Here is a 144,179-nt window from a genome sequence, read left to right as displayed (position 1 = left end):
TGATCATAACATTTGATATTTGCTTTCCATGGTCATTATGTGATATTCATTCACTGTTTCAGTAAATGGTCCTATCAGTGAACTTCCTTATTATGAAGTATTTGTGTTACAATAGTGTCTAGAGGTCCCAGCTGCATAGTGTTAGTCACTATACAAACATATAATAAGATATGGCCCCAAAGTGAATTCAAGGGACCTGATTCTCCTTTCCGTTATGGTACATGAATACACCAAGAGTAACTCCAGTGAAGTTAAACTGTTGAAAGTGAGAGGAAAATCAGACCTATATAAAGTAAACAAAAGAGTGAGGCAGGGAAACAATCAAAGGAAAACTCTGAGCGTGAACAAGTTTTTGCAGCATTCATCCGGTGGCAACCTCTACTTTATGCTGCTCTGACCCATCTTTACCTAAAAACTACAACAATCATAAGAATATTACTGCCAGCAAAATGTTTGACTTTCAGCTAACAACTTAGGGACTGATTGTTCTCTTTAAGTACAGCATCCACAGACAAATTCCTGTTTTGTTTGGGTGTAGGTAGCATACTATTGGGTGTAGATAGCCAAATATCCACTTGGGGTCTGAACCTGATCTCAAATGTGTGGGTATTTATTGCCACAGATTTTGGAAGATTTTCAATGGTGCTTGTGTATGAATTGCGAAATTGGAATTGATTCCTTGGAATTGCTAACTTGCTGTTCATGATACATTAAGTGGAACACTGGTGTTTTCCTTTGGCTCATTTTTAGTCTTGGCTTTCTAGTATGCAATGCTAAATATTAACCTGCTCACCACGAACCCCTCCTACATTCCCATATACAGCTCCATGTTCTAAACGCTATGAAAACAGAATACTAGGCAGACAAAAAGTGGAGCTAGAAGGTCCATGCTAAATTTGAGGATGTGCATTTATAAAGGGCAAAATATAAAGTTCATGTAAGTTCACATTACACTAAATCTTGTTCTGCAATAGAAGTAAAAATACAAGTACATGACAAACAGAAGATCAGCATCTTTGCTTCTGCTAAGCTTTTTGGCCAAAATATCCTAATGTAGATGCCTAAAATAAGCTCAAGAACTCACCATCTCTGTAGCACAACCTTTCACGGAGGGCATCTGCCCTTCCATCACTAGGACAGTCTGTAGCTTATGGGCACGCTCTCCATCTGTGCCAAGCTCAAATTCAATGCAGCTGAGATGGGGTAACAAAGGTAGCTCTAAGCCACCTTTATGCCTCTCCTGATTGTCGGCATGTGGACCACCTCTGAGTGCAAGTTAGTGTAGCCACAGGGCTGATCTAGCTGGGTGGAATGATCATCTAGGAACTGTTCTGTTGGTGGAGGATTGATGGAGTACATCATGCTCCAGCTTTGCCTTCTCCCATACCCAACTAGACCTGACATGCTTCCTGCCCAGGAGGAGTTGGTGTAAAGCTATGCCAGTTCCATGCCAGTCCAGAATTTCCTGCACTGGGACAATACTCATTTTCCCTTTAGGGCAGCATTAAGGTTATTTTGTGCTGCCACAGTGATTCAAAGTGAAGTTAGTGGGGGTGGAGGAGCTGAACCTAAGTTTTCACCCAGACTCCTAATTGTTTTGGGATATCTAACTAGACATTGTTATGAAAAATACCTTTCCCATCGCTAGACAATAAGACAAGTGTGTACCCTCCTATCAGATCTCGAGTTGTGTATCCAGACAGTCATGACCTCTTGGCTTTTCTATTGTAGTTCACTGTTTCTAAATAAGAACCCACTAACCTTTCAGAAAAGCTTTAGCTGATTGAGAATATGGCTGCAACAAAGACGGCCAGTGAGTGCTCAACTCTCCTAGCTGACTCCGCTTTCAATACTAAGTAAAAAATCAAGGTTTGCATCAAAGTCCTCTACGGGATTGTCCCAAGTTAGCATAGAAACCACCTCACCCTGTGTGATCATGACCTCCCAAAACACCTATGTTCTGTTAGAGCAATTAAACAACCTAAGAAGCAAAACTTAACTGTTCAGGAAACAGATTTCTGCCACTAATCTTGGGCTTGCCCTGGGAGAAAATTAGAGTGACCATGACCCTCAGTACCTTCAGAGCAAAATTTAAATCACACTTCTTTGATCTATCCTTCCCGTTAAAACACTATACCAATATCCAGTCCCTGTTCCCTGGGGGGAAGGGGAGGGGGAGCGAGTGAGAAAGAGTGTGAAAGAGAAATCTCTGTCTCTGTGTACACGTCATTAATTTGAGATACTGTGGTGATGGGGGCCATATTTGAGAAAAAGAGAGGAAGTGCTTTTCACCTGTTCTGTTTCTCCTGCAACAATTGATGACTTAACACCTGAAAGAGCGCAACTAATTACAACCTTGATTCTGCTTTGGGTGTTTGTGATGTTGTTTTATGGAAAGCACAAAACACTGAACTCCGGTTTAGCCAGAATTTCAAAAATAAAGAATGATTTTCAACTATTTTGATTTAAACATATTTTTATGATTGAAGCCGTGATCTTTCAATGAGTTCTGTGCAGTTTCAGGGATCATTCATCCTCCTGGAGCTCTTTGCAAGATTACTGTCTAAGTTTTGCACAGGTACTTGATTAGAGGCTTAGGGTTTAGTTTCATTTTGTAAAGCATTTCATTTAATCTTTAAATTCAGAGGGATGTAGATCTCTTACTGAGTTGCTTTGATTACATTTTTAAAGTTGCTGAATTTAAAAAAATAAAATCATGCAGAGACTAATTACTTAACATGGATGGGAACTTCCTATGTTAGTGCCCAATTCAGAAAAGGGTGTGTAACTCTGTTACTAATCCGCAGAGCTGATCAAAAAATCAGAATTCCTGTCTTGTGGGAAATTCCAATATTTTGACATTTGTTTTCATCCTGAATCAGGATTAAAAGCTGAAATATTTTACAGAATGAACAGTTCCAAAATATTTCCCTTTGAAAATATCAAAACATTTTCTTTTGATTATCAAAATGACTGGTGGGTCTTGTTGACCTGCTCAAGGTTCAACTGATCATCGTATTTGATGTCGGGGAGGAATTTCCCCCCACAGCAGACTGGCAGAGACCCTCGGTTTTTGTTGCCTTCCTCTGCAGCGTGGGGCACGGGTCACTTACAGGTTTAAACTAGAGTAAATGGTGGATTCTCTGTAACTTGAAGTCTTGAAATCATGATTTGAAGAGTTCAGTAACTCAGCCAGTGGTTATGTGTCTGTAGGAGGGGATGGGTAATATTCTGTGGTCTGTGGTATGCAGGAGGTCAGACTAGATGATCACGATGGTCTCTTCCAGCCTTAGATGAGTCTATTTCAGAAAATGTTCTTTTGGTTTGTCAAACTGAATCAAAACATTTCATTTTGGCTCAGTCTGATGTTGATCAGAGTCTGCCCGAGCTGCCACAATGCCTCATGGGAACTGTAGTTCAGGTAACTCATGTACTCTTAGGCACTTTCAAAACCCCCACACTATTAATTTCCTGATTGCTTGGGAGCTTATCAAAATATTTTTTCAACTGAAAATGTGACTTCCACAAAGCTAAGTTTTCCATAGGAAAATATTAAATTTCTATTTTGCTGAAACTTTTAGACTTTCCATCAGAGAGATGGAGTCTAGCCAAGGAACTCAGCCTATAGAGGAGAATCGGAGGCGTAAGGCCCCATGAAAGCTCAGGCAGACATAGATTAATGACAAACTGACTCAAAATGAAACATTTCAATTCAGTTCAACCAAGCCAACTGTTGCGATGTGCATTGCCTCTACTCAAACTGGAATATTTTGCTTTTATTTTCCTGATAAAAAAATGCTGGACACTGGCACAATTGAAATCAAGCATTTTCCAATGGAAAAATGTGATGTGGTGGAAGCCACATTTTTCACTGAAAAAACCTCTTCAGTGGAAAATTGCCAAGAAGTTCAACTGGTCAGGAGAGTGATTTGGGTAGCATTTTTGAAAATGAGGCCTAGATTTTCAAAGGTATTTAGGCTCTTAACTTCCACTGATTTCAATGGGATCTAAATACTTAAATACAGTTGAGGATCTGAGCGTAAGTGACTTTAAAGATAATGCCACAACCACCACTGGGGCCAGATTGTCAAAAGACGTTAGCTTCTATTTAGGCAGCCAAATAAGGGCCAGATTTCCCAGAAGAGTTCAGCACCCTGCAGCTCCTATGGACAGATTTTTTAAAATGAGCACAGCACTACACTTGCTGAGCACTTTTGAAAGTCTGGCTACTTATTTTAGTGCCTAAATGGGAGCTAGCCTGCATTGATTATTTGCAATGGGGGGTGGGGTGGGGAATCAAGAAGCATCTAAAAGCCATCTAAAGCATTCTGTTCTAATGTTTCACCCTGTACAGAACATCTAATGCTTTTTCAATACACACCACTTCTTTCCGCACCACACAGGGGCTTTCCCCTCCTCTTCTCTGTTAGTCTATTTGCTAACTCAAAATGATAGAAAAAAACCCCAACCCCAACACAACCCCCCATTCAATTTAAAAAAACCCCAAAGCTTGAAATTTTTATTTCAAAAGCACAACAGTAGTTTACTGTCAAGATTTAAGTTTATTAATATTGTTCCAGTCAAGGCGTTATAGTTAAGAGTGTTTTTGTGTTACAAGCATTGTATGGAGCCAATTGTTTTATTGCTTTGAAAGCTCTCTGCCCAGGAGTGAATCCTTTTATATATATATGTGTATATATTTAAAAAAAAACAATTGGTTCAGCCATTTTGAAGTTCGCTGTTTAGAGCAAAAGAGGAGTTCTAGTACATCAGTCTTAATTTTTTTTTAAAAAAGAGCATTCTTACTCCTTAATCACTTTCTTTTTCACTTCATTTCCCTCTGCTATGCTCTCTTCTTCTCTTCTCTATTCTGTAACCAGGGGCGGCTCTACAAATCACGCTGCCCCAAGCAGCGCGGAGCGCTGCGCCGCCCTTCCCCAGTCCGGGGCGGTCCCCTCTTCCCTTCCCGGCTGGGGGGGGAGGAGGGACGATGACCCGCGCAGCCATGCCCTGAGCTCAACACTCAGCGGGAGCGAAAGACGCCGCAGCAGGCATGACGGCGGCAGGCACGCCGTCCCCGTCCGGCGTGGACCTGCCGCAGGCATGCCGGCGGGAGCTCCACCGGAGCCAAATGCCGCCCTTCCCAGGACGCCGCCCCAAGCGGGCGCTTGGCCCGCTGGTGCCTAGAGCCGCCCCTGTCTGTAACAGTACCCAGTAGTCAGATGACAGGCGTACTATCCGCTTCTAACACACACATCAGGTGATTAGTGCCAGAAAACAAAGACCAGTCTCTTACAACCTTGCTGTGGGTCTTACTTATTTCACCTTCCTTTTATCTCTTCAACACCCTTTCTGCTCCCCTCTTCTAGATTTGTATTCTCTGTTTCTTCTTTAACATTTTGCAGTGATGTTATTTGCTATTAGGGCTGCTAATCCTGTGATTAATTACATTCCCAAATTGCTGCAACTGCCAGTATCTGGCATTGATGACAAACACTGACTCTTGTGGTGCCAGTTGTAAGGGTGGATAGCCTGGGATCTGAACTGTGTCAGGACTCCAGTGTCACGAATATGTGCATCATTTCTTCACTTGCACCAACTGGCTTAGGTTGCATGCAGGTTCTGATATTCATATCAGGGGGTTTAATACCTGGATTCATACTAGAGGTTGGCCCAAGCTGTCCAGCTTGGATTTAGATCAAAGCTTCCCCAGAGTTCAGGAGTTAAGATGAAAGGGGGGTTTGGTTTGGCTAGTTACAGAGCTAGTGGACAAGCCCCAGTGTCTGACTCTAAATCTGGATGTGAAGTTAAAAGTTTGAGTTCGTGTGGCTCTAGGGTTGGTTCCAGCTCATCTCTAGGTCACGTGTGCCTAGTTTTTATGAACTGCAGAGAGAGAAAGAGAAAGGGAGACTGTTTTACAATGATGTAACTCAGCTGAGTTACACCAGCATAACTATGTCCAGACCTAGGCCCAGAGACTTTTAGTTCACTCTTTATCTAACCACTAAGAATCAATTCAGGAAAACGTTAAGTGAAGAACCTATAGCAGATGCAGTATCTGCAGTCAAAGAATTCTTCAGAATGGATGAGTGCTTCTGAAGTGTGGAAATGCCACCAGGGCATAAAGCAACATAAGCAAAAATTCAGATATTTGTTAGCTAGCTCAGCACCTTTGACATGCATTTCTTAGTATGAAGGATTTCACTACATTACAATACATTCCCCTGCTATTTAGTTTAGTAATGTGGATGGACAGAAAACAAGTAATGATAGATAACGTAGTGTTGTCACTGTAGTTACCATCACTTCCTTAATTAAATATTTGATGTAGGAAGAAATAAACAAAGAAATCTATTTGATAGGTGTTTACATTCCAGACAAGTTTTTTTCCCCCCTAATTGTACGATTTTACCAACACTCTTTACAATGAAAGAAAATGTGCAGACATTAGAGAAAGTGTTATTTTATATACAGCATTCAAAGTTAGTATAGGTAGAAAGTGTATTCAGAAACTAAATGTAGATGCTGTATTCTCCATACACAATACTGTCTGTGCTGTACAGAACCAATTAACCTGTATTTTGTGTATCTAGGAATGCGGGTGTATATTTAGGGATGAGATGTGGAAGACTTACCTGTAACTGGTCACACAGCAAACATTTAATCCAAATAAAGTCTGAGACTTTATTGTGGATAAAAAGGAATGTACTTAATGGGCTCATAAGTAATTAAAGTATCACACAGCAGATGATAAATGCCTTGCAAACACTGAAAATGGATAACAGTTTTTCTTTATTAAACTGAAAGATCTGATGAGGTACATTAACATGTACCTCACAAAATATGTTGTGAGTATTTCATTAGGAGTGGGTAAGAATTGAAATAAATCATGATTTGCTTTTGGTGAAACCAGATAAAGCACTTAAAATGGACTTTTTCCCTGATCAGTGAAATAGAATCAATATCCATTTCTAGGCCCAGAATTAGAGAAATCTGTGCCAACTCCAAGATAACAGTAACACACACGCTTATATGACAGAAATGTGCAGCTCAGTTAACTTTGTTTAGGTATTGAATCAGACTCCTGGATTTGTCAGAAAAACTAAAGCATATTTATTTGACTTGCGAATTGCTGTTTTCACATAAGTATAAAGGAGAAAAATTGTGGGTACAAATAATTGTGGATGAAAAATTGCCACAATTTTTCATATGTACAAAAACCAAAGGCCACAGAATTACTGGTATGAACCCAAGGGCTGAACTGATTGTAAGGGCACAAAACAACCTGCAGTATTTACAGTACTTATCTCACTTTTTAGTAGGGGAGTAAGTTAGAGGTAAATGAGCACCCAAACAATGAATAGGAGAGACACCAGAATACATACCTTTGGGTATGTGTGTGCACGCATGCCTATAGGTACTCCCCAAAATACCTAGCAGCCCAGGGATGAATTGATCCTACAGAGACTGGTGCATTTTAAACCTTTCCCAGAAATACTGTCTCTGAAATACAATGTTTTATGGGCTAAAAATACAGCTTCAGCTACTCAGTTTTAGATGTACTTATGTCATCCTCAAGTAGTATTTTCTTCAGGCCAGTATTTAATGATGGGACAACACTGTTGTCCTGACACTTCCTTAGAGTATCAAGTACATGATTTTCTACATCTGGCACCTGTGCATTCACTGGGAGATACAGATATCTCTAAAGGCAGTAACCTGCCTCCCTAAAAAACACCACACTACACCCCTATCATCATGGGGGGAAAAAAAACCCAAATTCCTTTGGCAGGGGAAAGAGTTTAGTGTGATAGAAATATCTAATGCTATATGCCTCTGGCATGTGCATGTTGAATTAGGATGCATCACAGGGAATTTTTGTTTACTTTTTCAAATAAAAACTGCTACCCACCCATTTGTATTCGGAATGTAAATTGATGCTAACTGCATGACTGACATCTAGTGGATGTTTGCCAGTGTTGCTGTTTACAATTATAGGCCCTCTTTTCCCCCCTGGCCTGTAGTACACACACAATGATACTAAAGTTATGAGCTAGATAGTCAAATCAGATTGGAAAGATTGTTTCTTTAATACAAATAATAAAAGACATAAAGGAGCAGATGTGCCTGGCTTGGGTGTGGCGCTCCATCCCTTTGCATATTGATTTGATAGATCTTGTTTCTTCAATCAAGTCATTGAATCTTTTCAAAGGCAGAGCTGATACTACACATGAAGAATACAGACAAACAAGAAGTATGAAAAACTGCCCTATCTTAGTTGCTGGAGTGCTACTGTAGGTGATTACCTAGCTGTAGGCAATTCTCAACTGCTAACAATAAAAATGTTATGGCCTGCAATCTTGTCAGGAACTAGGCCTAATGGGACTCCTTGCACTAGGATGATGCAGGGCTAGTGCCTCCACTGTGCACATGCCGTAATGGGAAATGAAAACATGGTTGTTCCCCACTCTGCAATGGCCAACAGAGCAGGTACTGTGTGGGGGCTTCAGAAAGCATTGTACCTACTTGAGGCAGAAAGTTATGAGGAGTCCTGCTAGGGTGATACAGCTCTGCATGGCCCCAATGCAGGGCTGTGGCTTTAATGCCATACATTAGCCCCCAACCTGACATCTGCAGTACTTCAGTTCCAGGAATGGAAAAGTACATTGTGCAAAGTGATTGTATTCTGATCATTTACCATCAAGCAATTTAGAATGGGAACATAATACTTACATTTAATAGCAGAGGATAATTCAGCTGACAACATTTTTACTTTGTTTATGCAGTGCTCAGAAAGAACCACTTTAGAACAAGTCACACATAAAACAGCACACTTTTTTAAGATTAATTTTCTATTGAAAAATTTATTATACTACTACTTTACTGGCCTTTTTTTCCATTATGCCAGTGAAGTTCCTTGTACTCCCTAAGGGCCTGAGGTAAAGCTCCCATTGACTTCCATTGGCTCACTCTGCCAAACACGTATGCTTATGACTAACTTATTCCCATACATAAGTATACACAGGATCTTCAGGCCCTAGCTTTAATAAGACATGTGTAAGAGTACTTTCACCTGCCTTTTAATTTCAATAAAATATCTCTATTCTTACTTATTATAACATTTAAAGGTCATGATATTTACAAACATGAGACGAGATCATTAAAATGTTAAGTACTCTATTTTAATTTAGCATGTCCTTTTTGTATCTATTTGATAAATATTTTGAAGTCTTGAAAGGGTGAGGATGAAAACATGCATTTATGAAGATGGGATCTGGTAACTTCACAAAAGTTAGTCTTTTCAAATGAAGAACTGATATTAAGTATGGAGAATACAGACAAACTCAAATGATCACAAATGGCGGCGCTGCTGTAGGTCATTGTACTTCTCAACAACTAGCAATAAAAAGTGTTTTGACATGCAGTCTTGTAGACACTTCACTAAGTTTCCTAATAGAAGTTTTCAGCTAACGCCATTACATTTATTCCCCCTGTCCTCCCATGAACATGAAAATTTCAAGAAGAGACAGAAGTCTGTGTTTTAAAGGGGACCCTGTCAGGGACAGCAATCTGCAGACTCTCTCTGTAAATTGCATGTACAGAACAGTCATGTACAGTATAACTGTTTTATTTCATAATAAAAACCCTTATCACTGGGGATAGATGGTTTTAGCTTCTATTCACAAGTCTGATCAGATGAGACAGTACTTACAATGGAATATTTAGGTTCTAACATTCTTGTTTGGCTAGTTAGAGTGGAGGGAACCATGGAATAGTCCTTTCTCCAGCCTTGGCTGTAAGAGGGTTGATCTGGGGATTTGGCCAGTTTCAGAGTTAGCGGGATCAGCAGTATCTGGAATCTGTGTGAGTGAACCCTTACACTTGCACGGAGTCCCACTGAAATGAACAGGGTTCTGCACAGGCAAAAAGATCTGCCTTGCATAGATTCAGCTACAGGATCAGTCCCTAAGATCCCAGCTCAGCAAAGCACCTAAGCACTTGCTTAACTTTAAGGAAGTGTTGAAGTCCATCCATATTCAGCAAGGCAGCTTAAGTCTAAGCGCACATTTAAGTTCCATTGATCTCAGCCCCTTTGCTGGACTGGGGGTGCTATCATTCCGTGCTACTCTTGCCAATGGTTTTAACAGTCATTCCATTTCTGAATGGAATAAATCTGTAAGTGGTTTAAAGGTTCAGAGTTTGGTTTTGGAAAACATCCCGAAGTTTGGGATACTTAAGGGATGGAAATGATTGGTGGACTAGACTCTCTGGGTATTTCTGACATTTCACCTCTTGGCTGGAATCAGGGAAACTTACAATAATGAAAAATGCTGAAAAATAAATCCAAACACTTTTATACCTGAAGGGCAGCAGTTTTCTTCAGGTTCTTTTCAAGTTTTAGGCAGATGCTCAGGTCAATTCTTATTTTAGCCAAACCAGTTCACCCATCCCTATGTAGATTTGAAAATGTTCACTGCACTTTCCTTTAAAATACCACATAAGTGGCATTAATAGCAGCCTCTGGACTCAGATAACTGCCTTATTCCAATTTATTTGGAGTGTGCAGATGTCTTGATTTTATAGGGACAGTCCCGATATTTTGGACTTTGTCTTATATAGGCGCCTATTACCCTCTACCCCGTCCCAATTTTCCACACTTGCTGTCTGGTCACCCTAGTGCAGCAATATAACTAACTTCTTGGATCACTGTTCTCCCTCAGCCCCACTCATGCCCCACCCTCTGGCCAGATCCTAGGCGGGAAGCTGGAGCCAGGCAGCGAGGGGCAGCTGCTCTTCTAGCTGCTGGTGCCATGGAGTGGGCAGCCGTGGCATTCCCCCATCTGCTGCTGCTGGTGCCCGGGGTTGTGGCTGCTTCTCAGCTCCCAGCCCCCTTTGACTGATCAAGCAGCTAGTCAGAGCTGCCTGGGTGGTGGGACCTGGATCTGGGGCCTGGATGAGCCCTCATGGAGCAGCCACCGGCACACAGCATCTGACGGGTGGGTGGCCTGCTGAGGTGAGACAGGGGGTGGAGGTGGCACTCCCTCCCTGGAGCCTGCTGTGTGGAGCTATCCTGAGCCCTGCTGGCCCTTGTCCCCCCCCCAAAATAGAAGTCAAACTACACCTATGCCCAAGGGTCCATTCCTGGCCCTGAGTCCCCCACCTCCCCGACTCCCGCTGGGCCCTGGAGTTTTTATAGCATGTTGAAGGGGGCCTCAGAAAGAAAAAGGCTGAGAACCCCTGCTATAGAGGGTGATAATCAGCCATCAGTTTTTGATCAGCACCAAATTCTGTAGCTGAGGTAAAATTCCATGATGGTTTCCACAGTCAAACTGCAACTGCTATAGGCTGTGATTTCAGTGGCTTCTTTACATGAGGTACTGTAATTCACCTTAGCGATACATGCAATCACTACTTTGGGATGTATTTAAAGTGACTTCAGTGCTGTGTTGTGGCCTACAGGCTTTTCAGTGAAGCTCTGCTGCTGCCTTGGAGCCCCCTGCTGGAATGTGGACTGGTCCTTCCTCTTCTCTGTCTGTGAATCACAAGAGTTTACTCTCCCCAGGTCTGGTTGTTGGGTTTGGTGTGGAGGGGGCTAGGTGCTGTTTAATGGCTTGTGATATTCAGGAGGTCAGACTAGATGATATGGTGGTCCCTTCTACCCTTCCACTCTATGACTCTATATGACCTATGCAGTCTAGGACACTGGAGAAATTGTGTCACATTTAAGAGCCATTTCATTACATTAACAGCAGTAAATGGAGCATAGCAAGGAAGAAGATCCATTTATTTTATACTGATTTTATCATTTTTTCACACCTTGAGTGGAGCAGTACAGTATTGCCCTCTGTCCTGTATTTTCAGGATTGCCCAAGAAAATCAGAATAATGTCACATCTCAGAAGTCAGGATTCTGGGACATTCAAGGGTCCTGAAATCAGTTTTGGGCTCTCATATTTCATTACATTATGACTTGATGATGTTTTGACACAGTCTGATGGTGTCAGCTCAAAAGGCTGTTGCATAACCATGTGTTATCATGAGGTCATGACAGATAGACACTTAGAAGTATTATGAATATCTAGTTCATGAACATTTTGCATTCAGTCCAATGGCATTCTCTCACACACCCTGCATTGATATGTAGAGTATTTTTAAAATATCAAAACTGCCAAGTTTAATCCCTCAGCAAAGGTCCTTTGTCTCATTTCTGTATTTTTCCATTCTCCACAAAAGAACCTTGCTTTTCTGCTGTCTTTGAGGTCAGAAGAGTTGCAGACCATCTGGTAGCTTACAGAAGAGTTCCTTGGTAAAGAGATGGGACATACTGGGGCTTCTGAGTTGATTAAGACTTATTCTAGTCCAACTGGAGATGGTTGGGTCCAATTCAGGAATTACTGTGTGAAATTATATGGCCTGAATTATGCAGGAGATCACACTTGATGATTGTGATGGTCTCTTCTGGTCTTAGACTCTGAGAGGCAGGAGACTGGGTGGGTTTTGAAGTTGTCCAAGACAGCTGAGACTCATGAATATTTCCAGGATGTGGAATGAGTTTAGGGTTGGTAATCGAACCTGAATGCCAGAGGAGTTTGGTTAGTTTCAGATGGTTATGAAATATTTTCCAGCTTTACTGGAGAAACTTGGAGCCAAATTCTGCTTTCAGTTATACTGTAGTAAACCCAGAGTATCTCTATGGATATCAGTGAATCGGGATCTTCAACCTGAGGATGTTCCCTCACAGAGCATGAAAGGCTGAATTCTGCTGTAAATCACCAACAGTTTTCTGGGAAAGGAAGAGGGGGAGCAGAGATATGAGGACCAAGTGAAGAATCCAGGAGCCATTGTGCCTGCATTGGACCTGATGGTTTAGGAAAATGTGGGTGTGGCAGTCAATGTGTTTCAGCTCTATTTTGTGCTCTTCAAAAAAAAAAAAAAAAAAAAAAGAGAAGTATGTGCTCGTTCCCTCACCCATTTCTTGCAGCAGATTGAAGCTGGTATGCAGGGCACCTGAGAACCTGCTTACACCTCATCTCAACTGACCACACTCCCTTAGGGCTGTAGACCAACACCAGATACATCTGTGACATCAGATACTTTGCTAGGTGCCTACCTCTAGCACCCAAGAGGTAACAAGCAGCGTATCCTGGTCTGCTCCCATGCTGGTGCACTGGGGGTCAGAGGGTAAGGGGAAAAGGCAAATGCTCCTTGTATCCTCTTCCTCATCTCTCCCTCCTTATAACACTATTAAAACTACAGTTAAACCATCTTTAAACAGAATGGAAACAAGTCACAGCCTTGTCCATTGGGTTCTTGTGGCACCAATGTAATAAGTGAAGATAGATTCCTGCAATAGGGTTAACAATGCCAACTGCAATCAAAAGCTTTTAAAAAACACCTTTCACAGCCTATTCAACTGCTTTTTAGCATTTCAACTGATGAACTGCAGTTTAACTTCTGTCCTGGTGTTGGAGCACATGTGGTAGTGAGATCACCCAGCATTCCACATGGGGGACTGTCATCTATCATAATCACTGACACACAAATCCAGGAGTTTTCCAGTAAATACAACTGGAATAGTCATAATTCTGAGCTGTGTTTTTCTGTGTTTAAATCATGTCTTAAAGTTACTTTAATGAAGGTTTTTGAGGCTGAATACACACACCTACTTCACTAAGGAATTAAAAAAATATACATTTACATGTTGTAATTAAAGTGGGACTAAATTTATCTCTGGCAGATTATAGCTATATAAAAGTAGAGATTCAGAACACACCTTCCTTCCTACAACAAAAAAACCCACCAACATCCTATCACCAAAAAATGCAAAAACGGGCATTCTTTTTCTCTCAAAATATTGTGCTCTTTAGTCCAGCATCACGTTATTTAAAAGGCCCATATTGCTCAAGAGGATCTATTCTGTAATGCTTTGAACCAAAAGGAACACATGCTGTTGTATCGCACTGTGTTCCACAGAAGTAGGCACTCTATTTAAAACATATATTGTATTGTATATGTTTGTACTGGGTATATTGTACTGTTCTGTACAGTATAAGCAGGAGCATAATATTTTATTGGTTATTGGAAAAGACCTCAATGGGCTTGATTTTTATCAAGTTTTATACATGGCTAATCACACTTTACTCTGCACCAAATACTTATGCTTTATGATCAGATAAAGTTTTCAACTCATTCTCTGCTATAGTGATCACATCTGTGGATGATTAAATCTATATTATTCACTACCAAGTTTTGGAGCCACTGAATCAGAAACTGAATCCCAGCCCTGATTTAGACTTAAACCTGAATTGAACCAAAACTAGATCCAAACGCTACATTTTTAGCTTTCTCTAATAAAAATACTGGTTGAAAGGAATATACAAAAGAGGGGGAATAGGGAGGGTTTGCAAAACTATCCAAAAATCAAGTGCAAGCTAAAGCAGTTTGAAGTCATGCTGTCCATTCTTGCTCAACTGCAGTGAGGGTAGATTAGGGATAAATTATGTGGTGGATAAATGTCTTATTTTCTACAACTCCACCCCTTTTTGGCACTCTGCCCTACCTTCACCCTATGGACTTGGCTCAAGTCTTAATGGCAGAACTCGTGCAGCTGGCAATTTTGTGTGTCTGAGAGGGATGATTTACACAGTGCTCTTATGTTAGTTATTCAGAAACTTCAGATACAGTATGTGGTCTGTTTCCAAGAACACAGACACTGGCTTACAAGTTGCGAATGGTTTTAGAGACTTGGCATGGCAACAAGCGAGATTTTAAACTGTTTAAACAAGAAATTATTTTTCATGCCTTTTACATTACAGTATGTTACTAATGCTGCATCTTCAAAATAAACACAAAATGCCTATTTTAAAGCAAGAACATAATTAATGCTTTGGCAAAAATAGTTCATAATTCTGTCCTGGAAAATGTACTGAGATGTACTTACCAAAATCTATTTGATTTAGTTCGGTATCCAGAGTCATAAACATGAACTGTTAATTTCATATTGCCCATAAGAGAGACACTGGGAAGGTTTGCAGAGTTTATAGGATATCGGTTACAAATGTGATTATACCAACCATTCCTCAGGAGTGACACCAGTTTCAAATTAGAAACTGACAGGCCTCACCTGCCTCTGAGTTCACCCACAGGTCATCTTCTTGTCACTTCGCCTATCCACCCATTAAAATGACATCTGTGTTCATAAAGGGACTGAGGGGGACCGTAAGTTGTTAGAATTGTTGAGGAATAAGAATATGGTGTCATCTACTCAGATAATGTAGTGTTCAACTTTGGCCTTTCATATGGCTAGATGCTTGTAACACCTGACTATCTTTCCAAATACAAGAATAGATAGATCTGAGGGGTCACCAGTTGTTCTTCATACAACCTATGGATGTTATGTTTTCAACTCACTGCAAGACTGAGAATATGGGCAACTCCACACGACTGACATAAATACACACAAAAGAGCTAGTCAACTGACTTTCCTTTTCTGCATATAGTAGTCCCTTAAATTAAATAATCTTCTCCTTACATAGGGCAGTGTCACACATTTAGCTTTTAAAACAAACAATCACAGGGATGTAAAAGGTAAAAATAGCACAAGAATTCCTGCTGGATAAGATAAACTACAATTTCAGTATAGAATTGCTGAACTTCTACATTGATCTAATTACATGATAGTCATGTGAAATAAACTAAATATAAGCCACAGTTCTACACTGAAATACTTTGACTCCTGAAATGTGAGTTCATCATATAAATTCATTCATTCCAATCTGATTTATCCAGTACATTTACAATTGAGACAAGCCCGAGCTAAATCCCTAGATCCAAATACCTTTGAACACTGGGAAAGGTTATCTCCATATGCAAATTTGAACATTGTGACTGGTTCTTATCTCTGTGGCTGGCCAAACCAAAATTCCAGAGCCAAACATCTCCAAACTTTGGGGAAGTTTGGATGTGGATTAAGACTTCATATTGACTCATCTCTAGTCTATATTTTTGTGGTCAGTCACCATCACCATATTTAATGTGTTACACACAGAACATTGATATTACTCTTCACTCAGGCTTCTGGTAAGCAAGGAACTTAATAAATGTATAACTTTAAGCCTGTGCAGATTCCCACTGAAGTGAATGAGACTAATCAGGTACTTAGAATTAGGCTGAATATTTTGCTGAAGCAGGGCCTAAAAATAACAGGAGGATTTTCTCTTTCCTTAACAGATGTAGAGTAAACCTTGTTTCTGACTCAGCCAGTTTAATTATAATAGCCATGAAATAAAAATGCATTTATAATTGAGGTTCTAGCTATCATGCTCCATGACCTACATTTCTTTCTGCCCCAGGATGTATTATAAGATTGTCATTTCATCTATACTAAAGACACTTAAGGTGTAAATTGGCATAACTTCAGTGGTTATGCTGATTCATAGCTGCTGAGAGTCTGGCCCTTAATATTAAAGGGAGCATGTAATGAGAGAATAAACAAAGCTAAAAGCTTTTTATAAAATCTCATATGGTTCACATGGAAGATGATTATCGTCTCCCCCCAACCTCGCCTTTTTATTTATTTATTTTTTATTTATTTATTTCGCTAGTCTGTGTAAAAAAGTGTTTGGTACTAAAAAGAAAAACCCTAAAGTAGATTTACAGAGGCCAACACATTTTTTTTAATGATTTGGGTATTGATCACTTTTAATCTTCTGCTCAGAACAACTGGGAGATCTATTATAGTTTGAGCCAGCCATGAAAAGCAGGTCTGTTCTTTAACCTGCCCCAATTCACTTGGACATATTTTATATCTCCAGGGATTCAGCCACAAAGTCCATTAGAGCATCAGAGGCAGTCAGGTCAAATCAATTGTCCATACTGCAGACAAGGTAACTATCATTTACTGTAATTCTCCCCCATCATGGTAGAGGAGAGGAAAGGTTAAAAGCTGTATTACCATGAGGATGTCTCATCTATCTTTCAGTATATTGGTAATACCTAAATATTGTACATTCAGTTCTTTAAGCAATCTTAAATCCACATTAAATTGGATTTAAGGGCTAGACTGGCAGATCAAGAAATGTTGCTAATGATCTTTTCTTCAAATCTGCTTATAAGGAGGAATGGAAAAATGCCATCGTCTTTAAAACAAAAACCAACAAAACAAGACCAAAAAAACCCCACAAAAAACAAACCCATCCTGTAAATAATTTGTCATGTCTGACAAGAGATATGAAAAGTCAAACTAAACCCTCAGTATCAGAATTACCGGAATGACTGATTTTTGACCGACCTGACAAGGAGATATATTTATCTATGAAACAATTCGCTGTCATATTTCAGTCTAAGTTGAAGATGGTAAGCCAGGTGCCAAACTAGGGTAAAGCAAATTTAGGATGTATGTTATCCAACCTCAAAATTAAGTCTTCATAGTTTTGTAGCCCAGAGTGGGCTATCCTAACTGACTATAAGAATCACTATTGCGGGAAGTCAAGCAATCCTCGCTGTGTATTAATGGAGGGTCCATTCTTGTGCTGTATTAACTACCCCAAACTCTGTTGAATTCAATGGGAGCTGAGGGTGCTGATTACCTCACAAATATGGGTCCTGAGTTCAGAGCCTTTGCCGGACTTGCACGGAGAAGTGAGAGAACAGCAATCAAGCCAGGTCTTACACATGCCCATGTGACTACTAGATTTTCTAGCTTAATATTCCATTTCTCCCTGGACTGTTGTATAATTTTGAGCTGTTTTCTTTAAGGCCTTGATTGAATAAAAACATATTTGGGCCTTCCACACCACAGAAGTCTGCACAAACCTAGGGAACATTATTTTCCCCTTCAGCATACAAGCTGAGTTGCTGAGTATATTAAAAAAAAAAAACCCAGAACCTAGTTAATCAGTAATAGAACTTAGAAAGCCATTCCTTATAATGGCATAAGCACATTAAACCTATCTGCAGCACTGATATACATTCATGACATGTTTTGGGGAGATAATGGGCCAAATTCAGAGTTGCTATGTAATATGTAATAAGTTACAGGTCAGTAACTGAATAAGTTACTGAACCTGGGACAATTTACACTCTGAGAGACCAGAAGATATAGCTAAAGTAATGTGTGAGACTTTAAATTACAACTTCATACACCCTCTTGTTAGCTGCTTTTCCTCTTCTGGACCCTCCTTGTATTTACACTATCAGACTTTATTAGGTTCCCAGCCCTTTCACCTATTTACTAATGTGTAACTTGTAACATTTTACACATGACCTCAGAATTTGTCCCAGTGCATCTCTAATCACATCTCACAGCACTGGGAATGGGCTCGTAGTAAAGCAGCCCATCATAATTTCATAAGGTGTTCTCCTGGAATGATACAGCATGCCCTGAAATTAATATGAAGTCACCACTACAATGATAACATTGAGTAACTCGTTACAGAGCTGAGCACTTAAATGGCTCAAGGTTTTATTAAATATTCAAATTCCTCAGAACTACACTTAATTACACAAAAGAACAGCATCTGGAAAGAAGTCAGGGTCTAAACATTTTTTCTCCTTTAAAATAACGCAAAAGGAGTGTGTGTGTGTGTGTGTGGGGGGGTGCACTTCGCATGTTCCAGTGCTTTCCTTGCACCTCCCATGCAGCAAGCAGATTAGTAGTACCCTATCTGCTGTATATCTTCCGCAACACTGATTTGGAAGATGATCTGTCGGGTCATGTAACTGAAACTGGAATCTCAAAAGGGCCAAGTGAGCATAGCTGCTGTCTGGATATGATGGACACTCAGGGCCTAATCCAAAGCCCACTGAAGTCATTAGAAAGGTGGTCATTGATTTCAAGGTGCTTTGGATCAGGAAAAAAATTCTGCTGAAATCAATGGAAGGGAGAGCAGTCCCTTGCAGCTCCCATTTCCATTGATTTCACCTCACAGGATTGCACATGCACTTGGTGGAAGCTAACATTAGCTCTATAACGTCGAGTCATTTAAAAAAAAAATCTTTTACTCTGTTCCACATATTCAATAAAGTAAATCTAAGCTGTCCAGTGGATGTGTGTGTACTGTATGCTGTGCCAACATTACAAAGTCAGAGCAGACTTTTGAAAAATGAGTATCTGATTTTACAATAATTCCAGCCTACACAGCAAAACAAATGTATTTTAAAGGAAATCTGTTTAAGCAGGAAAATCACTAAGGAATTCCTCAAAGAGTTATATATAGCTTTAAACTGACAGACTTCTTAAAGAACTCCTTTTTTTCTGTCTGCAGTAATTAAAATAAAACTTGCCCTTTCACTATTTGCCATTGGCAAGATGTATTTAGTTTAATATTCTCCAAATGCTAAAGAGGTTGCTACACTTATGGGGAAGTAGTTAGGTCTCGGGAACATAAGAGAGAGTAATTCTATGAGCTTACCATTAGGTAATACATTCAAGCAGACATTCCTGATGGAATAATGATTGGCTGATTGTTTTGTCCATTGTGGGTGCTCTGGAGAATAAGAGTGAAAGTTGCATCAAGTGGGATACAATAGGATGAAACTCTCCTGTGAGTGTATCAAGGCCCAGAACATTCCTGAAGAGGTGGGCATAGTTATGTAAAATGATGGAAAAATCAGAAGAAACTATATTGCTCTGCATATTCTCACCTCTTGAAGCCATATACAAAACCAGCACGTGTACAGTACAAAGCTAGGCAAGCCTTATTTCAAGTGCTATTTTTGTTGTAGGAGAATGTTTTTATGTTAAAGATGAAACAACAATATCAAGATGTCACCAAATTCATCTTTACTTGTCAAGACAACATTGCTTTTTTTGAAGAGACAAAGCATAATAATTACAAATGAGAAGAATTCGCCATCTATATCAGGCACAAGGTACTCTCTACAGTGCTATAATATGTTACTTTCCATCAAGAAAGATCTATGTGACCCCATCTCTGCCTTCTTATGATTCAAAACTCAAATGTAAACATCTTACTTTACCAGACTGAAGGAAAATACAGACATAAACCAAAAAGGTACAGGCCCATTTATAACCTTACAGTTATAAACAACAGGGCATGTATATAGGGGCTGTGTATGATCAAAACCCTGGAGTTTTAAACAGGTGAATTTAGCTCCTAAAACTCTGGACTGCATTTACCACAGCTAATGCTTCCATTGTGGCAGACCAAACCTGACAAAGGTTGTACCATTGTATTTTTCCTCATGTTTTTAAAATTCACTGATTCACTGAAAAGTGGACCAGACAGTCATTTTGATGTTCTTTTTTTAAATTTATTTAAAAAAGTTCTGGAAGTTCCCAAGTTGAGCTTTTTGAGATTGAAAATGTGTTGTATACTGTGAGGTGCTGATTTCCACTGAGCTTTATGGGGGGATTCACAGTTAATGACAGACAAATGTTAACTTTAGAAAGTTCATTTTAGATAAGGATGCACCTGTTTGATACATTCTTAGGGATCAGTTCAACCCTGTGTTCAAGTTCCATTCCAACCTTCCCCTAAGTCAGGACTCACCTCTGCTGGCTTTATGCAAGGGGGGAGTTCCCTTCTGCAAAGGGAATTCTCCATTGGCAATTTGTGTCCTGAATCCATCAACTTTGTGCCATCTGAGTGGTGCAAAATGAACAGGTAATAGCAGAAATTCTGGACCTGAACATTTATATAAATCTCAAATCAGGCTTTTTTCTGGGATGTGTGTGTAAAATTGTTCCGGTTACTTCTGAACAAGCTGGAAACATGCCAAGATTATTATTTTGGCACTTGTTCTTATGGCTAGAATCACGATGTGCCAACACAATAAAAAATTGTTAAGAAGTTAACTGAACTTTTTGAAGATTAAAAATGTTTTTTGTTAAAAATTGGTATAAATGTTCATCATGGGTCTGAAGGATAATGATGGAGATAGGTGGAAGAGGGGTTCTTCATTTGAGTCACCCATCCTTATTTAAAATTCCCTATTAACCACCTTTCATGCTGAAATATAGCTGGATCTTTTTGTAAACACACACAACCAGAATAATGGTGGAAAATATATCCAAATGAAATATCAGCCTTGAAAAGTCTTTCATTTTGCTACATATTCAGTTTAAAGGAATGCTGTCAGATCAATCTAGGAACAAAATTTAGTAGGAGAATACAAAACACAAGTGCAGTTTCTGTGTTTCTATTTGTTCTCACATGCAAATCTGAGTTCAATTTGAAGCATTGTGCTACTGAATGAGAACCTGTAGTGAAATTGACTAGAAACTAAAGTAAATCTGATGAGTTTATTTTCACTGTCCAAGCAGAGAGAAATGCAAATTGCATCAACAGGAAAAGAAATATATTATTGAAACTGGAAACATTTTTAAAAGCCTAACACATAATTAGTAATAAGGGTAAGGAAATTAGCTGGTTTCAAAACTAGGCAGTTAGTTTGTTCCTTAAACATAGCAACAGAGTTAACATTAACCTTATTTTCTGTCATCTACAAAACCATAAATGTTTTCTCACAGTCAGGATTTTGCTGGCAGATCACATTTTTGCCAGTACAAGCCAAACTCATGGATTTTTGCAAGCTGCTGGTAATAAACTGTGTTCTATGATTAGTTAATTAGTAATCTTGACTGTCTCTCCAATGAACTCATGAAGAACTACAGTGTTGAAAAGCACTTAATAAAACAATTACAAAAAAGCTGACAAGATATTAAGGATTTGTAACTATAAGCTCCCTTTACTGGGTTTGTCTCTCCTCTCACTTTTCTTCCTGAGTCTTTGCTCCAATTATGTCTAATTCTCTTTGAAAGAAACCAAAGAAAATGGGAACTCAGATTTGTAGTAATATTAGTTATAAGTGCTCATGGATATCCAATATTCCCCTCTACTTCCTCTTACCTGTCCCTTTCATAACTCACACAGTCCCTTAAGTAGCCTGAGCTTGGAGCCAATAGGTCTTGAAAATATACAGTAGCTGATGATTTAAATGGCAACAAACCAACGCCATACTTTTTTTTTAGGTAACTCTATCTGGATGTCATTAATGAAAACTCTTAACTACAGCAGAAGCTCTTTTTAGTAAAATCATTCATTTATTCATGAGATCCTCCTTGTCTTTTCCAAAAATACTTTAGAACCATATGGCTACTTAAATGCACAAGTACAAATAGGCTGTGGTTTTATCTCTGCTGATTTTTGTTCAGTAGATTTGGGCAAAATCTCATCAGTGGCAGTATGCTTGAAGATGTCAGCCTGCCAGATGCCATGAAGGTCACACTGTTTAGGTAAACAATGTAAAATGAAGTTCCATCATTTATTCATCCCAAGGTACACTGGGGTTATGTATTTGTATTTTTATGTAACTCTGAGCATGAGAAACATTTACGTACCCAGTTCGATTTTACCAAAAAAGAAAATGGTTGTAAATTAGAAAGTGGTTGCAAATTAGAGTGACAAGTTGTTTGCTCACTCTTGAGTAACAGTATTGAGTCTTTGCTGAGATTTTGGTCTTATATGGCTCTGAGTAAGGCAAAGCATGAGTTCTTTGCCTCAGCCAGATTATCTGAGAAATCTCACAAGGGTAAATAATCCGGTTAAACTATGTTGCCTCTACTTGGAGACAGCTGAGTCTCTTTCACTATAAGGCATTTGCATGTTACTTTGTGGATAAAACTATTCAGATTCACATTGCCAGACAACCTGTTTCTGTAGTTTTAGGATAATATCTCCAGGAGATACAAGGATGTTCCCACGCCCTTTTGCACTTGACTTTTGGCCATTGTCACTCACCGAGGTGCTGGAGGTGATAGGGGAGTTCAGTGTCTCAACCAATGGCTAGGACCCCATTCTGCTTGGCTTATTAAGGCCCTCACAAAGAGAGTCAATGACAAAGTGAGAGATGTTCTTAAAGAGGCATTGATGGGGATGTTTACTTTAAAAAAATCTCTGGCTCTGACAGGGTTGTGAAATCCATGCATATCTCCTCTTATTTGGGGGAAGATCATTAAGTAGTTTTGGTCAAGCAAGCCTGGTACTACCTGGAATCCTAAAATTTCCCTAACTTGATTGGACTGGGTTCAGACCTGCCTGTTGGACATAGACTGCACTGGTGGAATTGGTCAACAATTTTGTTTTTATGGTGGATGAAGATATAAGTATATTGACCTTTTAGATCTCTTAGCATACTATTGACTATAAGGAATTGTTGACTCCTCTGATGTCACTAGTGGAAGTGGATGGAGTTTTTTTTGATTGGCTCCCCTCTCTTCTTTTTATGTGGGATGCACCAGAGGGTACAATTGGGCAATTGTTTCTCCAACCCAAGGGATCTCACACAAAGGGTGATTTGGGGGCTTATGTGTTTCTTCCCCCTATCATGTTCACCACATTTGAGGCCATTGGGGGTGCTAAGAAAGACTACATAGATGCAGTGTAAGTCAACATGTGAATCATATTCAGCTCTATAAATCTGTTTTGCATGGCTGCTGATGCTGTGGAATGAATGACCCAATGTCTCTTTGAGATTCATGCCTGGATGAGAACTAGATCTGAATGTCAGTCTAAGTAGGACATTTGCATATTTGACACTGGATGGGGAAAGGACACATAGCTGGACCAAGAGGGGTCAACACAGGGATTGAGAGCTTTCTGTGGCATGACAACCCCTGTAAAATTAGCATGGATTTCCCCATGTAATATGGATTTTCCCATCCTTTCAGCACAGACTTATGCAGTTTCTCCCTCTGTTCTTAGGGTGTGTGTGAGAGAGAAAGATCAGGACAGATCCAGCTAAGGTAAACAATAGGTGTACAGCTCTTGTGGGAGTTGCATAGCCAGAAGGGAGTGGTGATCAAACCTGAAGAAGTAAATCTCTCCCATCGGGAGATGATCTCAGCAAATTGAAACTCTCAAAGTTTCCTACCCTGTAAATAGACTTTTCTCTGTACAGCATGATCTGGCCCTATCTTTTGATGAGCTGCTACCAATTTGTTGTTATTTGTTTTATGGGAGTTCCTGGAAGCCAGGACTCTGTTGTGCTTGGCATGTGCAAACATAACTTAGAGTTAATATCCAAAACAAGGTTCCAGTAAAGACTCCCCGGCCACTTTGTAACAGAGCTCCATTCCCTGTAACACACATAACCCACGTCAATGCTGTTGGGAGTTGTGTGTATAAAGGAAATAGAGGGCCTGACTGCTCTCTTGCAGTGTGGTGAACAAGGAGTAATTCCACTGAAATCGGTTTTGTTTCTGGGGTGTAGAACTGCTGTAGTTGAGAGGAGAAGCAGGCACTTTACAGTGCTGTAAAGGATTGGGCCTTAACATATAGCACCCTCCTCCTACTAAACCAGATTTTGCACTTACTGAGCCAGCTCACTCCCTGAGGTAATTCTGTCGGACTTCTCTCACAGAATCAAGGGAAGCAATTGCCAGCAGGGTCAGTGGGCTTATTTTAAGCCTTCTAAACAAAAAAACAAAAACAAAAACAAAAAAATCAAAACTTCATGAGTCTTCCCTCAAAAGTCTGTGCAGGCTGAGTAGTCCCTTTCCCAAATCTGTCTCTCACACTAGTAACTTCAGCAACCAAAAAATGTCCCGGCTCTGACCTCAGAACATCAGGAAAAAAGATTTCACACAGTCTCCCTTAGTCCATTTGGTTTCTGGAGCAATTCTTTTCTGCAGTAGTTCCAGTAGCAGTCCATTAGGAACATGGCTGCTGGCCCCTCTTTATCTTTCTGGGGGTGTTGCAATCTCCCTCTCCATTTCCTTCTGCCCTCTTTCATAAGGATCAGCTAGTTAAGTTCCAACTCTTTTCTCAGGTGCAGCAGGCAGGGCTAATCAGCCAGTCAGCCAGCTGCAGGCCTCTGATTGCAAAGGAATGATAGCCCTTATACCTTCACAAGTACCTCTAGAGACACCAAGGGATTTCTCACTTCCATGGAACAGTGACACAAGCACATTAGACAAGTCACAGAGGAAGTACATTACAGTATCAGCCAAGTCATAGGGCCAGGACTATAGCAATTTAAGAGTTAAGGTCCCTTAAACATATTTTTCACTGAAGACAGATGCTTAACACAAGTCTGTGTTTTATATTCTACGTGCTCAGAGTATGTTACTTGATTTAAAAACCTGGTGAAGGAAAGTATGTTTCCATTCTCGAGGTACTGTGCTAGGAGAATTAAAGATAATTTAGTATATGTCATTTCATTTCATCAGCCAAACCACAGACTTTTTTGGGTGACCGCTACATTTATTGGATACTGACCTGAATACATCCCAGTTATTGACTGATCCATCTTTTTATGAATAAAGGTGGATTTTCCCCCTTCTTAACTCCTTGCTGAGTTCCCTGCCGTCCTCTGCACTGGTCTTATAGCACTTTGCCTGCATACTGTTATTTTATGTACATCTTGGGGTTTACTTTATGAGATAATGAGTTGAGATAATGATATTTGACTAAGCTGTAAAACTAAAAATTAGGAATGATTTGCTTTGCTCTGTTTTACCAAATTAGGGCCACAGAAGTAGCTTTGATTTTTAAAAAATGTATGTGTTAAGGAGAGAGACAAGGTGGGTAAGGTGGTGGCCTTACAGAACTGTTTGGGATAAAATCTATTTCGAATAGCCTTATAATGGGAGATACAAAAGCATCACTGATAGCACTGACAAATGAAGCCTTTCATTATACCAGCACTCACCATCTCCTTTGGTATTAAACAGAAAGGATTATTGTAGGAGAACATCATAAACAGACATCTTCTGTGTCCTAATCCCACACAGTACCTCTTCATGCTTAGAATATAGGTCAGTGAGTTTTGGGGTTGTGACCCTGGAAGCCCCTTGACACCAACTGGCAGAGGGAACAGCATAACATAACACATATCAGGTTTGCCATCCTACTTGCCCCTCTACTGTCATATTCTTTATCTAAAAGGGGGCAGGTAAGGTCTCATAATATAAACTGGTGACATGCTGATCATTAATATTGTGGTGTATGTACAGGTGATATATGAAGAAATAGGTGCTGGAAATACATTCTTAAAATGAGTTTGGCAGGTAAGGCTTAAGTCACACCATCCTAGACGCAGAAAGCTGGTTCCGCCTGCTTGAATGTTTCTCCAATATGAATTGAGCAAAGAGAGACCATGAAATTACATTTACATGAAGGGTAGACAAAGCTATCAGGCAAACCAGTGTGGAAGATGGCCACTTAACCCTTTCAATGGCAGATGGAAGCTGCAGCTCCAGGAAACCTTCATGCTTCCTGAAACAAAGTCATTGAACTTTGGAAGATATAAGCAAGGACAGAAAATCATGCCAGCATCCATTACTGGGCAGATACAAGAGGCCAGAGCTCATGTACAACTGAGAAAAGTGGAATCTTTCAACCAAGGGGGTGGAAAGTCTCTGGAAACTGAATATAGATGAGAAACCTGCTTAGGCCAAGCAGAGGTGGCTCTAGACATTTTGCCGCCCCAAGCACGGCAGGCAGGCTGCCTTTGGCGGCTTGCCTGCGGAGGGTCCACCGAAGCCGCGGGACCAGCGGACCCTCCGCAGGCAAGCTGCCGAAGGCAGCCTGCCTGCCGCCCTCGCGGCGACCAGCAGAGCGCCCCCAGTGGCTTGCCGCCCCAAGCACGCACTTGGCGTGCTGGTGCCTGGAGCCGCCCCTGAGGCCAAGAATGTAACTTGCTGCAGTTAAATTTAGTCACTAGAAAGTGTGTGTTGTTTATAACTTTTCATCTCTTTCACTTTTACTGGAAATCACTTAATCCTATGTTCTTTGTTAATAAACTTATTTTTAGTTTTACTACAAGCCCTCTCAGTGCTATATATTAAAGAGAGTTTGAGTCCTCAGCTAAATAACAGGTTGGTGCTGTGCACTGCCCCTTTAAAGGAGCAGCAAACTTAATAAGGTTCTGAGAGTGTTACAGTCAGAAGGACTGGACACTATTGGGCAGGTGGTTTTGGGGAAAACTTGGGACTGGGAGGGTGTTGGTGCCTCCCCACACGAAGTAACCAGGTGGTGGAAGCCAGTGTGAGGTCATTGTGCTGTAAGCAGGCTACTGGTGTCAGGGCTCTGAATCAAAGCTGCACAGCACAGAGACATCCAAGGTGTCAGGACAGGTGGTGACACAACACCTTGCTGGTCTGGATTGAACCCCAAAGTGTCACAGGGGGGAAATTTAGTTAGACTGTCTAAAAATGCTTATTGGTCTTTAGAGATTTGTGCTGAATTTATTTAATCTATTTTTTAATATACTATACGCAGTTAATTAGCCTTCAGGTTATTGCAGGCCCCAAGGCACCATCTTTGAGTTGTCATTGCTACTTGCAAAGATCAGCAGGATTTGATCCTTTGCCATACAAAAGTGAATTGTTTGTGTTTATTTGTTACTTCATTGTTTCTAGGTTCAAATTCTAAGTTAAAATTTCTCAGACTTTAAAGGAGGTGTAAATGAGGAGGAACTCAGCTGTTGAAATCAGCTGAGTTAAACTAGTGTAAAACTGGTTTCAGTGGTCAGAGAATTGGAACTGAAGACAATAGAGCTTCTCCAGATTTATACCACTGTAACTGAGAGCAGGATTTGTCTCTGCAACATAAGAAATGTTGAGCAAATAGGGTTCAAACAAACGCCTTTGGAGTAGGACTGATCTAAGCTTCTTCATTATTATTGTTTTCTAAGGGAACAATAACATGTGGCCTGCTTTGTTTGATAACCCTGTTTTCTCAGAAAACATTTACATGTGTTCCACTGCCACATTAGTGGTAGCAGGGACTTTTTAGTGGTTAAAGAAGTGGCAGAAGGTTAAATCATCTGACTTCAGTGTTATGTTGATCCTTTATTCTCAGTGTACAGTAACTCCTACAAAAAATGAACATAGAAGTCTATGGATACATTATTGGACAAATGCAGCTGACAAGCTGTAGGTTCTGTGACTCTTTAAGCTACAACCAAAGTGCTTCATTTATAATGGAGATTACGGTAAGAACAAAATGAAGTTGTCGAAGGGAAAATGATGTCCCATGAGTCTTTATTCTGCTTTGGCCACAAGTTAATAACGTGACCGGCACTTAACAGCAAAATGCAGGACTATATTATCTTTTAGCAGATGCCAGTCATGTGCAATCCAAACAGGTCAATTACTAGCAAATCTCTGAAGATCTCCCTAAATCTCAGAAGAGTTACAGATGCCAAGAAAATGTCTAGATGCACAGAGACACAAGAACAGAAATAGGGCACAAACCAATTTGTAGAAATGGAACTTAACCCTTAGAGGGAAGAATCCAGCCTGCTACATATTCATTTCCATTTCATTAATTATTTATAGAGGAGACATGCATGTAACGTAAAGCTAAATTATAACAAACACTAAAAATTCACCCCTGCTTCTCTCGTGTTTAATTCTTTTATTTCATCACTCATTTCATATCTAACGGGGGAGAATAAATATCATATATATTGGGGTTTTTCTTCCATTAACTGTATTCGGTATCATTGAAAGAATTATTTTGCACACTATGTTTCTAGGCCAGCAAAAAAACAATATTACAGATGCAATGACAGTTTATTCTACATTCCCTCAATGCGCATGTCTAACTCCCATTAATATTAATGAAAGTTGCATGCAAGCATGTGGGGATAATTGACCCCATTACATTCCATTTACTCAGGAGCTATTTTATAAAGCTTGTTCTTTTGTTACTGTATTTTTCCCAAGGATGAGAGCCTGACTAAGATGTGTGTAACCAGAAGGATTTCAGAATATATTTTTAAATAAAACAAATACCCAATTAAAATATATTTGCACCAAACTTCCATATCAAATTTGACAGCAAATTTACCCAATTATAGAATTCACCTTCTTTCTGTGCTAATTTATATATGGTGCATTAAACAGAATTGTACCATTAAGATTTCTTCTCTTGGTTTCTGATCAGCTTTTCTATTCATGGCTAATAGACTGTCAGCAAAGCCTTGTCATATGAAATAGGCTTGAGTTGTAAAGCCCAATTCTTCCCACAAAGTACAATTTAATAATTCAAGTTATAGAACACTAACAGTCTTCTTAATACTAACTAGTCTCTGGGATGTCCAGGGCCAACTGTCATCTGTTGAAGAGAAGATTTAGGATCTCAGTCCAGTAAAGCATAGCAGTAAAAGATAAAACAGCACAGAGTCCTCAGAGCTTAAACAACTGGCCTATGTTGGGAGTACTGCAGAGCGATTCTGCCTCAGTGGGAGAACTCAGAAAGATGGTGGCGCAGAGCAACAAGGTACATTCTTCTCTGCTTACTGATGGAGATGGCATGGGGCATCTACTTCCTCACCACACCCATGACTTTGGGGTGGCTAGGAGTGTGAGCCCCATTCATTCCTTGCTATCAGATGGGCTCTAGGACGTCCTGTGCACTGGGGATTCAAGGGGAAGGAAACATCCATGCAGTGATGCAAGACAACCTGGCCTTTAGGAAACAAGATTCCTGTTTCTTATAACATGCACATTCTTGATGTATGGCTTATTAAGAAATTTTTCATTTTAAACTTACGGGGTGGGGAAGGAGATTCAAGATTATTGCATAAATGAACATTATTGACTATACTGTCCTCCTTTTTGCTGTGGCAAGACTGCTGGAAGAGGTGGGAAGTACAAGATGAGTGGCTTCAACGGCACCTTTTATACCTCAGTGTGGGAAGCTACTTGCAAGGGAGCCAATGAGGTACAAACAATATCTTCTGATGTGCAGTGCTCAGCTGAAATAATCAGGAAGCTTTGCTCTGCCATCAAACGCTCTTTCTCTGAGGTCCCAGGACTTCTGTGAGCCAGGTAGCTAGAGAAGACCCCACAAATATCCCTGCCCTGTCCAGTTTGTTTGGTTTGTGGGCACATACTGTAGAGGTTTCCTCTCCTATGGTTTATTCCAGTATGTGCTCTGAGAGTTTGTCCCCTACACAGATGCAAATTGGAGCTCAGACTTTCAAAGCTGCTTAGGGATATGCACATCCAGTTCCCATTAATTTTAATAGGGCTGGGCAGCTTTGAAAATCTCAGTCTGGCTGTTTTATGTAGGGGATATGATATCTTATGAAGTGTCATTTCCCACTGCAAGGCCCTTGCTTGAGGCTGCGTATACACGGAAAGGGTGATTAATGTTTAAAATATGTACCTGGGCGTCCTGTCTTTGCATCCTTTGTCTTGCTCTCTGAGAATCTTGCCTTTTGTTCCTTTGTTGACTTTTCTTTTCTTCCTTCTTTGTCCTGTGTTTTACCTGTCCAAAGAGCAGAAGTAAACCAAGAATGAAAAAAACAACTGTCCCTTTATTGGTTAAACTCCCAAGTATATGAAGGTTGCTGATTTAGTTCACTTCACCACAGGGGATACAGCTAAAACTCTCCCCTTACTATGGCTACAAGGTTAATACATAATCATCAAATGGGAATGAAAAGGTTCACATAGTAGGGATCCGATAGTGCCTGACTGCTCTCTGGCTACATAAATGGGAAAGGAAAGAGTTGCCCCGTGAACCAGACAAACACAGGTATAGTGTCCACCACCTCTGTAGGGCAGGGATTGCTCCAGATAACCTTACAAAAAGGCAATTCTTAACTTTTGAGTGCTCAATTTAGCCCCCTTAATGTTCGTTCAACAGTTTTTGTATGGGATTTCCTATATTAGTTAAAAAAGCAAACTGAACATCTGCCTCCCTCCCGCCCACATGGTTCATCAGCACGGCTGGGATCTTTAGATCTACAGCACAGACCCTAAGTGCTTGAGGTAAGGGAATAACTGATAGCAGTGATAGGTTGCTATCCTCTATGTAGACCATCCACTAGAGGGAGGTGAGACATTTTGTCAGTGGGTTTCACAGATGTTTGCTGAAAACAGAAGAATGCCGAGACTCAGAAGTGAGAGAAAGTGCTACTATAGAAGCCTATACCACCTCAAGATTAAAGCACCTGGAGCAGAAGCCAAGGTCAGATTAATCTCCAGACATGTATTATTGGCACAGTAAAGCTAGAGCAGCAGACTACTGACCCATGGAACAAAAGAAATTTGACAATATGTACAGTGGAAAATTGGATAGAGAAAATTCACTCTTGGCATTGGCTGTACCCTGGTAAAAACAGGACATACTGATGATCAGCAAGGTCAGACCCTGCAGACCAAATGCCCAGGGATGAACAATTGCAATAACTGTATGTTATCTCTCTCTCTAACTCATCCAGGAAGTTTATAACTATGTAATAGTCAAAGGCTGTATTAGCCTTCAAATGCTGCTTATGCAGGACACTTGTGCAGCTCACACAGACTTTACAAGCTTTGGCTTACAGTCATCAACAACATTTCAGAAGTAAAAGTACAGAGAATTCCCTTCAACTGCAAATATAGACAAAAAGACAAATATTAGTTATAACTTCATAAGACATTCTATAGCATTAACATCACAAGTTTGCCTATCAAGGAAAACATTACACATCGGGCCCTCTGCCAGTGCCTGTTTAAACAGAGAGCTGTTTAAGTTTATTTGTAAACTAGAAACATTCAAAAAATGTCTTTGTCCCCATGAGAGTGGTTGAAACTGTACAAGCCTAGGTTTTGCCCATTCTGCAGAAACCATAGCATTTCTGGACCTGCATCACACATTTCTCAGCATTTTTTAAAACAATAGTTGAAAACTATTTCACCTTTCTACTCCCTGGGCAGCTACTAAGATTCTGATCCTAAAATGGCCTGATATTTCCAGCCCCAAAGAACTGTAAAACATAACTTGGTCATTCATTGCAATCCCTGGAACAATAAATTGATTTTTCCATACCCTAGAGATTCAAAGCAGAACAACACTTTCCTGTTAGGGACACACAGCAGCTTATCCCAGCAAAGCTATTTGACTTAATAGACAGGACACTAGACTGCGACTCAGGAGATTTGGGTTCTTTTCCTAGCCTGTTGCTTTTGCTCACCCCTGTGAGCCTCAGCTTCCCCATCTGGAAAATGAGAGTAATAAAATCTATCTAATTTTATAAAGTTCATTGAGATCTATGGATGAAAAATGCAGTATAAGAGGAAGATATAATCATCTGTCCTCTCTGTGCAAGTGTACCACAATTTACTACAATCTACTAGCTATCGATCTAGCATCAATAAACTTGGAAATAAACTACATCCTATAAATTTATAATCTAGCTTCAACCCACCTGAAGCCGAACTAGTAGTTTAGGGTAGTTATATGAACTAAAGTGAGATGCAGGAAGAGGGGTGGCCAGGAGAGCATCATGGACCATACGAATGCATCAAAGAGCTGCTTTACCTAAGAGTCTGGAAGCAGTAAGTGGTGAAATACCTGTCTTTAATTTGCTGTAACTAAAAGCATCTGGCTGTTACTTTGGCTGCATGGGTAGCAGGCTCTGATTGTTAATTATTCTTTATTATTTGTAGTGTGGTAAAGCCCAACATCTAGTTTTTGGGATCAGAACTCTATTAGGTTTGGTGCTGTACACACACACACACACACACACACACACAAAATCCCTAACCCCCAGGAGTTTACAGTCATAGATGTAAGATTTAGTTTTCACTTTTCAAAGATTGTTGGAAATAGGATAGTCTTTGCTCTTTGGCAGCACCCAAAGTGAAGATCTGGACTCAATACTTTTGTATTAAAATGGTTTGTAACAAAAGTATCACATTAACTGAATTATCCAATGACTGTATCAAAATGCCTGCATAATAAGGACATCTGCATTCACCCAGCACAGCTGCAAAGTATGCATGATTGTTTTATTTCTGATCATGAAGAAGACATATTCAGATTATAATCAACTATAACTAAAGAACTCACTGGGGTAGCTACACATGAAAAACTAAAATAGCATTATGTTGATGCTGTAATTTGAGGGAACAGCACATTTCTAAGAAGAGAGGGTCAGATTCTGCTTTCCATTACACCAGTGTAAGCCTAGAGTAATTCCATTGTCTATAATGGAATTTTTCTCTACTAGTGTAACAGATTAAAAATCTAGAACAGGATTTCTTTGTTAGCTTGTTCTGCCATTATACAGTATTATCAAATAAAAGTAATACTATTATCAATATTGAGTTTGACAACAAATTAATGGATTAAAATAGATTCATATAGTGCAGATACTGGGACTTGAGATTACTTATTTAAAAGGAATCAGTTCAGAGTTCCCATCCTACTCCAAATAAAAACTAAAAAGACTAAAGGTAAGGTCCAAAGTTACCACCTCTAGGTGTTGGCTTACATTTACTTAGATAATAAAATACTTCAGCTTCATGTTCGTTCCAAAGCTTGATTACTCAGAGTTCCACTGCAAAATTTCCTCTAGCCCACTCTTAAATCCTTCTAGCCAGAGGGTCCAACTCAAATTCCTTTAGATCTTGGAGTGAACAAGATCCACCTGCCAGCATGACTCAGCAATAATTACTCTCCATCCTTATGCAAGGTCCTTGCACCTGAGTTTAGGGTGTGTATTACATTCTTAGGCTGAGTCTTAGGACCTATTATCATCTTATATCCCTTTAAATTCAAAACTTTTCCAAACATTCCCAGCACTCTACTGAGTCAAAGCTCGACTGGAATCAAAGCTCCATCTTATTCCCATTCGGTTTGGGGTGTGTTTTGATATTAGACTTTGAAATAATTCTTAATACTGAATGAAGTAGGTTGATGTCTTTAACACAGTAAGGGCCAAATTGTGCTGTCAAATCCTGCTTGTGCAAGCCCACTGAATTCAATGGAGAGGAGGATCAGGCCAAAGTTTGCACCTAAAAGCTCAGTGTTTAGCCTTCATAGAAAGTAGTGTGAATAGAGAGGAAATTATAGCAAAGGAAATTACATATGGAAGAGGGTTATTTTAATTAGAGAGGAGCTGTACAGGTATTCAGAAGCTGTGATAACATGTAAAATGTGAGAACCATGATGATGAAAATGGGAAACTGGATGTAAAGATATGACCATGTGCATCATAGGTGGAATAATGTTTTGGGAACCAAAACAAATACATCCAGATCTATATACTGGATCCAAACCTCTTTGAACTCTGGGGAGTTTTGGATCTGAATGTCTCAGCTCTGGTTTGAAAAGGAGATAACGACTATATGCCATAGGATGGACAATCAGAGCACGCAATATACTAGAACAAAATTATTCTAGCTGGAACATACCGGTATATAAATATGTATTTACCTGGCATACAAGAATAGGTAAAGTGAATGTAATGCCATATGTATGTGCATATGTACAAACAAAACTAGGGCAACCTCAGAACACAGGCTGTTAGCTGCTTAACTTCCCCTAATGTAAAAAGGGATTTGAATGGCTAAAACCTTGTACATCAAGCTGAGATGAAAATATAATTCTAAATATGCATCAAGCTGAGATGAAAATATAATTCTAAATATGGAAGAAAGAGGAAATACCTGTTTTATAACTTGAAGATTTTTCTAGATTTTCTTCCCCCACTTTGTTAAAAGGACACCAAAAATCAATATAAAGTATGTGCATGCACACACACACACACACACACACACACTTTCTTATAGTTCAAAAATAGTTGTATTTAATTAAAGAATAATAAATAGTGTAAAAAGAAGAAACATATAGGAAACAATTGCATCTCACAAAACAACACTACATACAATTTCTAAAAGAAATCCACACATTTGTACTATATTTCTAACATTTATATTAGTCATATAGTAGGTGAAGATGCAAAGAACAAATCCCATCAGAATCTCTAAATTTGTAAGAAATCTTAAAAAAGTACTAATACCCTGTTCCTATCTACCATCTGAGAAATCTTCTAAATTTCTCTCTACATAATAGCACAAATAATAATATTTTGGACTTCTGCAGTCCCTGCCACCAGGATTTGAAAGTTCATTTCAAATCTTAATCAGTTTAGCTTTACAGTCCCCTTGGAGTAGTAAATTCATATTATCATTCCTGTTTTACCGCTGGGACGATTGAGGCCTGACATCATAAAGAAAATCTGTTACTCAGTCAAAGCAGCAAAGAGTCCTGTGGCACTTTATAGACTAACAGATGTATTGGAGCATGAGCTTTCGTGGGTGAATACCCACTTCATCGGATGCATCGAAAGCTCATCCTCCAATACGTCTGTTAGTCTATAAAGTGCTTTTACAGATCCAGACTAACACGACTACTCCTCTGATACTTGACTCAGTCAGATTACAACACAGGTCTCTTGCCTCCCAGTTCTGTGCATTTATCACAAAGCTAGTCAAGAAAGAATACTGAATATAAGAAAATGAATTTCCTGTCTATTCTATTTTTTTCCAATCACAAGAGAACATAATAATAATAAAATATGGTTATTTAGATGTAGAGATGGGAATTTAAAGTTGATGTATGTTTGATCTATTTCTTCAGGAGCAAATTTTGCCGGTAGTATACACATGCAGCTCACGCTAACTTCAGAGGTACTTCTCTCTGTAATCTCTTCTGAACTTCGTTGACTCCCCAAGATCCCGGGCCGGTGGCCCTTGCCTGGGTGGGGGGCACATGTCCTCACTGGGCTTAGCTGTTCCTGGGACAGCATGGGTCCGACACCCAATGAGCGCCTCCTGGGGTCCCAGGTGAATCCCGAGGCAGGTCCCATCTCAGCAGCATCCCTTTCCTGGTGGGTGTGTCCAACAGGGTGTGAGAAAAGGGGTCTTGCTTGCCCCACAGCTTCCACCTCCCTTCCTCCCCACATGAGTCCCACAGCATATCTCTCAGGGACTTATTGAATTGTAGGTGGTGGGCTGGGTTCTGTGATTCCCACAGGAGGAGGATCTGTGACCATCACGGAGGATTGATTTCAATCAGCAAACAGAAAATCTGGATTGAAAATCTTGTTCTGCCATTGTATTTAGTTCTTTTCCTACAAAGGGTGATTCTCAAAGGGAGAACCATTAAAACATGTTGATTTGTGAAAAAGCGAACAGAATGTTGGGAATCATTAAGAAAGGAATAGATAATAAGACCAAAAATATCATATTGCCTCTATATAAATCCATGGTATGCCCACATCTTGAATACTGCGTGCTGATGTGGTCGATCTATCTCATAAAAGATATATTGGAATGGGAAAAGGTTCAGAAAAGGGCATAAAAATGATTAGGTGCATAGAACAGCTTCCATATGAGGAGAGATTAATAAGACTGGGACTTTTCAGCTTGGAAAACAGACAACTAAGGGGGGATATGCTAGAGGTCTATAAAATCATGATTGGTGTGGAGAAGTAAATAAGGAACTGTTATTTACTCCTTCTCATAACACAAGAACTAGGGGTCACCAAATGAGATTAATTGGCAGCAGGTTTAAATTAAAAAAAAGGAAGTATTTTTTCACACAACGCACAGTCAACCTGTGGAACTCATTGCCAGGGGATGTTGTGATGGCCAAGACTATAACCGGCTTCAAAAAAGAACTGGATACATTCTTGGAGGATAGGTCCATCAATGGCTATTAGCCAGGAAGGGCAGGGAGGTGTCCCTAGCCTCTGTTTGCTGGAAGCTGGGTATAAGTGACAGGGGATGGATCACTTGATGATTACCTGTTCTGTTCATTCCCTCTGAAGCACTGGGCTTTGGCCACTGTCGGAAGACAGGATTCCGGGGTAGATGGACTTTTGGTCTGACCCAGGATGGCCATTCCTATGTTTTAATGCAGGTCAGTGGGGTGGGAAGGGAAGAGTGATTATATGTACATCCCTCACTGGCCTGCCTTTACCCAGTGCAGTTCATCCTATTGCCTCTTCCTTCCTCTTATGTGACTTCGGACCCCAAGTGGAGCTCTCTGCAGGGTGTTTGATAGAGGAGCACTGCGCCATGAAGGCTGCTGACCCATGCCTCTACACCAGAGGGGTGAAATCTGCTCTCAGGAGTGGAGCCCCTCAGCTGGTGTAAACAGTCATGGCTTCACTGAAATCTATGCAGCGATAACAATTTACCCTAACTGAGGAGCTGCCCAAGAGGGTCCCATCCTGTATGTGGATTCTGGGGGGATGACCTGGTCTTTCGTTCTCAGTCAGTGTTCCCTCAATACAAAAAAATGCCTCTTTCCTCACTGAGGTTTACAAAAAAGTGATGCTAAAATGCACCCTTACATCTCCAGTCTCTGGAAAGCAAGAGCTAATGGAGAATGGCCTTACACTGTACATAGTCTGTGGCAAAGACATGCTTAAATACACGTTTCGTATGATTTCCCTTCTCTTTGTAGCACAGTGTGGAATTTAATAATACATATGTTGGAGTCCAACTACAATAATTTTGACAGCTGTGGGGGAGGGGTGTTGAGCTTTGGAGCTGAACTCTTCACCCGTTCCCAGGGGAGAAAGGAGCACTGCAACTAGACAGATGGCTCCTAAGGAAGGTCAGCAGAAATGTTCTTGCATATTGGACATTTTTTTGCACAACATTCATTAATTCAAACAGATTCTGTGGTCCCCCCCCTTTTTCTTTGAATAGGAATGTTATCATGTTTTTATATCTTTGCTGGTTTAAATGTGGCCGATTTAATTTCACACAAAGAGATGCGGGAGCAACGGTTTCAATTCCACTGGATAAACATTGGACTACATGCTATTTGTGTTTGACTCTGTCAACCACGAGCTCTGTGAGTATGAAGTCCTGCCAGGCAAGACATAAATCTTTTGTCAATGAAAGGGGCACATTATTTGCTACATATTTGTTTCTTTTCTAAACAGCTACCTAAGGTTTAAGATAAATATTCAACATGGTTATTTAAAATAAAAAATAACATTTTCTCTCATTCTTTGAATATTTATTAGCAGGGATCAATCCTCTGTACATGTCCCAAGTCAATTTAGCAACACTGTAATACCATGAAAGGATTTCTAATGGAGGGACCCTTACTGTAACTTTAGTTCTACCATATCATGTACATTCTGATTCAGTCACTCACAGTTAAGGGGTCAAATTCAGTCATAAAGTAAGTGGGTGAAACTCCACCAAGTCAATGAAGTGGTATCAACTTATCCAGGTTAGAATTTAGCCCAAATATGGAGTTCTGAAGATGGTGTATGCTAAAATTAGAGCCAAACTCTTTATGGTCAGATAATATATTTTTGTTTCCAAATACTTTCCAAATGACAGGGAGAAGAAATTTTGTTTGTGACCAGTCAGAGCCCAGTAGCCTAAAGGTTCCTGGGTTTGCTGGTTTCTTCATGAATCAATTTCCACCTCTTTCTCGCCCAGTTCTGACTTCAAGGCAACTGCATCACAGGGGTGGCCTGACTGTAGGCATAGATAGTACAAAGCAAAAGTTGCAAATGGATGTCTAGATTTATCTGCCCAAACTGCCTGCCCTAGCACCTTGCTGACCTATTTGGGGTATGTAAATTTAAGGCTACTTTGGAAAACATAGCTCACAATCTCTAGAAAGTCAAATTTGCATCTAAACATCCCCAAAGTTCAGGGGACAGTGGCATTCCAGCTTGGCTATACTTGTGTTTGAAACTTAAGCAAGAGGTTTATCTCACATCTTCCTTCAGGACAAAATGAAAGAAACCGAGGTGAATAAAGAGCACAATGGGTAAAAGTTATGGGTAGATTATGATACCCTTTTTCATGTTGAGTACTACCTGACTACTTGCACACTGGCCCAGAGTCTGGAACATGAAACAGGAAAACTAAACTTCTATTAAATAAGAGAACAGCTTGGATGGGGCAACTAAGTGTTTTTAGTTTGAAGGAGTATACAAAGGCAGAGGTCAATACCTGAGTGGATTACAGGTTCACAAATGACAAGGCACAACTAGAGTTTAAAAAAAAGAGAGAGAGATGAGTTTAGGAGAAATTTCTTTGCATAGGGAGGTGTGATTCCTATAAGGAACAGGCCACTAAGAAAACAACTATTGTAGAAGCTGTGGATTAGATGCTTTGAGGCAAAGAAAAACATTTCAGTGTAAAAACACCAGCTACAATAATAAAATGGATGGACTTAGAGTAGATGGGTCTTTTTATTTGCAGTTTCTGAAATTGGAGTTATGGATATATGATATGTAGCATTTATGTTATAGAAGGTTTTATACCCTTGTATATGATTTTAGAATTAAGGAACATTAAACAAGTGAATCATAAAGGAAGCAGTGGTACTGGTGGTTGGTACCAATTCCATGTCTTCCTCCTTGTACACTGAAGGAGCTGGCTGGCACATGGGGAAGGAATGATAAGACCCCTGCAATGGTGTTGTACATCTGTGGTATGGGTCCAAGGGGCTCCAGTAGGACCAGAACAAGGGGTCCATCATTCTGGGTGGACCCCACGGGAAGTGGTACCAGGGGTCTCTGGAGGGGGTCATAGCCAGGCCGGTCAGGGTGCCTTGGGTGTCTGTCCAGGCTCCTGCATGCTGGCAGAGATGTTGGTGGTACTATGTCCTGGGACTCCTTTGAGTCAGATGATGGTTCCGTCAGAAATGGCAGGACTGTCAATACTGGAAGGCCCCGATCTGATGGATGAGGAAAGGGCTTCTCCTGTAACAGGAGTAATGGTTCATCCTCAGGTGTGGAGACGTCCCGGAGAACAGGCCTGAGAGGAGTGGAGAAATCGGGTAAGGCAGGAACTCCTTCTCTGGTGCAGGAATGTACATCACAGAATCTGCGGGGTGCCCATGAAGACTCTGGAGGGACCTGGTTTGGTCATCAGAGCTGGCCAGTCTGTGTATTGGTGAGGCGGCACCAACAGGATATCCAAAGCCCCACTCATAGACTGGCGTGCCATGTGTCCAAGCACCAAGGTCACAGGCGGTACCAACTGATCCTGCTTCTTCTTTGCTGTACCCTCCAGCCCTGGGGCTTTCAGTAACAGATCTACAGGATCCGCACATGACATCTCACCTGACTGGGCACAGCTTGGGATAGGAACAAGTCTTTTATAAACAGTCCACTGTGGGAACCTGCTGTTATGCCAGCAAAAGTGTTTCTTACTCTCATTTGGTCTTCATTGGGCTTCAGTGCCAGCGGCTCCACACTATGGCTCATGCTCAGAGAGGCACTACAGGTCAGCAGAGGCCACTTTACAGGAGGGGCTCCCTGGCCCAGATCAGAGTGAGTCCAGGGTCTCGTAGCCTCTTCCATCAGGAACTTGTGGAGTCAGAGCTCACAGGCCTCTCTAGTTCTGGGCAGAAAGAACTTGCAGATGCTGCACTTCACTGAGATGTGTGCCTCACCCAGACAGTAGAGGTACCATTGATGCTTATCACTAATGGAAAAGGAATGAGGGCAAGAGATGCAATTCTTAAAGTCCTGAACCCTGGGCATAGTCCCCAGGTAGCAAGGGTTCTGCCACTGAATAGGGAGGTTCTATGCTAGCCATACTACACTACACAACATTATACTAAACTATCTTAACTAAGCTATAAAAACTGTGAAAGAACTATTTACATGAATATACAACAACTCTCTTATCGAGATAAGAGGGAAGGAGGAATAGAGTTCTGACTCCGGCCAGATGGCAGTAAGGAGAAACTGGAGGGGGGGTCGACCTGTACTACCCCTTATACCTTTGGTCGGACAATGACAAGACACACTGTACCTGTGTGGGTCAATGGACACTGCTTGGAGAAAACTTCTGGACTCAGATGCATGGTGCGCACGTGCACCCATATGTGGAATACACAAAGGGACCATCACTTGAAGAAGAATTATTAGAATTTTCCTCGCATTTATCATTTCCTGTTGGGAGCAAGGTTATAGCAATGATTAGGAAACTATATGGCATGAAACTATTTTAAACACTTGAGTTAACTATCAAAGACTGTACCAAATTCTTTGGAAGTTTAGGTTTAAAATCTTTCCAAAGTTTTGTTGAAACTTTTGGCAAGTTCCTGCAAATTTTGTTCAAGAGGGATAAAAGTTAGCTGGAGTTTCCTACGTTCTGTTAACATTTACATCTTGGTGTTTAGGTTTTAACTTTCCAGGGAACAATATCATTGTAGATCAAAGTTAAGATGTTATATGTTTATTTACAGACTCAGGTCCAGTAGTGATGTGCATTTGTCAGGGAAACTGATTTGTATTTAATTCTAAATCTTGTTTTGGACAAGGAAAATATGAGTTTCATTTTATTCAGCTCTGCTTTGAATTATAATTTGACAAAAGAAATAACCACATTAGCTATTTGATTTGCCAGAACTTTATCCCAACACCACCTGTTGAGCCCTCGGCACTTGAATCCTGACATATAGCAGAGAACAGAATTATGCAGTTGGCATACCTACTAGAGAGGATGCCAACAAAAGCATAATATAGCCTTTGTACTCGAAATACAACAAAAAATATATTAAGCTACTAACTGTAACAGTTTAAGCAAGCCACATTTAATTATACATCAACATGTCTTTCCAAGAAAGAATTCAGCTGAAAATGGTATAGGATTTTAAAAAGACACTTTTTGTATGGTTTGCATTGGTAAATATTACAAGCTTAAAATAAACACGATTTCACAATAACATAGTAGGTTTACATTGGAGATGGCAAGGAGGTAGCCCACTTGTTTATAAGAACTAATAGGTTCAATACAATCAACTCCTCAGTTTAAAACCAAAATGGACCATGTTCAATTCTAACTAGGATCTAATTAGGGGCCATATCCTGTGCAGTGTTGAACATTCTCAGCACCTAGTGAAGCCAGAGGAAAGAGAGGGTGCTCAGAATCATGCAGAATCAAGGCTTTTGATTACACTAATGACTGGGAGACCTGTTGCAAAGTAGAAGAGCAGGGGACCAACTGCATTCCTGAGATCCATGTATGGAAAGGACCTTCCATGTGAGACTCTCCATCCTCTGAAAGGAAAAGGGTCTCATAGCTGCCTTCATGGCAACATCATGCTCTTCCCTTTGACCCCACAGACGGTACTTTGGAGATCTGGGACAAGTGCAGGGGAAGGAGCAGACAATGAGGACAGCTGGTTTGAGACTGGTGGGGATTCACATTAGACCCCTCCAGAGGTCATTGTAGAAGCTAGAGATTGTATTTATCTCTAGTATGCCCCTTCAGAGTAGGGAATTCAACCTTTAAGTGGGATCCAGAGGACAGGCACTAACTGTGAGTGAGGTTGGGGGAGCTGCCAGGGTCCAAGTCTGGAGGTCCTAAGCATCATGTAGATTGCCCTAGCCTGGAAGCTGTGGGGTTTGGGTTTTCCCAAAGGAGGAAGCTGGTTGGAGACAGAATTTTATGAATCAGGATTAGATCAGCACCAGCAGGTCCTGAGCATCCTCAATGAAAGTAATGGACACTCTGCATCTCACAATGGCTACTCAGCATCATAAGGGAGCAGGCCTCACACAAGTAAAAAAAATCAGCAGGTTTGCAACAACAACAAACAAAACAACAACAACAAACAGAGACAGTTTATCCAGAGTGACCATGTATCTCTGGATGAAATGTACAAAAAGCCTTTCATGGACAATGACAAAATACACTGACATCTGAATGGGTCCTTCCTAGCTGACCCAACAATGATAGAAGCTATATTACTATTTAGTTGCTAAGGAAAGATATTTTTAAAAGCTTTAGAAAGGCTGTAATGGCACTTTACAATTCTCTTATTTCCAACCATTGACCCAAGAAAGGAAATTAAATGTCAAAATTTTATCATCAGATGTTAAGTTTCTAACTTAAACAAAGAGTCTGGGAGATAAGCCAAAAAAAAAAAAAGAAAAAGAAAAAGAAAAATTAGTCTACGCACAAAGAGGGAGGAAGAGTTGAAGGTTCCAAGAGTGTGGCATGTGGGGAAGGACGGACAGGATCTGCACCTGCTCCCATTGAAGTCAAGCAGAACCAGGCATAAGAGATATGGCAAAGGAGAAGTTGGCGACTGGCCTATGAAGAAGCAGAGAGCAGTTTGGGAAATGTAAGGGAAGGAGAGCTTGTAAGCTCTTCATGGCTGGGACTCTCTCTTACTATGTACAGTATTTGTACAATACCTAGCACAGTGAGATTGGGCAGGGTCCCTGGACACTATTCTAATACAAATAATTAATAAGACATCAAAATATTTTTATAAGTAACCCAAATTCTGGAGGCTACAGGGAAGCTCTTTAGCCAGGGGAATATCAGACAGTTGAGAAGATAAGATACAAAGTGTAGCCTGACAGTTTAACTTGTAGGAACTGTTTTGTTATACCAACAAACCAGCTAAATTAAACCAGTGAGCAGCCAAAGGATTCCACATCATGTGCAAACATCTTGAGTAAGCATAACTTGACTGATCAAGTACAGAGAAAGGGAGAACAAGGGACAGACCCACGTGCGAAATGTGACCCAATTGCTTAGTTGGAAACTGGCCAAAGGGTCCAAATAAAATTGCAACTAGTGGAAAATGTTGCTTCACAATTTTGCAGAGCTCTTACTGAAGAAATCCATGGACAAACAATCGCTAGAACTGTGATTGTATAGGATCCAGAACAATAGAGCCCTGGGCCATGACAGGGTTTCCTAGACACTACCACAATACAAATAAATAAAATAAATAAATAATAGAACTGCAAAGTCTAGTTATAATTTTTTTTTACTGACTTTAGGGTATGTCTACAGTACAAAATTAATTTGAGCTTATTCTATTCAAATTTTCTGAAACAATTTTATATATTCAGTGTTGTGTGTCCCCACTAAAGCATGTGAATTCGGTGGAGTGCGTCCACAGTACCAAGGCTAGCATCGAGTGTCGGAGCAGTGCAATGTGGGAAGCTATCCCACAGTCCCCGCTGCCCATTAGAATTCTGGGTGCATGATGGGGCAAAAACATTGTCACTGGTGTTTCTGGGTGTGTGTCGTCTCTCGCTCCATGAAAGCTACGGCAGACGCCATACTGCCAGCAGAAGGTGCAGTATGGTGCACTGCCTGTCTCCTGGTACTATGAATTCATCTCGCATGGCCTCTCATCTTTCTATCTACTCTTTTATCTAACCATTTCCTGCCATTTTTCGGCCATCGTGAACTGAGCCGCACAGCTTCCGTTGCAAACTCTGCTCTCCCGTTCTTGCAGCTCAAGCGAGCTTCTTGCCTCCGTGAAAGCTACAGAAGATAACCATTTACCACCTTTTATCAGCCATCTTGAACCGAACAGCTCTCCTGTGTTTTGCGCCCTTTTTCCAGGATTACCTGTGCAGGTGCCATAGTGAGGCAAACATGGAGCCTGCTCAGATCTCCGCTGCAGTTTTGACCATTGTAAATACCTCACGCATTATCCAGCAGTATGTGCACTACCTGCAAAACCAGGCGAGGAAGTGATGTCAGCGCGATTACTATACAGATGAGGACATGAACACTGATGTTCCTAGAAGCATGGCATGTGGTGATTGGGAGATCATGGTGGCATTGGGCCACATTCATGCCGTGGAATGCTGATTCTGGGCCCAGGAAACAAGCACAGACTGGTGGGACCGCATAGTGTTGTGGGTCTGGGATGATTCCCAGTGGCTGCGAAACTTTTGTATGCGTAGGGCCACTTTCATGGAACTTTGTGACTTGCTGTCCCCTGCCCTGAAGTGCAAAGACACCAAAATGAGAGCAGCCCTCACAGTTGAGGAGTGGCCATAGCACTGTGGAAGCTTGCAATGCCCGACAGCTACCGGTCAGTCGGGAATCAGTTTGAAGTGGGCAAATCTACTGTGGGGGCTGCAGTGCTGCAAGTAGCCAATGCAATCATTGACCAGCTGCTATCAAGAGTAGTAACTTTGGGAAATGTGCAGACCATTGTGGATGGCTTTAATGCGCTGGGGTTCCCTAATTGAGGCGGGGCAATAGACAGAATGCATATCCCTATCTTGGCCCCGGCACACCGGGGCAGCCAGTACATAAACCATAAGGGGTACTTTTCCATGGTGCTGCAAGCACTGGTGGATCACAAGGGACATTTCACCAACATCAACATGGGATGGCCGGGAAAAGTGAATGACGCTCAGATCTTCAGGAACTCTGGTCTGTTTGAACAGCTGCAGGAAGGGACTTACTTCCCAGACCAGAAAATTACGGTTGGGGATTTTGAAATGCCTATAGTTATCCTCTGGGACCCAGCCTACCCCTTAATGCCATGGTTCATGAAGCCGTACACAGGCACCCTGGACGGTAGTAAGGAGCAGTTCAACTATAGGCTGAGCGAATGCAGAATGGTGGTAGAATGTGCTTCTGGATGTTTGAAAGCGCTCTGGCGCAGTTTACTGGCTCAGATCTCAGCACAACCAATATTCCAATTGTAATTGCTGCTTGTTGTGTGCTCCACAATCTCTGTGAGAGTAAAGGGGAGATGTTTATGGAGGGGTGGGAGGTTGAAGCAACTCGGCTAATGGCCAGTTTCGCACAGCCAGACAACAGGGCGATTAGAAGAGTGCAGTGCGCCCTGCTGCACTGCACATCAGAGAAGCTTTGCAAGCCAGTTTCATGACTGGCCAGGGTACGGTGTGACATTTGTGTTTGTTTCTCTTGAAGTTACCCACCCCCTATATATATGAAAGGAAATAAAGTCACAATTGTTTAAAAACCCTTCTTTATTATTTGTTGAACAACACATTGAGAGAAATCAGAAGGTAGACCGAAGGGGGGGCGGGGAGGAGGGCGCGGTATTGGGTTAAGGGGGTGGAGGAGGAGGGAAGGACAAGTCTAGAAACCAAATCAAAAGTTCACGTATGCCAGCTTTCTGGTGCTTGGGTGATTCTCTGGGGTTGAGTGTGTGGGCCCCCATAGTCTCCCCCATAGTGTTCTTGGGTATCTGGGTGAGGAGGCTATGGAACTTGGGGAGGAAGGAGGGCGGTTATACAGGGGCTGCAGCAGCAGTTGTGGTCTTGCTGCCTTTCCCACATTAGATCCACCATACAGCGGAGCATGTCAGTTTGCTCCCCCATGAGCTTGACCATAGCATCCTGCCTGCTCTCATCGTGTGTGTCCCTCCTCTCTTCATGTTCCTGTAATGCTTTAAGGGACTCTGCAATTGTTTGCCTTCATGCATTCAGCTAGCCCTATCAGTGTGGGAGGACTGCATGAGCTTGGCAAACATGTTGTCCCGAGTTCATTTTTTCCTCCTTCTAATCTGGACAAGCCTCTGGGATGGAGTAGATAGGGGCCGTGTTGAAACATTTGCACCTGTGGGAAGAGAAAAAGGGAGGGTAGTATTTTAAAAGATACATTTCAGAGAACAAAAGGGGACACTCTTTCTCAGTGAAATAGGCAATTCATAGTACACAGCACAACAGAATTCAGCTTGCAGACAGCCTAGGGGCACGTGGGGTTCTGCTTCTTCCACATTCATTTCAATGCTTTCAAACTGCTGGGCCCCCTTTCTCATAGCAAGCAATGCCTGGTGGATTTGCCATATAAAAAGAGGGCCTGCGGGCTCATTGGGATGATCGCTTTACACAACACCAACACCACCCCCGCACCTACCGCATGGCTCCGATGAGGCTCTGAGCAGGGATGAGCCCTTTAAACTAAACGCGAACAGCCCAATGTGGCTGGGTTTCGCCTGTGCCCCCCACCACGTGGCTCCAATCAGGCTCTCACTCACCAGAAGTACCTTCTCCAGGGGCATGATCTGGGAGCTCACCTTGGGAGTGGGGGGAGGCTATTGGCTCCAGTGTTAAGAATAGTTCCTGGCTAGGGTGGGAAACGGATTCCTCACTTGCTGCCTGTGCACTGTCCTCCTCCTTCTCCTCTTCCTCTTCATCCTCCAATGACTCATCCTCCTTGCTCCATGCAACTTCCCCCTTGCAGTTGTGCATGGACAGTGGTAGGGTAGTGGTGGCATCACCCCCCATAATTGCATGCAGTTCAGGGTAGAAGCGGAATGTATGGGGCTGTGACCCAGAGCGCCCATTTGCCTCCCTGGCTTTTTGGTACGCTTGCCTGAGCTCCTTGATTTTTGTACGACACTGCTCTGTGCCCCTGGAGTAGCCTCTTTCTGTCATGGCCCTGGAGACTTTAGCCTACGTATTTGCGTTCCTTTTTTTGGAATGTAGTTCTGCCATAACAGACTCGTCTTCCCAGCATGCGATGAGATCCAGTACCTCCCGTTCGAACCATGCTGGAGCTCGTCTGTGAATCCAGGACTGCATGATTTCATGTGATGGTGGACTCTGCTTGGTTGCCTGTGATGGTGGACTGTGCTGATGGTCACCTGTGCTGATGGTGACCAAACCGAAAATGAAATTCAAAAGTTCCCGGGGCTTTCCTGCCCACCTGGTTAGTGCATCGGAGTTGATTGTGTTGTCCAGAGCAGTCACAAAGGAGCATTCTGGGATAGCTCCTGGAGGCCAATAACGTCGAATTGCATCCATAATACCTTTAGCCTGGGATTGTGATCTTGATTTAAGCGCCACTCCATTTGCCAAAGTGAAGTATAGAAATCAGATTAAAGAGTCCTTTAAATAAAAAAAACCCCAAAAACGGTTTGGTCATGTGGACAGAATCTTTTTTTTTCTTCAAATTAAATCGGCTAATTCCAAAATAACTGACTAGTGTAGACCAGGCCTTAGTGACTGGGTAACCAGCCCTGTTCTCCATTGTGCACATTCCTACAAAGGATGTTCTTATACATGAAGATTATAAAGCAAAACTCCAAAATTCTGTGTAATAATACTGGAACAAATCTATGATCACTTACACTGCATGACAGGCAGTATCCTGAACACTATAGTTATTATCACTTCATTATGGTAATCAGGATAAAGCTTATATGAGTTAGAGGATCTTTGATAGTATAGGTCCATACTCGCAAAACTGCAAGGAATACCTTCTTACCTAGGCATGATCCTGGAATTAAACCTTGGATAACTGATTCTTGCATTATTCATGCGTAATCCAGAAACTTATATGAGTGTGATGGACCTCAGACACATATGTAAACAGTTCTAATTCCATGCAGTGGAACTGATGGTACTTTCACATATCAAGCAGATCATTACTATATACAACATAAAGTCTTACATTCTGATACACAATATATTAAAAATACTTCAGAATACTTCAGAATCAAAAAGAATTCTGGTAGAGTAACATTTTTTTCTGAATTGAATTTTGTTTCACAAACCATACAATAAAATTTATTTTTTAAAAGATAGTTTATTTAAAGTGTCTCATTTGAAGAGTGAAGGAATACAGTTATCCAGTGTTTTCCCCAGGAACTGAAATTGGGGGTGGGTGTTCAAATTTACGGGGGAGGGGGGCATCAAGGCCGATGAGGGGTGAGACTGTGAGGGTAAAGGTTGGCTGTATGGTACCATAGTAAAAACTGAAAACTGTTTCATGACTATTTTATTAGATTTAACTCATGTTTTGAAATCATCACACAAATTAAAGTGGCTACTCAAGCATTCTATGAAGAATGACATCTTTCATTCTTCTTGGTTTCTTGTTATAATTTTGCACAACTCTGTTAATGAACTTCTTGTACGCAACGTGTTCATCTTTGGTGGCTTCTCATGTGTCCAGTAATTCCATTCCTTCAATTGATATGCTCATTAGTTCAATCACACGATCAGACAGTAGGTGACTTCTTTCAGAACACAAAATTCTATTCAACGATGAAAAAGAACACTCAACTGTAGCTGTTGTGACTAGGAGTAGCAAGAGATGAATTCCTACTTCTTTCATCCCAGGAAACATAGCATAAAGATCAGGTCGAGCCACTAGTGATAATAAAAAAGAAGTTGAAGTTAAATCTTCATTCATTCATCGTATGATATTCCTCTCTGTGTTCAAATTTTCTGTTCTGTCCTGAGCAAATGGCAGCCCCATTGCTGGTAATGCCTCACTTCACTCAACTGTCAGTGTTTTATAGGACAGGGATCTGTAAAAGCTACGTAGAGGTTGAGTAGAATCTAGAAGTCGCTGTTGTACATTTTTAAGAATAAAGTCTGTGTACTTTTTCAATTGTCTTAAACACGTCTTGTCCTCTTCACTTAAGGATTCAATATAAATGCCTTCATTAGTCAACTTCTGGACTGAAGTCTTTGTTTCTTCCAGTACTTTTTCAACGGATAGCTCTCTGATTGATCCAAATGTAGCTTCTATTGCTGGACAAAGATCTACTACTGTTGTAGCAGATGCCTGGATGGCATTGTTTAATGATTCAAGTGGTTTCAACAGTAGACTTACAAGAGGGAGAATGGCAATAGTCTTCTCTGAACGTAGTAGCAAAAGTAATCCACCAGCCTCACTACTTAGATCCATCCCATCTTGGTAGATACTTTCCAAAGTCAGTAATAATGGCTGGAGTAATTTTAAGACAACAGCCAAGGATCGCTCATGAGAAAGCCAGAGGGTTTTCCTAGGTTGGACTACTTTAAACTTCAGTCCCAGTGTATTGTCTATATTTTCCAAGATATTCAGTCTTTTTGGACTCTTGCTGAAAAAAGAATATAATGAAGACATTAAATTTATAGCTTTTTAAATGTCTTTTGAAGAGTCTTCAGCTTGTACTAGCGCTAGATGGAGTAGATGGCCTCTGTAGTGTGTGTAGGAGAGATTAGGGTTACACTTTTCTCTGAGCAAAGCTTATACTCCACCATGTCTTTCAGAGAAATTTGCGGCTCCATCAAATGCAGAAGCAGCCATCTGTTTGGGGTCCAATTGACAAGCATTTAACTCTTCTAAGATGTGGGTTGTCACAGATGCAGCTGATGTGTCTTTTATAACGTGAACATCTAGAAATGCATTATTGGTCTACCACTGACATCAAGATAACATACACAATGACTTAATACTTGCCCATTTGCATCAGTGCATTCATCAGCCATGTATACAATTTTTTTGAATGTGGTGAGAGAGGTCTTCACTTTTTCAACTGTTGAGTCTTTCACTGTTGCACCATATGCTTCTAGCCAGTCAGTTGAGTTTCTTGCTGAAAGATAGTGAGCATTTGCTGGTCTTGTTCGGAACCAGTGTTCAACTTCAGGATGAACAAGTGACAATGCACTTAACATTGGCCTCTAGTTTGTAGTGTGTCGTATCTCTTGCTTAAACAGAAAGTATGATGCCACAGCCATGTTTGTTCACATGTCTCTTGAGGTTCCACCTAGCTCTCAGCGGGGGAACCTTGCTGCTAGTGCAGACTGGGCCCTCTCTTCCACTTAGACCTGATTATCAGTGATTTCAGCTGTAGCGGTCACTTAACAAAACAAAAGACTATCTATGGAGCCTAATCAGCTCTGTCTTTAAACAGTGGAGAAGGGCAGGTCAAATAGTACTTGTGACTCAGGCAGACCATCAAACAAAACACCTGTCCCCACGCTCTCTCCATGCCCTCAATCAGCACAGGCTAAGTACAGTTCTACTGCCCTTTACTCATACAATAACATTTCATTCCCCACCCCACATTCAAGTGATTTGTAACCCTTCCCCAGCCGAAATCTTTCACTTGGGCAACACAGCTCTGTTTGCTAGATACCTAGGTAGATTAGGTGAGACTGTAAATACAGTCTGGTCCTGAAGCCTTTCCCCACAGCCCCCAGCTCATCACTAGCTGTCAGGGAGAGCTCATTTAGACTTTGCTTACAAATCATAATTTGGCCAACATCACAGAAATGAATGTACTGACATCGTCATAAAAAACAAAGCTGTATAAGGAAGCTAGTTTATGTTCATACTTTTCAAATCTATTATACTTTTTCAGATGCACGTATTTTATCATACACTTTATATGCTTTTAAAGTATGTATTAATGTTTCAATTTCAATTCAAATTTCCAAACAATCACTAAATTGGCAACATTGCATGTAACTAATTCACAAAACTGAGGGGTGGGGGTGTTGGGGAAATTCGGGGTGTGTGTGTAGGGGAGGTGTAGGGAAATCCCTAATGAAGACACAATGTTCAAATCAGTGTGGTGGGGTTTATCGGTGCAGTTCCCATTAGTCAGAATTGCTTGGCTAAAACCCCTCATGCCTATTTGAAACTTTACCCAGTTTCTTTAATATCTATATACAGAAAGCAAATGGACCATTGTTACTGTTAATGAAGAAAAGTTCAGTTCAAAGTCGCAACAGCAACAATAATGAACACTTCTATAAATGATGGACTGCCTTTAGGAAAGCTAAATCTAGCTGATTTTTCTAAGTCAATTCCAAATTCTGTTTGGGATCTCCTCAAGAAAACAAGACTGGAAAAAGTGCATACATGGCTGATAGTTGGAAGTGGATAGTGCCAGACTTTCTCAGATGTCTAATTGCCAAGGAAGTGTTCCAGCATTTAAAATCCTTTTCAAATTGCTGATCCAATGTAATCTGTACTCTGATGATGGCTTCTTCTGAAATATCCAGAAGAGCATTAAATAAGTCCTACATCAGAACTAATTACACCCCCTCCCTTTTATTTTTTTAAATAACTGAGATTCTTAAAATAACTTGGAGTTTTGATAATGGTTCTGACAAGCTAATAGAAGACTCTAGAAATCTCAAAGCTGTTTATTGTCTTCCATTGTCCACAGAGTATTATGCTTGTATTTAGACTGGTTATCAAAGTCCTTTCTCAAAAGACACTGGAAATACTAGAATGCTTCTTTGGCTGCCAGACATGCAAGGAAGCTGGAGGTTGAAAAATCAGCAGTCTGACAGCTCTGTGAGTGGCTTTTTCACCCTTGACTTTGTTTTCCAGAATGTAATGAACCCACCATGGAAGACTGAAGCTAAGTAGGATTGACCCCCAGGAATTAACTTTGCAAAATGTATTTGGTTATTTATAGATGAGAATGTTAGGATTTCATATTTCAACTTTAAATTGAACTTTTCACAAGTAAGTCAGCCAGTAAATTAGTCAGTTTTGTGAGGATTTCAGGATAAATACAGTGAATCCCATACAAAACACTGTCCTTTTTCTGGTACCCTCCTGTCTTCAAAAACTATCTCAAAGTATCCCAAATGAACTGGGCATCATTCCCATCCACCTTTATTACCACCTCTATTCCTTACATTTATTAGTCTTGCAAGTCATGACAAGGCAGGATTCACTGCAAATGTAACAAGATAGTAACAGTTCAGCTGAATTAACTCTGGTTCACATTTGAATGACTGTAGGATGCTTTGTATCAGTACTTAAGCTCACTGCCACCAATTTGCAATATGTTTCGTCTACATTTAGGGCCTTCTGATATCACACACACACACACACACACTTTAACAGAAGCAAATGTTTGAAAGGAATCCCATTCCCTTAAACTTGAACTCACTTGTCTCAGAGAGGTCAGGTGGCTCAGAGTACCTATACTATCCCCAGATGGAGAAATTAAATTCTCCAACACAGGAGCCTTCATAATTTTGCTCTGAGATATAGGTCTTAAATACACAGACTTGCTAACAGTACACAGATTTGGGCCACTGTCTTAAGTAGCAAGGACTGATTTTTTTGGTGCAGTTCCTATAACGGCCAACAGGAGTAGCTGTCCTAGTTCTGCTGAGCAGCCAGCGCTTGCTTTTTCATTGCTCCTCCTGCCAGCTTGCTCAGCTAAAGAGAGTCGGCCTGCCAGGAGTCTGGGTATTCCCTATGATGTCTGTGTGGGAAGAGGAGGACAGTGAGCCCTTGTAGTTGCCTTTGCACCTCAGACTTCCACCCTCACACGCCACCTCCTCCTACATGTCATCAGGGAAGGAACCTCTGTAGAGCTGGGCTTTGGGGCATGATGGGCCTGGACATCGTCCTCATGGACTGCTCCTACCGGATTTAATGGGGTTCTACAGAAATTATTCTAAAAACCTAAAGAAGTGGGAAAATGAGACTCTTGTCGAGATTTGCCCAATATTGCTTAATAAATAGAAAGTGCCTTTCTGTTGCCAATAGAACTACACTGTTGCATTTAGAAGATAAAATAAAGAGTTAGATTTCACCATCACTTCCTGAGCTAACAGTTAATCCATGGGTGAGGCACATGCTTTGGGAAAGGGACTGCACTGAGTGACAATTTCTCTTGGCAGCCTTTAATACTTACAGTTTGCATTGGCGCTCATCCATTTAGGAAGTCAGATGAGAGCAGCTTCATGGAATAGGCAACACAGAAAACATGCATGGAATTACTACCATAAATTGCCTTTAGAATATTGTCTTGACCCCTGATTCTTTTAAAATATACAAACACATTCTACCACAATGATTTCATCCATTCTGAGATTTCTTCTCTTAGTGTGTCAGTAGAAAAAATACTGTGGATCTTGCCAAAATCCTTCAGAGTTTGTGTGTATTTAGCTGGTCAAATGTGGTGGAAAATTATATCCAATGTTTTGAGAACTGGCCCATGCATCCCCTTACATATTAACACTACCATCCTTCCCCTGCCACAATTTTAATATTGTCAGTTAGGTAGGGGTTGTGGGTTTTTTTGGTTTGTAATATAACAAATATTTCACATGGAGCAAAATGTTACTTTGGCCCTGTAAAATGTAGCTCTTACTATCGCTTGCTTTCAGTTGGAAACAGCAGCTGGTGATTTCTGTTCTGCTTTTCTAGGATGCTGCTGCTTTAGGGTTATCTATTACCTGTAAGATCAATTGCTCCTCACATGCTATTAAAATAGATCATCCCATGATGGAGGTAGAGATGACACAATGTTTTACTGGAGGTATTTGGTACAGTGGCAAAAAACATGAGGCTTGTCCTCTTTCACTACCAACTTCATTAAATTTCTTTGTGGGAGGTAGTTGAATGAAATCAATAAGATATTCTGCTGGATTTTTTAACTGACTGTGACATATGTTATGTACATTGGTGACTTTCCTGTTTGCCAAAATGAATTATACAGTAAAGATAAGTTTAACATGTACAAGTACTTTAATTAAGATTCAGTATGTGGTGAGGAGAAGGGGAAGGATCCTGTTTTTTTTTTATTTAAAAAAAGCCACCTTTTAACTTGATTATACCTCATAGGTCTACAAACCACAAGATTTCAGTTTTTTCTCTGCCATTGGAAATTATTTGAATAATAAGTAGACAAGTATTTTGCTACAAAACAAGTTTGTGCACAAGTAAAGACATTCATTTGTCTCTTTTAGGTCTGGTAGGGCTACTGATACTCAAATCCAGGGTTCCGAGTCTGCAGGTACAAAAAGGACAGCTCACAGGAGTTATAAGCAGAGATCAATTGTAATTCCTACTGCAGGTCACCAGACACATAACTTATAGAAGTGGAAGGCTCATTGCCTTTGACCTCTCTGTTACCTCAACAAATAAATCTCCAAATGGGGCAGACATACCATTGGCTCAAAGGTTAACAGGAAGATTAAAGCTGTTCTGGAAATTTCTCCATTACCAAGCCCTCTGTGGATAGAATTATAATTCATTTGCTAATTTGAAAGGTGCAGAATTACTAAAGGACTTGCCAAAATGTGTGTACATGAAGTATTTGTATGCATACGAGACCTAAGGGTTCTTCTTGGTTACATACAGCTGTGCTAAATATCTACAGAGAACCTGAAACCACTTGAACTGAGTCTTGGGTTACAGGTTCGGTGTGTTCTTGAAGATCAGCATGCTTGTGAAAGTTAAGCAGGCATGAACTCAGGTGGCACAAACTACTGGGAAGCTGGCTCCCTCACGCCTCCCCAGCAACAGTCAACACTCTTCCCAAAAGCTCCACTACCTTTCTGAAGGCATATAAAAGATAAGAATGGGGAGTGGGTGGTCCTGCTGCTCATTGGAGAAAAGGTAGGGTGACTGCAGAGGTGAGAGTTTGACTAAAGCAAACCTTCCAGGTAACCCACAGGGACTGCCTAATTGATTTAGGAGCCTAAATCCTATTCTCCAAATGGATTTGGACATTTAAGATTCTAAATTCCATTGCCTGTGCAGGGGTTTAGACAGCTAAGTGCCTAAATCCCCTTTGAAAATGAGATTTAGGCTGTAAATCATTTAGGCATTGTGAGGCTGAGTGCAGCAAATGCCTAAATATCTTTAAAAATCTGGGCCTTAGTCCTTATCAGAGAAATTGATATAACCTCGTAGGTCTCTCATCAGAGACTAAATATACGGTCTATAATGTATACAATGTCACAGACACTTGAGGGAACAGACTATGGTTGTTACAATAATCTCTCTTTAATGTGACAATTATTGTTATACTGATCTTTTGTAAAAATAACATAACTGTTCAGTGCAATGGGGTCCGTGTCCCTGATTAGGGCTCTTGAGGTGTTTGGTAATACCAATAAATACATAATAATAATGCTTCCCTATTTAAAGGACATTGCACAGTATTTAAAAATATTATTCTTAAAAACATCTTCACATTTACAGTGCTATAGAGCAGTGCCATTCTTTAAACAGTGAAAGGTTCTGAGATGCAACAACAATATTTTAAAGAGACAATAATCTTTCTACCACAAACACCAGTGTGTGCTTTGCACCAGGCTATGTGGCATCTTTGTACCTCTCTCTCTCTCTCTGATACTACAACCAAGGCTATGATTCTGTAATCAGATCTACATGTGCAGACCCATCTGTCCATTCAGAGTTCCAATCAAATCATTGGAGCTCCCCTGCACAGGTGCAAGGGATCACCCACATGGATCCAGTTGCAGGATCAGGGCCTAATTTATTACCATAACAATCACTAAGTTATTGTGAAACAATCTGATAGTGTCTTAAAGGTCTGAAACCTAAAGAGCCACCTTCTTGGTAACTTTTAACATGGTGAATATTTAACGGGATAATATTTTATATAACTGTTTAGAGCAAAATGTTTCCACTAACTGAGGTAGTGCTGCTTGATAGAGGAACCGCACAATCTTGACCTATGAAGACTGAACAAAACACAAATCTGAACTTCTCTGTAGGGAATTAATATACACTCACCATTCGGTTCAATCTTGCTTGGTTTTAACTGTGTTCCCTATTCCATCACCTGATATTTTTTGTCATTTCAGCTATGAATCCAGTAGGGGGCATTGTTAAACCTGCTTTAACAATTATAGAAAAGTTTGGTAGTGAAAAGATTCACTCCAATACAAATGGTTTAATATAAAAAACCAAACACCCTGATAATGAACAATAATGAAAGGCATGGAAACTTTTTATAATAGAGATTAGTTTGTTCATGCTCAGAATAAATGTTAAATGTAAGGAGGCATGCAAGAAACAGAAACTAGCTTCTCAGAAAGAAAACATATTTAAGCAAGTAAGATCTTGTAAAGGCTGATCTAGCTGGCTCTGTAGCTGTAGATTTAGAGTGACCTTTGAAACATTTTTCTCTGGGTCACCATTAACTATTTTCCGGAGTAAAGTGAATTTCCAGTCTTGAATTCCTAACATGACTGTGGCAAAGGGTGGGTTGTTCCAAAGCTGTCTTTATGCTTCTATCTGTGGTTTTGTCCCCGATTTCCCCCCCCCCCCGAAATTGAGAGCTTTGGTTTTTATTGAATGCCATGGACATAGTGGGCAGAAAGCATAATCAAGGTTTTTCTTTTTCTTATTATTTGTCCCCGTTCTCAGTTAACTCCTTACTTTCTGTTCTATTTTTGACATAAATGTGTGTGTGGGGAGGTAGGGGGAAATTTGATCACTATCAAGAACAGGAAAAACAAATACTAATTGGGTTGCCCACTCCAATACTTCTCAGAATCTCATTTCCTTCACTCTCATAAAGAGAATAAAACATTTAACATTTTGCCAATTTACTATAATACCAACACTAGACAACTTGGTTGTCTAACTTTTTTTATTTAATAAGCTACAGCCTGATCCTGAACTCTTTACTCAAACAACTCTCCCACTAATTTGAGAATTAAAGATCCCATAACTTGGAAATAATCCACAAGGACAAAAAGAAAGTCCACAGAGGATCCTGCTCATTTTCCCATTGACGGTTTGCCTCTTATGTGGAAGTAGCCAAGGGTTTCCTTCACCTGCAGCTCTCCAGGGATCTACAAGAAATAAAGGGAACAGACATGAATACCTTTTTGTTTCCACCTTGCTGCTTGACCTCACTGGCTCATGCCCACCCCTGGTCCCCACCACAGGTAATTCTGGAATCTCCCATTTAAATAGAATATCCAAGAGTGGAGAGAGGAAAGCAGACCAAGTTTATTAACTTGTGCTGCTTTCTCTCTGGGTCTGTATACTATACTATCCTCTCTAGTATTACACAGAACTTTGTATCATTAATGTAATCATATAATAAAATAAACCACTGAAACCTCTGGTCAGGTCTATTATCATTTCTCTATTCTTGGATGCCTTAATGTGAAATGATCTGGACCAACCAACTCATTCATTTGAGTTTACCTTTCTGTGGTTAAAACAATAATAGAATATGACACTTTATGGCTTTCTGCCTCTGGATGGCAGTAACTCCTGCTTAAATATTCGTGACCCACAACTGCAATATCCTACAGCAAGGGATTTCCTTTTCTTTGTCAGTTTGCTGTCCAAAAGAAACATTTAATTTCATTCACTCCAGTGTTTATTTTAATCCAAATCTGAAAGCTAAGTACAAATAAGGAATCTGTTTAATGTTAAATCCTGATAGCATAAATCCCATGTATAAAAAAAGAAAAGAAACAAAGGGGAAAAGAACTGATGTGAGTATTTCCATACAATTATATCTGATCTGTATTTTATATAAATTAACAAATGTTGCTGAGCAAATCAAATTCCTTGCCTTGGGACAATGAGACAATATAAAGGATATTGAAACATCCTGGTCTTGGGATGTACTGTAAGAATGTCTGCCACTTAAAAGTGTTCTAGTTGTTATATGCTACATCTGGATTTATTGACTGTGATTTTCATTGTAATGCAACATTTTAAAACAAATTTAAACACTAAAATACATATGGTAAAAAGTATTTCCTAAAAATCCACTGTGAAAGTAAATCAGCTAATATTGAAATGGTTTGAGGGGAAGATACAACAGGCAATCAGAAAAACAGAAATACAGCTCTTTTTTCACCAATAGATCTCAGCCCATATTATAAGCAGGGGCGGCTCTAGCCATTTCGCTGCCCCAAGCACGGCGTCTGCCGGTCGCAGGTCCCGCGGCTCTGGTGGACCTCCCGCAGGCGTGCCCGCGGATGCTCCACCGAAGCCACGGCACCAGCGGACCGGCAGAGCGCCCCCTGCGGTGTGCCGCCCCAAGCACGCACTTGGCGTGCTGGGGCCTGGAGCCGCCCCTGATTATAAGGGGTCACTTTTGTTACCCCACATTACTGATAGAGAAACTGAGGCACAGAGTGGTTAAGACCAAATTTTTTAAACTTATGCAGCTACATTTAGGTATCTGATTCCATATTTAGGGCCTGGAACCAAAGCCCACTGAATGATTTCAGTGAGCTTTGGAGCAGACCTTTAGGCATCAAAATAACCAGCTTGAATTTCAGAGGTGCTGAGTAATGAGAGCAGTATTACAATTACAATGGGAGTTGCAAAGGTGCCATATCACCTAGGTGATCAAACCCATAACTTGAAGAGAAAATATTCAAAGGAATACTTGTAGCAAAATGTTTGTGAGTAATCCACGGGTTGAAAACATTGTTGAATAATTTTGAATTATGAACCAATTTGTAAGAATGACAGTCCATTTGTAAACAATATTGAACAGGAAGTAGGATTCAATTTGTAAAATAAATTGTTCATTGCAAATTGCCTTCACAGATGTAGTATGTCATGCATATTACGTAACAAAACTGGAGTTCTCTTATCAAGAAAGTTAGAAAAACAGACAGCAATCAAAAATCCAATTCTTTACTGTAATGTATCTTTTACAGATTTCTTTACTATACACACTTACTATAGTTAGAGCCTCCTCAGCTTAACTTCCGTTAAAACTCAGTCACATGCTGTCTAGTTGACCAGTGAAGAACTGATTTATCATTTACTAAATTGTAGTTATGCCCAGAAAAGTGACTATGTAAATTAGTACTTTCTTACTCAGCATATCTCTATGCCTTTGACTCATGTCTGCTCACTTTATAAATGAAAATCTTCTTTTTTTTACGATGATTAACAATGCACATCCAGCATGGTTATGGAATTGCAAGCTGGCTTCTATTGTACACATGGCTTTTCTACAAAAAACATCAGTTAACTGTAGACTCTTAAGTGTTATTTATTTATTAATATTGTATTGTTCTAGTTAAGCCCCCTTTCCTGCACAACCTCTCTCTCCAGGCAGATGTCAGCAATAATTTGTCCCATAATGCTTACCAGCATTTTAATACAGACAGTACATGCCCTGTTTCTGCAGTGGTCCTAAGATTAAAATGTCCTCCATCCCTGGAGGTAGTAATAATGGCTAAATAGATAATATTACTATTATAGGAGGAAAGAAGAATTCTAGATTTTGGGGAATGCTGAGGGGGAAGGTTTGGGGTAAACAATTCCATATAAATTGCGGAATCCTCTACACAATTTAGGTCTAATGAACTGCATAGAATATCTTGCCTTGCTTGCAGGTTATACGTCTCAACTGTTATATACTTTAATATACTGCAATACAAATCATGGTGATCAATGCTTTAAAAATGCATACAGTGCATAGATTAGATGCCCCTATAGCTCTAACCCTCTATTTCTCCCGCCCCCTGCCTTTGTATGCAGGGGCAAATCCACCGAATAACACAGAGTTCTTGTTAAAAATACTCCAATTTCTGTAGAGAAGGAAGACTTAGGTGGATAGGACAGAATGTTTCTAGGCAAAAACCTCCCATACAAATACCAAACAAACAGCAAGTTGTTTTAGCTAATCAAGTGCCTGAAAAAAATTACTGATTGAAGCAGCACTGGTGAAGGACAATGGACAATCAGTCTTATTGTTGGGGTGGAGGGAACCAGTGCAGCCTTTGTACAACACAATTGTATAATATCATAACTGTAGTTTGGGACTGATGGCACAGTACAGATGTACTATTTCATGATGCAAGTCCTTCAGATTCGTATTTTGATATGACTTAGGATATACCGTCTAAGGGTTCAAACCAATGCCTACTGAGGTCAATGGGAGCCTGTCTCTGAAATTAATTTTCTACTCAGGTTAAATAATCCCTTGGAAGACTTTTTATAAACCATGTAATTTAGTACTTATGAAAGATGCCCCATGGACAGTCTCAGACAATCTTATCCTTTAGTTATTCATAGTATGGAGGCAACATGGACAGGGTCAGCACAAATTTATCTAGTAACCTGGCTATATATCTCCACCCTGTTTTGGTGGAACAGCCTGTTCTGTAAGAAAGGAGTAGATTCTCCATGCTCATTCATTGCTTGGTCCTTCCATTAAGACCATCAACAAGGGTGCAAATCAGTATAATTTGGTGGGTTTTGTGATGTTGATTCCTGTCTGCTAAGAACGGAGACCACCAACTCATTTCATGTAGGTTGCCAGGGCTGCAAAGTGGTAACAATGATTTTTCACCCCTACTGTCTTGGGCTAGAATATTGCGGGTGATTTTGAAGAAGTAAAGGGCTCTGTCCACTGAGCCAGTCATTCTTCTGAAGATGATTTACTTAAAACAATTTAGTGCTGAAACAAGCCAGCCTCATTAATGGATCTAACTGAGCTTTCAGGCACAGCCCTGCACTGGGGCAGTGCAGCATCACTTTTCCCAGCAGAGCACTCGAGGCAGTATGTTAGTACCCAGCCGGGTACATACCCATGGTCTCTGCTAGGCTTGTACTACCCATTCTGAAGTCTACATTGTGCTGTCATCACTGCTATCATCACACGCATTAGCTGGTTTCAGGCTAACTTAGGTGCAGAGCTTTTGCTGTGTAGACATACCCAATGTCTCCTGGAATTCCTAGGTAGGAAGGGAAGGGTGCTAATTTCTGTAGCCTTGGAAGGGATGGATCTTATGCTCTCCTATGTGCCAAGCAGCTCCCTGGTGCAGACAAAGGGAAAGGAGCAATGGCTCTCCATCTCTAACCCCTTTTCAGATGGTTTGTACCCCAGGTATTGCCAGCCAGGGTGTATCCTCTGTCCTCAGCAAGATGTAGGGACTGCAACTGTGGCTAGACTCTGCATGAGGGAGTGGAGTAGGAGGAAAGCTCCATGAGACCTTTGTGCACTGGTGCAACATCCAGCCCTATATCTTTGTCTATAATGAAAACAACTCTTTGGAAAAGCATCTTTTTTAGCCCCTGCCCAGACCAATGTTCTGGAATTCCATGAAACTTGAAAAAATAACAACCCACTACAGATAAGAAAGAAATCTCTACAACTAACCCCAACACTGAGCTTACTTCAGCCTGTCAAAAGAAAAGCTGTGGAGAAGAAATCTTTGTGAATAATCACTTGTTGTACTGAGAAGCTGTACACTTGTGAGCACTCTGATTTTCTGCTGCTGTGGTTACCGCTAAGGATTTCATTAAGTTATGGACTTGGTACCAGTGGGGAACAGTAGACAAAAGGCTTTTGAAACTTTTCAAAATGTTTTCTCTTAAACATACCTCTTGAGGTTGCTTATTGAGCAGATTGCTGCTGATCTCCAAAGAAGTCCATAGAATTTTTTTTTCTAGCAGTGTGTAAGGAACTAGTTTTCTGTCCAAATGAATATAGTTTGCCATTTGTTTTGCAAATTCAGTAGTAGAGCTGGACAAATTTTTTGGATGAAACTTTTTTTTCAGTCTGTGTGCGCGTGAGAAAAATGCATATTTGTTGACACCAAAATGCTTTGCAAATTCGTTTCTGTTGGGAATTCCCCCCTCCACCCCCTCCAAAAATGTAAAAATATTTTGTTTTGACATTTTCTTTAGTGGTTTTCAATCTGGGGTATGTGTACCCCTAGAGGTATGCAAGCTCTCTTCAGGGGCATTTGAGAAAAATCCTGTAATGGCAGTTAACTAAAAATCCACTATCCCCACAGCTCTACTGCAGAACCTTGCAGGCTTAGGTCCCTGGGTGAACAGCTTTCAAATTTTAATATGTGCACTGAAAAACACTATGCACTTGAATTTTTAATTGGCTAAGTTATATCTAGATCTAGCTGTTCTGACCACATTACCTCAGTTTTGAGGTGAGATTTCAAACAGATTTTAATGTCCTATTAATTAAAAGTCCTGAGTTATGTGAGGCCAGTGATTAACTGAAAGAAGATGCCTTTTCTTTCTGTCATCCCAGTTGTTCCTTAAGTTATGATTAAAGTATGCAGACATACTGGATTGCTGTACTCGTCATTTAGAGAAGCTTGGGCCTTGTTCTTGCAGCATTTACATCACCTGGTTATGGAATCAATTGCCATTTGTCATTCAAAAGGTCAGTCTCTGTTAGTTTTAAATCAAAAGTGAAAAAGAGCTGTGGGGGCCACACTACACTCCCACACCCTAGCCCCAGAATGGGGTATATTTCATCTCTATAAGTCCAGATGCCAGTACTCCTGGATAAAGCTTTTGTAATTGAGCTTTATGCAGGTGCAGGGAATTGCACCCTAATATCACCTGGGTTATACAGTGCATGTGTTATTTCTCCAGAGTGCTTTGTCTTTCTATTTTGGCTCCAGTCCTGCAATGTGATCTGTACTGGCAGATCCCTGATTTATGGGACTCTATTTGGGTGTAGGGGTCTGCTCATAGAGGATTGGGACTTGTTTGAATTTAAAAAAATAAATAAATAAACAACAATAGGAATTTCACTTAAACAGCCTCCTACTGGTTTCTCTTCATGGGTAGCATCAGCATACTTACTCTACTTGCAGGGAATCTGAAGAGGCCTCTCTGCTTGGGACATAAATTTGTTTTTTTTAAAAACGATTGCATTCAAAATTATGTTCTCTGAGTTGCTGAAATTTCCTGAGGCTGACTTGTCATTGTTGATAATGCATTAAGCACAATACATCAGCATGTTACAGTCTCAGTTGTTGCTGGGTTGACTGTGCCCTTTTGTATAGCACTAAGCAAGAATGAGGTAAAGCATAAAAGGGCACACAGTGGTGATGTATTGTCTGTGACTGATAAATGCAAGGGCGTAGGAGACACACGCACAAGGCCAACACCTACTATGTAAGTCATGCATGAGTTAAATATAAGGGGCAAGGTGATCAAGGGCACATGCAAAGAATTTGCACACATACAAACCCTTAGCTCAGTGGCCAATCCAAATTTCTGGGTGGTATACTGGGCAAGCGTGTAGGGATCTAGAGGGAGGAATCCTCCCTTCAGGCCATGGAGTGATGGACCACAGAAGGATGTTCAGCTGATTGGCACAACTTCTGTGGCTTCTTACCCAGGCCTAGAAGGGTCCATGGCCCTTCCCTAACCCACCCACAGGGCCACCCAGAAGATTCAGGGGGCCTGGGGTCATTGGCAGCAGGGGTCCCCCACCGCTGAATTGCCGCTGAAGACCCAGCACTTTGGTGGCAGGTCCCGGGGCGGAAGGACCCCTCACCGTGGGTCTTCGGGGCACTTTGGGGGTGGGTCCTGGAGCGGAAGGACCCCCCGCTGCCGAATTGCTGCTGAAGACCCGGAGTGGAAGAAGGTCCTGGGGCCCAGGCTCTGAGAGGGTTTTTCGGGGGCCCCGGAGCGAGTGAAGGACCCTGCTCCAGGGGCCCCAAAAAACTCTTGTGCGGCCCCTGTGGGGCCCAGGGCAAAGTGCCCCACTTGCCCCCCTCTCCCCCACCCCGGCAGCCCTGGCCTGCTCCAGGCACCAGCTCAGCAAGCAGGTGCTTCGGGCGGCCAAGGGGAAGGGACAGCACGTCGGGCTCTTCGGCGGCAATTTGATGGCGGGTCCCTCAGCCCCTCTCGCAGGGAAGGACCTCCCGCCGAACTGCCGCCGAAGAAGAAAGTGGCGTGGTGGAGCTGCTGCCGATCACTATCACGTTTTTTTGTTTTTTTTTCCCGCTGCTTGGAAGCCGGCCCTGCCCACCCATGCCCCTTCTCACCTACTCTTGAATGATTTTATTCAAAGAATCCCTGCAGCGCATCCCGTGCAGCCCCCTAAATCTTGACCCCAAGACCTGTACAGTTGAACCACACTGTTTGCACAGCCGGGGCTGCAGAAACAGGGACAATGGGTTGGATTAGTCTCTAGTGTGCATATCTCCTCAGAGATGTCAAAGCCATATTTGAGGCTGCTTTGAATTGGTTTCTTTGTGCTACTTACGGTAATACAATGCTTTCCCTGCTTTAAGTCTCCGTACCTGTACTGTGTGTGGTTGTCCTATGTATCCAGCTTCACCTCTACCAGGTCAGGTTACTATAACGTGCTGAGGAGCCTATACACAATAAAATGTGTCCAAGACTGCATACCTGTCCTAGAGGACTGAAGCAGTAAAAGTGAGTGGTGGTACTCTACCATGAAGCCCCATTCATCAAATGCACACTCCCATTGGACCCTGCTTGCCACACCCATCTTGTCAGGATTTAGGCACATTCATTTAATTAAACACAAAAGCATGCAAATAAAAATCAGGACTTTGCCATTATGGATTTCACATTGTCCTTTATCTCAAGGGACACAGAAGAAACTAGCTGGTCAAAAACCTATGAAAAAGATAAATCTCTCAATTGCCAATACCTCTGAAATTAATCACAGGTCATCAATCCCACACTTGCAAACCAGGGGCATAATCCTGCAAGCCTTTATTGAGGCAAGGAGTCCTACTGATGTCAGTGGGGCTAAAGCATATTAGTAAAGTTTCCACAAACAGCACCCCAGTTCTAATATGTTAATTTATGTTACAGTAAAATTATTATAAACTAATTCCTGGTGATTTTCCAAAGCAATTTTCTAAACAGTGTATACGCCTCTTCATACAATTTATTTAAAGAAGAAGGCAAAGCAAAATCAGATGATAGTTTATTTGAGGGAAAATTAACATATCCTTCCCTCCTTGCCAATCTTTTCTATATTTGTAAAAAGATGTATCATATTATCATTCAAATTACTTAAAGAAAATTAAACTATATGGCCTACATCCTTCATTCCCTGGTCCTGGGGTTTGGTGTAAGCCTCAGGGCTGTTCTAGCATACATTCAGCTGCCGATGGTCTTTAGAGTCCTTTAGAACAGCCAAGCATTGTCAAGTTATACAATGGACACCTCAACCACACCCGCTTTGTCCGAGAGAGTCCCCTTGCTAAAGGGAGTGGGAGCTGATATATAAGCTCTATGTGACCTGATGATTGCCTTCAATAGAAGAAATACTTCGGGGGCTAATCTGCCCGCTTTATAGCTGCATTCAGCAAAACAGTTGGATCAAGGGCCAAGGGTTGGCCTTATGAGGCTAAGAAAAAGATCTGCAAAACATTATTGTACCCTATCCTCTTCTTTTACAGTTCCTAGCTTTTCTCTAAGATTAAGGGCTTTCTTTTGGTAGTCTTTACTGGAGAGACAGAATTAAAACTGTCATTTTGCATAAACTAGAGACATGTATATTTTTGATTGATAGGAACAGTTTGCCATGACAGGAGCTGAACGAGTGACAAGAGATTTAATTCATAAGAATTAAAATGGGAGTTTAAAAAACAAAAGGATTGTCTGTGTTTTCAGAATCTTTAAATGGCATTAAGGAAAAGCTATGTCTAGTAGGGAATGAGTATAAAAATCTTCCATGTAACTTCTTGCTGAAACCCAGGATCAATCATGCCATCCAAGAGGACATAATTACAGTTCAGCATTACTGCTAAGTCTTGTCCTCACTTCACTTCTTCTGATGTGATTTATTTGCCTGAATCCATTTGCTCTTCACCCTCAATATCCGGGTGATGTGTTTCATTGCAGATAGCATCTGAAAGGCCTTCCAAGGACTCTGCCTGTGTGTGTGCAGCAAAACAAAGAAGCTCAAAGGGCTCTAACTTTACTCATGTCATTGAAGCAGATATAGAGGAAGAAAACAGATACCACCTGGCATTTCCTTTGCTGCATCTGTTCGTCATGGCGAGATGGGCATGAGTGGTGAGGGGTGACAGCTTCATATTGCTTTGAAGCTTTAAAACTGACCTCAGAAAAGATTGCTTCCAACAGGTAATGAAAAGAATGGGTCTCTTTTCATATTGATAAAACTACTCTAATCATGAGTATTCATGTGAGTGTGTGAGCTTCTGATAAGACTTCTATCAAGTGTATGACATTAACTAGCAACTACATTGCTCTCTAATCAGCTGTTTTTCCTAGCAACAGTATGTAGACAATGAGAAGAAATCTCTTTAGCGAGCACCCAACTGTCAGGGGAGATGCTGTTACAACAATTCACCCATGAGATCATCAGTAGTTTGGCGAGAAAGTCAAAGATTGGCCCAAACTAGAACCCCAGATTTGAATATCCCTAGATATCACTGGACTGAGGATGTTAAAAATCCAGATCCAGGTCTGAATTTTGCTGCTTGACCCCACACACCTCTAAGAGAACGGGAACTTTATTCCCTCCATTAACTTATTTCATAAAGAGAAATAACTGATGATTAAATATGAACACCTGAGACAGCTCCTTTTCAGGCAGTCTTTTCTCATAAGACCTGGGTATATAATTTGATTTCCACAAAGTTTCTTCAACACTATAAGGATCTTGTATAAAATCTCTTTGAGAAAACTATCTTGTCTCTTGAGGCACAGTAGAAAAAACTACTGTTCTTGTAGAAAGAAAAGGCTGATGTACAGAGTTCTTTTGTTAAAATGAGATCAAGTTTACTTCAGCAAGAGTGACTACATTTTCTGGGATCAAACTGGGACAACAAGTGTCTATCAACTTGTCTATCAAGTGTCAAATGACCTTTTCTGTGTTAAAGTTCATGGGTCTGATTCTTCTGTGATTTACATCAGTGTAATTCAGGATATATTCCACTAAATCAATGAAATTACTTGACTTCAAGTTAATTATTCCTGACCACCATAAATCATAAGAGAGTCAGGACACATAGTGTCTGGAACCCAGCACAAACACCGACCCCCTTCAGAGAATATTGGTGTATGCTGCAATCCACATTCGTGTACCTCATCTGAAAGAAAGTTGATAATTCTTCCTGGGTAAATCTGAGACAATTGTATCTTTGTGGCTTCTAGTGGCACACATATTTTTATAAGCAAAGCCAGGGTCCCACTGGCACCATTAGGAATAATCCTTTAAGAGTTTTCCATAGATATCTGTTGCTTAACTTCAACAGGGAGCTAACTAAACACTCTACAGAGATTTTTTTTTCCTCATGAACAACAAGAGATGCTTGTAAATTTATAGCAGCGGTCATACACAATCAAATACAGTGGCATAAAAGCAGTCATGCTCTCACTGCTATAAAAATAAATGGCGCCAATAAAGACATGCCAACATGTAAGAATAAACCCTTTGTGTTAAAACATATATAGCTAAAGAACATTTTATGTTATTCCTTTTTATTCTTCAAGACTCAGAACTTGGCGATTTTGAAAAGCTTTCTCAGGGACTGGATCCCCACCTTATCCCAGATCTTAAAATTCTCTGGGACTCTGTTTTGGCTGGACTTTGCATTTTCATATTTAGGGGTCATAGAGCAGTGAAAGGGCTCAGTTTGTTTGAAACGGAGTTGTCATAGCAAGGGAATGGAAATATATCTATCCTGGTCTGTATGTTTGGTGTAATCAAATTACTCTTTTCCAGCTAGTATCAGGGTAGGCTTGCTGCACCTAATTTCTTTTTCCTGTCTTGGGCCCAATCCATATGGGTCAAAGGCCTTAATGAGGCTTTTTAAATATTGGAAGCTGCCTTTTTATTGTCCAATATAGAGCTTGCTTCAGGCTGGTGCTGTGGAGGGTGCTTTTCCCCACCTGCCACCACTAGATGACCTGAAGTGGGTAATGGGAGGATCCTGACCCCAGTCACCTGACATGGGTCATAGTTACCCAGTTGTGGCTATCCAGTTCTCTACCTGCCTCCTTTGGTTGGGCTCTCAGTCCCTCTCACCTTCCTTTTCTGGGGATCCCAGGCCCCACTTACCAAGGCTCTCTGACCCCTTTTCCCTTGCATGTGCTCCAGAAGCAGTGGGTCTCATGCTGAGGGACTGGCCTTCCCTCACCACAGCACTCCTTCCAAGTGGGGGAGGTACCACAGCAGCAACAACAATTTCTCTTCTGTGCCACAGGAAATTGAGGGGCTTACTTTTAGGGAGGAAATTTGGCAGTGGTGGCCCATGGAGGGCAGGGGCTGGTGAGCATGAGAGGGTTATAAGGAGGAGCTGCCTGCTAGGGAAGTGGAGGAGCAGAAGCAGCAGTAGAGAAGAGCTGCTCTCCAGATGATTGTTATTGGTCTGCATAGTCAGTTGGACAGTACTCAGAATAAAGCAGAGCTCCTGCAAGCATCTTGTGTGATCACTGAACACAGCAGTGTCCACTCTAGGAACTGAATCAGACCCAGTTAAGTTTACTCCATTGACTTCAAGAAAGCATCCTTCTTCATTCCTTGATGTTCCTTAATGATCAACGAATCCTGTGGCACCTTATAGACTAAACAGCGTTTTTGCATGAGAGCTTTTGTGGTGAATACTTCTTTCTCTCCGGATGTCTTGCATCCGAATAGTGGTGCTTCACCACCAAAAACTCTGTGCTGTCGCCTGTTATTTAGGTGTGTCAGGATTCTTGCTTTAGATCTGCCTCTGATACTTAATGATCAAGTTAACTGGCCACATATTAAAAACAAAACAAACCCAAACAAAACAAACAACCAAACCCTAATCAACCAATCCCTCCACCAAAAAAAGAACCAACCCCCCCTCCCGACACAACAAACCTCTTTATATATCGCATACACCGAAAGTGTAAAGTATATGGAAGTGATTGTCTAGGAAATGCAATTCTGAATTCAATCACATTTATGTCCTATGTATGGTACATTAAAATTATGTCTAACTATACACCATGTATTTCTAGTGATATGAAACCAGGCAAGTTCTGAATACAGCAGATATGTATGGTTTAATTATTTGTGCAAAAGAATTGATGAGATCAATGATAATTTACAGGAACTATAGAACTTCCCTCCAAATAGGGTGAACAAACTCAGTGGTTCATACTTCTTATGCTTCATACTTTTCTGGTCTCTTGTATAAGTTTTACCTAGCAGGAGATGTTCTAAATAATTTACATGAGAACTACAAAATTATCTAGGAAGAAGAGGGATTTTTTCCCCCCTATAGATCATCTTGCATATAATACAAATATCTCCGCTGGGAAGAATCTGGCTAACCTATTGGCAGCTTTTTGCTGGCCAGAAGAAAAAAAGGATTTTTAACCTGAAAAGTACATGAAACCTTTCACTGCAGCAGAAAAATGTTATAATGAATTTTTTACATATCACCTTCTTGCTGCAGTGGAAGTATCCTGGGAACTGCCATACTGGAACACACCAGTAGCCCATCTAATCTGATATCCCGTCTCTCAGAGCAATCAGTTGCAAACATTTCAGAAGCAACGAATTAAAACTGAGGCACAATTCTTGGATCCAGACCCAAACTTTTCCACAGCGTGGCTGGATCTGGGTTTTGGTTATTTTTAATGCTCAATAATTAAGATTAATATAGAATAATATAGGGGAAAAATTTCCTCCTGGTGCTTAGCTTATGCCCTAAAGCATAAAGAAGGTTTTCTATACTTTTTAGTTAAACACATTTTATAAGGTAATTCAACATGAGTGTCAATCCCTCTGACTATTCTGAAACTTGAATATAAAACTCTCTTTTCAGGGAAGGAAAATGAGACCACCAGTTGTTTCAAAGCACTGAAATGTGCAAACTGCAACTCTAGTTACAGTGAAGTTTTGCTGTGATAAAACTAACTTTGTTGTCAAGTATCAGAGGGGTAGCCATGTTAGGGCTTGGCTACACTTGAAAGTTGCAGCGCTGGGAGTTACAGCGCTTGTCATGCAGCTGTGCAGGAACAGCGCTGGTGTGTGGCCACACTCACAGCTACCAGCACTGGTGTGTGGCCACATTTGCAGCATTGGCAGCGCTGTTGGGAGTGATGCATTATGGGCAGCTATCCCAGCGTTCAAGTGGCAGCAACGTGCTTTTCAAAAGAGGGGGGTGGAGTGGGGTCTAGTGTGACAGGGAGCGGGGGGAGAGAGAGAGAGAGTGGATTTTTGGAGCCAACACTGTGTGTTAGCTTCCTGCCTTGAAAAATCAGAAAATGTTTCCAACCCCTTAGTCTTAACTCTTAATTGCAAACAGCCTGAATCCAACACGATTCCCCGCTGTTTCACTCACTCCCTGCCTGCCTCTCATTTGATTGTTTATAGCCAGGTACAGATTGATCACAGCAAACAAGAGCTCTGTTTGTTTTTTAGATAAGCAGCACCGGCAACGGAGCTGCTCCGAGTTCACAACAAAACAAAGAGAGGCTGCATAACAAAACAAAGAGAGTAATTTAGTTAAAAGCATTCTGGGATATCTCCTAATACCCTGGAGGCCAGTTAAAGCGCTGGTGTGTGGCCACACTTGACGAGCAGCGCTGGATCACCAGTGCTGCACTCGTTATACCCCAACCAGACCAGGTGTACAGCCAGCGCTGAAGCCAGGGAGTTGCAGCACTGGATGTGCCTTGCAGGTGTGGACAGTTACTAATTGCAGCGCTGGAAAGCCTCCACCAGCGCTGCAACTTTCAAGTGTAGCCAAGCCCTTAGTCTGGATCTGTAAAAGCAGCAAAGAGTCCTGTGGCACCTTATAGACTAACAGATGCTCCAATACGACTGTTAGTCTATAAGGTGCCACAGGACTCTTTGCTGCTTTAACTTTGTTGTGGGATACATCCTAGCCCCCTTTCTGCAGATGATCTCAAATTCAGCAGAGCCAGGGCAGTGCATGTATGTGAGAGATAAGGGAAAAAGGGACATACAATCAACATTGCCCATAGCAAAGTAGGGGCACAGGAGCAATGGGGGCTGCTGTAACCTTAGGTTTAGGCTACTATTATATAATAGTGATATTAGAGGCTTCCTTCATGGAACCCATTTGTGCTAAGCCTAAGAGCTTGGGTTAGCCGTGGAAGCCCTTTCTATTCCTCATACAATAAATATAAATTGAATGTCTCTCTTCACATTTATATCAATTGAATTTTTTGCCTTTATTATAACACAAGATAAAATCACATATAGTATGCAATATGGGGATGGCACGTGGTGAAACTTTTGATGGGTTATTAGCATTTTTACTAAGACTGGGTGCTTTTTTACAATTGGATAGTCCATTACATTCAAGGCTGTGGAAAAAACAGCTGTTTGTTTCAGGGAAAAAAACCACAACCCTCCCCAGCACAGTGATTTATTGCCCCGATTTTTTGACCATCTGTGTCACTCTGAAGTATTTACATGAACATGACATATTTGAAAAGGCTATTTTTTTTTATATTGGAAACATTCAGCTCTAATTTCAGTGCATGAATGAAAATGTTAACACATCTAAAGAAATTAAAAGGGAAGCAATGGGCACATCAAAAGTCTTGTTATGTCTATTTTGATGTAAGAACAAATAGATCATACATCTGAAGATCATACATACAAATGAAGATCATACATACAAATGAAGAACAAGAGCATTATAGAACTCTCTAGAAGCCTGGAGGAAAAGGGGTAATTGAAGAGAAGGGACTCTTCTAAGATCTGTGCATATCATAGGGATTACGAGTTTGTGAGCCAAACTTCTCTCTATTTTATGGAGGACTGGGGAGCAACCAGTAGCAGTACTGGTAAATCCTGCACCTCCCTGACAATTATTTTGGGAAAATTCCTCCCAGGGTTTTCTTCCTTCCAGAAAGCTTTCGTTCAGGTTCTCCTGAAGGAAGGAATGATCTAAGATAATATATCTGATTATAGTTAATAGAAAGATTAATAGCTTTTTTTATCCAGGAGTGCATTAATAGCATCAGTTCTCCAACCAAGATGAACCAATCTGCAATTTAATTGTGAGATTTCAGATTAAAAGAAATGAAGAATGAATAATTTTGTTAATCCTTTCTTACCTTCATTCCAGTATTTGTTTTTGCTTGTAGTGATAGTCTCTCTCTCTCTGGTATTAACTGATAGTATGTTAACTGCTTGAAGCTGTGATGATTTCTTGGTGCTCTACATAACAAAGAACATAGAAATATATATTCAGGTGGCAGTAATATGTAGTCAATATATGGATAAAATTTGTAGAATTTTTCATGTTAATTTTGTCGGTATGATTATAATGCCCTCCCTCCCCCGCCCTTATAGTGGCACACAAAAGTAAAAAGACAGACACATTTTAGGACTCTTTGTATGTTTTTCCTTCCGTGTCTAATTTTGTGAGGTGTTCTTTGTTTGTTAAAATATGTTTACCAAAAAGATTTACATTAACTCTCCAGATGCTCTTTCCTGAAATATTACAATTTAATGACAGATCCTCAGCTGATGTAAATTGGCCTAGCTCTAATAACGTCAATGGAAAATTCCTATGGTGGCTTCTAAGTATTCAGAATATTTACAGGAACAGAGTTACACTAGTTTATGTTAGCTGAAAAACTAGACCTTAAAATTCAATCCTGCTTTTATTGGATACAGGATTAAGCCACATTTTAGTGTAATTATAGCTCATTTGAGAATATTTCTTGCTACCACTCTAGACCAAAAGACACGAAAGTACTAAAGTTTTAAATACGTTTTTAAGAACACTTTGAATGAAGCTATCAAAGAATTTTTCCCTTGCAGCAGTTACTTTTGAAAGGCCTCTTTTGTCATTGAGTAGCCTTCATCCCAAAGGCATAATGTATAGTTCATGTACGTTGCACAACTTGCTCAATTAACATTAATTTCATTCAGCCTCTATAATCAGAGGATTCTATCCACAAGTTCCTCTGCTTGTGTAAGTCAACACATCATCATTGACTTGAATAGAACTACGCTGATTTACATTAGCTGAACATCTAGTCCATTATTTTAAGATGTTAGAGGTTCCCCATGAGTGGGGAGGAAATAATGCTGTTTCTTTTCTTCTTCTTTTTCTTCTGAAGAAATGCTCAACCGAGAAGGTAGAAATTAGGAAAAGTAATAATTATACCTGAAATGTTAATAAGTGGATATCTTTTCCAAACACATACAAGTTTTTAAATTTTAAAAGACATACACACACAAAAGATTTAGGGAAAAGGGAAAATTGTCTTTTATGTTGTTAGTGCCTAGCTCACTTAGCAGCTCCACCACGTGACAACAAATAACTAAAGAAAACCATTATTATGCAAACCATTTTGGCACAAAAGGGCATTACATATCTCATACAAAAGGGGATTTCTTTAAAAACACAGCACATTCAGTGTTTGGAGTTTGCAGTAGAAATTCATTGCCTTGCTTGCCAATATTATCATGCAGCTGGGTATTATGCTATTCCGTTTCTCTGAGGAAAGCACACAGAGAAATTCAAATGGTCTCAGATTAAACAGTTGTATTCAATTTAGCTATGTTGTCATATAACTTTTAATGACTTTTGGCATCTCTTCTCTCAGTACAAAGGTCACTATAAATATTTCTCACAGAGACTTTGCTTGCAAAAAAAGAAAACGTCAAAATTATATTTATTTTGATGAAAACTAGTGTAAGACAATATTAGACATTTTTTTTCAGTGCTGGAAACCAAGCCACTTTAGTGGGATTGACTGTATTGTACTTGTCTCATTTGACAAAGAAATAAACCTAAACATTAAACAGAAGTACCCTGTGCACTGTCCACCTTTAGCTAGAGAAGAGATTTTGTAATGGTATCTCTTACTTTAGTGCTGTCAACAAAACAAGAGACAGCCATATTTCAGTTTTCAGTTCAAGGTTACATTTTTCCTTGCCAGAAACCCCCACCCTATTTTAATAAAACAAAAATTAATCAACCAACCAGATTTTAGGTGAGTAAAAAAGTCAAATGTAGTTTCTCTTAGACAAATTAAACTCTTTAGAATCCAATCTTTCAAGCACTGATTTGGATGGGGAAAGTACATAAGTGTTTGCAGGATTAGGCCTGTAACTCCCCATATTCCTAACATTTGCTTATTTTGATGTTTTTCCTTACTTTTCATCAATATTTCATTTATTGTTCCAATTCTCTCCATATGGAATGGGATTTAAAACAGAGAAAAATCAGGACAGCTTAATAGGAAACTGCTTTTAAAAGTGTTCATTTAAAATAAAAACTTCCCTCTTTCTCTCTTTTATGATTTTAATTTTTCTTTTCTTTTCTCTCACTCATATTTTTGCCTTTAATTCCATTTTCAAGAAGCCATTCCTGGGAGGGTTTTTTCCTCCGTTTGTCCCTGATTTGCCCCAACATTGGTTCTTCTTTTGTGGCAGATGGTTGAAAGGCGTGTGCTATGTGCTGATTTTATCTGCTGGGAAACAAAGGAATGGCACAAAATGAACATTTCTGGAAAAAAACCCAGGCTTATTAAATGGTTTCTTGGCATGTGTTAGTACAGAAGCCAGACTTTCAGACACTGAAGCACACTGTGGCATTCAAACACTAATGCAAACTAGCCCTTGGTGTACAATAAAATTAGAAACAGAAAATGGAGAGCTTTGGAAAGCTGCACAGCAATGAGCATGTAGCTTGAACATAACTCCAAACTCTTCACATAAATCTGAAGTACAAAAGACATCACATAATATTGGTCCAAGCTCACTTGTTTATTAATAAATACTCTTTGTGTTCTATGGAAGGTCATGTACTTGTTTACTATGTAATGTTTTCCTGTTTTGATTTGTTAATTATGGCATCTCATGTACCAGTGTTAATGGGTAAGCCAATTAGAACAAAAAATAATGAAGAAAAACTTGGTTCAATCCAAGACCCTTAATGAATAATACACATTAGTGTATAGACAGGAACAAATTGTGAGTGTTAAAACTGAATTTTGGTTTCAAAATTTGTAAAAACTGGCACTCTATTTGAGCTGATTATGCACAAAGAAACCATGGAAAAATGTCTCTAAACAAGATATAAAAATAACACATTTGCAAAAATATAAATGTCAAATACAGATTTCACTCAGATGTGAATGCTTTCTGTCCATCAGTGTGCCCCAAATACTTTTATTCTCATGGGTGCACTGTCATATGATTCTGAAGTTCCCACTTCTGGAAAGTGAGACTGAAGGGAATGATTCTCTGAGATCAGTAAATCAGCTTTGTAGAATGTATCAAAATTCTCTAAAGAAATATATACAGGAATGGGACATCTAGGAGAATGTTAATAATGGTAATGTTTACAGTGCTGTCGTGATCTGAAGAAGAGCTCTGTGTAGCATGAAAGCTTGTCTCTTTCACCAGTAGAAGTTGGTCCCGTAAAAGATATCACCTTACCCACCTTGTCTCTCTAATAATGGTAATGCACAGATATAACACTTTCTATCTCAGTGCTGAGATACTGTTGTGCAATTATGCATAGTCCTTAGGTAAAGGATAAATTCTGCGGCAAATTCTGTGGCCATGGAATAGTCTTTTAAATTCGATTTCTTCTTCTTTGTTAAATTTTGAATTAGATTTCTTCACTTTTTTCATACATTATGCTATAGTTGAGGAAAGTAAATATCAGGAAACAAATGTTTTTTGCATATAGAGAAGTGGTATTTGTAGGAGCTCAGAGAAAATTCTTCAAGGATATAAGCTCTAACCTTCTATTTTGCAAATTAATGAGCTATGTCCAAGGTATTAAAAATCAAATGAGCACTCGCAAGATTAAAATGTTGTTAGAGGCACAGCCTATGCTCTGTCTGCATTCTGGGTATCCAAAATCTCCAGTCCCTTCTGTTTAGTTATTCCTACATTATCATTTCCCAAAGAACCCCATATTCATTTATCTGGAAGACAACCACATTTCTGCTGAAGTATTGCTAATTTTTCCACCCTTATTTTTTGTTTAATTCTTGAAATGCTCATATAAATACAAACAACTGTAAGCAACAATACAAAATGAAGGAAATACTTTAAACAAGACAAAACAACTGTTATCTGTCATTAATTAGTAATTACGAGCCTAAGTGGGTGGGCTTAATTGATGGTGAGTAATTTATTTCAAAATACTTCCAGGTTTGTTGTTTTAATCCATGGGTGAGCTTTTCCATCATCAACATTTCCAAAGCTTTGTTAAACCAAGATGTGGTCACTGGAAGGCCCTTTTTTCTTAGAATGATCAGCAACAGAAAATCTAGTAGTAGTTAATAAGTGAGATTTTATTTTTTTAGACCAAATTCTACTCTAATTTATGCTGGTTTAAAACTAGAGTAGCAGGAGGACTTCGGTTACATCACTCTGGATTTACACTGGTGTAACAGGGAGCAGAATTTAGCTCTGTGTTTCCAAACATTCCTCATTTCTTGTGACAGGAAATGCATCAGACACTTGAGAATTCCGGAAAGTTTGCAAAACCATACTTCGACACGCTTTCCTGGGAACCTGGCCTGCTACATTTTCCATCTTAAAGGCCCCTCCACATAAAATTTTCAAACCTCCCAGGCTATGGTATTGTACTCTTTTGGCATTATCTTAGGGTTCACTTAACTCTTCATCATTGCAATTCCTCTTGCAATTTTTCCAAGGGCCAATTCTTACAGAAGTATATTTGTACTAAATATTTCACAACCTAAAGCTCACTCTGAGACCGGTGAGCACAGGTAAACTGTATGGTGTCTTCCTCAGTTAACCCACCAGAACTTCTCCAAAACCTTTTCAGGTCTTTAAAACAGAATTATTTAAAAATCCCAAAATGTATATAGATCACAAGCTCCTTTAAATATTTTAGAGGCGATCACTTTTCTGTTCAAAAACTCTTCGTTTTTGCAATCTAAGTCTCTCAAATGAGAAAGCAATAATGATTGATTTATATTGGCCAAAAAAGCTTCTCTCATTTTTCAATCCAACTTCCTCTGAGATCCCATTGAGCTCTGAAGCTCAATTCTTTCCAAGAAAGTTTTCTTTAGGATTAACAGCCTATAGCATCACATCATTGTATCAGTGCCATTAACATTGCTATAACTAATGCTGTACCAGCATTTCCATAAACTCTTATTTTCAGAGCTTCATTACTTGGATACAAAAATCTATTTTATTCTGAAACTTGGCAAACAAGAAAACAGTCTGGTAGTGATTTTACTTTATTTTTGAATTTAGGGAAAAAATCTCCATGTGTATATTTAGGCTGGGATTTTGAAAGGGGCCCTGGCTGTCAATGGGACTTGGGCATCTAACTTCCTAAGGGCCTTTTGAAAAATCCCAGACTTACTTTGTAAGAACACACAAAATGTCTGGTTTCAAATGCTTTAAGCACATCACAATTCATAACTCCCCTCTGTTTTTATGAACTAGAGTGAAAAGGATGATGTAATGCCCATTTCCAAAGATCCCAAATTGGTTCTCCTCATTGCAGCACTAGGAAATATTTTGTTCAGATTCAATGACAAAAATCTTGGAATGATGTGGTCTCCCACCACCAATATGTTTGATGAACCAGTACACAATATCATAGGGAGCTGAAATGTATGTTAGAATCCTGATAAAAATTAAATAAAGGGCATATTAGCCCTTCAGCAGTTGGAGGTGGGGCTGAGAGGCCATGGAAATGTGAAAGGGCAGCCTTTGTGGCATACTTCTCCCTCCCCTGCCCAACTTCCCCAGGATCCATGGGAGGGGGTCTATGGTGATGTGGAGCTATACCTGAGGAGCAGTACGTCAAAGGTGGGTGTGGGCAGAGCTTGAGGAGCAGGTACATTATCCTCTCATGCACCCCAAAGTAATTCAAACTACCTGAAGCAACAATTACTTAAGATCTTTCTACCTCTGCACTGTGGACGCCCCTTTAGAGGGGTTCCGGAGGCACCATCTGGTAGGGAACTATGCCAGGGAAACTCCATGGAGCTTCCAATTCCCTTCATAGGTAATTCCTGCAGCAGGATGATTTGGTTCTGAGTCATTGCCACCAGGGACTGAGAAAATAAACATGACACCACACACCAGTATATTTGGTTCAAGGCAACAGGCTGCAACTTTAATAGCATCAAAGAAAATTGTACTAACCCAAGATGATGATCCAGCTGAATAAACTAGTTTCTGTGGTTACTTGTTCATTCCACAGCAACAGCTTTGCAGCGCAAAAGCAAAACCCTTTGCCCAGTTTCCCAAGTGATTTGGCCCCAAAGCTAAAAATGACGATCCAGTCTTTCCCCCCAGGGAAAAAAGAGGGTGCATACACGGGGTTGTTTTTAGTCTGTGTCCAACATCAGATCCAACATTTCTGTTTTTATTTAATGTATACCAGACCTTTTCTTTAGGAAAAGGGCCCAAATCATCCTACACACATAACAAGGGACTCTTGCCATAGAAATTACAGTGGATTATCATAATCACTCCTACAATTCACCTCAGGCCTTTAAATCATTATATCCAAACCCTCATGTCAAGAAAAAAGGTATTATCCCCAGCAAAAGACAGACAACAGCATCTCAGAAGAGAACTGAGCCACCATACGCTATTTGCTTGTGTGATCACAGGCCTGTCAAGTTCACGTATGAACCGTTGATCCTATTTTCCTCAGAAATGCTCCACCCAGTCTGGCTTGGAAAGCATCTGACTAGATGTTTTGTGAGAGCAATTCAATATAACCCTGAACAAATGTGATGCAGACTCTCGCCTCCACAGCTCTCTGCCTCAAACACCATGCATTTTATAAATAACTTGTAACTCAAGGACTGTGCAAGAAAGTCTCACACTAGACTAAAATCACCACTTTTCAAGTCTTACTATGAACTTGAAACTCAGCCAAGGTTCAACAGGCCTGACTCAGAATCCCTTTCTGTACCCCACCACTTACTCTTGAAGTCTTCTGGAGGCTTCAACATCATTTCTTTTCATGTTAATGGATTAAACTCTGCCAGAGTCTTTCTTAGATCTCTAGGGAGCTCCATCTAGCTGCCTCTGGGAATTGATTGGTAGCAACTGTCCCATCAGTCTGTGGTGAATGTGGCTGAAGGCTACTTAACACCACTGAGGAGAAGTAGTACAAGTAGTGGCCTGTTCCTACCACTGCCAGCTGCAGACCAAATCTGGGGCCTGAGAGATTTCCCAGACTCCTTTACTTAACTGCTAGAGAGAAACCCACAAGGTTTTGATAGCTACAGTTCAGGATTCCTTTATTTAAAGTGATATTTCTAAGGGTACGTCCATACTTACGGCCGGGTCGACAGGTAGCGTTCGACTTCTCGGAGTTTGAACTATCGCGTCTAATCTAGATGCGATAGTTCGAACTCCGAATGCGCTCCCGTCGACTCCGGAACTCCACCACCGCGAACGGTGGTGGCGGAGTCGACGGGGGAGCTGCGGACTTCGATCCCGCGGCGTCTGGACAGGTAAGAAGTTCGAACTAAGGTAGTTCGACTTCAGCTACGCTATTCGTGTAGCTGAAGTTGCGTATCTTAGTTCGACCCCCCACCCTAGTGTAGACCAGGCCTAAGTAGTTAATACATAAAGCAGACTGATGTTGCTTATTATTTTAAGAAAAAGCAACAGCAAATCTCATTTTGAAGTGATACAGGGTCTTCTTTGGTTATTATTATTAGTGACTATAAATTGTTAGCTCAGATTCTATGGTGAATATTATTAAATTAATATTCATCTTATATTATTTAAATTCTAAGCTGGACCCTGCTCTCATTGAAACAAATGGCTAAATACCCCATAGAGTTCAATGCAAGCTGCATTCACTCTAATGTGGTTGCTGTGGAAGACCCAACTAATTCATCAGCTCATTAGTACATGTTTTATATATAATCATTTAGTTTTGCTATTAAACCTGTGTAACTCATGTAAACACAGTGTGGGTCTTTGTCCCACACGAGTGGACACATTTTAAAAATAAAGCTATCAGAGGATGCTGGAAAGAACAGGTAAGCAAATGAGCAGAAAAAATATACAGACTTTTCATGTCTGGTATCCACATTTTATGATGACACAAAAACAAAGATATAAAAATTTTATTAAAGCTAATGTTTAAAATTAAATATACACAAGTTAAGAGGGAAGGTACTGTACATCTGGGGTCAGGCTTGAGTTATGAGGGATTACAGGTATTGGTTACAAGGATAACGAGATACATACATATCACATAACCAGCATAGACCCAGATTGGGGTGCAGGAGTTTTTAAAGTGTCAGTGGATAAGCGGGCTCAGGTACGCCACCCATGGAATGTATTAAGAGTCCAAGTCTGTATCAGTGTAGCGAATACGTACACGGGTGGGGTGCATCCCTTGGTTTGTCAGGGAAGGAAGTGGGTTATTTCCCTGGTTGGTGGTTTTGATTACTCAACCTGGTATTGATGGTGTCCTATGATGTGTTCTGTATAGATGTCTCTAGACCACCTGATGGTGTCAGACACCATGAGCTGTCTCATGAGTTGGGCGTATCGTCAACCGATTCCGCACACTCTCAGTACCTGCTTGTTGTGGGGATCCCACGAGCCCAGGGCTCCCACGGTTAGAGCGTGTATCTGGACCTCGTAGCCCTGGGCTCTCAGAGTGTCGGAAAGTGGGGTGTACTTCCCTTCCGTGCTCAGGCCTTGTGGAAGGCCGGTGATCTGTTTCAATCCACTTCACTTTGGAAGTACATATATGTTAATAAGGATTGTTTTGATGTATGGGATAGATATAACTCTGGTGCATAAGTAGAAATGGGCCAAAAAGAGCCACTGAACTGAAGTTCACCTCCAAATTGCTCCCTGTCCCTCTCCCCTCAAAGAAAACCCACCTTGAGATGAGCTGTCTTTCCATTGATAAGTGGTAAACCATTGTGAGGCCTCTAAGATATTAATTAAAAGTCTTGTGTACTTCCATAACCTTGTGGTACAGAGGACAGACATGGTTTTACTACATCTAGTCCTTAATGATTAAGAATAGACTACTTTTTGAAAGTGCCCTAGTATAAGTTCAGGATAACAAACTATCCCTCTATATGGTTATTCCTAACCACCACTGAATTTGTCAATGGGGTCAGAATTGACAGAACCAACTATATAAGCAATCAGCAGTATTATGTTTATGAATTAAAAAAACCAAACAAATAATAATTTGAATGTACATAAATTCTTGCATAATAATAATTCATGACACACAAGTTAGACATCATCTCCTAGACAATCTCTCTTTAGTGACTTTTGGAAATACTTACACTATAGCCAATGGCATCATAAAGTAGCCATTTTTGCGGGTTACAGAGCTAATAAGAATCTGACAAGTCAGAAGATTCAGTACAACATTATTGTAAAGTCCTAGATTTGTGAACGAACAAAACCCAAAAACTCTTTAAAAAAAATTACATATAAAAGGTGTTCAGTTTAAGTCTTGCAGTGGTATCCTGTACACGTGGGCCCTTTAGTGCACAAATCCTTTGCACATTATATAACATCTTAGTGATTTGGTGGTCTCACTCTCCTCCTTATTCTGGGGCAGGAGAAAGGCTGTCCATTACAACTAGGAATGGGCACCAGAAAGTCAATGTGCTGGATACTATAGATTAATGGTTCTCAATCCATAGCCCGCGAACTGCTTGCAGTCCAATCAGCACACAATTGCGGTGCATGTGACATCATCAGGGCCATACAGGTAGTATATATACAGGGGTGAAACTGAGCAGGTACAGGCCGGTACTCCGTACCGGTAAGAACACGCACTGACCCATACCCAGCCCTGCCCCTTTGCCTCACCTGTCGGGGGCTCTGCCGGTAGGGTCCGTACCGGCAGGGCCACCAAAAGGGAAGGCAAAAGGACATTAAAGGGCAAAGGAAGCAGCTGCCCTGGGGCCAGCAATTTCAAAGGGCCTGGGGCTCCAGATGCAGCAGCAGCAGCGGCATCTGGAGCTCTGGGCCCTTTAAATCAACAAGGGAGCCCTGGCGGCATGGGCCAAGGGCTGGCTGGGGATTGCTGACCTCCCAGCCCCACCCCTGCCACCCGAGGCCCTGCCCCTTCCAGGGGCCAGAGCCACTTCCCTCCCAGTACTGGTAAGTGTTCTCAGTTACTTTCACCCCTGTATATATATATATATCATGTGAATGTGGCCCACATAACACACAGAGAGCTGAGAAACACTGTTTATAGATGTTAGATCACTGAGTAAGTCACCTCCTAGACATATAGATTTAACCACAATTCTTTCACTTTTTTTCAGACAGCATTAGCTTATAGTAGCTTTGGTTTCAGTACATTACACATTCACTTTATTCCCTATTATATCCTTAGTTTTCCACATATAGCAACTGACTGCTGCATGCACACTCCCAGGCAAGGCTTTTTCCTACTAAAAGTCAGTTTGGCTTCTTACATTGAGAAGAATGGGTGGAATTTCTAATTCCTAGGTATTTTAATTGGACCCTATCCTGCTAACCTACAGTATCATACAAGTGCGTAACAGAATGAGGCAAGAATGAGGAAAAACTTTCTGCCACAAGCTAGATCCGGTCTCTGAAACTAAAATTTTCAAAAGATACATTTACTCAAGTGTGCTTGTTATATTTGAACATAGGTTCACATACAATGTGATAGATATGCAAAAAAAAATTATGCATCACAAAATACTATAGTTGTGATATATTGTTCTAGAGAAAGAATCTAAGGTGTCATCCTATAAACACTTTTTGCACTCTAAGCACATCGGAACTGGGAAATATTTGCAGGATTGGGGCCCAAGTATGTGTGTGATGAGCTAGAACAGAAAGTTGTACAGTAAGGGGGAAGTAAGAGATTCCATTTACAGGAATTTATGCAAGAGGTAAAGTGAATCTCTCAGGTTTTCCATTTTAAAATATCGAGACAAATATTTGTTTTCATGTTTCCTATTTTGCTTAATTTGATGAAGATGTAACAGAAGGAGCCATTTTGGCATGACATAGGCAATGTCAGTTGCTTCAGGAGTCTAGTAGGCAGGCCCTGAAGATGAACTGCTGAATTTGCTTCAGCTTGTACAACACAAAATAAAAACTGAAAAGTGAGGCTCTCTCTGACTCACTGTGTGTTCTCTTTGAAGAAAGAATTGTGATTGTTGGCAGAGGAAGGAAGGAGCTCGGACAAAACAAGGGAAGGAAGAAGTTGTTTTTTCTCTCCACCAGCCAGCTCCTTGGTTCCTGCTGCCAAGAATATAACTTTCATTTACAAGACAAACATAAATCTAATTATATATTATTTTAAATTTAATTTGAATTAGAGAAAATGCCAAGTCTTCGGAGTCAAGCTCTGTGACTGTTGCTTTTTGGGAGCAGAGAAGGGAAATATATACACATAAGACAAAGGATAACATTTTGATGTCAACAGCAAGTGTTCCCACTTCCATGTAAAAAAATAAAAATAAATATTTATAATTAACATACTTTAACTCTATGCAGAATTGTTTTTCTCTGCAGTGTTACTTTTGAGTAAAGACTAAAACCCTTACAGTAAAAGGCACTTATTTCACTCCATCTAAAAAAATCTAGATACATTTTGAACATGTGCATACCCAATAGGAGGCAAAGAACTCTGTTAATGATCCGAAAAGAGCTTCAAATTGTTCCCGTTCAGCTCAATGGAATGTTGACTCTGAAACCTAACAATAATTATTCTAATGTCATTAGCTATTTCCTGCTGATCTTCTCAGCAAAAATATCTACCTCCCCAACTCCTGAGAGCAGAGCTTGCATATAGTATGACCACTTTCTGAACCCCAATTGCTAATAGGTAAATTCATCTCCTTCCTATTTCTAACATAAAGCAAAAAGGAGACAAAGTTGGCCAAATATGAATTTCACTCATTTTATTATGTTTTTATTCAAGAAGTGAACTCTCTGTCTAATATGGAAGAAATGGCTAAAGATAATCTGAGATTTACACTTTTCTGCATTTATACTTTTGGTATCAGTTTGGATAACAGCAGAGACAAAAATGTTACAGATAAGTGTGGTCTCCAAGACTATTCCATTTCATGAGTAGCTGTGGCCTATTCTTACTAGAACTTCAGAAAGAAGCCACATTCACGAAATAAGACTTTCATACATTAAAGCTACTATGTTCAGAAAGTGTGTGGGGAGCAAGCTCTTTCTTGAGATACTATTAAAAAACTTGTAACTATTTAATTTAGATAGAAACAAAAGTCCTGAACACAGGAAATTATTTTGATCTGTTCCCATGATATAGCTTCTCGTTGTTTAAGAAAAATAGAACCTTCCATTCAGTATATTTAAGTATGTCTTTCCATGTCTTGATTAAGGTACTGGTTACAAAGCAAATCTTCACTCTGCCATTCTGGCAAATGGATGGAGAAATGGGTCCATGCCATACTGCTGTGAAATATTAGTAGAAAGAATACAACCTTCCACTTACCTAGAGACCACATACCCAAATCCCCCCCACTTTACTGAATTTTAAAAAATAAAGCAACATTTAAAGAAAATACAGGCTGAGCCCCCAGTCTGTGTCCTTGACATATTGATTTTTATTATAATATTTAGTTATAGTATCTCTAAGATAGTTACATATTCATCCAGATTTGGAATAAGCATATAAGATGGAAAATTTTTCACACAAGATAAATATAGAAACAAAGAAAAGCATGTCCCATTCTCACCAAAGTGCGAATCAAATCAATGATCATTCAATTGCTGCATGGCCTCTGAAGTCTTCATCACTTTGGATCCAGTCTTGCCAAATGCTCTCCATTCCCATCAATTTGAATGGGAGTTGAGGGTGTTAAGCACCTTGCTGGATCGGGCACTTAATTAGAAGTGAGACAGATCTGGCATTCTCCTGCAATATCTTTGGGCGATTTTACTGTATTAAAGCAGCAAAGAATCCTGTGGCCCACGATGATACATAAACAACTGTATTAAGTTTATGTATCATTGTGGGCCAGGGACAATATGTAATTCCACGGGGGAGGGTGAGCACAGCTTCTCCAGAAGTGAAGAACATTGTGGAGTGAATAAGCAAATTCACTCAGGTTGCAACACCTCTAGAGAAGTGCTGCCACCTGAAGAGGCTCATGTACATTAGTTCAAAATGGATTCTCCAGAGACCAAACAGACAGAGAAAGGACTTTGGATAAATAGCCCGAGTTTCAGGGACTTCTTTCTGAAGCAGCAGATGGACAGAATCTTCTATCCAAGTTGGGACCCCAATCTTTCTTGGGAAGGGTTGGAAGGACTTTGGCCTACGGAGGCCCCATAGCACTATTGAGTGACCTCTGGTAAGCTTGTAGCATGCATATGGGAACTTGTGTATGTTTTCTATGTTTTCTCTGTAATGTACTTTCCCCTTAAGAATAAATGTGCTCTTTTATAAAGAGCTGTGTGGTAGTTTACAACTGCTGGCAATTACATCGTTCATTAGTAAGGATACAATTTAGTCACAGAGGTCATGGATTTCATGACTTTAACAAACCTCTGTGACTTCCTTTGGCTTCAGCCCCCAGCACAGCAATCAGTCCCTCTCCCCCCCAATTATTTTTAGTAAAAGTCATGGACAGGTCGCTGGCTTCTGTGAATTTTTGTTTATTGCCCACGACCTGTCCATGACTTGTACTAAAAATAACCATGACAAAACCTTAACCTTGTTCATTAATTTTTGGAGAGAAAGCAAAGCACAGATGCTGGTCTGTTTAGGCAATCTGGCTTGCTGAGAATATGACAAATACGATTATTGCCATAAATGAGATGTTTAATAAAATCCATTTTCTGATACCAATATTAAATAAACATTTTGACACTTTATGTGTAGTTGCAGGCTACACATCTTACTGAGCAGCCACACTATCCTCAGAACTGTAAAAAGCAAACAATCCAGATATATGACTATTCTGATACATTTCTGAACTCTTTTTTCAATAACTATAAACCTTAAGTAATAAATGAGTATCATATTATTTTCTGTAGGGGGCAGTCTGAACAAAGCTTTTTTTTTTTACTGAAACAAACATCAGGAAAAAGTAGTTGGCCAAACCAATGTGTACAACGCTAATCATCGATGTCCAGAATGTTTTCATTGTTGGTTAACTAGAATTATTCTATAATTCATCCAATAGAAGATCCATAGTGAGTCATTTAGAAATGAATATTTATGTTCCCTCTGACCTCAGATATTCAAAGCCCTGTACAGGGTCACATAAGGAAACTATGGAAAACTTCCATGCAATTTATTTGCAGATAATTTCAATCCTTAGTTCAACAAGCTTGGTATGTGATACATGCCATCTGGTTACTGGTGAGATTCATAATCTAATTAAGTACTCAGGCAATAGATTTTATAGTAATTTAATTATGATTTATGATAGCTGAAATTATAGAAAAAAGGCTGGGAGAGGGAGACGAATTACAGTAGATGGAATGTTGTCGCTGCTGTTTAGTCTATTTTTAAATCTGGCTCTGATTCAGTTACCACTGCATATTTTGTTTTTCCCAAAACTGTATTCTGAACATGCTCTACAGTACCAAACTACTGTATTATTGGTATGAGTATTTCAATGAAATCACATGCGAAACCAGTAGCCTCAATCTGTTATGAATTTTCTAAGTATTTTTTTCTAGGACCACTGTGTCATCTAGAAATATATTTAAAAGCCTCCAAAACACTCTGTTGTGTAGAGAGGAAATGTCTGAAGAGCATATGGGCTTATTAATGTATTTATAGATAGCTCCAGCTACATACATGACAGTTTATGACGTCAGTCACAGGCAGAACTTTACTGGCAGCCAAAGATTCCTCAAAATTGTAATAAGGGAAGTTCAGCTCATTCTGAATAAATTGTTGTGCATTGGGGAACTATCATGCTATGTAGGAATGTAGAATAGAAAGCAGAACTTGAAACTCCAGCATCGTAGAACATAGCCAAGTCTGGGATCTACCTATCAGCAAACAAAAGACACTACAACAGATCAGAATTCTCAAGCTTTTCACTATATTCCAAAAGTCAAAGTCAGATAGGAATGTTCCCTCATATTGCAGTATGAATCTTGAAAAACATGACTTTGCCTAAAGTGAGAATAATAGAAGCATCAGCAGACCAAACATGTATGGAGCAACAAAACAAGATGGGCAGTCCTGAAAATTCAGACAAGGGTAGATGGATATAGAAGGGGCTGGAAAACACTGGCTGACCATATGTTAGCTTGGAGCACAAATATAAAAAAACCTTTATTTATTAGGTTCTCTTATGATATTTCCTTTGCTCAGTTAACCTGAGACCAGGACAACATACAGGGCTATTCCTGTTACTACTCTTGGAGTTGACATCGCCATGTATGTTCCAGTGGAAAGAAAAAAAAATCGACATTTTAAATTCTGACATTCCTGTATTGAGCTAAAAAGATGTTATTGGCCAATGGAGCTATGACAATTTACACCCACAGAAAATTTAGTCCATTATTCCAATCAACAAGTCAACGAAGACTCTTATAGTATTGGGAAGGTAAAGAAAATTCAGGCTTCATATAAACCTCTGCTGGAACAACTCAAATAGAGAAACATTAGGGATTCAGTGAATGTGTGTTTGATATTTTAATGATGACATTTGACATTACAGTAGGTTACGTGTGGCATGAATTTGTCACATTGCAAGAATCCTTCAAGGGAAAGATGAATACGGAAATGAAGGCCCAAATCCTATTTCTGCTGAAGATAACAGCAAAATTCCCATTGGTTTTAGTGTCAGCAGGATCAGGCCCAGATCAGTAAATCAAATTTGGGGAAAGGATCTTTAGTCATATAGAAAACAGCAAATAGCAGAAAGATGCCTTTGGATTTTTATTTTTTCATAAGATCTGAGAATATCCATTATACAACACTCTGCAGAAATAAATATTTTGTGTCCCTGTGAAGGGGTCACTCCCCACAGATACTGCCTAGTAATCAGGCAAGGGCATAGCAGGCTCTCTTCTTTTCTGACAGCCCTGTTCACAGCCACTCCAACCGTGTAGTGATCTGCCCCTTCCATATCCCAGTCCTCTGGCCAGGCCACAAGATGTCCACCCCTTTCAGCATATATAAAGAGAGTCCAATGAAGGATAGTCCCACTGTCAGGCAAGGGGTTGCAGGCCTCAACGGCCAATGTCCCAGGATCATGACCCTCTAAGTTATAGAGTCTTCCTAGTCTAGATTCTCCTGTATCTGGGGTAGTTTTTCACCTTCAGCCCTATCCAGGGATTGGTAGGGGAACATGGGCACCCTCTCAAAATGGAACAGGTGCAGAGAAGACCTACTAGGATGATCAGGAGAGTGGAAAGCCTATTTTATGAGAGGAGACTAGAAGACACTTGGCTTGTTTAGTTTAGCAAAAGGTATGCTGAGAGGGGATATGGTTACTTTCTATAAATACATCAGGGTGGTTAGATACCAGAGCGGGGAAGAGCTACTTAAGCTAAAGGACAATGTTGGCAAAAAACAAAACAACAACAACAACAACAAATGAAAATAAACTGTCCATGGACAAATTCAGAAGTTTTCTAACCACCAGGGTGATGAGGTTTTGGAACAGCCTCCCACATAAGAGCTGTGGGGGCAAATAACTTAGTTTTGAGAGAGAGCTGGACAAATTTATAAGTGTGATTGTATGATGGGGTTGCTTGTGATGGCAGGGACCAGAGCTCAGCAGTCCTGAGGCTCACTTCTGGTTTTTGTTTTGTGTTCCTCAAGCTTCAGTGTTTCAGTCACCTACCTGCAAAGGTCAGGAAGGGATTTTCCCCCCCCTATATCCCCAAAGTAAACTTGGTTCTTTTGGTTTTTTCCTCCAATCTCCTTCTTCTGAAGCCAAGCTAGAGATGGGTTGGGCCTGTGCTCTGCAGTGGCATCGAGCGTTTTTTCTCTCTTTCGGGTGCTTGGCTGACTGCTTGTTGCTCACACGCTCAGGGTCTCACTGATCACCATATGTGGGGTTAGGAAGGAATTTCCCCCAGGTCAGATTAGTAGTGACCCTGGGTTTTTCTCACCTTCCTCTGCTGCATGTGGGTACAAGTCACTTGCCAGGATTATCTGGGTATATTTCATTTAATCATTTACCTGCCATTTCAGGGACCTTGGGTACTGATCCACCTTGGTCCTGCCTATTCTCTGCCCGTATCTCATAATAGTCTAGCCTCCTGTGGGCTGTAATATTGGGGTCTTATTTCAGTTTCTGGATTTTGTGTGTGCATGCTGATGGCCTGTGATCTGCAAGAGGTCAGACTAGATGATCTGGTGCACCCTTCTCTCAAACTCTATGGGTGCATCCACACAGTGGGCAGTGGCGAGTCTCACAGCCCAGATCGATGGACTTGGGTTCACGGGGCTCAGCCAATAGCTCTAAAAAGAGCTGAGTAGGCACTGAGGCTTGGGTTGGAGCTCAGGCTCTGAAGCCTAGGGAAGGGGCGGGCTTCAGATCCTGAGCTCCAGCCTGAGCCCAATCTACACTGCTATTTTTATCACATAGCCTGACCCCTGCAAGCTGTATCTGTTAACCCAGGCTGTGAGACTCACCGCAGCTTACTATGTAGATGCACCCTATCACTCTTACCAGGTTCCAGTTGGGTCCTGTGGTGGGAAGTGAGTTTCTCACCCACAAGAGGTGCTGCACTGCTGCTCCCCGGACTGCTTCCTACCCTTTTCCTTACACAAAAGGGCAAAGCAAAGATATGTAAACAAAATAACTCAAGGATAAATCCCGGATCTTGCAAGTGTCCAAAATCCTTTCCCAGGCTGGGTAGATTCTCAGTAATCAGGACCCCAGGAGGCTAGACCTCCCATAGTGCTCCCTTGGAGGAGAGACAGTGTAGGTCTGTTTACCTCCATGGGGTGCCTGTTACTGAGCTATTCTGGTCACTTGTGAAGCTCCTCCTCCAGAACATGCATGCTTTGCAGGTGTGCTGGGGTAGGGCTGCCTGGACCCAAGGTAGATTTTTAACCCCTTCTTTTCCAGTGCAGGGTACACCCCATCACAATCCCTCATTTTGGGCTTTTGTCACATATTGTGTCCCCTATTTGAGCCTTGGCAGGTTGAAAGGTATGTTTACAGGAATACACAGAACTTTAGCACTGGAATGGGTTACCTAGGGAGGTGGTGGAATCTCCATCCTTAGAGGTTTTTAAGGTCAGTCTTGACAAAGCCCTGGCTGAGATGATTTATCTGGGGATTGGTCCTGCTTTAAGCAGGGGATTGGACTAGATGACCTCCTGAGGTCCCTTCCAACTCTGAGATTCTATGATCTATGATTCAAGAAAAGTGTGGTATATGGCTAGTTATTAACTTCAGTCATCTCATCAGCAATAACAACATGACCCACAAACCTCAGTGCCAACTGGCAGAGAGCACAAGGGTTCACAATGGTTACCGGAATCCCCTGGGTCTGGAATCTACATCCTAGTCATGCAAGAATGTTATGTGAGAGCCCAACTGAAAGCCTGTGTCACACTGGTCCTTGTAATTTTTGAAAAATGTATGTGAAGATAATGTTTAAGGAGATATGTATGCATATTGGAAATTATCTTCTTAAAGCCTTGAAGTTAAAGGCAGGTCACCCAGAGGTAACATGCCTTAAGACAGGTTCCACCAGGTTGGAGGTGAGAGATACTTATCGCCCTGGCTCACCATTGTGTATCTTACAATGGAGGTCTATTTTGGTACGGAGTCAAATGCTAATGAAGAGATTGTGGGGACTTCAGGAAAAGAAATTAACAGGAAGAGATCAATGGGATAGAGTATGGGGCGAAGAGTGCAGAACTCTGTTACAGATGAAGAACAAAGTTTGTCTAATATATCTAGGAACGTAGAGAGATGCACTGGCATCCTTCAGCTGGGGAGACGAGCTGCCAGTGGGCTTGTTCTTATGATTGACTTATCATTTTCCATAGCTTCCCTCCACTCCCAGCACCACCCAACCTTACATGTATTCATGGACACAGGACAGAGCTGAAGTCAGCCCCCATGTGGAGCCTTCTACTTCTCGCTTTGACATTTGTTGCTCCTTCACATCTGAGTTCTTAGGGACTGCCAAGCAAGTGCCACTGCTTCTCCCATTTCTAGAAACACTTTTGGAAAAGTCCTATAGATTTAGTAGGAACTAAATCAGTTGGGCTCGCCACAAATGTTTCTAAAAGCCTATCTGAATTAACAGACCATGCAAATCTTCTTACAGAAGTTTTGACCATTCCATAGAATTCTCTCTCAGGCATATGATGGTTTAAGAAACCCTATACAAACACAGACTGTTTATATTAAATGCCATAGGATTTTTCCACACAGGAAAGTCTTCAGAAGGAAAGACGAAGTGGATATTCACCCACGAAAGCTCATGCTCCACTATGTCCGTTAGTCTATAAGGTGCCACAGGACTCTTTGCTGCTTTTCCAGAAGGAAAGAAAGTGTACAGAACGTGCTGGCCCATCCCAAAACAACCCTTTGATCTGGAAAACACTTTCTTCCAATAGAAGCTCAACTAACACAGTCTCTCCTGCAAACAGTTTTCCCAGGACATACATCACAAATGCAGAACAATTCAGTGATAACATGAGGCTTTTCTTGTTTACAAGCTATTTTTATCCTAGGCTAAGTGAACTGAGAGACTAAAGCCAAGACTTTTTTTGTCCAGAATATTCTTAAGAAGTTATCAGGCAGCACAAGTGGTTATTATACTACAGATCAGGCCCATTGTGTGCATCTTCCAGGGAAAATGGCCATCAGATCTCAATAACAGCACTGAGTAGACCTATCAAGGCATGACTTACTCAACGTCTATAAACCAAGGAGAGTTGCCCATTCCATCTTGTGAGGAACGCAATTAAATCATTTGTTACTTTAACTGAGTTGCATGCCTTTGTGAGAAACAGTGCCAAATGGGAAACTAAAGACTGGAGCGTACTTGAAGGAAGCTTTAAATCAAAAATAGTGGCACAAAAATCAAGCCAAATGGTAAAATCTTTCAAGACCTGCACCTGCCTACTATCAGTAGGGAGAGAACTATTATATAGCACAGGCAGGTGAAGAAAAATCTGAAAGACGAGCGGGTAACACAATAGTCATCAGAGCCATTGAGTATATTTTCTCTTCCACTACTTGTGCTTAAATTCCCCAGTATAAATGAGAACTTGCATGAATGGTAGCAGGCGATGGCAGTGAAAGACGGATAGTAGATCTCTAAATAATAAAAGTGGGTATCACAGGCAACAAGTCCTTTATGAGCAGATGAGCTCAATTTGGAAAGGGTGTGCTAGTAAACTAGGAGACACACTGAGATGTAATGAGAAAACACACTGTTAGACATAAAGTCATCATTTGATGAAGGCAGGGTACTGGGCATAAACATATTATAGTTCCATCCACCTCTGTTTACTTCCTCCATCTTTAATTTAGGTGAGATAAATTGTCTAAATCTATAGCAATCTAGTTTTTCATGTTGTATGTTTGTGGGTCTATAACTACTGAAGCAACTGAATATTTGGGAGCAGATGTAAGTGTTTATGTTAATATTTATTGTTGGATTTTGAAACCAATAAAAAACCTTTCACTTCTTATTTGGAATTAGAATTCATGCTAACTGTACTTTCATTAACTACATACTTTTTTAAAAAAATGATTGCATGAAGTTTGTTTAAATGGGTTTACTAGCTCACTAATTGAAGTTCATTTCATTAACTGAAATTTGGTATGTGTATTTACTAAAGGAGCAATTACTAAGGTACTAATTAAATAATTGGAAGTTGACTGCACATGTAAGTTAAGGTCATTAGGGCTGCATTCCAGCATGGATTTGTGAAGTTTTCAAATGTTTAGGTGAAATGTTTTGAATGGTGATCAGAGAGAAACTGCATATATTTGCACAGATTTGTTGCAGGGCATTGTCTTATTTTTTACAATGTTTCAAGTAATTGTGCTATGAACTGCTTTTTTTGGTAAGGAAAAATGGATCTTTTCAACAAAAACTCGGATTTATTAAAATTTTTTGTCATGAGAGGGGCTGAATGGACAGATCATTTGAAAAACTGCTTCTCGTAGACAGATTTTCTAAATGGGAGGGGAAACTTCTAGGTGCTTAAAACCATAAAGGGAAGAAAAAAGAACCTACTAGCTCCACATTACCCATTCTAACTTTTGGGTTTCATTTAGAATATTTGCATCAGACATGTTTAGATGCATCCAGAGTCTTTGAAGTTTCTTTGGTTTAGTTATAGCAACAACTGAAAACGCTATATCATTTCATCTCTAGGAGGAAAACATAACAATAAATAAGAAACCAACAGGAAAAGGTCCTTGTAAAAGTTGCTTAATTAACTCTTCCTATCAGAGTAGCTGTATGCATAACATAAAAGCCTTTAACCCCTTTTCAAAAAATAACTGCATGACTTCAGAAAACTTTAAACCTGTGGAAAGTAAGTGAAGACAATATGAATGCAAAGTGCATGACTGCTATCCAGAGAACAATGTAGCATTCAGAAATAGTTCATTACTTTTTTAAAATGTTTGGTAAATTTAAATTTTAATATTTTACACTGTTAGCATGTTTAATAAAAAATAGTTTAGACCAGGTCATCAAATTTCATGCATTAATATCTGCTTCTGGGTTTGTTGCTGGAATTAAATATTACAACAGGATTAATATTATATTTCATTCTATATATTATTCAAGATGAGACTGTCTCCATTACTCATGGTCTAGTAGCAAAAAAACAATCCCTGGGTGCTATTTTCTTTTCCAGGGTTATAGCAGAAACAGGGATCTGGCCACATGGGTTAAGGAAAGGGATTCTATGTGTTTCAGTACAGACTGTAATCAGGCTTAATATGTTACGTAGGTTGATTCATCATTGGCTTCAGGGGGAGCAGGCCCCTAAAGCAGAATAATTGTACAGTTATACCAGCAGCTAAACAATAAGGATTCCAAACATCATTCTTATTTATATTAGGCAGTGCCTAGAGGACTCAATCAAGACTGGGGCTCCACTCAGCTAGGCACTGCATATCTATATGTAACCCTTCTGCCGGGCCGAAACGATAGCAGCAAGGGCCGGGTTCAATACATAGGGGTCCCTTCCCCACAACATAATGCAAAACCAGCTCGAGCCCCCACCCAGTGACCTGGGAAAATCTTACACACACCCCTGGGCGCCTCGAGGAGGCAATACTTCCCCTCTCGCAAGCACAGAGTCTTGGTGTAGCAGAAAAGGTTTAATACATGATAAACAACAAGCATTAAATTGGGAAAATACCTCAGCTAGAGTTCATAGGTCAAACTGTGAGCAAAGACCCATCCCAGCAAATTGGGCCATGTCCTTCTCTCGGGGCCCTTGAGTCCAGCAACCCCCAAATCACCCACAGTCCCAAAAGTCCCACAATCCAAAAGTCTCTGTCCTGGGTCAGTGCAGCCCCAGAGTTCAAGAGTCTCTCTGCAGAGGTCCCCCTCCCCAGCCTGGGTAGAAAGGGGCACCTTACGTGGTTTCGGGGCCAACTGCCCTGCCTCTTCGTGGGGTTCTGCTTCCACTAGTCATCCCCACAAACAGCTCAGCTTGCTCTATGGGCTGCTCCGCTCTTCCAGCTGCTCTGGTCCACCAGCCGTCCTCGCGAGCTGCTTGGCTCCACTCACCCAGTGGCTGCAAACTGCTCCACTCTGCTCTGCCAGATGCTCTGCTCCACAGTATTGCTTCAGGCTCCCCCACTCATTAGCACAGTACTCAGTGCTCTCAGCTCAGCAAGTCCAGCTCTTCAGTGATTTCAGCTCTTAGTGATTCCAGCTCATAGTAGGGGAGCCCCAGTGCCAGTGAGTTCAGCTCAGTAACCTGTATCTAGATTCTTAAGGGAATCAAAAATTAACTCTGACATTCCACAGTGGAGAGAGGCATGGGTGGAACTGGTGCTTCTGGCTCACACAAGAAGCCTGCACCACCCAGTACAGATATCTGTCCCCAGCCTCTCTCCTTTCAATGGGTTTTGGAACCCATGTGCCCCATCTAGCAAGCGCTATCCAGCTGACAATGAAACCCCCCATCACAAGACAATTTTGTAGTTCCCCATTTACCCAATCAGGGTGACAACATTTCATTCCTCCTGCCCCAATAACAACGAAATTGGGGCTCCCACAGCTGTGAAAATAACCATCCCATGCTGCTTTGCGGTATGCTAAGTGGGGTGGGAGTGCCCATGCAAATAACTGAAATGCTAATGCAAATACTTGAAACTTCCACTCTGCACTCCCCATAATCTACCACCAGATGTCAGGGTAGAGCTCATCCTGACTCTGCTTACATATATATATGGTAAGGGACTGTCCCTGCCCAGAAGAGTTTACAATCTAAATAGGCAGAGAGTTGAAGGAGAGAAATATTGCAATCCTCATTTTATAGATGGGGAACTGAGGCAAAGATAAACTAAATGGTTTTCCTAAAGCAACACAAGGCATCTGTGGTAGAGATAGGAATTGAACCTAGTTATATAGAGTCCAAGTACAGTGCCTTGACCACAAGACCATCCTCACTCCTGCAGGAATCTAGATGTCATGAATGAAGTGTTACTGTAGCAGGCAATCCACAAGGGAATGGGGTGAGAAATGGGTGTGTGCGCCCACAAATGGTAAAAAGGCCAGTGGGTCTGCACTCAGCACATATATGGACCAAACCCTACATAGGGGGCTATGTATACATCCTCTGTACAGTGCACTAACTGGCACCTTGGGTACTGCTACATATTTCTTCCTAACAGGATTTCTTCCTTCTTACCCACTGGATAGCAGAACTTTTCCATGGAAGCAAAGTGAATTAGCAGTTTCAAACTACAGGTCCAAATTTAACTTTTTGAGCCAATTTCTATTAAAACTATTAATATTTTCCTAAAATATTCCTTAAAACAAGCATTATTTTTGTGGTGTATTGAAAATTACAGGCTATCATTTTAAATCGTAAGGGGCCCCCTGGTCCTGTTTGCAGGCTATGGGACCCTGAGGGAAGTGTGCAATCTGGGTCCTGTGCAGTGGGTCTTCAAAAGAGCCAACCTGGAGCAAAATGGGTTGAACTGTGCCTCTCTGTCTCAGGGAAGAGTCTACAGTGTCTCTCTGTATTTGTTTGTTGTGTGTTCGAGTTTTGGATTCTAAGAAATATAGTAGGGTTATGTTAGCAGTCATTCAGGAAGAGTATTTTTAGTTCTTTTTAATACTTTGCGTGTCTGCCTTGAACATAAATTTCCTATTCTGTCATGGATGTTGCACTGTGTGAAATAACACCATACTCTAACAATGACTTGGAATTAAAGCTAATTAGGTCATGACACCAGAAGCCAATTAAAAATGGTATGTGTGAAAGCATCCCTCCCTTAAATGTCTTAGGCAATTAAGGGTTTGGCTGGTAAAAATAACTAGGGCTGGGCTCTGCCACCATTAGTAATGTTCAATGAGTGGGGCTATTGGTACAGTAAGGTGTTTCTTGTGTGAGCAACTGTGGTAGAATTGGGTGATGAGTACAGTAGATTTATGACCTGGCATTGATATCATTTTATGAACTCCAGATGAAAAATATCAAAGAGCATATTTGCATTATATTATGAAGTAATGAGCGTGTAGATTTTATTTCACATCTCACTACAAGGCTGGAGTCTGTCAAAGGATACACTCTGATTTTGGTTAAATATAGAATCTGTGTTATACATTTGAGCCATTTAGGCACATAAAAGCCTTCAGAGCAGAGGGGAGTCATGCCTTCCTGAGGGAGCTCAGGCAGCTCATTGCCATGGGGGAGGGAACACCTCATCAAGGAGCATATTTACTCCCACTGCCCCAGCCCTAATCCTCAGTGTGATGTAAAAGGGGCCAGAGCCATAGCTCCGCCTCCTCTTGCCCCCTCTATGCTGCATTTTTTCCATGGTTGGAGTAGGGAAGAAGGGACAGGACTTCTATTTTCTCTAGCTTTTATGTATTTTGTGCTAGTGGGCTGGAGGAGGGGGGTCAGTCAGTCCAAGAGGTAACATCGATGAGACAAGAGCTCTAGAGCCAGAGTCAGTTCCCCTACTTTGGCTGCTTTTTCAATTCCTGCTAAGTAGAAAGAAAAAAGTTATCTTTACTGCCTACTGGAGATTCTCCCAGCATGGGGGAGTCCACAGGTGGCATAGTGGCTCCTACACTACCCTATATTGGCTCTCATCATAACGGGCATGGCTAGAAAGCTGCCATATCCAGCTGACCTGCAACTGTTGCAAAAGCCCCTTGGAGGCCATTACCAGCCAGTGCAAGTTAGACCAGCCCTGACATTGCTCTAGATTGAGGCACTGGATCAGTCCTTTGTGCTCCCTCACTATGCCCTCTTCCCCCAACAGTTCCAGGCACAGAAAACCCAGTCCTGGGGGCCTGGCCCATACATTTTTATCTTAATTAAATGAAAACAACTATGGTTAATGACACATTACAATTTCACAGTTAAAATGAGAAAAACAAGTATGCATGAAATTAATAACTTTAGGCTCTTATGGCAATATTAACTCAAATACATTGCATATATGCCATATTTTCTATTCTTTCTTTTCTAGTTAAATGCATAGCTTCATCTTGTTACTATCACAAAATATATAGACTGTGCACTAGAGACAACTTTATATTCTACTAGGAGTCTTAACTTTTGTATTTGTTGGTTTCTTGGCCTTTTGGCTAAAATCAAATATATTAACCTAGTTATTTCCTAGCTTTATTTTAAAAAGAAAGAGAAAAGTATATGCTTGATAACGCTAGCATTTAAATAGTCCCAATTAGGCTATGAATTTAATGCATCACTGAGATAGAGAGGGTAGAGGCAGAATTCATACCACTTTTAAGTGACTAGCCTGGAGTGTGTGCTGATGTTGATATTATTTCTAAACTGTGCTGCTGCTCTGGAGACAGTTTTCACAGGGCTGGATCAAACAGCAGCAGTTCATCTATTTACATTGCAATAGCTGTATCTGGTCAATAGAACAGAACTTCCATTGAAGTAAAAACTCGGTATTTGCAAAATAATTCAAGAAAAAGCAAAAATTCTAGAGAGCTATTAAAAATTGTGGGGTCCATAATGTTTTTGTGATAGTGACTTTCTCCCTTTTCTGGATAGAAAGGATGGTCTTGTGTTTAAGGCACTGGTGTCAGACACTGGAGATCTGAGTTACTTTCCTGCTCTGCCACCAGCCTCCTGTCTGACCTTGTGCAAGTCACTTAATCTCTCAGCATTTCTTAAAAACAACATGCACACCCCACCACTACACTCATGAATAGCAAAATTTCTGAGCAGACTCAGTAGGCATCTCTCTGAGATTAAGGGCCATATTCTCAAAAGAGCTTAGTGCCCATAACTGGGGTCAGAGTTTCAAACTGTTGGGGGAAGAGGGCATAGTGAGGGAGCATGAAGGACTGATCCAGTGCCTCAGTCTAGAGCAATGTCAGGGCTGGTCTAACTGCACTGGCTGGTAATGGACTCCAAGGGGTTTTTGCAACAGTTGCAGGTCAGCTGAATATGGCAGCTCTCTAGCCATGCCCGTTATGATGAGAGCCAATATAGGGTAGTGTAGGAGCCACTATGCCACCTGTGGACTCCCCCATGCTGGGAGAATCTCCAGTAGGCAGTAAAGATAACTTTTTTCTTTCTATTTAGCAGGAATTGAAAAAGCAGCCAAAGTTAGTTGGTTTGACCAAGTTATGGTCAGAGTTTCAAACCAACTCAGATCCAACCCAGTTAGACCAAGGTAAATGGCAGGATTTCACAAGAGCTCAGCACATTATGCAAATACAGGAGAACAGGAATGTATAACAAACTGGGTTGCATCCTTCACTACAGTGGTCACTACCAGGCAACTCCTCAAATAAAAGGGTCAAAGTAAACGGATTCCTTTAGGTGTGCCCCAGCCACATAACAAACAGAGCTGGATTTTCTATCTGCTTTCCACTAAGCCATACCAAAAAGAGAGCTACAAATAAACACTGAAGAATTATAAGCAAGTCATGGAAAGGGGCACCAGACAGGCTGGTGGTTTCCTAAAGCAATCTGCTGATCACTCCATGTGGATAAGTCATCCCTCATACAGAGTTATTAATTCACTGCACAGTGAACTCCTTGGTTACACTTCTTTTTAGAGGTCAATTAAACTCTTCTTCAATGTTAGTTTTCCTTGCTGGAAACCAAAGAGGAAGTGCAGATTTGGGCTAGCCCATGACAGAATACACAAGGCAGGGTCCACTGCAGGGAGGATGGAAGAACATTTATTCATTTGCACTTGCCATGCAGGGCCTGTCACAGGTGTCATCCCAGCACTCTGCTGAGCACCCCCCCACCACACATGCACACTTTGGGCACAAGCCGCCCTACAGAGGTGGAAGAGGAATGGGGAGAAAGCAGAGACATAGCACTTCCCCATCTCCTCTTTGCTATCCCAGTAGAGCTATAACAGGTTATGCAGCCTCCTCCTAAAGGATGGTACATCAAGAATGTTCCCTCATGTATTGTGGGCCTCCTGCTGGGGCAATGCAGCTCTGCATGGCTCCCAACACAGCCAGTATTTAAGTGCCATAAATGCCCTGAATATTTAGTCCAAAGCCAAACCCACAGGAACAATGAAAATAAAATCCTGTAACTTCTGCTCACAGAACGCCCATTGAAAGGGCGGGTGCAGGGCCTGAGACTCCCCAGGGTTGTCACTCACCAAGGAAAGAGATTCGTCAGGTAGTTACATTGTCTGTCTCAGCGTATTTCTCCCAAATGGGCCGAGAGTCACTACTGCAGCATCAATCGGCAAAATTGAAAGAAAGCCCATTGAGAGACTGCAGAATTTAAAGGGCAGCGGAAAACACAGTTTTTCTTTGGTTGGTCATGATGAAAATCCTTGTGTTCTCTCCCAGGAAATGAATTTCATTTCTAAATAGTCAATAGCAATAAGAATGTCTTTTTTTTGGCCAACTGAAAGCTGATGTAGCGTACCCTTCTAATGTAGTGTACATTTTGGTTATTACTGAAAGTCTCAGTACACAGGCTATCCTAATTTTCCCCCTTAAAGCAGAAGCTATTAGCTGTAGTAGACATGGTATTTGTTGAAACAGAGTACAATAGCTACTAAATAAACAAGGCTACAAAATGAATGAGTCTACGAAAACAAGTTCAAATAGTGAGTGAGATACATCATGAACTGTGATTAATGACACCATAGGAAATATAAAATAGCATGTTGCCCTGGAAATGGACTGTAAGTGCACAATGTCTGAACAATATTGTGCATCTGCAGTTCTCAGTCCCGCCACCTAATATTCAAATTGCCTGCCAGTATAAACACAGCTGCTAAATGTCTTCTAATGAATCTCCACTTTCTTCCCAGCTGTTGAAGTATATTTTTACAGTGACAAATGCTATGTGTACTCTTGTTCAGCAGAAGACACCTTGATGGCCAATGTGTGTGCCTTATTAACACATGTTCAGATTCAAATATAGATCAAAGTATGAGAATAGCTACTTTGTAGTATCCAAGGACAATTTGGGTTCATGGTTTTGGCTTGAAAGAGCTTTCTCTTGATCATGCACAGCCATTTACCTACCCCTTCAGCCTAAGGCCACCTTTTTTCAGGAATGTCTGGCCATCATTACAAACTTTGCTGGATTGAGAGAGGAGGCTATGGGACCTTCATTATGTAACCACCACTTTCACATTGTGGATTGGCCTGCAGACTCTGTTTTATACAGGGCTGCCCAGAGGATTCAGGGGGCCTGGGGTCTTTGGCGGCGGGGGGTGAAGGACCCTGCTCCAGGGGCCCCAAAAAACTTTCATGGGGGCCCCTGCAGGACCCGGGGCCTGGGCAAATTGCCCCACTTGTCCCCCCCCACACCTCTGGGCAGCCCTGGTTTTATAAGCATTGTGATCAGTTTCTGGAGAGACAGATCAGCACCTGCCTGGGGTGTGGGAGACTCCAAATGACAATTTTCATTTTATGATAATACTAGCTTGTGCTTTAAGAAGTAATTTAATATCCATTTACTTTAACAGTTATTTCAAAAAAGTTAACCAAGGATAAGCCATATAAAGTGGAAAATGATAGACAAAATTTTCAAACATTATACTCTGCTTGATTTTTGCCTAAATCAGAGAGAGCCTGAGGAGTGAAAAAATATATAATAAAAGAGACTTCATAACTTTAGCAAGAGTACCAGTCTATTTATATACTTTCTGGAATGCTCAGAACACTTAGTCTTACTGACCACAAGAAACCACTGTTGTTGCGCAAAAGGTTTCACACGTGAACTGAAACTAACACTATTTTTTTCTTTTATGTTTGTTTTTAATGACCCTGTGGGAAGGGAAAACAAATTATGGTACAAGCTTGTGAGCTTTCACATAGTCAAAAAGGAGTTTGTGCCAGCAAACCTGCTTGGTGAAACCTTAGTGAATGTGGGGTGGAAAAAACCACCTCCTCCTTCAAATCACATCCATAAAACTTCCCTTTTCTGTAAAGCAGAGAGAAAACTGGCATCTGATAATGGTGAGGTAACAGTCAAGTTACACTTACTGCTCCCGCTTGGCTAAGAATGGTTCACTCCCTATTATTTCTTTTTCATCCAGTCTCCCCCAATCTTGGTCAGCTTTTTGGTGTCTTCTATCTGTCACATCTTCTCAGTGGTAAGTGTTCTGGGGCATAGGTAAAGCTACAATTTAGTCATGGGTAGTTTTAGTACAAGTCATGGACAGGTCACGGGCAGTAAACAAAAATGCACCGGCCTGTGACTTGTCCCTGACTTGTACTATGTTGTGTATTTGGTGGTCATGGTTTTTGTTGCTATGGCAACTGAGTTAGATTATTAGGGGATAGCCCAGCCTATTTCGGCTGGTTGGGTGAGCTCTGTGTCTGTAAATAAAATGGTAGTTTTGTTAGCTGTCTGCTTTCTGGCCTCAAGTGATTTCTTCCTAAACCGGCTGCCCCCAAGGATATAACAAGTGGCGACGATGGATGGGATTCCGGTGCTGCTCCAGTAACAGAAGGAAGTAGAAGTCAAGGTAAAGAACAAACAAACAAAAAACCTGCTTGTTTGCACTGACTGTGAAAGTGAAACTAAAAATCATGGCTACTCTGACCAGGCCCCTGGAGCCTTTTGATGAGAATACAGAGCAATGGCATGTGTATACTGAGCATTTTGAGCTTTTTGTTATTGCAAATGACATTACAGAAGCGAAGAAGGTGCCAATATTCTTAAGTGTTGTAGGGGCTAAAACTTACTCCCTGCTACGCAGCTTACTACACCCTGTTAAGCCTGAGACTAAATCTTACAGTGACATTGTGGAAATCCTGGGGTGCCATTTTCCCCCAAAACCACTGGTAATTGCTGAAAGATATAGGTTCCACAAAAGAGACCAAAAGGAAGATGAAAAAGTTGTACAATTTGTAGCAATTTTAAAAAAGCTAGCAGAACACTGTGAATTTAAAGAGATGTTAAATGATGCCCTGCGTGACAGGTGTGTGGCCTCTACAGTGAAGCTATACGGAAGCGCCTACTGATAGAGGCTGAGCTTACATTACAGAAGGCTGTTGATACTGCTGTCTCCATGGAACTGGCTACAAGGGAGGCGCAATACATCAGTGCATCCCCTAGGGTGCAAAAAGTGTCACAAGAACCGACCGACAAAACTGTGCAGAGTCAAGAATGTTACCGCTGTGGTAAGCCGGGTCACCAGGCATCAGAATGCTGATGTAAAGACCTGGTGTGTCGACACTGTGGCAAAAAGGGACACATTGAGTGTGCCTGTAAACAAAAGAAAAAGAGGCCTGTGGTCTGGCCGACAAAAAGAGGAACCCTGCATACCCTAGAGCAGACCCAGGATGATCAAGGTGACACCTCATCGCAAGAGGAAGTGCCACTGCATGTTTTGTCTTTGGCAGTGGGCTCACATGAATACTGGGTAACCCCGTTGTTGGATGGCAAACCTATACGCATGGAACTGGGCACCGGTGCAGCCGTCTCGCTGGTCTCCGAGACTGTGTATAAAGAAAAGCTACAGCACTTCTGCTTAAGGCAACAAAAACTGTTCTGAAGACGTATACGGGAGAAGCTGTGCCCATATTGGGCACTATTGATGTTAAGGTGGAGCTCAATGGACAGGCTGCTAAATTGCCACTGTTTGTGGTGAGAGGTAACTACCCAGCCTTAATGGGTAGGTCTTGGCTTGGGAAGATTCAATTGAACTGGGAAGAAGTGCACCGGATGACTAAAGAAGAAACCAGTCTAACCCCTATACTAAGGGAACATGCTGCTGTTTTTGGAGATTATTTGGGAAGTATGAAGGGAATCACTATGACATTGAACATTAAACCTGACAGTCCACCAAAATATCTGAAAGCCCGAACTGTGCCATATGCCATCAGGCCAAAAGTTTAAGCAGACCTGGAGCGCCTGGTCACCAATGGAGTCCTAATACCAGTTAGCCATAGCTTATGGGCCACTCCTATCGTTCCAATAGTGAAGAAAGATGGCTCTCTCCGGATTTGCTGTGATTTTAAAGTCACTGTCAACTCAGTGTTGTGTGCAGAGCAATACCCGCTTCCCCGCATCGATGACCTCTTCGCAGGCCTGGCTGGGGGACAAAAGTTCAGTAAGATTGATCTGAGTCAAGCATATTTACAGATGCACGTCAATGAAAAGTCCCAAGAGCTGTTGACTATTGTGACTCATAAGGGACTTTATCGATACTGTCGCCTACCCTTCGGAATAATGTCTGCTCCCGCCCTGTTCCAGCAGGCTATGGACCAGATTTTGTGTGGCTTGTCAGGAGTTCAGTGCTATCTGGATGATATCCTGCTCACAGGAAGAAATGAAGAGGATCACTTAAAGAATTTAGAGGTTACCCTACAAAGACTGGAAGAGTATGGCCTACGAGTTCGCAAAGACAAGTGTGAATTCTTCAAGCCCTCTGTTGAATATTTGGGACACATCATTGATTCTGCAGGTCTTCATAAGGCCCCTGCAAAAGTTAAAGCTATTGTGGAGGCTCCCCCACCTCGAAATATAAGCCAGCTGCGCTCATTTCTAGGATTACTGAACTATTATGGAAAATTCATCTCACAGTTAGCCACACTGCTAAAACCACTTCATGAGCTCCTTGGGCAGAACAAGGCCTGGAAGTGGACTGAAGCCTGTGATGTTGCATTTAACAAAGCTAAGGAGGCATTGCTAAATTCTGAAGTTCTAACGCACTTTGATCCATCCTTACCCCTGCAATTGGCCTGCGATGCCTCCCCTTATGGAGTGGGAGCAGTCGTGTCACACATTATGCCTTCGGGAGAAGAGAGACCTATTGCTTTTGCTTCACGCACTCTAAGCAAAGCAGAAACTAACTACTCCCAAATCGAACGTGAGGCATTAGGAATTGTTTTTGGAATTCGGAAGTTTCATCAGTACCTGTTTGGGCGAAAGTTTACTCTTCTCACAGACCATCGACCTCTGACGTCAATTTTTGGACCCTACACAGGCATTCCTCCATTAGCTGCTAGTCGTATGCAACGTTGGGCATTGTTACTTTCAGCACACACATATGAAATCAAATATCGGAAATCCACTCTGCACGGCAATGCAGATGGCCTCTCAAGGTTGCCTTTGCCGGTCAAACATCAAGATAGCGCCCAAAAGGAAATCTTCTACTTTGAACAGGTAGAGAATACACCCATCACTGCTACTCGGATAAAGAAGGCAACTCGTGTTGACCCAATATTGTCCCAAGTTATGGACCTGGTGATGCATGGAAAATCTCGACAAACCTCTCCGGTCTCACCCGACCTTGTTACCTACATGTCCAGGAGGACGGAGTTATCGGTCCAATCTGGTTGTTTGTTGTGGGGGAGACGTGTCATTATTCCACCACCATTGAGATCACAGATGTTAGAACAGCTACATTCTGGTCACTGTGGAATAGTGCGCATGAAGGAAATTGCACAAAACTATTTTTGGTGGCCTGGATTGGACAGTGCTATTGAAGAGAAGGCAAAAGCTTGTATGTCATGTCAGGGTGTGAGGAATGCACCCCAGTGCACCCCTACACCCATGGGACTGGCCTGAAAACCCATGGCAACGTATTCACATTGACTTCGCTGGCCCCCTTGAAGGAAGCATTTTCTTGGTGGCAGTAGATGCCCATTCTAAATGGCCAGAAGTCTCTATAATGCAGTCCACTACTGCAGAGAGTACTATCCAAAAACTATGAGGACTCTTTAGTCGTTTTGGTCTGCCAGAACAACTTGTGAGCGACAACGGACCACAGTTCATCTCTCAGGAGTTTCAAAATTTTATGAAGGCAAACGGGATACACCACATCATGTCAGCACCATATCATACATCCACCAACAGATTAGCTGAAAAATTTGTGCAGATAATGAAACACGCTTTGAAATCAGCAAGGGGACAACACTCCATTCAAAAGTGTCTGGATACCTTCTTACTTTCCTACAGAAACACACCTCATGCTACGACCCAGGCATCCCTGGCCTTTCTAATGATGGGATGACAGCTGTGCACTTGCTTTGATCTGCTGAAACCTTCTGAACCCCGACAAATTGTGCAACATCAGCAGCAACATCAAGTCATCAGACGGGCACCCAGATCAAAAGACCGAACCTTTAGCCCGGGACAGCCAGTTTTGGCTCGGAATTATACTTCCAGAGCTAAATGGGTCCCTGCCACAATCATCACTCAAACAGGACCTGTTTCCTACACAGTCTGGACTGCAGAGAATCTTACCTGGCGGCGACATGTAGATCAGCTGTTGCCAGGTCATGCCAGTCCTCAGGACACCTCTGCAGTTGAGGGGTCTGACTTCACCTCTTCTGGTGAGACACCGAATCACGAATCACCTGTTTCTGACTGTTCTCCTCCATTACTGCCAGCGGCTGAGATACCCCTTTGCCCAGCACGAGCTATTACCACCTCCTCACCTGTTCGTGCTGTGGACCCTGAGCCCATGGTACTTTCGGGTGCCACAACACCAGAAGTTCGCCGTAATCCACCTAGAGACAGAAGGCCTCCTCATCGGCTGGATCTTTAGGTAGGGCGAACCCACGGTTATGGGGCAAAATAATCCCCAGGGTTTAGCCGGGAATGGAGGCAGTCTACCCTCCTTCTCTAGTCTAGTGTGTGTTTTATTTAGGGGATGTTCTTATTGGGGGGGGGGGAGGAATATGTTGTGTATTTGGTTGTCATGGTTTTTGTTGCTATGGCAATTGAGTTAGATTATTAGGGGATAGCCCAGCCTGTTTCGGCCGGTTGGGTGAGCTCTGTGTCTGTAAATAAAATGGTAGTTTTGTTAGCTGTCTGCTCTCTGGCCTCAAGTGATTTCTTCCTAAACCAGCTGCCCCCAAGAATATAACATACTACAAATACGCCTGACTAAATCTTAGGTACTCCAGGGTACTGCAGGTACTCTGGAGGAGGAGGTTGGGAGGGAGTGCTCCAGTGGACCCTGCTGCTACTCTTGCAGTGTGTGTGTGCATGTGAGAGTTTCTTGCATGTCACTGCTGCTGCTGCGGGGCTGGCCTTGGGTGCCACTGATGCTGCTGGTGGGTGGGGGTGGCCTGGGGCACTGCCGCTGCTGCTCTAGGTGTGTGTTGGGGTTGGCCCGGGGTGTTGCTGCTGTTCCCAGACCGCTGCTCTGGGACAGCACCTGGGGCCACTCGAGCAGCAGCCGGTGAAGTTGGCCCTGGTGCCACCTGATCACTGCCTGGTGAGGCTGGCCCAGGGCTGGCCCAGCTAGTCAGGCGGTCTTGGGGTCAGCTGCATCGGCTGCTGGAGAAGTCATGGAGGTCCCGGAAAGTCATGGAATCCGTGAAAGACTCACAGCTTTAGGCATAGGCAGTCATTTTCTATATGTTTGTACAGCCCCTAGAACAATGGGATCCTGGCCTGGTCTGCCTCTGCATGCTAATATACATTTAAAAGTAATTATAATAAATGTGAGTGCTTTTCATAATGTAAGAAATCTAGTGCATTTCAATGAAATTACACAAAAAAATAACACCTAACTTTTCAATGGTATACATTGTATATATGTGTTGTAGGTAGATTTGATGGATGTAATAACATGACTCATGATGATGAGCAAGGTGTAATTGCCTTGATATAAACCTCTGATTTTCTTCCTAGTTTCTTTAATAATTTCAAAGGCTGTTTAATTTTAGGGTTATTAATCTGAGGCATTTTTAGGCAGCATATGTCCAGGACATGCCATTTCACCAATAATCATTAAAATCTGTGACCCAAATTCATACCTGGTCTCACTCCATGATATATAATCATTGGACTTACACCTGGAGCAAATTTGGAGTGGTTAGAACATATCCATCTACTTTTATTAACATTACAGCATGTGAATATCTTACAAGAGAGGTGGGCCTAAAACCAAATCCCTGAACTTTGAGGAATTAGCTCTGAAGATCTCTGCATGGCTCTATCTTTATGAGGATCTGAACTGAAGTCTAGATCCAAGCGTTCTCTTGCTACCAAACTTTAAAGAAATTCAGATCTGGATCTGGGCTTTGCAGCTCCAGCCCATCTCTATATCAAATCAGTTAGTGGTCCATTAGGTAAGAACTTAGAGTTCAGATCTCTGTTTTTGTTAAATAGCCTCACATTTTTAAATACATTTCAGAGTTGAAATGAACTGTTGTGCCTGCTGGGAAGTTCAGATTGATTAGGCCCCTCAATGGTTGTAAGATGCTGTCATCCATTGGGCTGTCCCTGAAGAGTATGCCTGACCAGAACAGTCAGTAGGAAATGCATAGTTTTTTAAGAATAAGATCTAATTAACGTAGAATAAAGTCCTGGGGCCAGATCCTGCTGCCAGTTAGTTAATATAACTGGCAGCAGGATCTGGCCCCAGAACTGCATTGAGCATTTAAATCCTGAAACACATCCTCCTTTTTAAGTCTCCATTCCCCAAAAGCATTAGAGCAAGGAATGGAGAATAAATAACTGCCCAAGTCAAAATACTGCATATTGAGCACTCATGAAAAAAGAATACTTGAGACCATTCAAGCATAGTCAGGAGAGCAGAATTCATGTCTTTCCCTTTTTTCCTTCAAGGCATCATATGTGAAAAAATAAAAAAGGAAGGGTCATCAAAATTTAGTGCTATCCACCTCCCTCACCTACTTATCACCCAATCTACTTAAACGAACTCTGGTAGATCCACAATCCTCAGAAACACGTAGAACTGTGATGCAAAAAATCAAGTATGACCACAAGCAGTCAAGGTAACAAATAAGACTCAGAACAGGACTTGCGTCATTGACAAGGCAGATGACATACAGCATCCTCCTGTATAGATGGCAGTCCTTTCCTATGAAAAGTCCTTTGAGTGTGCTGAGGCTTGCCAAAAGATTAGAAACTCGAGGGCACTGACCATCCCAGAAGTTTTGCATATGCAATTCCCATTGAAGTCAAGAGGAACTGCTCATATGCCTCTCCTGCAATAGTAGGGACCAGGGGATTTTAAATAACCAAATACAAAGGGGCAAATTCTACAGTAAGCCTGCTCACACTACTGGTTTAATAAATTTGTAGGTCTGTAGATGCTGTTGTGTGGATCTCTCTGAAAACACAATAAAAGAATTACAATGAGATGGAACCAGGCCTGTGTTAAGGGTGAACATAGACAATGCTTTCTGAAAGGTGCAGTATACTCCCCACTGCACAGCAGCTTGCTGGGGAGGGGTGGAAGGGATTGGAGATATGATTCTGCCTACAATCTGTCCCCACCCCCTTTCCAGAAGGTTGCTCTCCAGATGAGGAGCAATATGGCATCATCCCTGTCCTCCTCCAGACACAAGGGCAGGATACTAGGCAGTCCTTATGCAGACCATGCAAAGACTGGGAGGCTCCTTCCTTCCTCCCCCATTAGTCCCAATCTAACCCATCATCCTTTTAATAAAGCCATTTACAAGTGCAGAATTGTGGCAAGGACACCTTTCATAATAGTAAATATAAGTAGCAGTGCTTTTGTGAATTTAGGTCAATGCATCGCTTTTAGAGCATATTATAAATTCATCACAATCACAGCCTGAAGAAAATTTTATTCTCTGGCATCAGCTGCTCTTAGCCATGCTGCAGCTATCTAGCAGAATTTAAATTCCAGATTAAGTATTGATTGAGTTTAAATAAATTATAATATGTTACAGCTGTGTAAGTGCGCTCAGACTGCTTTGGATGATTTCCCTTTTTAACCTTTTTTCCTACGTCAAATATTAGCGGATGGATTCATTTTGTTGTAAGTGGAATGAACAACCAATTCCGAAAAGCACAACATTGAAGAAAACAGTAAATGGCACCCTTCATCTCCTCTATAAAAGCAGAGAAAAATGTTGTGAAATGGTCACAGAACAAACATATCTACTTCAAGGGATTAAATGAAAAAGATGGATTCTTAAAGAATTAGTTACAGTGGAAAAAATGGCAAAACTGGAGATATTAGTATCTGATTATATATGAAATGCTTTATTCCTGTTTGTGCGGTTTTTAAAGTTCAAAATATCCCAGTAATAAGGGTTATTGAAATAAGGTGTAACATAGCCTTGCATTTTTTTATGTCATGTTTAGTAGCATCAGCTGTTCATGTATCCAGCACATTATTTTTGGATCACTGACAAATGAACACATCATTCTGAACTATATTTAATAGGAAATGAAAACTTGCACATGAGCAGGTATTCAGAATATAAACAAGATATAGTCAGCAAAGGCAATTAGGAAACAGTACAAGATTAAACTTTCTGGGGAAAAAAACCAACTATGTTTTGTATTGCTAAAAGAGGACAAAAGGACACTTAAGGACATATAGTTTTGTGTTTGACCTATTTTGGTTGATTTCATTTTCAGATTTTGTAAGCCAAGCTCCAGTGAGTTCCTGAGGAAAAAAATTCTAACTGGCATTTTACTGCGAGTCAAACCTCACACAAAAAGTGCTTTGTACATCAAGATAACATTAGTAGCTGTCTAGCTGCACGTACCAAGGGGCCGATTTGAACAAAGCTAAATAAAACGGTAATGGACTTTGTAATACTTTACACTTTTACTGTACCTTCAATTTGGGTATCTCTAAGTGGTTTTCCAGTTTATGAATTAAGCCTACCAGCTGCCTGGTTAGATACGAAAATATTATCCCAATTTTACAGATGAAGAAACTGAGGCTCACAGACGTTAAGTGACTTGTACAAGGTCACACAGCAAAAAAGTAGCAAAGCTAAAAGCAAAACTTTCAAGTCATGACTTTCAGTCTTCTAATTTAACAAGAGGACCAGCTTGTGTATCAGTCAGTTATATGTATGGTTAACTTATATTTTATAATCAATAAAATAGAGAATCTCACCTAAAAATTAACCATTTCTCATCGCAGTCTTTCCAAAACTGAAGACAGGAACTTGTTCCCTTTTCATGTAAGACAGGCAGTTTAAAAGTACCATGCACATTTGGATCAGACCCAATGCACCTTGAGCGTGTGACTAAAATTACACATACACATGCATGATAATAGCCCTTATTCCAGCTGACATGGTGAACAATTACCCATTGTAAGGGGCATTCTTCGGATTTTAGCACACATATTCTCCCTTCAGGAAGGGCTGTACCATGGGGGAGTCTCCTGACATTGTTTCCCAGTTAAGTGGCTCATTGTGAATGCAAATGCCATGCTTTGAGTTTGACTGGCCTTTCTCACTGCCAATGGACAGCTGGCATGTTTATAACTCCCTTTCCTCTATTCCATAACATGAAGAGGAAGGATTTGATTTTTTTTATTCTGAAAAGTACAAGCCAAAGCAGGTAACTCTTTTGTTTCCCCTCTGTCTTTTGGTCAACTCTGACCCTCCAAGTTGAATAACCCAGCTTCTCTTTAAGGCACAAACAGAAACAAGTATCAGCTGCACCTAATTAGCTGACAGTTTGGAGTGCCCCCCTCCCCCAAGCTGACACTGAAGTCCTGTGCGTATTAACCCAACAGAACCCTGTCTGGGAGTATCTAGCAGTAGAGGGTGCACAAGACCGTGGAGTCTCTTCTAGGGGGCACCAAAAGGGCTGTGCAGCCCAACACAAAGATACCATGAGGGGCATTGCTGCACCTCACTCCCTCCTATTCTCTGCCTGTGGCACATAATATCTAGTGTGCTGGGGGTTGTAATACTTTGGTCTCATTTGGGTTGCTGGGTGGTGTTGGTGTCCTGTGATATACAGGTCAGACTAGATGATCTGGCCTTAAACTGTAAGACTAATTCCAACTCAAAAGCAACATTTACCTTTAAATCTGCAAGTTTTTCTGCAAAGTTTAATGGTAAACAATAGCACAAAATATGGCACAGTAATAATTATGGCTACAATACAATAATAAATGACGGGATCTCTCGATTCATAGAATTATGGAGATGTAGGGCTGGGTGGGGAAGAATTGGTAGAGGCAGCTCTGGCATCAATCCAGGACAATTGCTTATCATTTTTCTTTAGGACAAGGGGCTATTAAGGATATTGGATGCAACCACTGAATTTTCCACAGGTGAAATGGAATCAAACTCAGGCAGCTACCTAAGAAACTAGGCTCAGATTGTTAAAGTATTTATGCATTGCTGTGCTTAGTGTTACAACTCCTATCTGATTTAGGAGCCTAAAGTTCATTTTCAAAAGGGATTTAGCTACTTAGTCTAAATCCCAGCTCTTAAATAAATGAATACCTTTTGAAAATGATATGTTGCCTTCTAAATTGGGTAGGCATTGCAAGGCTGACTTCAGCAATGCCTAAATACCTTTAAAAATCTGGGCCCTCATTTCTAAATTATGCTACCCCTGTGCTGGCAAACTAACAGGGTAATAGAGCACAGAGAGCCATAACATACCTGCAGGCAGTTGAGAATGCAGGGGAAGATGTAGGCAATGGTGCTGGTATATTTTTTATATTAAAATACTCTCTAGGAGCCCTTTTCATAAGCCCCCATCAGAATTAATATATTTTCAGAAATGAAAACATTTAACATTGGTTTTTGAGTTGAAATGCTGATGCAGCCGTTAGTTCAGTGTTTTCTTTTCTTCGGGATCTTAAATATCACATCAATATAGTGTCATTGATCGGTTCAACAGAATAGATCTGCAGCAGATCTGAGGGGGTAAGGGCGAAAGCAATGGCTTCCTCTTGTCCAGGCTATCATGGCAGAGGGGCTGCTGGCCAAACTTCTTGCTTCCCAGTCTGTTCCCCCACTGCCAAGAGGCTTTATGCCTTTGAAAATACCCGTGGAGCACTGTACCCTCTTCCTTTCCCTAGAATGGCTTAAGCCTGGTCTACACTAGGCGTTTAAATCGGTTTTAGGAGCGTAAAACCGATTTAACGCCAAAACCGTCCACACTAGGAGGCACCTTATATCGATTTTAATGGCTCTTTAAACCGGTTTCTGTACTCCTCCCTAACGAGAGGAGTAACGCTAGTATCGGTATTAACATATCGGATTAGGGTTAGTGTGGACGCTGATCGACGGTATTGACCTCCGGGAGCTATCCCACAGTGCACCAGTGACCGCTCTGGACCGCAATCTGAACTCGGATGCAGTGGTCAGGTAAACAGGAAAAGCCCCGCGAACTTTTGAATATTTCCTGTTTGCCCAGCGTGGAGCTCCGATCAGCACGGGTGGCGATGCAGTCCAAAATCAAAATAAAAAAAGAGCTCCCGCATGGACCATGCGGATGTGATCGCTGTAAGGGCAGGCAAATCCGTTCTATCAGCGCTCCGTTACAGAAGATGAAATTCAGAATCCTTTTTTAAAAATCTCCAGACAGACGCCATAGCAGGGACTCAGCGCACTGCAGCGTGACAAGCGTAACGGAAAGCCAAAGAATCAAATGGATGCTCATGGACTGGAGGACTGAAGGTATCCCACAGTTCCTGCAGCCTCCGAAAAGTATTTGAATTCTTGGCTGAGCTCCAAATGCTTCTAGGGTCAAACACAGTGTCCGCGGGTCAGGGCATAGCTTGGCAATCTACTCACCCACCCCCCACCCACCCCCAGAAGCGAAAGGTAAAACAATCCTCTGACTCTTTTACATGTCACCCTATCTTTACTGAATGCTGCAGATAGACGCGATAGTGCAGCACTCAACACCAACATCCTTGCTCCCCCCCCCCCACCATGGGCGGCTGATGGTACAAAAAGATGGAAATCCATCCTCATCATCAGCCACAGCTGATGGTACAAAAGGACTGGTAACCGTCCTCGTCATCAGCCTATTGGCCCTAATTTTTTCTGGTGGATGGATGGTGCAATATGGCTGGTAACCATCCTCATCATAGCAACAGGGGGCTGAGCTCCATCAGCCCCCACCCTTCATGTGTAAAGAAAAGATTCAGTTGCCCCTGGACTAGCAGTGGGATGCTGGGCTTCTCTCCTACACACTGCTTAATGTCCTGTCTGGACTATCATAGCAGCTGGAGGCTGCCTTCCACTCATTTCTCACTAACAAGTCAGTGTGTCTTATTCCTGCATTCTTTATTAATTCATCACAGAAGTGGGGGGACAATGCTACGGTAGCCAAGAAAGGCTGGGGGAAGAACGGAATCAACAGGTGGGGTTATTAGAGGAGCACCCCCTGTGAATAGCATACAGATCATAATTTCTGCAGGCTCTGACACAGAGCAGCTGTGCTCTCTGGTTCTATGATACGGTGGTTCTCTAGTACACTTGCCTATATTAGGCAGCACTGATTCTATTTTTAGATACCAAAAAGGAGGGATTGACTCAGGGAGTCATTCCCAATTTTTGCTTTTGCACCCCTGGCTGATCGGCCAGGGGCACTAGCAGCAAATGGTACAAAAGGACTGGTAGCCATGATCATCCTCAGTTCCAATTTATGAAAGGGTTTGGATGGTGCAATATGGCTAGTAACCATCTCTGCTGTCATGCAAAAGCAAAAGCATGCTTCTGTGTAGCGCTGCTGAATCGCCTCTGTGAGCGGCATCTAGTACACATACGGTGAGAGTCACAAACGGCAAAACAAGCTCCATGATTGCCATGCTATGGCATCTGCCAGGGCAATCCAGGGGAAAAAGGCATGAAATGCTTGTCTGCCGTTGCTTTCCCAGACGAAGGAGTGACTGACAACATTTACCCAGAACCACCCGCGACAATGATTTTTGCCCCATCAGGCACTGGGATCTCAACCCGGAAGTTCCAAGGGGCGGGGGAGGCTGCGGGAACTATGGGATAGCTAGGGAATAGCTACCCACAGTGCAACGCTCCAGAAATCGACGCTAGCCACGGACCATGGACGCACACCACCGATTTAATGTGCTTAGTATGGCCGCGCTCCACCCGATTTTATAAATTCTGTTTTACAAAACCGGTTTATGCAAATTCGGAATAATCCCGTAGTGTAGACGTACCCTTAGATAACTGGTTTCTATGGCTTTTAACAGAAAGTAAATACATATGGTATTCTATGGATATAGTCCATGCAGTTCTTAAAAATAATGAGAAAATTAAATGAAATGTTCCAATGCCAATCCGCATATGTCGTCTACTAGTAGGGACACAGACAACAAATGTGAAAGATTGGGACGAGGGTGGTGGGTAATAGGAGCCTATATAAGAAAAAGACTCTAAAATTGAGACTGTCCCTATATAATTGGGACATCTGGTCACCCTATCTATTGGGTAGTTTTATGTGTGCATCCTTTTATCTGTGTTTTATCTAAATAATAAGTTAGATTTTAGATTAATAAAAATAATATTGAGACAATGCAGAGAGACTTCTGTAATGTTGTTAGCTAGTTTGAAATGAAAATTGTCTAGGCTGGGAAGCTGGAGAGGAACTGAGATAAGGCAACCTGACAGAAATCCCCTGCAGTACTTAAGAGAAAGAAAACAATCCAAACCTTGAAATAAGGTCAATGCACTAAAAGGCCTCTGGAAGAATTTTTTTTATAACTAAATTTCCAAGGGAATTTCTCAGTGCAGTAAGTATAACAGCCACATCTTTAAATAAATGTAGTTATGAGCATGTAAGCATTTCCATTATACATTGAGGATGAATCACATCAGTCAATGGAAGATGGCATGCAGTTTGCATTTACTGTAGTACTGGGCCACTGCAGAAGGAAAATATTTGTCTCTGGGCCTCTGGTGATCTGAGCCTTGACAAGTCAAGGTGCTTATGCAATGCTTATTGTTAAACCTGTGAGTAGACCCATCTACTTCATGTCCAGGACTGGCAGGTAGTTAGAAGGGGCCTATTCAGCGGAAGCCAATGGGGCTTCATGTCAGAGTCCACCCAAGTAGAGCTCATGGGAAGAAAGGGGCCTTGGTTACCATTCTCTTGCATTCTGTTACAATTTCAAATAATCAGAGATTGGATGTACAGTTGAACCCATTTATCTCGACCTCGGTTAACTTGCCAATCGTATTAAGTCGACGTTTTAGAAGTGGAACCGCCAAATTCTCTCTTTGTCTTAGCATTTTCTCATCAGTTATGTCGATTCTTTTATGTCGCCGAACCCTAATATCTCGAGCACAAAAGAGGGCCAAATTTGCCACTTAACGTCGGTTATCTCGATCCCCGTGACCAATCGCCGGCTTTTGAAAATGTTAGTTATCGATGCCACTTCACCATCTCATTACCATATTTTCGCATATATAAGACGCGTCTTATACAAAGTTTTACGTACCCCTCACCCAGGGTGCGTCTTATATATTAGTATATACATAAAAATGATCGTACTTGGTTCACTGCGCATGTGCTGAGTTCACGTAGCACGTGATCACGGTCCGTATGGTTGTTCACTCCCATGCCAGTTCACTCACTCTTGTTGATCTTGTCTGAAGGATAACATGCTGTAGCTATTCTGTTTATTTTTTCCCTTCTAAAAATGTCTGGAGGTGTTAAGAGAAAACTGGACAATCAGTCAATAGAGAAAAAGTATGAAATCATACTGCAGCTAGAAAAAGGAACAAAACCGGCAGACCTTAGTCGTCAGCATGGCATTCCAGCAAACACCATTTCAGGGTGGAAAAAGAAGGCCGACGTGATAAAGCAAATGTACGAGAAGTCTGTCTTTGATCCAGCAAGAAAAAAACTTAGAGTGGCTGAGCACAAAGATGTCGACGATGCACTGTTTCAATGGTTCACAAATACGCGAGCAACAAACCTTCCCGTCAATGGTCCCTTGCTGATGGAGAAGGCGGACATCCTTGCTGCAAAGCTAGGACACCCTGACTTTAAAGCAAGTCAGGGGTGGCTGGATCGTTTCAAAAAGAGGCACAACATTGTCTTCAAAGCAATTTGTGGAGAGAGCGCTGCGGTTCAACAGGAACAAGTGGATTCATGGCTGAAGACTCAAATGTGCACAATTTTGGATACCTATGAGACTCGGAACATTTTTAATGCTGATGAAACTGGGGTGTTTTGGAAATGCCTTCCAGACAAGACTATGGCGTTTCGTGGGGAGGCTTGTCACGGTGGAAAAAAGTCGAAGGACCGACTTACAGTGCTAGTTGCTGCTAACATGGATGGAAGCCAAAAACTGCCGCTCTACATTATAGGAAAGTCCAAGAATCCCAGATGCTTTAAGCAGACCAAAGTTCTCCAATGTGATTACGATGGCCAGCCAAGCGCCTGGATCACAGGAGATCTATTCAGTGCATGGGTGAAAAAGTGGGACAGGAAGTTCCAAGCAGAGAAAAAGAAGGTGGCACTGATCGTGGACAACTGTAGAGCTCATCCGGATGTTCCTGGTCTCAAGGCCATTAAGATCTTTTACCTCCCACCTAACACAACGAATAAGCTCCAACCAATGGACCAGGGGATAATCCAAGTGCTTAAGGTGTACTACAGGAAAATGTTGATGCGCCAATACCTGCTCCATGATGAAAAGAAGGCACAGTACACCCCTTCCCTTCTAGATGCAATGAACTTCCTGAGATCAGCCTGGAATGACGTGAAGAAGGAAACAATCTCAAACTGCTGGATGCACTGCGTCATTCAGGATATTTCCGATGATGAGTTTCAGGCACAGTGCCGTGCAGTCGCAGAAGAACTCGCGGAAGTGGCGGGAAAATCAAGCCTTACAGATGCTATCTTGGAAGAGGAGGCACAGGAGTTAGCCATCACTGTCCAGGAATTCCGAGATTACATAGAAATCGACAAAGACGTCGTTACTGATGGCGTGATCACCGATGAAGACATTGTATCAAGTGTGCAGTCTGCACAGGCAAGCACATCTGCATGCGGCAATGACAAAGAAGATGAAGAAGATGCGGACGAAGATTTGGAACCAATTCCCTCAGCTGGTGTTGTAGAAATGCTACAGAAAATTCGACGGTATGGTTCTTTTGTAGGAGATTACACTGTTTTAGACAGCATAAATAATATTGAAGCATTTGTTTTCAAGCAGACTGTTAAAGGCAAAAAGCAACAAAGCATTTTAGACTTTGTAAAGAAACCATAGTAACCGCGTGTACGATACTTTTCAGAGCTGTGTCAGAGTGAAATGACTCGCGAATTTAATTTTGACACTGGTTAGCTTTTTGTAAAAACGAACTACACCCCGCACGTTTTTTGTGATTTTGTGATTTTGTGAGCGCTCTTTGTGTTTGCAATGTTGGAGAATATAATAAAGGTTTGTATCGAGAATCGACGGTGGTTTGTATTGTATACTGGTAAATCTCTGCTGTTAGTTGGTGCACATATGCCTTTTGTTGTTAGCAAACATGTATGTACATTTTTATAGCATGCCGATCGCTTCTTCAAACAAATCGCGGCAACGCTGTTGTGTAAAAAAACCTCCAAAAACACGTGCATGTACATTCTCATTTATTAACGCACATCATGTACATAAAGAAATTTCAAGCACATGTTAATATATTGCCGCCATATTGGTTTTCGTTTATCTCGATCATCGGTTATCTCGACGCTTTTTGGCAAACCCCTAGGCCGGCAACATAACCGGGTTCAACTGTATCATGGATAATTTCTACCTCAATGCCCTTTTTACCCATTTGGCCACATATTGTGTCATTGTGTATTGATACTTTTAAAAGAAACTAAGGGTCCAAAACTTCTCCCACTGATGACAATGCAAACCTCCCATTAGCTTCAGTGGAAAGAGAATGGGGGGCCTAGATGACATGATTCTTCACTATAAGTCTGACTCAATAAGGATTGTTGGGGTATAACTCCCTCCATCATCCATCTCTTTGCCGGTAGATAGTATTATAGGAATCATACATATTGCAGTGCAATATCTAGGAGACTTTGACATTGCTCAGAATTTCTTTGCTTTTGTGAATTGAAGTTTTCCCCTTAATATTATTTAAAGGCAACTCTTCTCTCCCTCCATTTTGATTTTCCTTATGGAGGTTACTTTTTGCTTGTTTGAAGAAAGACAGTACAGCAGAAGTAAGATCACCAAGTCACAATCCTGTCTATTTTCATTGGATCTGTGCCGTTTCCCCTTAAGTAGTAGAACTTGCCTAAAGGACTTTATTTTGGGTTTCTCATAGGAAAACACATAACAATTAAGCCAAAAGAGGTAAAACAGTCTAAAAATTTCACAACTGCTCACTCACCAACACCACCTTCAATTAAATGAAGAGGACATCAATATCTTGATACTTTGAGGGTCATTTTCTAAAGTTTCAACACAGGTAAAAGACTTACAAATCTATAATAGCAGAGCCTGACTTTCAGCTCTGCATATCACCATCAGCCATGCAACTGGGCTCCTTCTCTTTCTTTGTAAGCTTCAGGCTCTTTACAAGGAAATTATGTTTTGAAAATACAGTAGAGGAATCTCCACGTCCTAGTCCAGTTTTCAGAGAGACTATGTGGACTATTCCACTGGGGAAGAATGAGAGGTGGAGGCATCTGGACAGTTTACAATGTATTAATAAAAGACTGTGCGACATATTAATATATGTACAAAAATTCATCCTGCAAATGAACAAGACCTATTGAGATTCTACTACAGAATATATTAGAATAACACTACTCATCTTATAAAATTACTAGAGTTTTTAACTTATAAAATTCATTAAACCAATAACTTGTGAGCCCACAGGGGCAGGCATATTCACTGCATGTCTACAGCACTTTGCATAATGGGATCCTGATCCTTGACCTCAATGGGAGCTGTTCAGTACTCAGCATTTTTTTTAAAATAGCTATTTATTCAGTTGCCTAATTGTGGATTTAGGACCCAAAAGCTAGGCTCATATTTCATGTGGAAAATCTTGACCAAATATCATAAAGTAGGTTAATTATGGACCTAAATTAATTGATAATGTTCTTTAAGTGGAATACACAATTAAGACATTAATGGTTTCCCATGAATTATCAGTGAATACACCTAATGGCTGAAAGCTGCATATCTTTGTTGTCTAAAACAGAGAATGAATAGCTCCAATCTAGTGACCTAGAGAACGAACAAAGAGATGTTAGAGAGATTTTCACAATATAAAATATCATATGATGCACAGCTTTCCAATTCCCGTGCTTTGTGCAGTCCCTGGACAGTCGGTCTAAAATCCACATATGACCAGGGATTATAGGCAAATACCAGGGGAGTGGTTGGGGATGGGGCAGAACAGAGAACCTGACCTACTCTCTTGTATATATTTCCAGACCTGATTAGAGATTAAACTCTGTGTTAGGACCTGTGGAACCATTCCCTTCCCCCCCACACCGCAAGACAACTAAAGTGTACAGACGTGTCCCACATATGTCATCATACTTCTCTCTGAACAGTTCCCTTTTGAAGCAGAGATATTTCTGATTAAAATACCTTTAGACGTTTTAAATTCAGAGATAAAATATATCAAACCGTTCTTAGTCACAGTAAGGGACATTTTACCCATTTCTTTCTCTGCTTTGTTTGTTACCAGGAACTAGGTCAACATTTTCAATCTTTGAGTTAAAAATCATGGATAGGAAAAAGCAAAGTTACTTGTCATGTTACAAACTAAACAGTAAATAATTTATAAGAAAGTAAAAACATTTTCTTTTTGATATTTTAACAGAGAGCATCCTTAAATTATGAATTATTATTACAATGAAATACCTTCTCCATCTATGACCCTTTTGGGGGTTACCCAAGGCATTCAGGGTGAATCACTACCCCCTACGTGCAGTATGAAAGAGCTTTCTCTGTGCCCACCAGGGGAAACCATTCAAGCTTCTCCTTTACCTTGGTAGAAAGTATAGATTCTGTGTCCCTCCTTCCTATCACGCACAAGGAACATTAAATACATGTATAACAATGTCTGACGTGAAATGGTGTGAAAAGGAAAGTAATAGGGCTGGAAGGGGTTCAGAAGTTGAAATGGGCATGGCTAGAGTACTCCAAGACCAGTAGCCAATCAGAGTGCAGGGATTTACATAATCAAGTTTCAGGTGTTGAGCAACAGCCAAAAAAGTGAGTAGGCAAATTCTTGCTCTTTGATTGGTTATGGATCACTTTTAGCCAATCAGACTACAGTGACTTTTGTACTGTACAATTTCAGAGAAGCAACTGTATATTCATTAAGCTAATGAGACCTCAGCCAGAGATTACGTAATTGAGAAATAAGTGTAAAGTTTATGGATCGGTAACTGTAACAGCATCCTGGCACTTTAATTGGCTGATAAATTTTATTAATGGTGATGGAGGTAAGTATTTAGTATTCAACTCTGTCCCTCCTTTTATAAAACCTTCCTGCAAACCCCTTATATTGTGCCATAAAAATGGCCATATTGGGTCAGACCAATGGTCCATCTAGCCCAGTATCTGGTCTTCTGATAGTGCCAATGCCAGTGACCATGTCTCTAGTACACTAGTGCTGATATCTATTGACAAACTTCTTTCCATCATCATCATCAAGAGATTTCTGATCTTTAGGGCCATATTTACTAAAACAAGCAAGCTACATTAAAATGCAAAAATGAGTGTTTACCAATTGTCCCTAAAATACATGACATTTGTGTGAGCAAATTAGTACAATTTGTTGCTTTCACCACTGGAGTCAATGGATCCATATGACAAGTGTGTAAACTGTTATAATCCTGACCCAGGTTATGTAAAAAGGCCAGGAAAAAAAATCAGTACTCATCTGTGTCCTGCTTTTATTACACAGTTCCCTGGTTTGCATGCATAAATTTCCATTGGAGCATTAAAAAAAAGGGCATTAGGGCCATTTAATATCATGCCGCCAAATTTATACTCATGGGGGGCACCCAAATCAATAGAGTCTCCACCCAAACAGGGATAGTTTTAAATGTAAGAAGTTTACTGCTCATGCTCCAGTGCCATATTGTGTGGTGAATCAATTGATTCCTGTTGACCCAGAGCTTTGTGGTGATAACTTGAGTCCTTCGGGAATCAGGATGGCTCTCCTGGCTCACCAGGTTTAGTCAAAGCACATCACAAGTTCTTCCACTTGTTCTAATACTGAACATCTATCCACTATTCCCCATAATCTCTCCATAAATAACCACTTCTGGAATTATTTTCCTATGACCTTCCCCTCGTTTCCCATCCAGCTGGGATGGAAAAGCTGCTTGGGCAAGTCGGGGGAGGAGGTGGTCATATATTGAATTTTCACTTTGAAGTGTGGGTCCCAATTAAATTTTTAACATCGGCTTCAGGAAAGGCAGAATCTGTGTATTCCAAATTACTCAACAGGTTGGGGTTGGAGAAAGATGCAGTGACTAGTCGGTCTACAATTATTATGTTAACATTTTCTATTACTATCTTTTGTTCCATACAACATTTCATCGTACTACACCATTAAGCATGTGAATATTCTACCAATATAAAATACAGACATCACAAAGTCCCTTCCAGAGTTCAAAGAGTTAAGGTATGTCTACACTACAAGTACTACAATGACAGAAAGCTGCAGCTGTGACACTAAAGTAAATCCACCCCCTCAAGAGGCAGTAGCAAGGTCAATATAAGAACTCTCCTGTCAATCTACCTGCATCTACAGTGGGGGTTAGGTTGACTTAACTATGTCACTCAGGGCATGAAATTTTTCACAGCCCTCAGTGATGTAGCTAAGTCAGCCTAATTTTAAGGTATAGACCAGGCCTCCTTCCCTTTCCCAAGGAACACTACAAAGTTCTTACTTCAATTCCAGATTAATTTTGTATTAATGTTTATGGTGCTTTCCCTTGCGGAATGATATCACCTCAAATTGATGTGCTATTAAATGGTGTTCCTTCTTGCCAGTAATTGCCCATTATGCAAGGACTGTACAGTATATGACTGGATTGGCCTTGCTAGGAAAGCAACAAACACACCATGACATATAGAGCAGGCTCAAAATTACCCTTCATTCATCTCCTTCATATTGGATGGCAAAAAAAAGAATCTTATTTGCTCTGGTCTGCATGCCTTTAGGAGTTCCTACTGATCTGACATTTCCTAATCTGACCTGGTTTTCTAGGTCACCAATTAGATTTCTCACTCCTTTCCAGCCTTTAGCATTCTCAGTAGCGTTGTATTTCTACATGGGAGAATTCTAGCCCTGCCTTCAGTTTTTCTGTTAAAAATTCTGGGAACTTTGATTCCAATTTGTATCCAGTTCATTAATGTCCAAAAGGTTGGATTCAAACCCATCCCTTCCAATGCTGTGTAGTTAAAGAAAGACCGCTCAAGTTTTCCTTCAAACAAAAATTTGAATCTTTAGAAATTAAAGCTTATTAGCCAAAGGCATTTCTACCAAGAATTAAAAGTAAATAGTCTCCAAGTAGCATGCCTTTAAAAGATATCCAGCATACTGACTTGACCATACAAATCTTTATAATAAATGATTTCTCTTCTATTTCAAGGCCTATATACCGTCAAGTGGTCCCCTTTACCCATCAGTTAAAAGGAGCTTTATGAGGGTGCTGAATATGCCTCTTGTGATTTTCAAAGCCATCTAGGTGATTTTAATACTAAGTTTCCATTAACATTAATTAGACCTATGCATCCAAATCCCCTAGGTAGGATGGAACATATTAGGCACTGTGCTGGTACTTCAGAGATTAGCATCCTAGTTATGCACACCTAGCTGCTATTCTTTCTACAAAAAGGAAAGTAAAAAAGAGACACACACAATGCAAGGCAAGGGCTTAATGTGCATTTTACCTGTTATATCCTTGGGGGCAGCCGGTTTAGGAAGAAATCACTTGAGGCCAGAGAGCAGACAGCTAACAAAACTACCATTTTATTTATAGACAGAGAGCTCAGTCAGCCGGCTGAAGCTGGCCGAGCTATCCCCTAATAATCTAACTCAGTTGCCATAGGAACAAAAACCATGACAACCAAATACACAACATTACCTTCCTTTCAACAAGAATAATTCTCTCATCTCACAATCAGTCTCTCTGTAATGTCCTGGAGCCTCCAGTACAGATGGTTTAAAAATGCACATTTCAGGGGGAGGGAGTATTAATATAAAAGAAGGATAATTTTTATTCTATCTGCATGTCCATTATTGATAGTATTCATTAGAAAGTGTCAGTGACCTATACCACACCATATTTGGAAGGCTGGGGGCCTTGATCAGAAACTTTGCATATCAGTCATCTGGATCAGAGCAGCCATTTTGTTTTCAACCATAATAAGGATCTGCTGTAGACAGACAAGGGGATATGTTTCATCAACTGAGTCAGCTCAGTGTGGTCATTTGTTACAGTGAATGCCATTTTGTTTCCTTCTTGAGTGTAGGAGAAATGCCTGTGATCATTAAGCATGCTTCTTTGCCGCCCTTTTTTTTTTTTATTGTTGTCATAGTTGCCATGTGACTCCTGGATCTTGAAAATCTTTTATTTTTTAAATATCCATGAATTTTGACATTTGTGAACATTTACATAGGGGAAGGTGAATTTTATAGTAAACAGCTGAATCAATTTCACAGAGACCATTGAGAGCTGCAAACTTTAAAACCAGGGATGCTCGAGAGACTACAAGAGAGCAGAAGGTGTCCTAAATTATGGTGAATAGTTTGTCACACAGTCAAAGAATGAGATCACAAAGTCTTGATTTCTCTGAATTTTGGGTGAGGAAAAGAGATTCTCAGTTATACTAAAGCTCCTTTACACCACTCCGGTAGAGCAAAGAGGTCTTACATTAGCTTTAACCCCTCTCATGTCCTTGTACATTGCTAGGGTGGTGTAACGGGACCTTGGTTAAATTGAGAATGAGGCCCACATAGCTGGTTCAAGATGCATCTGTGCAGCTGTGTTTTACTTGCTGCCTTTTCAGGAAAAGCAGCACTGGGAGGCAGCCATGGCTGTCTACTGCTTGTGTTCCTCCACTACCAATGCTGAAGGACTAAACTGCTAAATAGGTTTGAACAGGTTCAAATTATGACATGTTGTTCACCGTTGCATAAGGAAGATACATGGTTTAAAATAGTGTAATCAGCAGGGGCAGCTCCAGGCCCCAGCACGCCAAGTGCGTGCCTGGGACGGCAAGCCACGGGGAGCGCTCTGCCGGTCGCCGTGAGGGCGGCAGGCAGGCTGCCTTCGGCGGCATGCCTGCGGAGGGTCCGCTAGTCCCGCGGCTTTGGTGGACCTCCTGCAGGCGTGCCGCCAAATCCGCGGGACCGGGGGCCTCCTGCAGGCAAGCCGCAGAAGACAGCCTGCCTGCCGCACTTGGGGCGGCAAAATACCTAGAGCCGCCCCTGGTAATCAGTGACTCTCATACATTTGTGATTTTTACCCACAACCAGACTTTAGGTCAGATTCTCACTGCTGGCAGCCAGTGTAGTAATTTACAGTTGTGCAAAGTGTGTGTGGGGGGAGGCGGGGGAACCTTGGGTGGAAAATTCAGATTTAGCAGCATTTTACATTCACTTTCTACAAGTTTATATGGCAGCACAAGATGCAAAGCAGTGGAGAATGAGTATGAAGTCCTATGACTTTCCATATAATTTGCCATAAATTATTAGCCACAGTGATGGTCGTTCACTGGGGGAAACTAATGGAAGAGCTATTAGAGAAAAATGTGATTGTTTTTACATCACAGGCTCCTAGTTTTTGTCCCACTGAGATAATAAAACCTTTTCTTTTCCTACTTCCTATAATGGACAACTGCCTTATTCTCTTGCTATGGTATTTAGGTGTGTAAATATAAAAACCACATTTAATCCAAGAAAGTAAAAATGAGTCTTCCCTGAGTTGGGGGGGGACTCTAAAGAGGGAGTGCACATTTAATTTTTAAGAAAATAGCGATGAAAAGGGGTAGAAATGCCATAATACCCATGGCCTGTTATACCTGAAGAAGAGCACTGTGTAAGCTCAAAAGCTTGTCTCTTTCACAAACAGAAGTTGGTCCAGTAAAAGATATTACCTCACTCACCTTGTCTCTCTAATATCCTGGGATCAACATGACTACAATACCGCAAACAATAATGCCTTCATATGAGGATATATTTCCTTTAAGCTGTAGCAGGAAGCCAGCAACAGGAGTTTGGAGAAAATTCTAGGCAGAAGTTCTGACATGAAGTAGAGAGAGACAGAGCACGTGCAAGCAGCTTTAGGGGTAATACAGTTTTCCTTATTCTAATGAAGTTCCTTGTAGAGTAATAGAATAAAGTGATTCTTTTTGCAGTTATTTTCATGACATTCCATGCACTTCACTGACTTCCAGTCTGCTTTCAGTTGCACTTCAAGGTGTTGGCTACAGAGTTGCTGTACACTGTGCCCTACTGGCCAGTTACAGGATATGGGTAGCATCACCTTCTCAGGCATTTGTATATTAGTATTTAATGCTGCTGAATGGTCATTATTGTGTTATTGTAAATTTAATTCATTGTTTGGGTGCTGTAGAAGGGCTCGGCCGAGGCTCGTCCCTCCGCTGGACTGTGGGATATCCCACCGCCTTGCAATAGTTTGCTATGGGCCCCGGCCCTGGGTCAGGGCCGGGCAGAAAACAGTCTGAAGCTCAGGCCCTTAGGCAGGGGCTGAGCCAAGAGTTCAATAGGAGCCCAGGTCCTAAGTCAGGGCGGGGCAGCAAACAAACAGTCTGGAGCTCAGGCTTCTGAGCATCTGGTGCGAGGAGGAGACTGCCACCCGTGAGTGGGGTGGCAGGGGGGGACACAGGCCCACCTGCTCCACTGCGTCCCAGCCCGGGGCCCTAGCAGTGGCAGAAGACTCGCTGCTGTCAGTGGGGATCCTGACCGCAACACCCTGACATGGGTTCCGGCAGAGCTGTGGCCAAACCAGGGTCGACTGCCCCAGGCTACTTCCGGACTCCCCCTCGTAGGGTACCTGGGTTAGGGCGGTGTCCTCAGAGGTTTCCAGCACCATCGGTTCCTCCGGGGTAACTGGCGAGGGGTAGGCGCTCAGCTGCTCCTCGGGGTAGCTAGCCAGGGGTAGGCTTGGCTGGCCGGACCAGTCCTTGTGCTGGCCGCAGCCTGCCGGAGTGTCCCAACTGGGAGCTAGGCCACAGGCATCTGGCCTTTCCAGCGGCTGGCCTCCAAATGAGCTCTGCAGTTGGGCTTTTCTACTTCCTGTCCTGCGTCCTGCCCTCTGGGGGGTGGGCGCAGGATCCACTGGCTCCGCCCATGTTATTGCTAGGGGAGGCTCATCCCTCTGCGGGGCTGTGGGGTATCCCACTGCCTTGCTACAGGTGCCTAGAGCTTTTTTGTATGATCATGTTGTATCATTGTTTCAACGTAAAGAAATAAAAATAAATAAAACGTTACCTATTTTTCATAAATATTTTAGAAATTTAGACAGTTTTACTGGTACTAAATTTTAGTTCTTTTTTAACATGTAATTTAGAAACATGGAAGGGTGTTGTAAGAAAATACAACTCTCAAGTTCACAATGAAGCATGGCCCAAAGTGAAAGTGAGCAGGGATTGGGAGTGGCTCTTAGTGAGGGTCATTGCAATACTTGGTCTGGAGACCAAGTATACTTGTGTGTAAGGAGCAAAGTTCTGTTTTGTCAAGGTGGCTGAATACTGCTTGTGGAATCTGCCTACTATAAACTGGGGGTGCAGTTGACTAACTGGCCTAAACATGAGAACCCTCACATATCATTCTCCAGCATTGAATTTAAAGGGAAAAAACGGATCATCCCAAATGAATGAAGTACCCGAAATGATAGCTGTGAAACACAATGCACAGAGAGGCAGGGAGCTACAAAAGGAGACAGAAATCTTTCCCCACCAGTAACACTAAGCCATGTGGCTGATCTCTCCATGTTCTTCTGGACTCCTCATTGGTGCAGAGGTGAGGTTGCCTTGACAACCAGCTTTCTGAACTTGCTGGCTGCTTCCACCTCACATTTTAGAGAACTGTGTCCCCGCCGCAAAAGTCAACAAAGTGCAACATTAAGAGATACATAAACATCTTTTCATTGTGTGAACATTTATGTGGGATCATTTTCTACCAGGCCAGACAGCCGATTCATTGGTCATGAGATAGATGAGAAGCAGTATTAGGGGAGCTGGTTTTGCAGTGTGAAGAACTGGAATGGTCCCCTCAGGATCTCCAGTCCCATGTATTTTGAGTCCATGGTGGTATACATGTGTGTGCCGCCTACTTTTTATAGCAGTTTGACAGATGAGAATCTGTTTCAACTACCACAAATTAGAGAACACCTGGCATCAGAAAACAGCAGTAATAATAATGTGTGATTTTTGTCTATTATTAGAGCTATGCACACACATTCGTGAATTGCAGCCATTTAATGTATATCCCATGACTATGATTCCTCTTCCAGCTCAAATATTAATCCCTCAGTGAATCTATGTGCAGGCAATCCTGTGCAAGACAGCAGCAGCAGGGGACAAAGCGAAGCAAAGAGGATTGTGTTTGACAGAGCTGTTTAAATAAATTGTTAATTTTCTTGAAATACTGGGGAACCTGTCTCTAGATCAAAATCGCCCATCTGTTTTCATGGATATTGGGGAGGGTTGGGGGCCTGGGGAAGATGAAATATTGAGTGAGGTTGGGACATTTGGAGCTTGATCCTGCAGGGTGTTGGGATCCTGAGCCTCCTTCTGAAGTCAGTGGAAGCTGAGAGCATTCAGCACCTTGCAGGATTGAGCCCTGGCAGACATATCGAGAAGGGGCTGGGTGAAAGAGGGTGGTATTTATTAATGGTGTTTATTAATCTTGATATGGCGGGTCTGTCCTGGATGAGGGGAGTTCATATCGTGTTATTGGATTATTTAGTATATTTCATTCATGTGTTAATGTGCATACACCTAGGGCAAAGTGAGAGGCCCTCTTTTTTAAAGCATTCACAATATATGAAAACTAAACTAAATAATGAAGAACAAGTGAGGCTAGTCTATGGTTTTTAAATGAGATTGGCTATATTACTATATTGGCTAAAAAAAAACTCTGAGTTTTGTGACAGATTAATGAATGCCTGTAGTTTAGAAGCTCAGTCTGCTAACCACTGACAGGCTCTGTTATTCAGTAGGCTGCAAGTAGTATGGCTTCACATTTTAGAGAGTCAGTGTGATCTAGTGCTAAGAGATGAGGATTGGGTATCAAGAGATCTGGATTAAATTCCCAGTTTAAGCCTCGGTATTTACTTACTTAATCTTAAGTATGAGCGTTTGCAGGTTCAGAGGCTAAATCACTGCATCAGGGTTGCCTCGGGACACTCTTTGTCTCAGTTTCCCCATCTGTAGATTGGGGATAACACTTGCCTGTGTAAGGCCCTGTGAGATCATAGGATGAAATGTGCTATATGTATACAAAGTGCTGCTGTTATACTGAAATCTATTTTACATATTAATTTATTATACTATATAGAGTACCTCTCTCAAGCTCTGTAAGTTGTTGTAAATCATTAAAATATAACAAATCAGAATTTAAACCAGAATACAACTAACATAATGAATTAAAGACAGTTTCTCTCAAACAATAGAGCCCAAGGATAAATCACCCCCAAACAACAAGATAAATCAGTCAATTAATTATCAATAACCCTAGCCACCCAACATAACTAACTCCTAATGCATTCCTTTGATTGAAAACCTAAGGGAAAAATACTTCCTATCTTAGCCCAGCCAGCCCTTCACTGAAACAGGTAAATTCCTGGTAATATTGATTTGTCAACATGGGTTGGCTTTTTCAATGAACTTCCCACATTTGTCAACCACAATATTTGGCTCTTATGTATTTGTTCCTTCAATTTGTACAGTTCCTGTCAACAGACCTCTAGGTACATGAAAACGTCAAAAAGCTTTAAGGATACAAGAAATAACCAATTAACATAATATCAAAGTGACACAGAAACAACCTTACTGCAGCTAAAAACTCATCCTTTTAACATAGCCCCTCAAGACAAGCATCAGTGAGAACATGCCCTGCCTGGAATGTCATTAAACTGACTATTATTGTTATTTATATTATAGCAATGCCCACAACATGCTACTCATTGTCCAAACATTTAGGAAGTCTCAGCCCTGTTTAAGTGGCCTTTCTGTTTCACAATACCAAGTAATGCTACTAAACCATCACGGTGGATTGCCTACAAGAAAGGACAAGCTAGGGCATTTGACTTGTCAGATCAACAGAAGTTAAAGGGTATTGACAAATTCCACCACTTGGTGTGCGATACCCTTGTGCTAATGCTTGCTTCCAGGGAACAAAGCATAGCCAAGAATCAGATTTACTGTGGCATCCACAAATTCAAAACTGAGTGATGCCAACATTTACGGGGAGTAGGTGTCACACTAACATTTTAATTATATATAGGGCTTGAGTTGTGACACTGCCATTGGCTAAAATCTTGCACATAGCTTTGAAAAATGCAGGAATAAATACTTGAGTAGCTTCCAGTGGACACATACCAGAGTTTCTCTAAAGAAAATTAAAAATGGATTTCAGACATTTGTTAGAGCATAAATTTCATGCTAATTATTAAACTGTCTGGTTCCCAAGCACTAGCAAAAATATGACAGCAGATGGCAAATGATTATACTGTACTTCTAGGAAATCCCCCAACTAAAATATCTATAGGTTACATGAGAGATTAATTTGCATAATCTTTCATTAAACACAAGGCCCCACATCTCTAAATGGGAGATGTCCAGTCTGGAAGAAGTTAACATCTTGTGAACATTTATGAGACAGTGGACCTTCTGACATATTGTAATGAAAAGTACAGAAGAACAGCGATCAAGGGTCTGTCTTCTCACCTGAATACAAATTATTGGAAAATGTCCTGAATTTTTTTTTACTAAAAGAAACAAACTGGAGATGGGGACAGTCTAAATACCCAGTACCCTGACTAAAGAGACTCATTTCCCATTTTGAAAAATCCTAAATCTTAATACCCCACTCAGTTGCATGTATGGGGCCTACTCTTTCCAATGGGAAAACAGAAAGATAAATAGATCATTTTTAATTGCAGTATGCCAACCTTGCCAGTCTTGATTAGCCAATACACAGCTCCAAGGCACCCTTCTTAGTCTCAGCCATGTTATGCTATTATAGGAAGAAAAGTGTTCATTTACAAAAAATGCCTGTAAAACTAGACCAATTGAGATAGGGAATTAAGAACAGGATACACAGCTTCACCTCTTTGTCATTAGTTCCAATCTGGTCCAGAGTTGGCAAATCAAGACTTGTGTAAACTTCCTCTGTGCCTCAGAATCCTCTGCAGATTAATTGAGTCTATTTGCTACAATGAGAGTTTTATGGGTGTGAAGCTAAGAATCCTGAAATTTTCTGCCTGCAGCAGTAAGAAAAACATCCCTCTTAGTTTTAGGCCAACTAACAAGATTGAGAAACAATTTGCTGAAGCATTTTGGGCCATTTTAAAAAATATATTCCAAAAGGAGCAACAACATATTATTAGCTAATAAGGTACTTTCCTTGACTAGAGACAAGAGCATAGAGGAATGCCATACCGTATATGCAACAATGGTGCCCTTTCTGGGATTTGTGCTTTCAGGCAATAAATGTCACAAAGGTTTTCTTGGCTTACTTTTCTTTTTCTCTCTCTCTCTTTTTTTTTTTGCTCTGCCTGTTCTTTATATTAGGCACCCCAGTTACCAAGTGGATGACTGGCCATATTTTTATACTGCTATGCTATTTTTTTTCTTAATTCTTTCTCAAATTTTCCTTCTCTAATTGTATAGGTAATTTGGTTGAACTTTTAACAGGTACATCAGCCAGGAGTATCATACTACTTTTTCTTACATCAAAGTTTGGCATACTGGAGCAAGCCAACTTTAAACCTAGGATTTCACACTTTAATGTTCAGGTTCAATAATACAATTAAAAAGTTTTTTAGGGGCAAATTTTGGCTGAATTTACACAGGTCCACATGATGGGACAAAGGTTTTATGCACCTTCACAGGGGCACCTGTGATCTGGGGCCTTAATATAAGACCTATTTCTGCGGAAGCTACTTTTGGGTTGTCTATTGGAGCAGCAAGAACACTGAGATATTATCCAACAACTGATTCGGTTACTTGACTCATACCTTTTGTCCTAGTCAGAGCTAATAATTCATGTACCCTGTGAATATGGTGGAAATGCTGAGCTTCAGATGTCTTTAACTCTGTTTATTTCTCTGACGGCTTTAGGATCTGGCTAGTCACAGTTAATTTAAATGGTGGGATTGTTAAAGGAATTTCTACCCATGAGAAATTGTGCTTGGGCAAGCATTTACTGACAGTGTATCTCTATATGCTTTCAAAGTCATGAACAGATTTTGTACTCTTTTTAGTAAATCTTTTATTATTCCAGCTGCTCCTTGAAGATTTCCTGTTGCCCTGGGTGTAGTGATGAATACTTGACAGGTGGGTAAAATATTCCTTAGCAAATTCTGCAATTGGTATTGAAGCAAACCATGGCTCATTATTCATGGCAAGTGTTTCAGAAACCCTTAGTTTGCAAATACTTTCCATCTGTTCATCATGTGTGTGGATGAAGATGGTGGCATATTAGCCACTTCCACAAATCATGAATAAAGTTGACTACTGCTATATAGGTGGTATTATAACATTAAAGAAATGAGCAGCTGTCCACTTCCTGGTTCTTTCAATTCTTCTTTTGTCAAAAATGGTTCTGTATGCAATCTGCTTCTGTTACACAAATTACACTTAATCTTGAATTGTTTTGACAGTGTTGGCCAACAGATGCCAACAGAGAGACAGGGAATGGATCACTTGATGATTACCTGTTCTGTTCATTCCCTCTGGAGCACCTGGCATCGGCCACTGTCAGAAGACAGAATACTGGGCTAATGCACCTTTGGTCTGACTCAGTATGGCCATTCTTATGTTCTTTGCTGTGTCCTTGCTCTGTGCTTTGCTGTCCTATGATAACCTTAAGTAGTCATGACCTTGATGATGCCTTTGCAAGCATTTCATTCCTCTAGTTTTGTAGCATAGTGATCCTCTTTTGAGGAGGAGACAATCCACCATGTGGCTATCCGATTTGTACTTCCAGTACTGTTGCAGTTGTGCAAGGACTGCTCTGCTCTTGGCCAGGCTGTCTCTGCCAATCTGCTTAACAGCTAGCAAGTCCAAGCACCTTGCTTTGCTTCTGTATCTGTTTGAGTTTTTACTTAGTAGGTGGTAGCTTTGTATGATTTGGTTCACATAAAGCTTAATCTTTGGTTTCTTTAGCTGTCTTCCTTTACCAATGGTCTCTGTATAGGAGCTGTGGAGACAGGATCTGCCAAGATAAGGGGCTTGATTCTCATCTACTTCTGTGGCAGTGTAAAGTGGCATTCAGGTGGGGGGAGGAGAGGCTATAGAAAAATGCATCAGCAGATAATCATTTCTCTGCTTATATGGTACTGCACTAGCATTGTGGGAGAACATGCTTTGTCTTCTGAAATGCCTTTGATTACTCAACATCCCATATCCAGGCATTTTTTTATACTCATCAGTTCAGTTAGGAGAACTGAAAAGTCAGCCAAGTTGGGAAAGAACTTCTTTACCATTCCCATGAACCTATGTACATCCCTACAGATTCTGGCTCTGGCATTGTTAATATGGACACTAATGATTAGACCGACCAATTCGACTCATTTCCCTTTAAAATGGCATTTGGTATAAGTGTTAAGCCTGTTTACTGATGTTAAGGGCTCCTTTGTATTAGCTATTGCTCGCATCTGCTGCATTCTCTCAAGCTCTTCTTTTACTTCCCTGTTGGGTTCCTGAAAACTCTCCTCAGGTTTGACAGGCATTTGAACTCCCTAACACCTTGAGCTTTATTTTCCATTTTTGCTGGATTTTCGCTTAGCACACCCTTTCTCCAGGCCATGTTTTATACCACAGCTGGTGGGAGGGTGTGGCATACAAACTACTATGGTAGTCCTATGCTAGCCAAGGATTCCTCTATACTCAAGGAGTCTCCAGTGCCTGGATCCACCTGCTGCAGAACAGCTTTATCCCATTATTCCACAGCATTGGGACAATAGTTCTTGAATAAATTTGCTTTTATATCAAGTTATAACTTTTGCCATCAAATTCAGACCTGGTTTCTAAAGGGGTGCAACTCCAACACAAGTCTCTGGCTCAAAGTCAGCAGCGATGCAAATGGTGATACAAGTATTAGTGCAACATGCACTGATATGCCAAACATTGGGCGTACCAGATTCCTTGTAATCTGCACCCCTCCAGGCGCAGCAGGAGAATGTAGCCTGGAAAAAAAAAATCAGAGAGCATCTCTCTTACACATGTAAATGGGTTAAAAAAAAAAAGGGGAGTGTAACATAGTGCTTGTAACCTATTGTATAGTAAGTAACGAGCCTGAAGTGTTATGAAGAAGTCTAGTTTGAAAAGTTGATTATCTTTAGAAAAATGTAGCTATTTTCCTTTACTTGCCCACCATAATGTATTGTAGGTTTTGTTTTTAATACACGTCATTCATTCATTTGGCTTCAATTAGGACATTAACACTGATGTTATAGTGTATACATAGAAGACTACACAGATATGTAGGAGTTAAAAAAAATCAATACATTATAAATGGCTTCTGCAAGGTATACAGTTGTTTCCTGAATAACCTTCAGTGTCCTTCACCTCAGGAACTATACCCAGAAGGCCATGCCAAACATCATTTGCAGAGTGAAAAAATGCTTCCTTATGTCTGTTCCAAATTTATTTTTCTTTAACTTTTATTAAAGGCTCTTTATGCAGCATGTGTTGAACTAAAAAAGTAACCATTATCCACACTCATGATTTTGTACACAATTATCCTAAGCATGTGTATTAAAGTGGGCTGAATAAATTGGGGATTTTTCACATCTCTCTTCTCCTTTAATCTATTGTTACCTTGCCTTTCCATGTCGTGTTTTTTTTTAAATAACTGACAATGTGAAACACTATTCTAAATGTGATCTGACCAGAATATTATTTAAGACATCCCAAAATTACATTTAAAGGAGGTCAAGAAAATGGTGTGGAAATAAAGGTGAGTTTATTGGTTAGGCAGAATAATGTGAATCAAAGAGATAGATAAGGTAGTGGGGTTGTCACATGTTAGAGGACAAGGGTTTTATTTTACCCAGAGAACGCTGGAATTTTGAAAATAAGGCCAATTAAGTCAATATAAGAGAATGTCACCAAAACCTAAAAATAATCAAATATTCCACAAACAGTGTGTCAATTAAAATGCACCAGTCAAATCTAGCTTGCAATGTAACAATATAATAAAATCTAGACTAGTTAAAATACAATTTACAATAATAGCAGCTGTCAGACATATCAGAACATTTAACATGGATCTGTGAGTCAGTCTAACAATGGTTCTCAACCTATTTACCACTGTGGACTGCATATGAAGCTCTCTACCTGTTGTGTGAATGAGGCCCACATAATATTTATACTACCTGTATGGCCCTGAGAATGTCATACAGGCTGTAGCTGTGTGCTGATTGGGCCGCAAGCAGCCCACGGGTCACAGTTTGAGAACCTCTGGTCTCATGTAACATACTTAAACAAAGGATACTGCACACTCAGAATGTTTATTAGCTCAATACGGACAGGTGCCGAGAGTTGTGGGGACTCTCTCTCTTGAATTCAATGCTAGCACTGTTAGGTTTGCAGAAACCTGTCAGTTGCAGTCTGAGAACGCGCTGAGCTAGTTCCAATAATTTGTTGCTACATGGAAGTGCAAATGGTATTTTTTATCAGCCAACCACATGTATGCAGTAAAGGGAATAGAACTCGTGACCCGCTGTTTCATAAAAGCACTACGGACATATTAAGTATTTTATTATAAAACGGTGAAACTTGTGCAAGACACCACCTTTATTAAACAGCCTCCTATCTTAAGATACTTGCCCCAAAGTATCTCCAAATTTCAGAGTAGAATTTAGCCCCACCTTTTTGGAAAAACTCTATTATGCAAACAATTTTTGTCAACTTCTTTAATGGAACTCAGGGCAAGTATCTCTGTAAAAGGTAACATAGGCCCTAAGGTTGAAACATTTCTGCATGGAAGCTTTGTGCAAACCAACTGAAATGTGCCAACTGACAGCACCAGTCTTAAAAAGGAGCTAAGCACTAAAGATAATCTACTTTTTAATTGTGCAGGCTGGCCAGAAGTCAGTTTTGCTGACTGGCTTGCAGTGAGGTTTACAACCAGGAAAAAAAGAAAAAAAAAAAAAAAGAGAACAATAGAATGTGTGGTAGAACACTGGCAACTCTAGTGACTGGGAAATCAGACACCTATATGTGACATGACAATGCTGTGTGATCATTTTGTAAGAATCCAATTTTCGTTTTTTACCTTAATCATGGAAAGATTCTTTTCAACAAAGCAAAAAGATCAATCTTCTTTCATTCATGGGCGACGGGATAATCATCAAGTGATCTACCTGTTCTGTTCATTCCCTCTGGGGCACCTGACATTGGCCACTGTCAAATGACAGGACACTGGGCAGGATGGACCTTTGGTCTGACCTAGTATGACCGTTCTTATCCTGCCCTTTAAGGCTCAGTCCTGCAGTCCTTACACAGTGAAAACACCTGCTGGCATCAATGTTATGCCCATATAGGGATTGCAAAAGCAGGTATTAATCAGGGGATTCCCAGGTATAACCTTTGTGAAAGGCAAGTCCAGAACACACGCTTCATCCATCACGGACTGAATGTCTTTTAACACATGCATTGTTTTGTCCAAACTGCTCAACCCCCTCCTCAGAACAATTAAAGGTAATTATAGTCTATGATAATAGCTTTAAAGACCAGGCTAGTTTGTGATTTGGTAACTTGCCCATACACGAGAGTAAGAATTTCCCCATACACACCTGCTTAGGTTATCTGGAAGATCTTGGGTCAAAATGTTTGGGAGTAAATGGGGCTCTTACCTGCTTACTCTCTACTTGGACCAGGTGAGGAAGAGGTAGAACGTGGACAGGAGATTTACTGCTGAATGGAACCAATGATTACTCCAGCCGGGGAGCAATTTAAAACCAGGGGAGGTGCTGTGACTCAAGGGACTGTCTATAAGATATAATGCCTCCGAATGCTTACTTCTGGGGTGGTGGAGCTAACACTCTTTGCTCAACGCTGTGCCTAAAATCAGAGTCTAGCCTTTAATATATTGCTGTGAACAATCAAAAAGCTAATAAAGAAGAGAAAACAGTGAACCTTTGCAAAGCCAAAGAACTGTCTTTTATTAGCTTAACACAATCATTCATAAAGGAAAAAATTGAGAAAGTTTTATATGAAAGGCTCAGTAAAAAAAGATTTTTGGCAGGATCCTTAAGCTGCTGACAAATGCTGTGAAAGCTCTCGAATCATTTTATTCTAATAGGAAGAGTATTTCTGTTTACTTGTCCTCATGTTCTAGACACATTATTTAGTTCATTAACACATCTTTTTTTAAATAAAAAGGTGCCAAATTTTACAGAGAATGCACATTTTTTATTCGTCTCTCTGCCCATGGGCAGACACCATTGATCCTGGCTTGTCTTTTGCTCATGATATTTTTATGACAGTTGTGGGATTTGTTTCTAAAAGGAGGCTGAAAAAAAAAAAGTCAGAAACATTTACTCATCCCTCAGACGTAGCTGACTAAAATGTCCTGGTGTAAATGAGAGGCGGGAGAGAGCAAAAGCACAGATTGGCATGGGGGTGGGTGAGTGATGTACTATATATTTTTTTGTAATTCAGAAACAAAAAAAGATCTAGATTTTAAAAAGAAAAAAAATAGGAAAATCTTCCGCAATGTTAATTGGTTAATTCAAAGCAAGCTGAAATTTATGAGATCTGCTGCTGCTTAACCAAGGACTACTGTACCCTGCAGGCAGTGCTCTGTCTTTAGCTCATCTTTCTGGATTAGGAATAAACTACAGCAGATGATATTTTGCATATCCTCGATTCAAGTTATTTCCCCCGATGATAGGGATAATGCTTCTCTTTTCTACATTTGTAAGGCTTTTAGGTTTCAATATTAATTTGCTCAGAAGTTCCAAAATTCTTTGATAAAGAATTTTATTTGTTTTAAGATGCAATCACCGTGGTAAATCGAATATCATAGATGTTAATCCTAACAAATTGCATTCAGATAATGTTAATGGTCTGATTTACAAGTTATAAAGCAAGGATGAAACTATTTTTAATTCACCCTGCTGTATACAGATATTATTGCACATATGGCAGGGGAGATTAACAGTGGTTCAAAGATCCCGGCAATTCTTCAGACATAACAGGCTGTAGTTGCATTGGTTTACTCCAGGGTTTGAATGTGGAAGAGAGTTTCATCTTTAGCTCACTGATTTGGGTCAATGTCTTACTACAATATTTTGTGTCTGAGGAAGATGGCAGATTCACAGCCTGAGGGAACCAACATTTTCCTTTTAGTGTGTTCCAGATAATAAGATCCAGTGCATGCTTCCTCACCAATGTGCCTTAACCCTTCTCTTGACAGAGAGGCTGGCCAAAATCTGCCATAAGTTATTCTAGTGTAAATCTGAAGTAGATCCACTCAAGTTAACAGAAAAATCACTGGTGTCAAACTAGCATAAATGAGTGCAGAATCAGGCCCCACCTTCTCTAGACATGAGGGTGTAGCCCATTCCTGAGACCTACATAGTACTTGGCCTCTCTGCCTACTCAACATATGAAACAGGAAGAGAATAGCTTGTACTCATGATGTAGAAATTCAAAATAAATCAGAATTATGGAGTCAGAATGCAAAAAAATAAAGGAGATTGTGTGTATAACATTTCTGTCAAACTGTGTTTGCATGGCCCAGGTATGAACAAAAGAATTAATCCGACTGCTAAAACAGATGTACAACTCATTATCGTTATTGTAAGAATAGTAAAGTACATTCAGAAAACACTGCAACTCCCCTCCCCCGAATATCTGATAATGGATTACATATTTTATTATCCACGTCTAATCCCAAATAAGCTTTTTGAAGGAGAGGAAGGTTATTTTCTATTTAAAGTTACGAAAGCAGCAGTTTATTCATTGGGATGTTTTCACAAAAAAGTGAAACATCACAATCACGCTTGTAAACAATGGATGCTTTATGTGCCCTCACCACTGCAGCCAGACATGTTTTGCTGCTCTCTGACTGAAGATATAATGTAACCACAATTTAATAAACATAGGACTGGAAGGGACCTCCTGCTCCTTGAGTCCAGTCCCCTGGTATCACAGGCAACTCCGTCATATAATCCCCTTCATAATCTTGTGCAAAGTTTCAATTTCAGTGAATGTAATAGAAAATGAAGGGTGTCGCAACCCTAACTCCTGCTCAAACATGGCGTCTGTATGGCCAATTGTCGGTCAAAAGGTCACATTGGTGCCGTGTGCCTATTCCCGAACCTTCTATCTGGTCAATTGTGGGTCAAGTTGGTGCCGTGTACTACAATACCAGCGTGTTGTGTGCAAAAGAGTAGTGGGTCGGGTGCAGCTCCTGTTGACATAGAGGGCTCCAGCTCGGAACCTGGAGGGCGAAGGAGCTAGGGACCAATTAGATGCTGGCACGCGTAAGAGTCTTTGAATAAAACTGTATCTTGCGCCAAAAACGGCAGGAGTGCCTGTGTGTTGCTGGAAGGCCTAATCACCCTTTCAGCCAGGGTCTCCTCCGGATTTTGCCGGCTCATGTCGTGTTAGGATTACTTCCCCTCAATTCATCATGCACTCTGCGTCTGTACTGCTGGTCAGCTGCGCCTGGAGTGTGGTATGTGCATTTTAATTTCTGTAAACACTTTGTTTGCTTAGCCTCTTCCCCTTTTTTTTTTTTTTCCTTCTTCCTTCTCCCTTATTTGGTGCAAAGTTGTGTATACAGTATAGGAGAATCAAATTGTTGTATTGATTACTGTTGGGGTTAGTTGGTGTATTTCACAACATTCGGTTAATGCGTTCACAGTTTACGTGTCTATTTTGGATTTTAGTAAGCGGTTGATCATAGGTCATTTAGTTCTTGTTGCTAGCTGCAAATAGACTGTTTTCAAGTTGTGTGTGGTTTATCTTGATAGTATTTCTAGTTGATAAATTACCTCCCCCCGGCCCAAGGTGTAACTTATCCCTTGTTAATAAACGGGCACATAGTTTGAAATTTCAATCTGTCACGTTTTGATTTTCCTCTCTCAATTAAATACTTACTCGAACCTCCGTTTGTCTCAGACAAAGGGGACAATCTTTAAAAATCTATATTACTCACATGGAATGAACATTTGTATTGCCATCTAAAATGGTTCATGGTCTCTAATTGTATGTATAGTTGGATGATATCTTAATTCAAGAAGAAGAAAGGTGGTGATCTTGCAGCTAAAGCACAGGACTTGGGGCTAAGAGGTCTGGTTTCTGTTCCTGACTCCACACGGAATTCCTGTGACACTTTGGGCAAGTTGCCTAGTTTCTTTGTGACTTAGTTTACCAGTTTGAAAAACAAATATAAGACTCAGGGCTGGTCTACACTGGGGTGGAGGAGGAAATCGATCTAAGATACGTGACTTCAGCACAGCTGAAGCCAAAGTATCTTAGTTCAACTTACTGCCATGAGGATGGCCAGGTAAGTCGACTACCACGGCTCCCTTCTTGGTTGGTTTAAAAGACTACTTCTCTACCCACAGCTAAAAAGCATCAGGCGACAGTCAAATTAAAAATATCTAGCTTTAAAGTAGTCGTTAAATCAAGAGAGGCACAACCTCCATTAACTTCACTTGAGCATTGTTTTACACCTGCTGGGGATCTGGCCCAGAGACTGCTGTCACTACTACCCTAGTCTTTCCTCTTGAGACATTCATATTCAGATTTGGCTTAAATGTTCAGCTGATAGTCACTGGGTAACCCAGAATTATGCCCTATGTGTTGCCACCACTTCTGGACAATTACTAAATTGCTGGGAGCTGTCATGTTTTGTCACTCCCATAAACACAGCATCCAGGAGGCAGCACTAAGAAGGACATCATAACTGTAGCAAATAAAGTGTTATTCACTGTCAGATATCAGTCATCTTGAAGAAGAGCTCTGTGTAACTTGAAAGCTTGTCTCTTTCACCAACAGAAGTTGGTCCAATAAAAAGCTATTACCTCATCCCTCTTGTTGCACTGAATATCACAATCGGGTGTGTTAATTCTGGAAATGGCTGCATCCAGCTGGCAAGATCACATCAATTGAAGATTTTTATTTTAATATAATGTAACGTATGTACTTTTGGAGTGCCACATAACCATATATTCAAGAAACAGGGCTGGGCTAGATCCTCGTCTTGTGTCAGCATAGCCCCACTGTAATCATTACTGCATAGAAAGATAGCTAGGATGGGCTGATGCACTTGCCTTTCAGATTAAGTAAACTCCATTCAAAATCCACAAATAGACATCGGTGTCAATGGCCTCACTCTCCTCTCTAGCGATGGATGTACTCACCCCTATTAAAATATTGTTAAGTTTTCATAACAGAAAAATGCCCACTGTAGACACATGCTGCATGAGAATATATGAGGTTCAGGCAGACCTCTATTCAATGTACAATTCAGGAATGGATCCTGTATGAGATCATAGCAGTCTTATTAGATATATAGATATAGATATATATATAGGGAGATCTCGCTTTGGCTGACAAGGACATGGGGATAGAAAAGATTTCAGGAACAGAAAAGTTGTGATGGAGGGAGAAGGTAAGGATGAGGAGGCCTGGTGAAGCAGAGTCCTCAGAACCGATGAAATGTCACTGACTTTCTTAAGCAGTCAAGAATCTTGGGGAGTTTATTGCTGTTCAGGTGAACTGATGTAGGCTGATATCGGGTTAAGTCTACAAAGGAGTATTTGGATGACTGGCGGGTTCTGCTGCAGAGGCGTGTGTGCGCACTGGTGGGGCAAGAATGAGTAGTCACTCACCATGCTTTGCTGATGGTGAGAGGCTGCTTTTGCAGCAGGCTCTCTGTGAAGATTTTCTTGTCAAAGAAAGGGGGATTTATCAATGCAGGAGATGAGGATTTATGTAAAACTCAAAATGAATTAATCTTCAGTCACAGAAGAAAAAATCCAAATATTTTGGTGCTGTTTTGTGCTGGGATTCAGTCTCTTTGCCTCTAAGATAAGAAGTGTTCTTGAGATGACTAGATCTGAGAATCTTGTCTCTGGGTGGCCCCAAGTACTTACAATGTCTTATTGTCACTTCATAACCTGCCATAGGTTGAAGGCAGTATTAGAGGGAGGTTGACCTTCAAGAGAAATATGCTCTTTTAACTAAGGCTTCTTGACATCCTCTTTAAACAACTGGAAATAAGAACTGTTGATGGCAATGTACCGATTAGATCACTTAAGTTTATCATAGCATTTATCTCAGTGATGACATACCTCATAAAAAATGCAAATGCTTTCATCTGTTCATATCCATTTATCTTTTTGTGAGAATGGGGGAAAGTTGTTTGATATTTTACTCATCACCCATGGTTTCCAATAGGCATAGGATTGAAACAGGTCATAATGTAAACAGCATATCTTTGCAGAGAGTCAGATTTTCTGGGCTAAATCTGTATGGTCCCTTGCATCTTGACTACAAATGAATTCCTAGCCAAGAGAAACAAGAAGGGATAATTTGGGTACCCTGGATGAGTACCTTTCCTAAAGGGAACTAGTGGAGAGCTAATGCCATTTATTGGAACAGAAGCCATAGGGCTACTATAAAATAATGTCCATGAAATAAATTCATTTTCATATTCAAATTCATGCAGTGCATAGAACATGCATACCATCTTAGCATCAGGTAGAGGGCAACAAAGGACATGCCCAGAGATTTGAGCAGTATTAATTAGGAACCTAGAGTAATGAGTTAACATCTAGTTGTTACAAAACCTATTTGGTCAGGATGAATGAGAGAAAGAACACAGCATACAAACTACTTGAAAAGGACTTGGCCCAAGATCTTAAATCATCAACACTACATATGCCTGTACCATAATAGTCTACTACCTATATTCCTTTTTTTTTGGTATAATAAAAGATGAGCAATGACTTCATCAGTGCACCGGGGGGGCGGGGGGTTGGGGAAAGGAGCAGCACACCACCTCCAAGAAGTTTTCAAGAAGAAAATTTAAAAAGCCATCAGACCAAAATATCCTCAAACTCATTGGAGGACTGGGACCCTAGTGTTGTTATTGCCCTTCATGTGATTGTGGAGAATTGTAATGGATTATATTGTCTTGGATTAAATATTCTGCAACATGCTCTAAAGCATTTTCGGATTTTCCTATGAAATAATGCTATAAAAATATATTCAAAGAAAGGTGCTGGTCTATCATTACTAGCTGCATTATAATGGAAGAACCAGAGTATAAGCCAGAACATACCAAGCTATATGTTTACAGTGTTTAGATTAACAGCGGTTAGGTGCAAGAAAGGCATACTGTGAATGTGACTAAAGAAATATTTATACCATATGTTAGTTATTAATAAGTCAGTATCCTTTTTAACAGCTATCCAAATAGCCTAAGAACAGTTTAAAAGTCACGGCCCATGGATATGCAAAAAAAAAATCTGTATTTAAGTACTGCCCATCAAAAGAAAGAGAAAAATGCATTATCTAAACACAAAAACATGTTCATATCCTTATGTAAAAGAAAATTATTCCAACATACGCATTAAGAAGTAAATATAGACATTTGGAGTACAAGTTTGCATTAGATGCATAAGTCCCATTAACTTTCCATGAAATTTAGGCTCAAGTTTCTAAGTCACTTTTCTAAATGGGATTTAGGCTCCTTTATCATTTAAGCACTTTTGAAAATTTAACTCTGTCTAATGCCTCATATTTGTCACATATTTATAAAGACATATGAGCAAGAGCTCGCAGACTAGACTAGAAAGTTAACCAGTTCAGATGCAAAAATCTACTCATCTCTCCACCTTTGCCATTATGGAAATACTTGTTAGCAAGTTAACCATCAACAATAATAATCAACTGTCCTGATTACAGCTCTTGGCCCTGCAACTTGCAAGCTACTACAGATGGGTGAACACCTATTCCTGAAGAACCTCATTTGCTTTGATGGGGATCAATATGAGCATAGCGCTGTCCTAGTTCAGAGTAGTTTGTAGGTTCATAGCCATAGGCTCCAGCACTAAATATAGGAAGTGCTAGGTTGAATAATAAACCGCCCCTGTCTGAACATCATAACTACTGTTTTACATATAAAATCCACATATGTCACTCGCATCATTAATCACTAAGCACTACTTTGGTTCAAAGCTAGCGTTTGATATTTATTGCATCATGTGCTCAAAGGCACTGGACATGAAAAAAAGGTGACTGTGTTTCATTCCACTCTCTCCCATCAGGTTATACTATACACACCTCCAGGGTAGATTGGCAGTGGCCCTGGAGGTTTTTCGCCTTCCTCTGAAGCATGGGGCAGGGGTCGCTAGCTAAAGGAGTGGGTGGATCGGCTTATGTGGCCTGCATCTTGCAGGAGGTCAGACTAGATGATCATAATGGTCCCGTCTGATCTTGAATTCTATGATTCTATGATGTTTTAAACATTACATCAGATTTCCACTGCACTTGATTATTTATTACCTTTAAACTGACATCTCACTTTGAAGACATGGGACTAACTCCTCAGCCTCTTTGTGTTGCTGGAGCAGTATAAAGGGACTGTAAAGCTGCTCTCATTGGCCACCTGAGGATTCTGCCCTCCATGCATGGTGAAACTGTCAGGTGATGCATAGCCAGTATTTGCTAACCTCCTTGCAGACCCCAGTGTAGGAAATGTATCACGAACATGACCAGAGAAGAGGGACATAGCTGGAGATCTACTCTGGTAGTGTCCAGCTGGTATAACAGCTACCTTTGTACCATTCCTCTAGTCCTGCACTGAATGACAACTTGGTGTGCCCTAGGTTTGGGGCCATAATGTACTTTATAAAACATTTATGTGCATGTTACTATTTTGCTGATTTTATTAAATTACTGAATATTTC

General features: G+C 41.0%; 1 protein-coding gene, 1 long non-coding RNA gene and 1 pseudogene across 3 annotated transcripts; 2 read left to right on the top strand and 1 right to left on the bottom strand.

The window, feature by feature from the left end:
* Positions 1-55,048: 55,048 nt before the first annotated feature.
* LOC120369646 lies at positions 55,049-99,583 on the bottom strand. Of its 2 annotated transcripts, XR_005583295.1 has the most exons (4): positions 99,493-99,583; positions 74,072-74,214; positions 71,842-71,944; positions 55,049-56,858 (listed from the first exon to the last, which is right to left on the bottom strand). It is a non-coding gene; the product is annotated as an uncharacterized LOC120369646 (long non-coding RNA). The 2 variants fall into 2 exon arrangements; XR_005583294.1 differs by lacking the exon at positions 74,072-74,214.
* A 16,115-nt stretch (positions 99,584-115,698) lies between these two features.
* Positions 115,699-117,276, top strand: LOC120371017 (tigger transposable element-derived protein 4-like). Its single transcript, XM_039486459.1, has one exon. The coding sequence runs from the start codon at positions 115,699-115,701 to the stop codon at positions 117,274-117,276; it is 1,578 nt and encodes a 525-aa protein (XP_039342393.1).
* Positions 117,277-139,757: 22,481 nt separating this feature from the next.
* Positions 139,758-144,179, top strand: part of LOC120371016 — a 13,074-nt pseudogene continuing 8,652 nt past the window's right edge.

This window comes from Mauremys reevesii, linkage group 8 (assembly GCF_016161935.1).
Source record: "Mauremys reevesii isolate NIE-2019 linkage group 8, ASM1616193v1, whole genome shotgun sequence".
Lineage (NCBI taxonomy): Eukaryota > Metazoa > Chordata > Testudines > Geoemydidae > Mauremys > Mauremys reevesii.
The sequence above is the reverse complement of the archived record's forward strand: the minus strand, read 5'-3'. Positions and strand labels throughout refer to the sequence as shown.

What these genes read in the sequence shown, in the direction of transcription:
- LOC120371017 (XM_039486459.1), top strand. Translation starts at nt 115,699, where the DNA reads ATGTCTGGAGGTGTTAAGAGAAAACTGGACAATCAGTCAATAGAGAAA.